General features: G+C 42.9%; 3 protein-coding genes and 1 pseudogene across 6 annotated transcripts; 3 read left to right on the plus strand and 1 right to left on the minus strand.

The window, feature by feature from the left end:
- The first annotated feature begins 2,462 nt into the window (after positions 1-2,462).
- Positions 2,463-39,808, plus strand: YWHAQ (tyrosine 3-monooxygenase/tryptophan 5-monooxygenase activation protein theta). Of its 3 annotated transcripts, none has more exons than XM_079721316.1 (7): positions 2,463-2,504; positions 2,928-3,285; positions 28,376-28,499; positions 30,780-30,943; positions 31,589-31,684; positions 33,702-33,789; positions 39,483-39,808. In XM_079721316.1, exons 2-6 carry the CDS (start codon positions 2,992-2,994, stop codon positions 33,759-33,761), a joined length of 738 nt encoding a protein of 245 aa, XP_079577442.1. In that variant the 5' UTR covers positions 2,463-2,504; positions 2,928-2,991; the 3' UTR covers positions 33,762-33,789; positions 39,483-39,808. The 3 variants fall into 3 exon arrangements, with proteins under 3 accessions (XP_079577442.1, XP_079577440.1, XP_079577441.1); XM_079721314.1 differs by lacking the exon at positions 39,483-39,808 and adding an exon at positions 33,139-33,255 and having other exon boundaries at positions 33,702-33,741; XM_079721315.1 differs by lacking the exon at positions 39,483-39,808 and having other exon boundaries at positions 33,702-34,783.
- A 13,650-nt stretch (positions 39,809-53,458) lies between these two features.
- On the plus strand, positions 53,459-106,623 carry ADAM17 (ADAM metallopeptidase domain 17; the record flags this gene model as incomplete). Its single annotated transcript, XM_079720453.1, has 19 exons — positions 53,459-53,675; positions 64,977-65,109; positions 72,988-73,118; positions 73,890-73,978; positions 75,965-76,133; positions 77,178-77,311; positions 79,315-79,404; positions 81,324-81,437; positions 84,634-84,778; positions 84,957-85,045; positions 87,307-87,459; positions 91,987-92,186; positions 93,191-93,294; positions 97,766-97,900; positions 99,266-99,396; positions 100,156-100,234; positions 100,982-101,070; positions 102,783-102,833; positions 106,246-106,623. Exons 1-19 carry the CDS (start codon positions 53,579-53,581, stop codon positions 106,621-106,623), a joined length of 2,511 nt encoding a protein of 836 aa, XP_079576579.1. The 5' UTR covers positions 53,459-53,578.
- On the plus strand, positions 67,892-69,476 carry LOC307064774 (ubiquitin-conjugating enzyme E2 Q1-like; annotated as a pseudogene). The gene is made up of 3 exons: positions 67,892-68,002; positions 68,094-68,894; positions 68,960-69,476. The product of its transcript is annotated as a ubiquitin-conjugating enzyme E2 Q1-like (transcript).
- A 606-nt stretch (positions 106,624-107,229) lies between the features above and the next one.
- IAH1 (isoamyl acetate hydrolyzing esterase 1 (putative)) lies at positions 107,230-120,649 on the minus strand (the record flags this gene model as incomplete). The annotated part of the gene is made up of 6 exons (XM_079720808.1): positions 107,230-108,534; positions 109,952-110,073; positions 111,989-112,150; positions 114,217-114,365; positions 118,550-118,602; positions 120,569-120,649. 6 exons carry the CDS (start codon positions 120,647-120,649, stop codon positions 108,352-108,354), a joined length of 750 nt encoding a protein of 249 aa, XP_079576934.1. The 3' UTR covers positions 107,230-108,351.
- Positions 120,650-121,982: the final 1,333 nt, after the last annotated feature.

Here is a 121,982-nt window from a genome sequence, read left to right on the forward strand (position 1 = left end):
GGTCCCTCATAAAATATAATTTCATAGTGTGCCATCGCTTCCGAGAAGTTTTTACCCATGATTCCAGATGTAACTATATGAGTTGGTGCTCCATAAATATCTGATGATTGGATGAAAGCAGAAGTTATAGAGACTGAGTTACAGGCAGCAGCAAAAACTTGCCCAAGGTCACCTGGGGAGATGGCAGTACAGCCCAGACTTTCTGACAAAGAATTAGTGTTCTTGCCCCTACCCTCCCTCCCTACCACAAAGGTTCTGTCCCCTGACCGTTCTGCTCAGGGGTCTCCATCCCCCACCCACCTGCACTGGTTTCTCCTCTTGCCTGAGCTGTCTCTAATTTCAGTAAGCTTGAAATTCACTGGTCATACAGAAAGCATTTTATCTGTCCTTGCACATGCAAATTCTTTCCATTGGGATTTCTTAGTGTCCAGCTCCACCCCAGCCCACACGGCCATAAACACTCATGTGTCTACAGCCTGGCCCCAGGGATTCCAGAAATAACAGCAGGCCCCTCCATTAGAACACTGGAACATAGTAAGGCATTTCTGCATTAAGACACAAGCCCTTTCCAGCCCAGGCCTCTCCTGTCCATCAAAGCACAAAGCAACCTTTACAAGTCAGGACAGGGAGGGGCAGCTGGGAGGGAGTGTAGATTTCTGGAAGGTCCGCACCTTCTCCTGCCGTCTCTCTGCTCTCAGATCTTCCATTCTAGAGAGTCTCCAGATCTGCTCCAGGCTCCACTTAGAATCTGAAATTCTTTCTTGGCTGTGTCATTCTTTGCCTTCAATGATCTATTCTCCCTTGGACATGCTGGAACTGGAATCATGGCAGTGTGAGCCCATATGGCACAAAGGCCACTTTCCAGACACCCAAGACAGCCACCTGATTTGGAGTCAGGCACTGGGGAAGTGCCAGGAAAGAAGGGAGTGGCTGGAGGGGAGTGCCCAGTTTAAGGAGAAAGGAAAAGGCTAGCAATGACCCTCAATAAAAGGCATGTAGGGCGATCATTCCCATTTCAGAAGGATGTTCACGAGTAGAAAGTCAGAAGTCAACATCTAGGGAGAGAAGTTTAGCTTTTCAAGTGTCCTCTCAAAAATAATACCAGAAGGGACTTACCTGGTGGCGCAATGGTTAAGAATCCGCCTGTCAATGCAGGGGACACAGGTTGGAGCCCTGGTCTGGGAAGATCCCACATGCCACGAGGCAACTATGCCCGTGCACCACAATTACTGAGCCTGCGCTCTAAAGTCTGTGAGCCACAACTACTGAGTCCGTGTGCCACAACTACTGAAGCCCACGAGCCTAGAGCCCGTGCTCTGCCACAAGAGAAGCCACCGCAATGAGAAGCCCGCACACCGCAATGAAGAATAGCCCCTGCTCTCTGCAACTAGAGAAAGCCCGCGCACAGCAACGAAGACCCAACGCAGCCAAAAATAAATAAATAAATTTATTTAAAAAATATATATACCAGAAGATAAAAAAAGCGTGTACGCATAAGACGACAATGATGTAAAAAATACGTATTTAGATGCATGACCTAGAAAGGCTGGAAAGAAATATAAAAACAGTTGCTTTTTCGGGGGTCGGGGGGAGGATTAAATGGGTGTTTTTCTCCAAATTATCCTTAAGGTCATTTCCCATTTTAAAGAAAATCATAATATCTGGCATTGCCAGAGACACCTGCCTGGACTTTTTTGGGTATTTTCCAAGGGAATTTCAGGTTTTAGGTGCCCGTCCGAAACCGAATTTATCTTGTAAAACGCATGCTTATGCCACTCTCCAGGAACTAATTCCTCTTTACTGGGGATGGGATTATTTCTAATTCGCGGTCCCCATCGCAACGTCATTAAAGGCTGAGTTCAGTGTATTGAGCTCCAAACCTTTGTCACGAATAGGAAGGTGGAGGAAAGGCAGGCGCTTGTGCAACAAAACAGCCGATGGTGTCACCCTCCCAGGCCAGACCTCACCAGGGCCGACGAGAGACGCAGCTGCATTAGCCCACAGGATGCAATGCACCATCAGCAACGCTGCTGCAGCAGGAGACCCGGCCACCGCAGGGGAGGTCATGCGAGCCTCCTGCGCCCGTGCCGCGCCCACGAGCGCCGGGGGTGGCGGGGAGGTTGAGGGGAGTTGGTAACAGCATCGCCATGGCAACAGTGACGTCCTTGTACCCTGGATCTAATTGGAGGAAACCCCGTGGCCGAAGCCGCAGCCTGCCGGCCAACCGAACTTGCCCAAGCCGACCCACCCTCCTAGCCTCCGCTTCCTCTCCTGCCCCGCCCCCTTCGCCCCCTTCCGCGCGCTCAGTCCTCATTGGCCAGAGGCGGGGAGGAAGGCGGGACTCTCGGGGACAGCTCAGCGCGCCATTGGGCGGGGGGAGCGAGGGCCGCCGCGCTGCGGCCCGCCTCCCGGCTCGGAGGTAGGCTGAGACGGGAGGGTCCTCGGCTAAAGCCAAAGGCGGATCAAAGTGGTGGGACTCGCGCCGCGGCCGCGGAGACGTGAAGGTGAGCGCTAGGGTCGCCCCCGGCCCTGCTCGGGTCGGGTCGGGCCCGAGAGTCCGGCGGGAGGCCAGCCCCGGGGAGCGGCTGGCCTCGACGCCGCTCTCCTCAGGGACGGCTCCGGCGGGAAGGAAGGTGCGGGCCAACGGCCGCTTCCATCTTGGGCCGGGCGGGCGCGGGAGCGGCCCTTCCTCCTCCTCTCCTTCCTCCTCCTCCTCCTCCCCCCGCCGCGGGCCGCTTCGGCTGGCGCCCCCGGGCCTCCCGGGAACCCCGCGGGGAGGATGGGCGGGGGAGGGAAATTCAACGGGGCCGCGCGTGCGGACACAGACAAAGGGGGCGGCGGGCGGGCGGGCGGGCTGCCGGGGCGGCGGGCGCATTGTCTGACGGCGCCGCCCCCGCCTTCTGCCCGCGACCCCGCCCCGCCCGCAGGCCCTCCGCACTCCTCCTCGGCATCCGGGTCGGTGCTCGCCCTCGTTGTCCTGTCCCCGGCCCCATGGAGAAGACGGAGCTGATCCAGAAGGCCAAGCTGGCCGAGCAGGCCGAGCGCTACGACGACATGGCCACCTGCATGAAGGCCGTGACGGAGCAGGGCGCCGAGCTGTCCAACGAGGAGCGCAACCTGCTCTCGGTGGCCTACAAGAACGTGGTCGGGGGCCGCAGGTCCGCCTGGAGGGTCATCTCGAGCATCGAGCAGAAGACCGACACCTCCGACAAGAAGCTGCAGCTGATTAAGGACTATCGGGAGAAAGTGGAGTCCGAACTGCGGTCCATCTGCACCACGGTCCTGGTGAGTCCGCGACCGTCCGGGCGGCGGGCGCCGAGGCGCCTTTGTGTGAGGCTCTCCGTGGGGAGTTCCCCGGGAACGGGAACGAAGTGGGGGCCGGGGCCTGCCTGACGCCCTGCCGACGCGTAGAAGGGCTTGAGGAGGTCAGCCTTGGCTTCCTTAACGCGTTATTTCAGTTCTTGAGATGAAGAAGCTGCTTTTTCTTTTTTTTTTTTCTTTCCGGTGGTAAGTATGTCTTTCCTAGGTGCTGCGTTGCTCCTCCACCAGATACGTTTAAACATGAGAGTAGTTTTGTAGAAGGCTGACAGTCGTTTTGCAGCGTCCTGAGGCGATCTGGGAACCCTTTAAACGTATTGAATCAGTTCGTAGGCTTCAGGCTTCCGTTGAAAGAAGGGGCGGGCGCCTTTTCCCTAAAGATCACGTATGTAAGTCGGTTTTCCTCCCACATCCAGCAACGGAAATGTACTTCGAAAATCTGAATAGGTACCTCGTTTTTCAAGTAAGAGTATCCGTTGAGTTTTTCCTTGTTAAAAGCGGGGAAGGGGGAGAGTTTGGTACATGTGAATAAGGCACAGCTACATCAAAGGAATAAAATGTCCTGGGACATTTCGGTGCTTGATACCATTTCTTCGCTGTTACATAGCTACACGTGAACCCCGAGGTGTTGAAATGAATTCAGATCTGGTGTGGAGTAAGCGAGGAAAGCTCTCCAGGTTTTGAGCTGCCGGTCTTAGCTAGGGTGGCTTTGGGTGGAGTGGGGTGACCGCTGTAGTCACGCTTATTGGTGAGAGAGAGCATTTTTAGCTTCGTCATTGTATGGATCTTTTGATCAGTAAGATAAGTTTTTAAAACGTCAATACCAGCATTATATCCTGAGGTATTTTAAAGTGTTTTAATACTGCAAAGAGTCATTTCTACTAATAAAATATGAAAGAGCCGCTGCGGTTGCCTCTTTTAAGTGCCACTTTTCCAAGGGGCCTACTGATTTTTGATGTGTTTGTTCCATGTCGTGTTTTAGGTGGGCTTTGAAAGACAAACATGCCAGATTGGTGATTTTTCAAGAGGGAATAGAGGGGGAAATGCCTCTTGCTCTCCCAGCCTTCGCTTCCTTGCCCTTGAGATTCGTGGGGCAGGAAAGCTTTTTTCTTCCACCTATTTTTCCAGTAAAATAACAAGTGATCTGAACGAAATCATGGCTGATGGAGATACCTGGTCAACGGGCGAAGGAAGCAGTGCAGAGCGTGTTTCAGAGGTGGAGAAAACTTTGAGATTATTTGCTTTATGTAGGCGAGATGTTATGTTCATCCATGTCTTAGGTTCCACTCCCTGCCTAGCATAGAGGAGACACTTAGGCTTTTGGAACTGAACTGCTTGTATTCAAAAAATTTGCCAGCTTGAAAGTGATGGTAGACTTCAGTGGCATATGGTAATGGTTATTGACAACATCCACTCTGTCATCGAGGAAGACTGTAAGAACTCCATATGTTAACGAGAAGCTTTTTTTTCTATGCATGTTTTACTTTGGGACACTCTCACAGCATATTTCAATCTCTTTGTTCTGTTATTGTTTTGCAGTTTGTTACTTACCCTGCAGCAATTCAGAATTACCACAGAATTTTTCCTGTTCTCTAGCAAGTTAGCTGGGAATATTTGTTTTATTTTGTGGCTCCTATAAATTTTAGCTTCTCTAATGGCATAAGTAGAGGAGACTTTGCTTAGTTGATAAGTGACTTGAAATAGAGACCAAATAGATCATTTCAGTACGAGAGAACCCCTGAAATTAGGACAGGTTTTGTTTGTTTGTTTGTTCTGTTTTCTTCACATATACTAAGTGAAATAGAAGAGTTGATTCATCGGACACCAAGGAATAAATAAAATATTTTTATTAGTGAAATGGCTTAAAAGACTAATTGTGACTTAACGGCCAACCTCCGAAAAAAGTCCTGAGGAAAGCCCATTGTCAAGTTGGCCGCTGTATTTGAGAGCTTAGCATGTGCAAGGCACTGTGCTAAAGCAGCATGGGGAAGAGCAATGCTGAAAACGGTAGATTTTGTCCTCCAGTAATTTATAATAAGGAGTGCATATGAGAAATCCCCAAATGTAAATAATATATAATTCCCGTAAGATGGTTATGAATAAAATGCTATGTAGTTTAAAGGAAACAGAAACCTCAGGAAAAGCTTTACAAGGAGGGGCTTTTGGAATGAGCGTTGAGGGAGGGGGATCGCGGTGGGGGGAGTGTCAATATTCCAAGCAGAAGAAGTATACAGGATGGGCCTTATTCATGGAAGAAGGTTTCTGTATGAGGATCAGAATATGTGCAGAGCTGGTGCAGGAGAAAAGCCTGTGAAAGAAGATAGGAACTATATAAGAGAATGTCAGAGGGACTTTTTCTCATTTGATTGACAGTGGGAAGACTCTGAAGATTTTCGAATGAGATGCAGGTGGCAGTATCTAGAATTCATGGTTTGGGTGCTAATTTCCGGTTTGTAATCTGAACTGATAGATAAGGAAGTGATAGACAAGTGAACAAGAATTTGAGAATTGGTAAATTAGTGATTTAATCAGGAGTCTATCAAATAATGGGGGAAGAAGAATGAAATCTAAAGTTGCTGAACATGAGCCAAAATTAGGTTTTCTCGCTTTTTTCCCCCCTTTGGTAAGCAAGAAGGAGAATTTAGTGTGGAGGAAGTGGATGACACTGACTTGTTATAGAAGGCTAATAAAAGAGTAACGTGGAGGGCTAGGCAGAATTTTGGTTTTAAATAGCAGAGATTCTCAGCTTCATCTTTCTATTTCATAGAGTAGGTTCAGGGTGGAATTATTTGGACTGTTTACTCAAAATGAACATGGCAGACAACTCTCAACCCTGTTGATAATCATTGCGGAGGCAGTAAAAAATGTTGAAATCCAAATATGTAATCTAAAGAGCAAAAGGAATTAACAAGACCCAAACAGCCAAGACCAGACTCTTCGTAGAATCTAAGAGAAGTTAAAGAGGAAGATATTACCAAGTTATCTCTGTCTCTCAGTGTCATTTGTGAAACCAGAGGTTGGGCTAAAATTTCTAAGTCTGTTCCAATTCTGATACTTGGGGACTATAGAGTTATATGGTCCCAGTCATTCCACCTGTGCTCTGACTTCCAACTCTAAAATGACTAGTTTTTATAGTCCAGGTTGAAGAAGAACATGTCCTTAATCATTTAAGAAATGTTGAAAAACTAACGACTTCAGTGAAATGTCTTTAGGAAGAGGGGATGCAGAAGTCATTGGTGATCCTAGTAAGCAGTGTTGGAAATAGCAAAGTTTAAGTGAAAAAGGTTAATACTGTAAGTTGTATGACAACCGGGCAGTGGTTAAAAACTTGAACAAGGTGTTTAAGAGTCATTAAGAACTGGGGTGTGAGGTAAGGGTAATTGAAGAAATCAGAGGGGTCCACAAAGCCCTTCTGGGACCTGAGAACAAATATCATGTACAAAGTTCATGACCTTGGAGTAAGAACAGGACACTTAGGGAATGTAGTTACAAGATAACCTCTGTCTCAGGCAACCCCATGTTATCCTTCTGTGTTAATGGTCTTTTTATTAGACTATTTTCAATAGGTTGCTTTAGTATAATGTATAAACGGTTTCGGGAGTTAAGGTCTATGTTGTGATTTTTTTTTTAAAGTAAGAATCATTTAAAATATATAGAAACTGAAATTTGTCTCTGGTGTGTAAAAGCCCTGTAATCTTAATTCCATAATGTGCTTGAATTTAGTTGTGTTCTGAATTAATCTCTTAATGAAAATGTTTAGTGCTAGTTGTTTGAAGTAAGACCAATATGTTGTTCTTGATAGTTAATGAGTCTTAATGTACTCTTTTTGACGTGATGGAAAAAGTATGGGCTCTGGAATCAAGACTGACTGTTTTTGGGTCATTGCTCCATAACCTTATAATTTTGTGACTGCAGGCAAGTTTCTCTCAGCCCCTGTTTCTTTATCTATAAACTGGTGATGATGGTTCTTGCCTTTGTAGGCTTGTAGTTAAAATAATAGGTAATAACGGACATTTAATGGGCATTTACTATTATATACTAAGTACTGTTTTAAGCACTTGATATACTCACTGTGTTCCCATTAGTTAGGTTGATAGTATTATTTGTGTTTTAAAGTTGAGAAAACGGGGGCATAAGGAAGTTAAGTAACCTGGTCAGTATCACAGAACTAGTGAGTGGTAGAGCAAGGATTGGAACCCAGGTGGTGTGACTCCAGATGAAAGTGTATGAAACACATTTGGCCCTAAACAACATAGTAGCTGACTAAAGATCACAGTGTTTGGGGGAATTTGTACAGTTTAATAAATGTTTGTAAGTTCGGAGGGAGGGAGGCTAGATCTGCGGTGGACAAAACTCACTTAGTCTATAATTTTGAAGCCCTCCTTTTATGCAGGATATTGCAGTAAAATTTTTAAACTTGACTTTTGGATTTTTTGCATTTAGAGTGTAAGCTCCTTGAAGCTAAGAGTTGTTTCTGAAGAGTGAAATGGAATGGAATATTGTACATACAGGCATAGAAGCATAAGGTTTGATCAGTGGTTCTCAGCCAGGGTGAATTTACCCGCCAGGGGACATTTGGCAAGTTCTGGAGATAGTTTTTGCTTGTCAAGGCTGGGGTGGGAGTGGGGAGGTGCTACTGATACACTGTGAGTAGAAACCTAAATGCTGCTAAGCATCACATAACGCATAGGAAAATCCCCCACCACAAAGAATTACCCAGCCCAAATGTCAGTAATGACTGAGGTTGAGAAACTCTGGGTTAGGTTATAAATAAAACAAGCAGTATTAAGTTGTATTGAATTGTATCACACCTGTCCTTTAGATTCTTATTAATATATTGGCATCTTGTCAGAACCCTTTGTCTAGACTTCAGCTATTTTTTTTTCTTTGACACTCTTGTGCGTATGCTATTTAACTCTGCAGTTCACCTGTCTGGCACTTACTCACTTACTCAGTGGGTTCTGCATTTTCAAAGTTCCACCTCAGGGTTTACCTCCAAGGCCTTAGCTTTTTTCTTTTAAAAAAAACTTGGGGGGCTTCCCTGGTGGCGCAGTGGTTGGGAGTCCGCCTGCCGATGCAGGGGACACGGGTTCGTGCCCCGGTCCGGGAGGATCCCGCATGCCATGGAGCGGCTGGGCCCGTGAGCCATGGCCGCTGAGCCTGCGCGTCCGGAGCCTGTGCTCCGCAACGGGAGAGGCCACACAGTGAGAGGCCCGTGTACCGCAAAAAAAAAAAAAAAAAAAAAAAAATTGGCACAGAGAAAAACGATCCAACTGAAATTATAGTGAAATCTATTTAGAAGAGGCAGTTAAAACTGATGAACAGCAAATATTCCCCTCTCCTTCATAACTGCCATTAATAGTTTGGCATATGTGGTTCCAGACTTTCGAGCCTGTACTGTGTGTTTATTTGGATGTTGCATAATTATACTAATGCCCCACTGAACATTTAGGTTGTAAACAAATTTTTCTCTTTTATAAACAACACTGGGAAGGACATCCTTGTTGCGTGCTTTATGCTAGGATTTACTTAGGTTAAGTTTTGGGAAATGAAATTTCCAATCAGAAGATAACGCATTTTTTTTTTCCCCAGATAGCCCTCTGAAAAGATTTTATGTGTTTATACTGTCATCAGCTGTTGTTGAGAAACCCCATTTCCCCTTACCCTCTCCAGCACAGACAGTTGTTTGAGGTTAACAAAAATCTAGTGGCTGGAAGGGTTGAAATTTTACCTCCTTGTTCAGTTTTGGGTGTAATGAGGACTACCTTTGTTCTCATAAAGGGCCGGTTACCAGACTTTTTTTTTTTTTTTTTTTTTGAGTCTCATATACAGTTTCACTTATAAAATGATGCCATAGCATGGGATTAGTTAATTCAGGGTGCTTGACAGTTGGGAAATCTGCTTGATCATATTGATGTTTATTTATTCCTTTTTGATATTTATCAATACCAATTTTTGTATTTAGCACTAGTTCTTTCAGAGTAACGACGGAAAATATCTTTGTACCATTGACTTTCTGGGTATCGAGGGATGGTAGAGAGGCATCATTTGAAAAGATGAGAAAAGAATAAAAACTATAGTTCATCCATTTCTACTTAAATTAAACTCTTAATCCATGGGTAAATCAACAATGAAGTTTCCTGAAATATTTCATGATAAATAATTCGACCAGATTCGAAAACATTGTTTGCATATTGAAGTGTTTAAAGACAAAATGATGCTGATACCTAGAACTTCAAAATAATGGGTGAGGGTTATAGATGAAAGAAGTGTGTCTGTGAATTAATATAGTTGCAACTGGCTTTAATGGGAATTCATTATACTACTCTCTCTTCTCTTGTATATGTTTGCAGTTTTCCATAATTAAAGGGTTTTCACCCCTAGAAATTTTCCACCCTTACGTACTTACACAAGAGGAAAGACCTGTACAAGAATGACCATAGCAGCTTTGTTCTAAGAGCAGAAAACTGAAAACAATTCATTAGTAGGAAAAAGGGTAAACTGAGGTATATTCATACAGTGGGATACTATTCAGCCGTAAAAAGGAATGGACTACTGACGCATACTATAATGTAGATGAATTTCAAATACACACTAAGTGTAAGAAGCTTTGCACAAAATAGTACATAATGTCATTCTATTTATATGAAATTCTAGAACAAGCAGAAGTAGTCTGTGGGTGAAAAATCAGAAGAGTGGTGACCTCTGGGGATGGAGGCAGGGACTGACTGAAAGGGGCAGGAGAGAACTTTCTGTGGTGATTGTAATGTTCTTTGTGTTGATATGGATTTGTGTTACACATGTATATGCATTTGTGGAAACTCAGGAAATATGCGCTTAACATTTGTTCATTTCGTTGTATGTAAATTTTTGCTTCAAAAGAAAATAAACTCTAGTTAGTGATATTCGTGTACTGATGTCTCAGTTTACACTAAAACTAGTAGAAATGGATGGTTATTTGATAAAGCAGTTTGGTAAAAGGTTAATGGTAGTATCTGGGTGGTGGGTATATGGGTGCTCACTGTAATTGTTGGTTGCTGTATATTAGGGGTATAATATTCTACACGCTATGGTTGAATGCCTTTTTTTTTTTTTTTCTTTTTTTTTTTGCGGTACGCGGGCCTCTCACCGCTGTGGCCTCTCCCGCTGCGGAGCACAGGCTCCGGACGCGCAGGCTCAGTAGCCATGGCTCACGGGCCCAGCCGCTCCGCGGCATGTGGGATCCTCCCGGACCGGGGCACGAACCCGCGTCCCCTGCATCGGCAGGCGGACCCTCAACCACTGCGCCACCAGGGAAGCCCTAACATTTTTTTTAATAAAAAAATTGTATGAGAAAAATGGCATTGCTTTATAATCTGTTACAGTATCACGTCTCTTTTAGCTCTTGGAAAACTCCACTCATGAGAGAATGGCAGTGAAAAAGCAAATAGTACCTTAATACGTATTATGAAAATGGTTTTAGTTTGTGCCCTTCCCCATCCAGAAAGTTGGGGGGAGGGGTAGAAGTTCTGTGAACACATTTCGAAAATTGCTGCTCTGGGGGCATTCTGTGTGATTGAGCAGTTTCTGAGTAGTGGTCATCATGTGGTGATGATTAAATTTGTAAAACCTTCCCCTCCCTTCCCATTGCCCAGTCCCTTTACCCCCCAAATTATTCTAGGTGTATAGTTTTGGAGACCAGAAAAATCACAGACTTGATAATAAAGAAAAGTTTATTTTAGATATTGGGTAAGAAAGAGTCTCTGTTCATTCCTGAAAAACTAACTTGAGAACTAGTATGTTGGAATGGCTTCTGCTTCCTTATGTTGAGAATGGTAAAGTAAGGTTAATATGACGTCTCACTCCCCAGTGCCCAACCCAAAGGCAGAGGTGGCATGAATGAAATATGTAGATAATGGGCTTTTGGATCTGGTTGCATTTAGGTTTGAAAGTTAGCTCTTGAAGATAGGAAGTCAGGTTAGTTGTTAGCCAGCATTGGTTGAAGCATTTCAGTGAAACTCGTCTTTCACGAAGATCTTGACTATCCATTTACATTTTTTCTATCTAGCTGAACAGTATTCCATGATTTCTTTGTCAGCTGGACCTTTTGCTCTGGATGGATTTGGCGTGGGGTGGTGCTGAATACATGTTGTAAAATATTCTCAGTTTACTGACTGCCTTTGACCATTCTCCTGTATGTTTGCTGCAGGCTTTACTTAGAGAAATGGAGAAACAGTGGTGCAGGTGGTGAGACCATGACTATAAGGACTTCTGTAAATTTAATCTAAATGCTTATTCTTTTTTAAAAAATTTATTTTATTATTATTATTTTTTTTAAATTTATTTTTGGCTGCGCTGTGTCTTTGTTGCTGCGCGCGGGCTTTGTCTAGTTGTGGTGAGCGGGGGCTACTCTTTGTTGCGGTGTGCGGGCTTCTCATTGCGGTGGCTTCTCTTGTTGCGGAGCACGGGCTCCAGAGCGCAGGCTCAGTAGTTGTGGCGCAAGGGCTTAGCTGCTGCGCAGCATGTGGGATCTTCCAGACCAGGGCTCGAACCCGTGTCCCCTGCATTGGCAGGCGGACTCTCAACCACTGCGCCACCAGGGAAGCCCTAAATGCTTTATTCTTAAAGGACAGCCTTAGATTGCTCTTTGTAAGTGCCAGGGTGACTGTGGGAGATAAGTGGGAAAGTCCGTGAAACTGCTTTAAAACCATAATGATACTAAATCAGACTTTCTGCTGTTACTCATCTAGAGTATTTAGTACTCCCAGTTTCCTTCTTACTTTGCTCATTCCGCCAGACATGACTTGAACACAGCTCAGAAAGGTTTTGCTCTTTTAAAACTATAGTATTAGATAACTGTAACTAAACATGTATCAATACATATTAGGTGTTCTAATCTTTCAGCCTGGTACTATTTCCAAGTATTTGGCAGTATACTTCTAGCCCTTCAGTGATTGTGTTGCTCTCTCAGGATTCTGCTGGACTAGTAAAGAGGTTAGAAAGATTATAGTAAGGGTTTACGCATCCTTTAATCAGAGAATACTCTAGATTATTTGGGGACTGATTGCAGAGACCAGGTATTTGATTCTTAAGGATGTCAGAAACTTAAAAAAGAGTTTGGAAGGATTGACTATCCCGTTAATATAGTTGTGCTATATGTAAGTTAATTTTTATGTAATTTAGCTTTTAATATATTTGAAAAAAATTATGCAGTATTTAAACATCGAGGGACTGACATTTGAAATGGGGAATGGTATATATTGAGGTGACTTTATGTTCCTGAACAAATTGAGATGGGAGTCTTTATCAAACTACCAATGGTCCCCTGGAAATTTTTATTTCCTCCTGACCTTTCCCACATCTACCAAGATACTTGGAGAAGAAAAAAACCTGAGAACCATATAATTAGAGAAAGGCTCAAGAGAGTAGCAACTTCAAAAGATTAGGGGGCTTCCCTGGTGGCGCAGTGGTTGAGAGTCAGCCTGCCGATGCAGGGGACACGGGTTCGTGCCCCGGTCCGGGAGGATCCCACATGCCACGGAGCGGCTGGGCCCGTGAGCCATGGCCGCTGAGCCTGCGCGTCCGGAGCCTGTGCTCCGCAATGGGAGAGGCTACAACAGTGAGAGGCCCGCGTACCGCAAAACAACAACAACAACAAAAAAGATTAGGGAAGGAGGTAGGGGAGAGTGCATTGGCCAGGCTCAATGACAAAATTTGTTAATTTTGATGAAATATGACTTATTTTTTTTTCTTAGGCTGCTTGTGCTTTTGTTGTAATATTTAGGAAACCATTACCTAATCCAAGGTTGTAAAGATTTATACCTGTGGTCTTATCTAAGACTTCTACCATTTTAGGTCTTACATTCAGACTTTCGGTCCATTTGGAGTTAATTTTTGCATGTGGTGTGAAGTGGGGCCCAACCGTCATTCTTTTCATGTGGCTGCTCAAGTTGTCCCAGCACCATTTGTTGAAATATTCATGTATGCTTGATCTGAAATTCTCAACTTATGGGGAAAATAACAAGTGGCTTGGCATAAAAGCTCACTTAAGGAAAACTTGTGATTGCTCCATTCTTCATGCTCTAGCCAAATTGTTCACTCAAAGCCCTGCATATTTTGTTTCTGTCCCTCTACTCACTGCTTTTCTTGGTTGGAAGCCCTTCCTTCTCCCATTTCTATATGTTGAAATCACACCTATCCTACCAGATATAATTTAGGTGCCACTACACTTGTTATTATAGTCAGTTACAAATTACAGCCTATTAATACTTTCAGACCTGTTTCCTTCTACCCTCTTATGTGCAATTATGGGTGGATGAGACATGTGTTTACCTGCAAGGAAACTGAGCCATATTGATTTACTTAGTTACATAGCCAGTTAGCTGTGACCTCAAATTCAACTCTTCTAGAATAGTGTTCTTTCTGTTCCCTCTGCCTTTCATAGTAAAGCCTTCCTTTATAGACCCTATTCTTCTGAGATCATCTCATCTTTCTCTGGGTTCTCTCTTGTGTGGAAGTCGGGGAGAGTCAAGGCTTTATAAGTCTATGCTCTTCAACTAGAGCAGCTTCCTTTTATCTCTTTTACTGTTTACTGGTATTGCTTAAAAAGACTTAGGGCAGCAGGGAGAGAAAATAAACACTTCAAAAAAATTTGAAACCATTACCCTGTTAGATGGAGTCCAAGTTCCTTAACAGGACTTAGGAGACCTTCAAGCCTTTCCCTTTAGCTTCCTTTCTCACTACTCACTCCTTCCCTCTGTGTTCCAGCCACATGGAATTCTATGGTTCTCTCCTATATTCTGTACTTTCTTAGCTCTGCTCTTATTCTTTCCCCTATGTAAGCATGGGTTGTTGTATTAATATAGTGTTTTGTTTTCCACCGTCTAGTAATGAGACCCAATTCTGTATTGTCTGGAGTTTACAAGTGTCCTGAGTTCCTCTTGCGGCTGCATCTAAGTCAGATCAATATTGGTAAGCTGTAAGGGTATGTAAGAATAAGGACTTCGTCTGTATTTTTTCTTCTGTATGCTATTAAGCACTGCTTTATTTTTCAAGGTTATTTTTTGTGCTGTACCCAGTAGTTCAGTTGAATATAATCAGTAACCCATGTAAGTTTAGGTGCAAATGCAGATAAATTTTTTTTTCTTTCTTTTTAAATTTTCTTCTCTTTATGCTCTGTAATAGATCTGGTAGACGAAAGGCTCAACTACAGGGTTGTATATAATTCAGCTGCAGAGGTAAATGTATGTGGCATGGGTTAGCCACAGATGGAAAAATTAGTCTGCAAATAATTGTGTAATTTCTATAATGTAGAAATGGCTTAATTCAATTTGTCATAGACTTACAAAAGACAAAGCTCATCTGAAAGTACACTGGTATCTTTGCTATTATCTATTTTTGGTAGTTTTCCTAGGATATAGCAAAACTTGACCCATATACTAAGCTAGCAAGGCAATTTTGACCTATTTTTAATTACTTGAACATATTTTCTTTTAGGTATCAGGATGTCTGTCCAGTTGGATTACTTATGACCAAACTAAGATTTGACTTCCTGTTCTGTTTGTTTTGTTTTCTTTTCCTTTTAGGGAACACTGTTGTTTTCTCACTATCATTTGTCATGTTTTACTTTGCAAATTGCAGTGGCTAACATAGTTTCTGGATACTAGTAAATTGCAAGTTCTCCAAGGGGAAGGAAGTATGGACATTGATGCTTGCCTTGGTTCTTCTGGTAGCACTGATCTGTAAGTGTTGGTAAATTGTGGTTGTTCATGTGTAATTGGTTTTAATGCAGATTTGACAGGTTTGGAAATCGGTATTAGTGTTGCCAGTGTGTGTATTAAACTGTCCTTCCAAACTTTTATATCCTGGCCAGAGGGTTGGGAACTTTGAACAGAAGGGATAACATTCGTATCTTGCTGTTGTGGCCACTCAGTATCTAGCTGCTAAAATGTGGAGATACAGCAGGTCAGACAAAGGCCTGGACATTACATTTGTCTCTAAGAATATCTGGACTTGGCTCGACTGCCTTGGGTGAAGTAAGGGGACAAAGACCGTGATTCTCTTTAATACTGACACATTGCAATTTGCACAAACCGTATTATTTGTCAGAGGCTAAACTCTTTCTGTTATGTGTCTTCACCACTGCAGTCATAACAGCTCTGTAGCTGCGTTGGAAGATGGGACGAGCATTCTTATACAAGAGAGCATTTTTATTGTTTTTAAGTGCTAATTGTTTAGGAGAGGAGAGAGGGGTGTACTGTGCTCACCAAAGGGCCCCTAAAAGGCACCACCGTGCCACAGTAGATGTTGATAGCAATAGTACTGTCATTGGTGATCAGTTTGCCTGGGTCATGGGTGGTGGTGGCTAGACATCTTCTAGACCAGGAGAAAGAGTTTGGAAATAATTGGGGACAGGGACATAGATCAGAGCTTTTTCTCTTTTTGTTGAGAACTTTGAATTCTTTTTATCTGTTTCCTCCCCTTCCCCTTTGCCTGTTTATCTTCTGGGTTTTAGCTCCTTATTTCTTTTTGCCCACAGAAGTAATTAACCACTTGATTGCATGGACTACTCTGGCTTATTTTACTTTCACTGAAACTACAGTAGCACATATATCCCCTTGGATCTGAGGAATCCATATTAATTTCTCTGACCACGGTAGCAGTTCATCGTGTCACATTAGTTCCTATTAATTTTCTTTTATTAATCTGACATGTGTTTCAGGCAATGTTGGGTTTTAGGTCTTTTGTTACTTTTAGAATCATATCTCACAAGTTTTACCACTTTTTGTACGAGGTGGTCTTTAGTCTACACCCGTTCTCCCAGGAAGGCATGTTCACAGTCATGAATGCTCCAGAGCTGTTTAAAGTTTAGTAAATAGAAATTGGAGATGTGAAGAACTTGGTAACACTTTTTCACAGATTTCTGTCCCTCAGATCACGGTAAGGCAGAATTGTCTGTCTGTCTGTCAGGGTGCCAGATGAGTAACACAGTAGTGTACACTTCTGGTCTAGGGTTTGTCTCCTTGGATTTAGGGCCTCCAAATCCACTTCGCTGGCACACTGAGGGGGGACTACAAGAGTTACAAGTCAGGCAGTCGTTGTCTAGCCCTGTTTATTGCTTGAAGGCAGATTTACTGGAGGAACCAAATTAGCATTAGAAGGTTGTTTGGTGAGCATAGAAACCAGCAAGAAGAGGCAGTAGTTGGATGATCTTAATGACTAGTTACTATCAGCACTGCTGCATCCAGCCTCGCTATTGGAAGACTGTTCACAGACCCAAGTACCATCTTCTCTGAATAGTGCTGTAGATACTAGCAGTGTTTGCTTTTTCATTAACCACCCCTCCCATACCTGCTGTATTCCCATCACCTAGCAATGAGTGTTTTGCTTCTTGGCGCGCCACTTTAAGTATTGATATTCGGGAGGCACACCGTTGTTACTCCATGCTCTTCCTGCCGGTGCAGGAGTGGTAACAGTAGAAACAAGTGTGGATGTCAGTCGGTTGAGACAGTGCTTCCCAGCTCCTTTTGTCTTGTGGCACACACAGAATAACCTTTTTTATTTTATTTTACTTTTTTTGTGGTACGCGGGCCTCTCACTGCTGTGGCCTCTCCGTTGCGGAGCACAGGCTCCAGACGCCTAGGCTCAGCGGCCATGGCTCACGGGCCCAGCCACTCCGCGGCATGTGGGATCTTCCCGGACCGGGTCACGAACCCATGTCCCCTGCATCGGCAGGCGGACTCTCAACCACTGCGCCACCAGGGAAGCCCCAGAATAACCATATTTGTGTAACACACTGGGGCAAATGGATTTCTTCTCCAGCTTCATGCTGCTGGATGGCTGAGGGGATCAGTACCTCTTTATCACTTACATTAGCTGAAAGCTCTAGGTTTAGGGTCTAATCCTGAAGGACCATGAGTGCTAGGCTTTACATTTATTCTTTAACAGCCGTGGGGAGTTTTTGAGCGGGGGATTAACGTGTCCAGAATTTATGGTTAATCTTGTAGTAGGATATAAAGTGGATTAGAGAAAGAAGAAAGCCTAAAACCTGGTAGATCAGTTAGGTTATTGGATTAGTTGAAGTGAAATGATATGGTTAATTCTGGGTAATAGAAATAGAAATGAGACTGAAAGGATAGATCAGAATACTAGTACAGAGGTACAATCAGTAGGGCTTAACAACTGGTGGTAGGATGGGAAATGGGGAGCGAAAAGTCAAAGGTGGTGATGAGGCTGGGTGGCTAGGAGGTAGGAGGATGGTGGGATAATTAGTAGAAATAAGCAATATAAATATAGAAACAGGTTTGGAAATAAATTTGTTCCTGTTTAAGGCATATTGAGGTCTAGTGGCTATTCATATTTCAAAATGTATACGAATACTTAGCCGTGTCACACCATGGAGAAGTTGGGATTGTGAATGGGGTAGTGGCAGGGGTTGCATTACCTCCGTGAGTTTGTTGCAATTTATAGTATGACCTTTAGCCTTTTTGACTCAAACACACCAGAATTGAGCTATTTTTCGGGGATAGATCCACAATAATCAAGCTCGTGTGACTGATACATAAAACCAAGAATATTAGTTTCTTCATTTACAGTGAGGAATAACTAGCACAGAGATTGAAGTACTTGTGTTGGCGTCACCAGTAAGGTCTCACTCAGGAGGCAGGTGGACTCACATAGGAATCAAGTCATAATGCGGGAGTTGCTTAGTCAGTGTGGCATTATGACAAGAGAAGTGGATGGCTTTTCAGATGTTCAATGGCCATCATCTCCAGGGTAGGGCATGGATGGATCAGTGGTTGTTAGACTGTGATTCACACTCCCCTAGACTATGCAGTTATCCCTTAGTATCCAAGGGGGAGTGATTCCCGAAGCCCCCAAGGATACCAAAATCTGCAAATGCTCAAGTCCCTTCCATAAAATGATGTAGTACAATGAATAGGGTTGGCCCTCCATATAAGCAACTTCCTGATTATGACTGTATATTGGATCCTTTTCCTTCAGTGTCTGTAACCCTTTTCTGTTTCCATGCCTCTGAGCACTGTTCTTTCTGATTGACTCATCCTTATTTGTAAAGTAGATTTACTTTACGTACTGTAGGATTAGAGTCAAGTCTTGCATTCCTATTAATTTGCTATACAAATATGTATATATATATGTATTATAGACAAAGTCTTTTCCTTCAGTGGTTTATAGTTAAGAGCAGGGAGATGTGTGTTCCCAAAGTATACTCTGTTTCTTCGAGAAGGTCTCCAAAGCCTTGACTTGGAAAAAATTACATCCACAGGCTTGGGTGACTATAAATATGGGGGACCAGGGGAGTGAGGCCAAAGAAGCATTAGGATAACACCCAGGTTTCTAACTAGGGCAACTGAGGGCTTTTCTTTCCCAAGACAGAAAATTGTGTAGGGGAGGAGAATCAACAGCAGATTGTATTAGGAAGGCAAATTTAATATGTTTTAGATGAGTAAAGTTTAAAGAGCCAGTGGCCCATCCAGCTGTCAATAAATATAAATAGGAGCACCTTGCCTGGTGCTTAAGAGAAAGACTTGTGTTGTGGTGCATGGTGATGGAGGTTTGTGTACCAGGCAGTGTTCTGAGTAATTTGTATTGAGTCATTCAGTCTTCACATCAGGCTGCTGAGAAGTAGAGATTGTCATTGACTCTTTTTAATAGTAAACTGAGGTATGAGCTGCAAAAGTAAATTGCCCAGCCAGGTAAAGGGCAGATTTGTGAGTAATCAGCATGTAGATAATTGGCTGAAGTCCTGCCAATAAATACCTAAAATGAACCCACGTCTTGTCAGTTACCTTAAAAATGGATAGTGAGCTGTAGAGGTAGTTGAGATCCATGATTATTCTAATGAAACATTTCCTCCTAGTAGCAGATTGTATTTTCATAGTTAATTGTCAGATTTTTAGAAAGTATAGTCTCAAAAGCAGACACTTGTTGGATTAAAGAAGGGAGGAAAGGAGCACATTAACTATCCTTAAAAATTTAGTTAATCCTCTAAAAGAGGGTAGGAAAACACGTGTCCTTTACTAGCCAACTCAATCCTTTGCACATACTTAATATGAAAGAACTTTTGTCCTTTTAAATAATCTGAAATACTATGCTCTGCAAACATGAAGTATCACACATGTATTGTTATTCAGCATCTTGTAATACTTCTGTGTTGTTACAGTTTCGGAAGAGTTGTTTTCATAGATTATGACCAGAAATTTTCCAGTTACTCAGTATTATTGTAGTTGCTGTAAGTATTCTACTTGGTGACTTCTCTTTTATTCCATTACTTCTTCCTTTGCAACTCTAAAAAGGCTCTTCCAGTAAAGGTCTGAGTGGGAACTTCTGTCTTTGTCTGGAAATGTCTTTGTTTTGCGCCTGCTTTTATGTGGTACTTTAATTGGTTTTGGAATTTTAGCTGACAGTTGTTTTTCTCCTCACTTTGAAGATACTTGATTGATTTCTGTTGAAAAATCAACTGTCAGTCATACTGTTGTTTCTTCCTTTATAGGTAACGTGTCATTTCTCTGGTTGCTTTTAAGAATTTTCTTGTCTTTGACATTCTGCAATTTTGCCATGATGGTCTAGGTATGAATTTATTTTTATTTTATTTTGCTTGGGATTTAGTGTGCTTTTCCACTTTGAAGGTTATTTATATTCGTAACTGGGAGACTCTCAGCCATTCTCTCTACATAACATCTCTTCCTCATTCTTTCTTTTCTCCTGGAATTCCTGTTGCATATTACCTTAGACATCATATCTTAGACATCTCTTTCTATTTGCATCTTTTGACTGATCCACACTTGTTTCATCGTGTTAGTTCTGTGTTCTGTGGCGTTTCCTCAAATATGCCTTCTGTTTTACTTTATTTTTTTTTCTTTTAATTCTAAAAGCTCTCTCCCCCACTTCCAAGCTACTTTTTCTTAATTCATTGTATCCTGTTCTTTATCTGGACTTCTGTTTTGGGTTGTTTTAATCAAGAAAATTTTCAAACTTAACAAAAATAAAGAGAATGCTATAATAACCCCCCATGTACCGATTACCCTGCTCTAGCAATTGTGAATTTTGTTTTGTTTATATCCCCAACACACACACACCCATTATTTTGAAGCCAGTCCTGGGCATCATCCATTTAATCCATAAATATTAAAATATATATCTTTAAAGGATTCTTTAAAAGAGTCTTCAGACATTTTTAATATACTTGTGTTTTATTACACGGTGTTTCATTTTTTAAGCTCTTGGGTACTAACCATCTGTTTGTCTGCTGATCCCTCATTATGGTGGATCTGTCCTTTGATTAGTTTTGTTATTTTTAAAAATTCAGGTGTAGTTTTTCCTGTGGAACTTGTGTGTGTGTGCCTTGGATTATGGAAGTGGTTTTGATGATTTGTTTCTGCTGGGCACACTAAGCCTCGCCCCACTTTTACACAGATTTTCAGCTCGTGGACTCACACATCATGTATGAAATAAAAATTGGAAGAGCACCTGCACAGAACATGCGTTTGGGTTTCAGTGTTTCATGGGAGATGACACCCACATCCACCCACACCCCCAAAAGCCCAGGAAATAGTTTTCTTGCTACTTCTCAGCAGTGATAGACACAGTTTTTCTAGGATCCTTTCCCCTTACACGTCATTGTGTTGTAAATTTTTACTTTTTTGCTCTAACTTCATTTCCTCTTCCTATCTAGCACTTGAATATCTCCCTTCCTTCCTTTGGGGCTTTGCTGTAATTTTTTCTTCTATTCTGTTTAGCATTTTGATTATTTTTAGAAGGGAAAGTCTGCTTGGTCTTACTGTATTGCCACAACCAGAAATCATGTTTCAACCCATCTATTTTAAGGTGAAGAGTCATAAATTTCTTAAATACTCCATACAAGAGTGAGTTAGAGGGGTGTGTGTGTGTGAGTGTGTGTGTGTGTTTTAATCTGATACACTGCTATTCAGGTAACATTTAATATGTGTTATGTTTCATCTGGTGAGGTAGACAATACCTAAAAACACATTCAGACTTGTATTTCAATTAAAAGTCTTCTGTTCGTGTGTTTGTGCTAAGATCGAAGAGTTACATTAACTTGTGCTTCTCACATTTGTCAGAAATCCTGGTAATATTAGATCTGATTTAATGTAACAGAAAAATATTAATAAATGCAGTTTTACTGCCAGAGTCTTTATTGTTTAATATTTATTTATTTAATTTACTTATTTACTTGGCTGCGCCGGGTCTTAGTTGCAGCACGCGGGATCTTTAGTTGTGGCATGCACATGGGATCTATTTCCCTGACCAGTGATCGAACCTGGGCCCCCCGCATTGGGAGCTCGGAGTCTTAACCACTGTGCCACCAGGGAAGTCCCAGACAGAATCTTTAAGTACATGAAGTTATATGAGATACATCTGGAAAATGGACTAATATCATTAACATATATCCCTACATATCAGTAAGGGAAAAAACTCAGTGGGAAAATGGCAAAGGATATAAACATACTGTTTAAAGAAAACTGCAAATAAAACCATAGTAAGATGTTTTTCCTTATTAAATTAGAAAAGATAAAAAATGATAATACCTTGGGTTCAGAAGGATGTTGAGAAATAGGAACACTTACACATTGCTAATGGGGATGTAAATTGAAATTGCCCCGAGGAAGGACAGTTAAACATCTGTATTCCAAGGATCAAATGTACATTTGGCACATTGTTGGAAATATCAACAGATTTGAAGCAACTTAAATGTTCACCAGAGGAAACTAAACAGTTATGGTATGCCCATACAGTGGACATGCATAATACTGTTCAGTGTTCTGTAGCATGAGGCAGTTATAAACATATGAATATGGAATGATCTCAGAGGGATTATTACATGGAAAAGGCAAGGTGTAGAACAATGAATGTAGTACGCTAACACGAGGGAGGGGGAACGTACGTGGATTTTAAATGTTTAAAATATCTGGAAGAACATACAAGAAACTGGTGATGATGGTTACCTTGGGAGGGGAAGAACTGGCTGGCTCAGGATCCAAGGAACGGAGAGAAACTTTATTTTTTCACTTTTGAGTTTTAGGTGATAGACAGTATTACATATTATTTTAATGGAAACCAGAGTCTTATTGTGTGTGAAAAGAAGATACAAGTAAGGGAAGAAGAATCCTGTGAGGTTGAATTTGAATTCTGGATATATCAGTATGAGATCATGATTTTTCAAAAAAAAAAAAATTTGCTGAAGGAGCGAAACAGTGAGAACAATGGGGGAGATCTCTTTTTTCCTTTTTTAGAAATTTTAGAGTGGTAGTTAATTATTGTACATTATTACTTTGATAAAAATAAAGAATTACAAAAACAATTCAAGAAAAGCCCTGTGCCATCTTAAACCCTATAATACATGTGAAATTCTCTTGCTGTTGCATCCATTTCAGCATGTTGCCATGTCATGGTTAATGTTCATTTGACAAATAACGAATCTTACTCTGTGGTAGGCACTGTGCTAAATACTTAACATACGATATACAGAGTTTTGTGAATGAAAAATATTAAGGAAACATTTTCATCTAGAAGTTGCTCTGCTTAACAGGTTGTTCTTTTGATTTAATACCTTAGAATTAGCATAGCTTATTAAAACTAGAAAAAGCATAGATTATTAAAACTAGAAAATATTTTGATTATTTTATAGAAGAAATTAAACTAAGGAACTTGCTCTAGATGGAGACTCTAGAACCAGATGTTTGGTCCAGCATTCATTCCACTGAGGTTCAATTGTGAAATTTGGTTCCTTTTTCTTTCTTTCTTTTTTTTTTTTTTTGCGGTACGCGGGCCTCCCTCTGTTGTGGCCTCTCCCGTTGCGGGGCACAGGCTCCAGACACACAGGCTCAGCGGCCATGGCTCACGGACCCAGCCGCTCCGCAACATGTGGGATCTTCCCGGACCGGGGCACGAACCCGTGTCCTCTGCATCGGCAGGCGGACACTCAACCACTGCGCCATCAGGGAAGCCCATGGTTCCTTTTTAAAATGTACTTTTGCTAGTTTGGAAAGTTTTTTTTCTACTTATTTCTTTTTGTTTTAAAAAGATTTTACTGTCTTCAGTGACTTTCTACCTGTTTGTGCAATTGTGCCTTTTCCTATGCCATGGGCTCTGTGCCTTGGAATGTTTTTTTTCCTCCATGCTTTCTGCCTGTTTGTAAAATGCAATAAAATTTTCTGGATGAAATATGACTTCCTTCTTGAGTATTGAATTTTTCTTTGATTTTGGTCTCTTGGAGTTAAAACCTAATTAAGAGTTAGTTATTGTCTAGAGACTTTATTCTTCCTACATGTCAGTGGTTCTTTGTACTATATATAATACTTGAAGTTGGATGTTAGAAAAATTTAGCTCTTACCATTAGATAAATGTTCCATTTGTTGAATAGTTTATGTTACCCTATATACTATATTAATTCTTTTTTTCAATATAAATTTATGTATGTATGTATGTATGTCTGCGTTGGGTCCTCGTTGCTGCGCGCAGGCTTTCTCTAGTTGTCGTGAGCGGGGGCTGTTCTTTGTTGAGGTGCGCAGGCTTCTCAGTGTGGTGGCTTCTCTTGTTGCGGAGCATGGGCTCTAGGCGCCTGGGCTTCAGTAGTTGTGGCACACGGGCTCAGTAGTTGTGGCTCACGGGCTCTAGAGCACAGGCTCAATAGTTGTGGCGCACAGGCTTAGTTGCTCCGCAGCATGTGGGATCTTCTGGGACCAGGGCTTGAATCCGTGTCCCCTGCATTGGCAGGCAGATTGTCAACCACTGCGCCACCAGGGAGGTCCCTATATTAATTCTTTTGTTTGCTTTACTAATTAAATAACTTAAGGCCAAAGCCTTATCTCTCATAGATATGCTCCATTATTTTATAGGGTAATGCTAAGAATACTAGCTTTATTTTCAGATTCTAGCCCCATTTAATTAATAATATGACTTTGTGTAAGTTTCTTGACGCCTAAGTGATTTTATTCACTTGTAAAATTATCATAATGGTTCTTATATGTAAATAATACATGCAAGAGCGGTTAGAATAGGGCGTGGCACATATTGAACACTTAAGTATTTGTTGAATGAATAATCTTTTATGGTAACGTGTGCTGATTAAACAGATAAAAATATACAGATAGTGACTAGTATATGTGCCATAAAGTTAGAGATTGAACATGTTAATAGTTTTATTTAATGAATTTCAATAAGCTGATAGAGAGGAAATTGAAAACCCTTAGAATATTTTTTGTTTCCTGTTGATTATTTTGTTTGTATTTCAAGGCTCTTCATCAGTTACCTGCTCTCTTAAAAAGATCAGTTTGGAAAAAAAAATCAGTTTGGTATACAAAGAATAAGCTATATAATGAGGAAGAAGAGCAGCTTATTTTGTCTATAAAACAAATCACTTATAAATGAATTTAAGATAAAAGTATTAGTTTGTTGAATACAACACACGGACTATTACCACTGAAGGTAAATTAATTGTTTTGGAAAAGCTATGGAAGTGATGGTAGGATTATTGTATGTAAACATAATTCACTCCTAGAGATAGAGTTAGTACTGGAGTTGTGTTATTCTTCCTAACCTTTTCTCTAAGGTTTGGGGTTGAAGAGGAATAATTACTATACTAAATTTACATCACTGTTATTTCTCACAGTTTCATTTCTTGCATAGATCTTTACTGCTTTTATGATGTAATCCTTTTCATTGTTATTCCCATCCTATTTTTCTGAGATTAAGCTTATTCTCAGGTCCTTTAGCATCTCCTAAAACGACCTGTATAATAATAACTTGTATTTTTTCCTCTGACTTTGCTTGTATTTCAGTTTCTTTCATCTAGAATGTTTTGTTACTAGTGCATCTTGTAATTTTGGGTAGTAAGTGCACTGACTTCTTCACAGATCTCTCAGATTCTCAAAAAGGAATGTACTTCTTGCATTCTGCTTCTCAATCGGGTAACACTGAACACTGAAGGGAGCCCCAATCTTAGTTCTCCAAGCCTCCCAGGATCATAAAATTTGCTGGTTGAAGCGTTACAAAGGGGATCTCCTGCTTAATTGACAAGAATAATGTAAAGGGGGAATTAGTGGAGGAACTTATAACTACATTAATGTTAAAAATTGATTCCCTTCCTCTCTCCTGACTTCTTATCAATGACCTTATCTGGGAAGATTTTCTTATTCCAGGGAGCCACTTGGCATTTTGGTTTTTACTCTCTGACCTGTATTGAGTCTTTTTTTTTTTTTTTTTTTTTTTTTTTTTGCGGTTCGTGGGCCTCTCACTGCTGTGGCCTCTCCCGTTGCGGAGCACAGGCTCCGGACGCGCAGGCTCAGCGGCCATGGCTCACGGGCCCAGCCGCCCTGCGGCATGTGGGATCTTCCCGGACCGGGGCACGAACCCGTGTCCCCTGCATCGGCAGGCGGGCTTTCAAACACTGCGCCACCAGGGAAGCCCAGAGTCTTTTTCATAATTTAATTTTTTTAACAAAAAATTGTGCACCTAGGCTCTGTATACCTTAAGTATTTATAGCCTTTATTCTATGTGGTATTAATAATTAATAACTGGTATTGATATAATACCTGATACAGCCGTAAGTCGTTTTGGTAAGACATGAAGCAGAATCCATTGTCTTTTAATTGGGCTAAAATCTACATCGCTACTACTGATAGCACATGGAAAGACAGAATTATTCTGTACCTGTTGTTTCCTTCACAGAGAGCTAGTGGCATCTGACAAAGAACCATGATACCTGGCTGAAACTCCAGGATGGAAGTAATGCACAAGTCACTTTATAAAAACCAACACTGTAAATCGTACGTAATGGCTATATGCAAACTAGTGATCAAAGTTAATAATTTTAGAAGGGAAAAGTTTACAGTTAGCTTATACGTGGCTGTGTAAACTGATGCAATAGCTGTTTAGCAGCTTTCCAAATCCTTGGAAGACCAGTGTGCCAATAAGAGAGTCCTCATGAGCATTCCCACATCTGGCTCAAGTGACTAAGGGGGGATGAGAGCTAGAATCATGTTCCTCTCCTCTCCCCAAGTCCTCGTTCTAGTCAGTCAGACTTTCCTCAGCCCCTGCTACCACATTTCTGCCACATTTTAATCATAAAGTACTAGGTCTTAAATGTTCCAAGTAGCTTTTTTTTTTTAAATTGTAAATACTGTCTTTACCAGAGCTGGCGCTGGCACTGTTTTGGAGATCCTCTGTGGGATCTCATCTTAACTGCCTGACTTACTTGCGAGAAAAAGAAAAGTGAGGGGCTCTTCATTTTACATTGTAGTTCGTTAGTTTGGATATAAGCCAGGGGTGTTGGTTCCCACAGTATAAATACTGTGTTTGCATTATTTGATACTGCTTCTCAGAATCTACTCTTGTTTAAATTTTTTTTTTTAAGATAGAGATGACTGAGTCAGTTTGACGTTTAGAAGCTTAGTGAACATTTTTGTGGCTGTCTCACCATTGCCCCCCACTTCCTCCCCAAAAACCCCCTAAATTCAGGTGTTCCATAGAAATAGTTTTAAAATTGGAAGTCATCCATGATATGCAAAAATGGTATTAGAGGAAAAATTTAAAGTAGTATGATTTTGTAAGATTCTGGGAAAGAGTTTTTCTCAAGTTTATTTTAATAAATAACCATTAAAATTGTATTGGTGATGTTGAGCAGGAGAAATTCTTACAAATGATCCTTCAGTTCTTTTCCCACTTAAGAGTATGATGGTGCAGAAGCAGCATTTATTTTCATTTGACTTCAGTGTTTGGGTGTAGCCCAACTATTTCTTCCCTTCTTAGCCCAGCAGCTTTGCAGATGTAAGCCACACTTTTGATACTTGCCGCTTTTATAACGTATAAATTTCTGGGGCTTCATTAGGTAATTTTAGTGTAATACTAAGTTTAACTTCCCCTGAGCTTCAGACCCTTTTAAAATATATTTTTTTAACCTAAACATATTTTTCATTAAATTTAAGGATTTAAAATGTTTCTGTTTATTTTCTTTAAAATAATATGCATATAATCATTGCATTTTGTTTAAGTTCTTTTTATTCAGATAAACAGCAAGAAAGCTCTTGAGTTAAAACTACATTTTCCAAACCATATTTTACTTCTTTAGCATCTATTTGTTGATTTTGCTCCCCCCAAATTTTATTCACCATATTTCTTATTACAAAAAGATTTTTAAATTACTTAGCATCAAGTAAAATTGATAATCCATGAAGGTGTCTATCATACTCATTTTTTTGTGACTTTTTAATACTCCTGGGCACACCTTGTACAAATACCTCAGTTTGAGAGGCACTAGCTCATTGGATCAAGTGGACATTTCTTGGTATGAAATGAGGGATAAAAGACATACTTAAATACTAACCCAATTTTTAAAAATAGTTGTCTTTGATAGACATGACTGTCACATTGCTAGGTAAGTTTTTAGACCACTTGCTCTCAACCCCTAGACTCACCCTTTTTTTGGATGAGCGCTGGTCGGCAGAGGACACTGAGTAGCCCTACCCTGGGACATAATGACTTACTTATTCTGTGATTATACTCTTCTTCATATTTGATGTCTTGAACATTTTATTTCCCCTCCCTAAAATGATTGCACATCCTCGCATTCCTTCTGTTACTTCTTGACAAGGCAAATATCCCTTCCCCAGGGAAGCCTGTCTTTACAGTGATCATCACCAACAAAGCTAGACATTCCCTCTCTGTGCTTCCATAGCCCCTTATTCACATATCTGTACTGTTAATGGTATACTTACCTCTTATTAGACTGTGAACTCTTTGAGGGCAAGGACCTTATTTCCCCTCTGGTCAGATACAGTGCCTAGCACCTAGCAGGTATCAGGAAATGCTTGCTTCATTGAGTGGATGAGTGGACAGACAGGCTCTTTCTAATTAGTGTTTGATGTAATATAGCTCTACCATTAGAAATTATGACTTGCTATGACCCCAGAACATTCAGCTAATGGCAACCACCTGACCCCTGCTCTCTAGCCATGCTTCCAGTCCAGGGTGGTATGGTGTGGAGTTACTATGGCAGTTATTTTTGCTAGTACCTAATGTTTTAACTTATTTCTTTCAGGAATTGTTGGATAAGTATTTAATAGCCAATGCAACTAATCCAGAGAGTAAGGTCTTCTATCTGAAGATGAAGGGAGATTACTTCCGGTACCTTGCTGAAGTTGCTTGTGGTGATGATCGGAAACGTAAGTGTATTTGGTTTATGGGTAAAGCTAAAGTATAAAAGAGAGGGAGGATAAATTTATAATGTTACCGTACGTTCTCAAAAATGAAAACATAGTTATGACTTTACATTATGTGCTCTTTATAAAAAATTAAACTCATAAACTCTCTGATTATAACCTGATAAGATATTATTAAAAACAGGCTTAATCTTTTAGGCTTTAGAATTTGGTTCACCATATTTTCAGCCCCAGAGTTCTTTGCATATGCTTTGGGTGATTCTGTTGTGTCACATGGTCTTCAGCATCTTGTATCTTGAAACTTAAGATAACTGGAAATTACATATAGACTAGAAACAGGACATTGTACTTTTTCTACTTGTCGTATTAATTTATTAATTACTACCTATTTTGAGGGATCATAACACTGACGACTAATTACACAGAACCACATTTCTGAGGAGGAGAGGTGAGATGAGAGTGTTATTGCTGGTATATAATTTATCACAGAAAACACAGCTATGGGGAAAAGAGTAACCTGATTTCCCAACTTGATTGTAAAACAGTCAAAGTAAATTTATTAGCAGTGAACTCGGTCTCCTGGAGTATTGGTAGCTGAGTGTACAGTAGTATATTGTGCATGTGCCTGCTAGTCTGGGTAGAAGTATCACTTAAGGTCCATATTTTTTTTCCAGTAAGTTTATTTTGTTCGTCATTTTACCCTATCCAAAAAGGGCATGCCCCACAAACGGTTATTACGGCCTCCTCTTCCTCTCTCTCAGAGAGTTACTAAAAGTGAGACAGTTTTAGCATCCCCAAAATTAGTGTAATTGAAGATAAAAAGAGAAAACTTTCATACCTTGCTGTAATAGAATCTGTATACTGGATTGTTGTGTTATCAATGTATAATTTCTGTTGCCATAATGATAAGCAAAATTGAATGTGACAGATATTTGCACAGAACTGAACATGTAAACGTCAACTAGTCAAAGGGATATCTTTGGGAGATTGGGCCATAGCCCCAGCATTAATCTGATCTGACCCTTTCTGGCTCATTGGGATTTTCTCGTACTATATCGTAGAACACTCCAGTAGTCTGGGATTTGTAAATAGTCTGTATTTACAAAGTCTAGATGCTGAGACGCTTTAGAACTCTCATTGGAATGCCTCCTTATGTGCAGGACACCAAGAGCTCCTTAGTTAAATGTGAGGGCCATACTAGCTATGTTTAGATCAGTGAATGTGCCACTGGAGAAGAAGAAGGAAAGGCACGTATTCGGGCTTTAAAGGGATAACTTGATTTCTGTTAGGTCAGTCCTTCGAGAGCTGTAATGGGCCCAATGGCCTCATTCAGAAAACCTAACCTCTTCAAAACATGATATAATCAGATTAGTGTTGGTAGTTCTTCCTGAACATTTTGTTCAGGAAGGTGACATTTTTATTAAGCCAGTAATCAAACTCTGGTCAGAGCAGATTTTGATCTATATACTAGGGCTTTTATATTGCCTTTCACATAATACATCTTGATACCGAGGGTCAGTGTTATTTCTACAGATAAGTCACAAAAATAGAGATTTTGGTGGTGGTGATCTTTGTGAAATGTTTCCACTATTGTGGGAAGGGATATTGCAGCTGATTTTTTTCAAGTTTTATTGAGATATTATTGACATATATCAAATTGTTTTTTTTAATTGCTGCATTTTCAGGTAATAAAATTAAAAGACATGAAAGAAGAAAAGTGTTTTAGCCCCAGAGGTGGAAAAAGCTGATATATTGTCTCATGGTTTTTTTATTAAGCTGATTATAAACAAGCAACATTATAAACTAGTTTTTTAATAGCCCAGTACAGGATAATGGTTTTGGTTTGCTACTGTGGTTTTATCTTTATTTTATTTATTTCTTTTTTTTTTTGGCTGCGTTGGGTCTTTGTTGCTGCATGTGGGCTTTCTCTGGTGGCAGCAAAGGGGGGCTACTCTTCATTGCTGTGTGCAGCACAGTGGCTTCTCGTTGCGGAGATAGGGCACTAGGCACCCGGACCTCAGTAGCTGTGGCTTGCAGGCTTAGTTGGTCCCCGGCATGTGGGATCTTCCCTAACCAGGGCTCGAACCTGTGTCCCCTGCATTGGCAGGCGGATTCTTAACTACTGCGCCACCAGGGAAGTCCCCTGCTACTGTGGTTTTAAACGAAGGCTACAGAGAGAAGTCTGGCTCTACTGAGTTAGTAGCATATGTTAAAGGTATTACTGTATACTGTATGGATATTTTCAGTATCGTGCTTTTTTATTTCATTTTTTCCCCTTCACAGAAACGATAGATAATTCCCAAGGAGCTTACCAAGAGGCTTTTGATATAAGCAAGAAGGAGATGCAACCCACACACCCAATCCGCCTGGGGCTGGCTCTTAACTTTTCTGTATTTTACTATGAGATCCTTAATAACCCAGAACTTGCCTGCACACTGGCTAAAACGGTAAGATGTGTGTCCCGAAATACCCTCTTTAGGTTATTTGAGATAGCAAGCATGTTAATTTCTAGGTATTTTACTTGGATATCCAGGGATGATTTTTACATTTATTTGGATATCTCCTTTTTCTTACCATCATGACCACCTACCACTGTCCTTCTCAAGATCTTACTCTCCCAGCTATGGTTGTAAGCAGTAAGATCTGTCTAAAGAGCATATTGGTCAGAGTAATCAAAAAAGTATGAAAGAAATGTAAAGGATTGGAAAGTAATGCCTGCCAGGTCTGATCAGTAGAATCTCTGCATTCCTCAAAGTGTTTCAAAATGGAAGTGTTCCAAGGGGTTTTTGCAAATAAATACTAGTTCTTATTTGTAAAAAAATATATTGGGCATAGCTACTGTGCTGTCTGTCCTGTGAAAGAACTAAGAAATGCTTGTTTACTGATTAAGTACGTATAACTTTATAAGTTTTAGTCATCCTCAAAAATTCTTAAGCTGAGAATCCGAGGAAGTGATTTCATTGAGTTTTGTTTTAAGTGATAATAGAACATAAAGTGGATGTTCATCTATTTTATAAAAATGGTTTGTGACTATAGAGTATCAGTTTGTGTCGATGTAAATATTATTTACTATGGATATTAATATTTGTCAGGCTTTTGATGAGGCCATTGCAGAACTTGATACACTGAATGAAGACTCATACAAAGACAGCACCCTCATCATGCAGTTGCTTAGAGACAACCTAACAGTGAGTTTTTCATTCTTTTAATTTTATTTCCTTTTCAGGAACAAAAGTATTAATATTTTATTCAGGCTCCCTGTGTTTTGGGGCAGCTATATTAGAGCTACACTTGCTCTTAGAACATGATTATATAAAAATTACATAAAAATATTAAATATGTATTAGTATTTTGTATAGGACAACTGTTCTTCGTAGGCATATTTTCAATTTGAACAGGCATTTTATCAGACCTTCCTGAGAAAGTACTAAGATTTTAGGAACCCATAATATTAACATTATTGACTCTATATTTGACTGGTATGAAGATGTTGATAAATTATGTTAATATAGAGAGTTTGTCTTTTTTAATTTGTTTTTTCTTTTGTTTTTCTCCCTACCTCTTGTATAGACAGGGGATGGAGGAAAAAGTAATGGTGAAAAAAATACAGGTTGAGCTTTACTTAGCTTCTTTTGTAGGTTCAAGTAAATTGGATATGTCAAAATCTTAGACAAAATGTGGAAGAAATATACCTTTTAATATAAATGTAGTTCTCCCCCCCACCCCAGTTTTGATGCTTTATCTTCTGCTAGATTAAAAAAAAATTTTTTTATTTTTTATTTTTTTGTGGTATGCGGGCCTCTCACTGCTGTGGCCTCTCCCGTTGCGGAGCACAGGCTCCGGCTGCGCAGGCTCAGCGGCCATGGCTCATGGGCCCAGCCGCTCCGTGGCACCTGGGATCCTCCCAGACCGGGGCACGAACCCGTGTCCCCTGCATCGGCAGGCAGACTCTCAACCACTGTGCCACCAGGGAAGCCCTAGATAAAAGAATTTTTAACATTAGCACCCTATCTGTTCAACTTTGCTGAAGAGAGAAATTATGAAGACAGTTCATTCCCAGCCATTAGAAATCCCTCTGGTTGTGAGGTGACAATAGAAAAATGAACAGTATAAATAGCTTCTATAGAAGAAAAACAAACTGAGCAATTAACCTCTTTCCAGATACACCATGGAGCTATCTTTTTTTTTTTTTTTTTTTTTTTTTTTTTTGCGGTACGCGGGCCTCTCACTGTTGTGGCCTCTCCCGTTGCGGAGCACAAGCTCTGGCCACGCAGGCTCAGCGGCCATGGCTCACGGGCCTAGCCGCTCCGCAGCATGTGGGATCTTCCTGGACCGGGGGATGAACCCGCGTCCCCTGCATCGGCAGGCAGACTCTCAACCACTGCGCCACCAGGGAAGCCCACGTGGAGCTATCTTTTAACTAGTTCTGTTTTCTCTCTCCCAGAGACAGTTCTTTGGGGATATTTGTTTGTTTGTTTTTCTTTTAGTAATGACTTAAAGGTTAAGACTTCAGCTTTGCTAAAATTGCCACTAGTGTCTTGGTGCTGGTCTAATAGAAATCCATTTTGTGAACTATTATTATGCATAGTCGACAAGTACTGACTATTCCCTTTTTCACTTCATTGTTCCATCCTAAAATTAGAGAGACTATAACATCCTACCTAATTCAAGAACCGTATCTACATATCTTCATGCACACATGCTGCTTCCCTGTAACTTAACATCGTTCACTCCTGTTTAACTCTTTGCAGCATACAAAGTAAGCCTGCTTCTTTTTCTATATGATAGCCCTTCAGGTACTTGGCAATGGGGACTTTGACCATGGTCCCTGCCCACCCCCCCAAAAAATTGTTTTGGCCTTATTAATCTCATAAATTAATATTTTAGTAGTGCTTTTAAAAAGAGCATTGGGCTGCCAGAAATTGAGAGAGCATTAAATTTTAAGGATGTTAGTTACCTTGTTCTTATCTGAGATTATAGTAAGCTTTGAAAACGTACTCAAAATAGCGTATATGTGTTTGTCATTTTGTAAATGCACAGTGAAAGGAATACAGGGGTACACTTTGGGAGGAGTTGATGAAATATAACTTCCAGTCTTAGTCATAATCTCTATTGTTTACTGCTCTAAGAATTACATTTTGATACAATAATAAGACTTGAAATAATTGATGTAGAACTAGTAACTTAATATGATTTTTTTTCTAGTTATGGACCTCAGACAGTGCGGGAGAAGAATGTGATGCGGCAGAAGGGGCAGAGAACTAAGTGCACACAGGTGTCCTCCTCCTTCCCCGTGAGAAACCTTGTTACTCATCTCCATTCCTTACTCCATTTGGATTTCCTATAGCAAAGAAACCCATTCATGTGTATGGAATCAACTGTTTATAGTCTTTTCACACCGCAGCTTTGGGAAAACTCCATTCCTTGATTTGTGTTTGTCTTGGCCTTTCTGGTGTGCAGTTACTGCTGTAGAAAAGTATTAATAGCTTCATTTCATATAAACATAAGTCACTTCCAAACACTTATGTAGAGGACTAAAAATGTATCTGGTATTTAAGTAATCTGAACCAGTTCTGCAAGTGACTGTGTTTTGTATTACTGTGAAGATCTGAAAATGTAGTTAATTACAATTTAAAGAGTGTTCTACATAACTTCTTAATTTCTACATTCCCTCCCTTACTCTTCTTTGGGGATTTTCTTTCAGTAAGCAACTTTTCCATCCTCTTCATATATTCCTTTTTGGTAGGAATCCAGAAGTATTAGATTGAATGGAAAAGCAGTTGACATTTTGAGGCTGGAGGTCACAAATTAAAATGCCTCCTGTATCATATATGATGGAGGTCTTGTGTATCTGTGACAACGGGGGGTTTCCTCATTCATTCTTCATTTGCTGCTGTTTAAGTTGACAACTTCCCTTCCCAATAAAAATTCACTTACACCTCCTGCCTTTGTAGTTCTGGTATTCACTTTACTATGTAATAGAAGTAGCATGTTGCTGCCAGAATACGAGCATTGCTTTTGGCAAATGAAAGTGCATGTCATTTCTTAATACACTAGAAAGGGGAAATAAAGTACACAAGTCCAAGTCTAAAACTTTAGTACTTTTCCATGCAGATTTGTGCACATGTGAGAGGGTGTCCAGTTTGTCTAGTGATTGTTAGAGAGTTGGACCACTATTGTATGTTGCTAATAATCATCGACTGTAGTCCCAAAAAGGCCTTGTGAAAATGTTATGCCCTATGTAACAGCAGAGTAACATAAAATAAAATTACATTTTATAAACCATTTACTATGGCTTTGTAACAATTACATGCTCATATTTTAAGGGACAGGTGAATTTACTACTTTCTGAAGTTTATTGATACTTCCCTTTTATCTCATGTAAAATGGAGTAGTGGTACCCATTTTTCTGCATTGTGATACACTTGTCTAGGGATGCCTGGACCTGTATAAAATTGGACTACATTTCTTAAGAGTTAGTGTTTTACCTTAGATCAGTTTTGTGGACCCTCTCTTCCTTAGATGTAAATGATATTAGTTAACTGTTAAATGAAATAAAGTGGACATTTTAAAACTAGAAAAGTTAAAATTATGTGATTGTGAGTGCTTTGGCTGGTGTTAGAATTACGTTTCACTGGATATTCAAACAATGTCAGAGTTTAAGAGTACCTTGTTTTGTTTTCAGATAATTCTCTTTGTAAACACTCAGTTGTACCATTGGTGAGTTCAGAATAATTTGGGTTTTATAATATTGCCATGGCTGTTATACTAGCCTGTCTTAGTATTGGCCTGAGAATTTATTTTAAAGTCAGAAAATTATCTGAAAAATTAAGCTGTGTAGGATTATCCTTTTTCTCCTAAAAGTGTAACTATGAAACAGGGTTTTGTTTGCACTTGATTTGTTTTCTGAGGGGAAATGAAAAGACAGAATTGAATGGGACTTGCAGAAATTATCCATTTAAATAAGATTAATAGAACTCTGGTCCGCCAAAATCTAAATCAGTAAGACAGTGCTTTTTATTTTTTATTTTTTATTTTTTTGCGGTACTCGGGCCTCTCACTGTTGTGGCCTCTCCCGTTGTGGAGCACAAGCTCCAGACGTGCAGGCTCAGTAGCCAGGGCTCACGGGCCTAGTCGCTCTGTAGCATGTGGGATCTTCCCGGACCGGGACATGAACCCGTGTCCCCTGCGTCGGCAGGCGGACTCTCAACCACTGCGCCACCAGGGAAGCCCAAGACAGTGCTTTTTAAATAAAAATTTCAATAAACATTGAAAGAACATTGTGAATTAGGAGAAAAAATTACCAGTCCTAACAAAGTTGTAAGTACTGAGTAAAGTAATGACTACACTACTTTGGTGAGTTATGAAAGTAGCCTTCTTTCTTAAAGAGCAGATTAGTCCCAGGTTATCTCCTTGCTTTAGGAGAGGTGAGCATCTTTAAAAGCGGGCCCAGCCTGTGGTATTATCTCTTTTTGACTCTCATTTTGGGGCCTCCTTGTACTAGATGTAGAGGATATTTACAGAATACTGCTAAGAACTCAGTCGGGGTAGAGGGAGGGTTTAAACCCAGGTTTGAGCTTTCTAACTTTTGTAATTACTTTCTGAGATAGTTTAGAAATTTTAAATGTTACACCTATTTTGTAGTTAGAACTTTTTAATTGGCAGTTTTCCCTTTAAAATGTCATTTAGGTTTTAATAACTGAAAATAACAGGAGGGTGGATTGCATCCTAACACTGATTATCCAAAGTAGAAACATTAGGGATTTCTCTTCCAACATACAGTACATTCAGCCATGATTATTTGATCCGAGATTGGGAAAGAACAGTACCTTTTTTTGGACAGGATTGGTAGACTACAGTCATGTGTATAACTTTAAATATTTATCAGTAGAGACTGTGAGTTTTTTAAAAATCATGAAAAACACTAGGAAGCCCATTTAAAGTGTGTAAAAATTCTAATAGAGTAAAATATTTTGAGATCAGAATTCTAGTCACTTATATTTAAGTGGACTGATTTTTTTGTTTTGTTTTTGTGGAGTTGAGCCAAACATTCAAAAATATTTGAGGGCCTATTTTAAGCACAAACGTGACAATTTTTGTTAAATTATGAGCCTGAGTTTATTTGGACTGGTTATAGATAGGTGTCACCTGATATGTTTAGGAAGACTAACTTTAAACTGATTAAGACAGTTATGTTGTATGTTTTATTCTGCCGTATATCATCTTCCCTTGTATAATTTGTATTTCATCAGCTTTGCAAGAGGAGAGTTATCATTGTATATCATCTATATTACCATTGAATTTTGAGGCCATCACAATTAAGTACCAGTATAAACCACCTGCCACAATAACGTTTTTTTTTTAAACAGAAACCACTAATTTTTAAAAATTAATTAATTTATTTTTTGGCTGTGTTGGATCTTTGTTGCTGTGCGTGGGCTTTCTCTAGTTGCAGCGAGCAGGGGCTACTCTTTGTTGCGGTGTGCGGTGCTTCTCTTGTGGAGCATGGGCTCTAGGTGCGTGGGCTTCAGTAGTTGTGGCTCGCGGGCTCTAGAGCGCAGGCTCAGTAGTTGCAGTGCACGGGCTTAGTTGCTCCACGGCATGTGGGATCTTCCCGGACCAGGGATCGAACCCATGACCCCTGCATTGGCAGGCGGATTCTTAACCACTGCGCCACCAGGGAAGTCCCCCACAATAACGTTTTTGATGCATTCAGCAGGTGCTTAAGAAACCTGTGGTATGAATACCGGAAGATGAGTCCCAGACCATCACGAAATTCAGTTCACAGCAGACTTGCCATTTACTGGTTAGCCACAATTCACTTACAAAAGCCTTTAGACTTGATGCTTTAAAGGGAGTAATAATAAATAGTAAGTAATAATAAATACCCAGGGGGAGAAGCTGGAGACTGAACCATCTTCAGTTTAAAATTAGAACACCTTGAGCATGTCCATAAATGGTCTGGCCCTTCTGTTTTAGTTACAGGGAACCAGCATTGATTGAATTCATTTTGGTGCCTGGTCATGTATTAGGCACACACATTCATATTTAGTCATATTTAATCCTCTCAACTGCTCTGCCAAATTAATTTCCCCTTGACTGATAGGACATCTGATCAGAAAAAAAATGAAGTTATTTGTCCAAAATGAATGTGTATTAAGCGGCAGACCTATAGTTTGAAATCAGATGCCAAAACCAAATTCATTTCTGTCACTGTTGCCAGCTGTGGGTGCTTCAGCTTGTTTACTATGGCTAGTAAATAGAATTATTTATCTTTTATTTTCTGTCATATTTGGAGGGTTTGTTTGTTTTTTTAACTCTTCCTCTACTTACCCTTAATCTGTCATTTTTGCCCTTGAGGAAAACCTTAAAAGCAGCTCAAGGTATATTAGGACATGCTGGACCTAACCCATGGTTACGGAGGCAAGTCCAAAAAAAATCAACTGAATTTCCCAAGGTCCCAGCTAATGTTTGACCTGAAGCTAGACAAAATTAGACCAAAAAAAAAACAACAGATGAAAATAGCTCCAGATTCTCAGTAATTCTCTGCTGCCTAAGTTGAAAAGAATTTTCAATGAAAATTATGTGTTCTTGCCACTCAGACATAGAAAATGAAGGCTTTAATTTACATTTCTCTAGGAGGGTTTTTTAAAAGGTGTTAGTCCTCTAATGATTTTCAGAAAGTAAGGAAATAATGTTCATTACCAAGCATTTGTCAAATTTATGGTTCAGATACGTTCTTCATTTTGTATGTTTCACACTGAAGGCCCTTGTATTGTCAGTGCTCAATTGCATACCCAATACTTCAGTGTAGTGATAAGGCCATCGGCCAGGGTTCTAGCCCAAGCGCCCCACTGATAGCTGCATGTGATCTTGGGTCACCATATCGGGGGCCTGACTTACCCATCTTCACAGGTTCTCTTTTTAAGCATCTTCACAAATAAAACTCAGTGTCATAAAATTTTTGAGGTAGATTATTTTCCTGATTTATGAATGAGAAAACTGAGGCACAGATGCTAATGATGTGTCCTAGGACTTGGGTCCTCATAGCTAAGTGAGTGGCGGTATCAGGATTCAAACCTGGGTAATCTACTTGAAAGTTGGTACTCTTGCTGCTGTGCTATGTTGCCTTTTTTTGGAGATTAAAGCAGTGACAGATCAGTGCTTTTTAAAAATTTCATTATGACCCATTAGTGGATAGTGGAAACCTAATGGGTCACAGCCAGCTCTTTTATAATAGAAGTATATGGCATGGGAATTCCCTGGCGGTCCAGTGGTTAGGACTTGGTGCTTTCACTGCTGGGGCCCAGGTTCAGTCCCTGGTCGGGGAACTAAGATCCCACAAGCCGCACGGCATGGCCAAAAAAAAAAATATGGCATGTTAATAGGGATAATAGTTTGTGAAATCATTTTCACTTTATGTGAACAGTGGGTTGTGATGTAAAATTGATTTCAAATGAGTTTAAGAGCCATTTGTTCTAGATGGTCTTAGAGGTTTCTTTGCAGTTCATGTCCTAGGACTTAAGTTTCTAATTTCACTGTTGTGAATAGTATCAGAGTTGTGTTTTGTTTTGTTTTGCGTTACGCGGGCGTCTCACTGTTGTGGCCTCTCCCGTTGTGGAGCACAGGCTCTGGACGCGCAGGCTCAGCGGCCATGGCTCACGGGCCCAGCCGCTCCGCGGAATGTGGGATCTTCCCAGACTGGGGCACGAACCCGTGTCCCCTGCATCGACAGGCGGACTCTCAACCACTGTGCCACCAGGGAAGCCCAGTATCAGAGTTTTTAATGGTGACATCGTTGGGTCCCTTCCACTTACAGCATTGTGTTAATGGCAACACTTTCTACTTTAGAATGTGCTGAGCAGTGAGTCCCTTAATGCCCTTTAGAAAAAAAGGAGACTCCCTCTTTTGAGGGCAATACTTTTATTCCACATTGCTTGAAGGATTATGTGAAGATTAATTCTTGTATCTTTTCTTTGTCCTCAGACACTGTTTTCTGCAGCATATCACAGCCTTGGCCTAAGACCATCAAGGAAGTACTTAAACCCTAGAAGTATGGCAGAGTTAGGATTTACTCGGCTAGCAAAGAGGATTATTAAGGGCTTTCATGGGATATGAATTACTCAGTGGGTTTGAAACTGGGTTGAGTCCCAAGTAAAAATCAGTACAATACTACTCTAGGCTCCTAAATTCTTTTATTTGAGCTGGAATACAGCTCTTTGAGGAGTATCTAAGGTTCTTACCCAAATGCCTATCAAAAGAGTTGTATTACTGTAATTTGAACTAAAGATTTAGGAATTTCGTTGCTAATTTAGACAAATGAAATTATATACTGTAGACTTATTTGTTTGAGATGAGATTTATTTGCCTATATACAAAAATCACCATTTTTCTTTCTGTGACAGCAGTTGACATTGTTGAAAACTAGAAAAGGTCTGCTTAAAAGTCAATTAAAACGTAACTTAGAGTGCAGCCTGGTTTTCTTTCCGCTACGGAAATGTAGGGGAACTAAACCCACTTAATGAGGCTCAGGTTAACGTCATTTCTGAGGACGTGTGTATGTGTGTACTAGAAGCTGGCATTTATTGAAAAAAATTCCTGCCCCTCACTCATCTCATGAGCGCCACTCCACAGCATCTGACTTGAATAACTCTGGACCCTGGAGGAGACCAGACTACTTGTTTTTAATCTTCTGCTGGCGTCACTCTGTTTTTTGCCCATTTGGAATTAGTGCTGAGCACTGTCTCCATCCTAGAGCCGTGGGTCTTCAGACACGGCCCTGCATTTCAGCCATTCTCCTTAACAGGTGGTGTTCTTTCAGCTGTTCTGGAACTTAGAACCTTGGAGCATTCAGTGGAAAGATTTCAGAAGACTCTTGTGTCCTGAGACTGGGGCAACACCACTCCTTTGGAGCTAGGAACGTAAATGGGACAAGATTACTTGTCTGTTCCTACAGCTGCGTGATGTGAGAGACATGTGACCTAGCAGAGAAAGATCTAGCTTAACATGATCATTCATTGATTCACTTACTCACTTGTTAAATATATTGAGTACCTGTTATGAGCCAAGGACTCTACTGGGTACTAGTACTTGCAGCTTTGCCACTTTTTTAGTTGTAGGCCTAATCTCTCTCAGCTTCAGTTTTCTTACCTATGAAAGAGACACCTGCCCGGCCTGTGAGCCAATATGTGAAAGTATTTCCAAGTGTAAATGGGTTGTGAGATATACACATGTGGAATACTCAGTGAGTAGCAGGACAGCCTAATTTCAGAATTGGAAAGTTCTAATAAAGTGAAACTAGTCTTGTGGAAGAGAAAACCGTGTGACCACACTTGGAGCAGACCTATTGCCCTAGATTTTCAAGGGCATAGTAGACACAAAAAGAAAATGACCGGAAAAAAATTAGTGTAACTTGGTTGGGAATGCAAAGTTAAAAGAAAAAGAAAACTTAAGCAGTGGTTTTGCTTCTAATTAGCATTCGCTGATGGAGCAGATGGGGAAAGGTCGTTCTGTTGACATAAGAAAAAAATCAAGACCCAGGAACAAGTACCAAGAGGAAATGCCTTTGTTTCTCAAGAGGTAACTAAAGTAAGTGATTGATCGTGCCACAAGGCCATAATTGTCAAACTTTAACATGCATCGTGATCACCTGGAGAGTTTGCTAAAACAGATTTTGATTCAGCAGGCTTGAAGTAGGGCCCATAGATAATGTGCATTTCTAACAACTTCCCAGGCGATGCTGATGCTAATAATCAGGACTTGGTAGGTACTTAGGAAACCACTGTTTTAAGGAAGCATGAACAATTAAGGCCAAAGTAAAGATCAGGTGATTTTCACAGCAGGGGAGTAAAAAGTGAGTTAAATGATTCTGAATCTAGCAGCACACTGTTGAGATTTGTGCCCACCTGAGGCTAATGAATGAGAGGGCCTTCCTGTCGGCAACTGAAGTTGATTGGGTTGATTATGCAGACGAGCACAGGAGGCTCTGGTTCACTCTGCCTCGACTTTCAGTCCTGCCCATGTTAATGGTTTTGTATTGAAAGTAAAAATAGGAGATTCCCTGGTGGTCCAGTGGTTAGGACTCTGTGCTCTCAGTGGCAAGGGCCCAGGTTTGATCCCTGTTCAGGGAATTTAAATCCCACAAGCCGTGCAGTGTGGCCAAAAAAATTTTTTAAAGTAAAAATAAAATACAGTTATACTCTAATACTGAACAAGCAGATTTCGTGATTTGACAAGATGCCGTGGAGGTGAGTTAGAACTGATCCTTAAGGTCTTAGGTAAGGAGGATCCATCTGGCTGGTGGATGTGAGGTTAGAGGTCTGCATTCAGTATTAATGGGAGATCAGTGTTGGGAGATTGGCCTAAAGCTTGAGGCAGGAAGCCAGGGATGTATCTCAACAGTGGGCGGGAGGCGCAGAAACTTGGTAGGCCACCATGTGAGCTGACTAATGGCTCTGTGGGTCACCAGGGTCAAACTAGAGGCCCACTATTCCTGTTACAAGGTGGAGCACTTGAGTTCCTTCTGTTATTCGTCTATCCTGGATTGTTGGTTCAGGGCAAAATAAAATGCAAATGAGCTTTCTCTCTTAAAGATAAGCTAGAGGGGCTTCCCTGGTGGCGCAGTGGTGAAGAATCCACCTGCCAATGCAGGGGACATGGGTTCGAGCCCTGGTCCGGGAAGATCCCACATGCCGCGGAGCAACTAAGCCCGTGCGCCACAACGACTGAGCCTGTGTGCCCTACAGCCGGTGCTCCGCAAGAAGAGAAGCCACCGCAGTGAGAAGCCCACACACCACAACAAAGAGCGGGCCCCACTCGCAGCAACTAGAGAAAGCCCGTGCTCAGCAACAAAGACCCAACACAGCCAAAAAAATAAGTAAGTGATGAAAACTCCTGATGGCTCTGGGGAGATAGTACTTCTTAGATAGAAATGAGTATACTAGTCTCTTTCTCCTTAGTTCTTTACAGGCTAAACTATTGGGTTGGCCAAACAGTTCATTCGAGTTTTTCTGTATGTTGTTACAGAAAAACCCAGATAAATTTTTGGCCAACCCAATAGAATAAGAGGTTGCAAACCCAAATTAGGCTGCCCTCCCTGTCTTTCTCTTCTTAAGAAGACTCTCAAGGGCAAATATCCCTGTACCTCTCCAGGAGCTAAGAGCTCTTAACTGTAAAAAGAGCACTGTACCCTCTCATTCTCTCACAATAGATGTCTCTTGAATTTTGCATTCTGTGCTCAACTTGAGTACCCTGTTGTGGAGGCATTGGAGGTGACAACTGGTGAACGACGGGCCTTCCAGCTGTTCTCTTTGTGTATATTCTGCTGGGTGGATGGTCCTGTTGCTACCAACTGTTGGATTGCACACTCCTCTGTCAGATGACAGAAACTAGCCGGTCTCAGCCAGGGCCCATTTTCAGGAGTTGTCTAAAGAGTTACCGCCGTTTAGGCAGCAAAGCCATGGACTGGAGATCTGAGTCCTGGCCTATCATTCCTGCTATTAACTTGCTGTGGGACTTTGGGAAAATCAATGAACTTCTTTCTGTAAACTTCAGGAAGGCCTAGGGATTCTATGAAGATGGTTCAGGAGTACTTCACACCCAGTGCTCTCCTTTGATCTATTTTATACATTAAGTTTCTGCAAAAGATTTCTTTTGGAGCTAGAGTGCTACAGCTAAAAACAATAACAACCAAAAAAAGACTTGAAAACATCACCAAACTGGATGAAACACACATTCCCTTGTTTATTTAAAATTCACATCTTTGACACTAACTGGAGTTTTTAATGGATGTCTACTTCGAAATTATTTCCAGAACAAGGCAGAATGTCAATAAATCTACAGTGCTCACTTCAGCCGCACATAGACTAAAATTGGAACGATACAGAGAAGATTAGCATGGCCCCTGTGCAAGGATGACATGCAAATTCATGAAACATTCCATATTTTTGAGAGGGGGAAGGGTAAGCTGGGACGAAGTGGGAGAGTGGCGTGGACATATATACACTACCAAACGTAAAATAGATAGCTAGTGGGAAGCAGCCGCATAGCACAGGGAGATCAGCTTGGTGCTTTGTGGCCACCTAGAGGGGCGGGATAGGGAGGGTGGGAGGGAGGGAGACACAAGAGGGAAGAGAGCTGGGGATGTATGTGTATGTATAGCTGATTCGCTTTGTTGTACAGCAGAAACTAACACACCATTGTAAAGCAATTATACTCCAATAAAGATGTTAAAAAAAATCATTACATAACCAGATAGTTGTAGTGATGAAATATCGAGGGCTGTACACGATACTAAAAATAAGCCAGCGTTGTAATTCTGCATCGACTTGTTTGTCTGATCTGTACTGCTTCAGAGTAAGCCAGTAAATAAATGGTAATGTCCCCCCAGGCAACTCTGTTACGTTCAGGCTCTTCAATGTGACTGGTCCCTCAGAAGCAGAGCACAGGACTGCACAGTGGCCACGCGGATCAGAATTAGGGAACCTCTGCTCTGGAGAGAGGCACCGCTGCATGGGGAGTTCTCCCTGATTTTCATGCATAACCTGAACAGCGTGGAAGCAAGAGTGCTTCTTTCTGTTGTCTAGATTCTAAGATGTTTTTATACGTAGATCTCATTGATTGGGATCCTAGACCCTGACCTCTTAGCTCCCTGCAGGGATGTCATGGTCAGCTTGGAGACCACCCACTGCCCAACTCTGAGGACACCATTCGCATCAACTACAATGTAAGTGAGTGCTGTTCCCTTAAGGAGTCTGCAGACACCCCACACCTGATTGTACCTCCTTTTCCTAAGCCACAATGTGGGTAAACTGCGCTTTTATAGAAGAAGGGCAAGCTCATTCCTAATCAGCTAGGACTCTCTAAGCCTAAGTTTGCTTATTTGTGTAATAAATTTTTATTGAGCACCAACCCCCTCTGGCCCCAAGCCAACATCCCTCTGGAAAATTAACTGGTTATTTCAAAGGCATAAAAAGCACTCCACTAAGATCCTAACACTTTTCTTTCAGGGCCTGTCTACCCATGGCTTTGCTTCCTCTCTCTTTCAATCTCCTGCTGTCTGATCTCTTGATCATCTTAAAATTCACAAGAGGCTCTCTGCCAGTGGGCAGGATAGGGGGAGAGGAGAGAGGGAAAGGAAGCCAGGCACACAGCTACTTGATAGTAGCTTTGGCAAGTAAACAAGGAGGTTAAATTGCTGGGTTAGGTCAAAAATGTGGGAGTTAACTTGTGGATTTTATTGTTCACCCTCAAGCAAGAATAAACTAGAATTTGCCAAAAAGCGAAGAGTGAATCATTCAAGACTGTTAACCAGTTATTTTATTTTCTGGGGACAGATTCATGAAATAAGATTCCTTGAATGGAGTCAGTCCCCATGCGGTATAGCAAGTTTTCTCCAAACAGTGCATCAGCCCAGGATGAGAAGATCTTTCCCCCAACTAAGAACAGAAACAAAGAGCTTGGGGAGGGAGGAGCTGGAGTCCATACCTACCATGACCTGGCCTCAAGAATTCTTGGAGAAAATGGGAACAGCTGAAGAATAATGATTAAATCATGAGAGCTTTAATATTAAAAATTAGAATTAGGCAGGGAGAAGTAAACTGTAAATTTATTCTCTTCCCTGCTGGCGACCCTCTGGCACACTGGCTTTGAAAGACCAAATGTATGCATAATGTATAGATTTTCTGTTTTTTTCTTTCATCATTCAGTTGCCCCAACAAATTGCTTTAAAATGCTACAGTTATTTCCCTACGTCTCTACCAGATAAAGACCAGCCTCTCTCATTTAACCCTATGAGGTAGGTACTTTACATTTCCTATTTTAAACGTAAGGCTAGGAGAGTTTCAGTGATGTGTCAAACAGATGGTAGATTGTTCACATCCAGGCTGTTTTGGCTCCAAAGCCCATGCCCTTATGCATCTAAGCCATAATGAGATCCTCGAAGAACAAAGCAGGATTGAGTGGTGAAAGTATAGATTATGGAATAACAAAAGATGAGACCTGGGTCCTGAACTAGATAACATTAGTCCTGTCCCCTCTCTGAGGAGGGCTGTCACGGCTGGAGATGACACAGTGCTTGGCAGAACCTGGGGTAATATTGACTATGATGTTGAAACTTATCAAATCTACATGGAAGCTTCTCTGAGTTGGGCTTGCGTTAGGGGGTTGCCTGATTCTCAGGGCTTAGGACATGCTTTGTGTCCAATAAAAAAAAAAAGTCTCCTAAAAGTCTATTGGTTAACAGGTCTCTGCCTACTCTTTATCAGTTACCATGGGATCTTCAAAAGGCAACAACTACAAAAAAACTGTGAAGGAGACCTGGAACCCACAAAGTCTCTTAAGATGGCCACTGAAGGATAGGTAGGTTTTTTTTTTTTTTTTTTTTTTTTTTTGTGGTACGCGGGCCTTTCACTGTTGTGGCCTCTCCCGCTGCGGAGCACAGGCTCCGGACGCGCAGGCTCAGCAGCCATGGCTCACGGGCCCAGCTGCTCCACGGCATGCGGGATCCTCCCGGACCGGGGCATGAACCTGCGTCCCCTGCATCGGCAGGCAGACTCTCAACCACTGCGCCACCAGGGAAGCTCCGCTAGGTAGGTTTTTGATAGCTAGTAATATGTTCTGGGCAAGAGGAATTTCAGAAGAAAAGGTAGAAGGGGAGGAGATCTCGGGGTGTGTTCCGTGAGCATGTATTAGTTTCTTAGGGCTGCTATAACAAATGAGCACAGACTAGGTGGCTTAAAACAAGAGAACTTTAATATATTTATTTATTTATTTTTGCTGTACCATGGGGCTTTTGAGGTTAGTTCCCCAACCAGGGAATCAAACCCTGGCCCCCTGCAGTGGAAGTGTGAGTCCTAACCACTGGACCACCAGGGAATTCCCCAAACAAGAGACATTTATTCTCTCACAGATCTGTAGGCTGGAAATCCCAAATCAAGGTGTCCGCAGAGCCGTTCTCCCTCTGAAGGCTCTCGGGAATAATCCTCCTTTGCGTCTTCTTGGCTTCTGGTGGTCGTGAGCAACCTTTGGCTTTTCCTCGGCTTGTGGCTGCATCACTCCAACTTCTGCCCGTGTCATCACATGGTGTCTCCCTATGTGTGTATCTGTGTCACTTCTCCTCATAAGGACACTCACTGGTCATTGGGTTTAGGGCCCACCCTAATCCAGTAGGACCTCACCTTAGCTTGATTATATCTACAGAGACACTATTTCCTAATAATGATCACATTCATAAATACACGGGGTTAGGACTTGAACATATCTTTTTTATGGGACACAATTCCACCCATTACAAGCTTTAAATTGTCTAATTTGTTTGGTTAATGAGAACAGCCTTCTGCACAGGACTGTGTTACTTGCTGTGGAAGGTAGCATAGTCCTTGCCTCAGGAACTTATGCTCCTGTGGAGAAAAACAAGATAGCATCAGTAGACAACAATGCGGGACAAACAGAGGATAGACTATAAAAGAAGCAAGAAACATGCCATGAGGAAGAGACATTTAGGCAGTGTTATCCAAGACAAGAAGAGATGTTGGTGGAAAGAAAACCAGAAGCAAGAAAGTCACTTCAGGGGCTGTTAGACTAGTACAGAGGAGAGATGAGTGAGGGACTGAGCTGGATAGTTTCCTTCAACGCCAGTTAGGCATATTAACTGGTACTTCTCTACAGAGTAAAATATTTAGGAATAGTTTTATATGTCCTAAAGCGTAATCAACGTGACTAAATGCAATATGGTATCCTGGGTTGACTCCTGGAACAGAAACTGTGCAGTCCTGTTAGTGGTTATCAAGGGCCAGGAAAAGGGTAATGGAGAATGACTGCTTAATGTGTATGGGGTTTCCTTTTGGGGTGATTAAAACCTCCTGGAACTAGATAGTGGTGATGATTATACAACACTGTGAATGTACTGAATGTCACTAATGATAAATTTTATGTGTATTTTGTCACAATTTTTTAAAGACTACAAAAAGGCACATACTTTAAATTGTGAAATCTGATGTTATTTTTTTAGTTTTGACAAACATACCTTGATTATGTAAGATATTAACATTAGGGGAAGCTGGGAGTATTTGGGAACTCTGTACTATCTTGCAACTTTCCTGTACATCTAAAATTATTCCAAAATGAAAATTTTATTTTAAAAAATTAATAGGAAAAAATGCATGACACCAGCTTTTTTTAGACCAATACACATTGTATGTGTTTTTGTGTTTCTATGTACCTTTCATCTTTTAGGATATAAGTCCTTTGAGATCAAAGCTATGATGTGGGTCTCTTTGGTATTACTTTATTTCCAGCCTTATTGAGGTATAATTGACAAAAAATGTGTGTATATATATATTTTTTTAATTGTGTATATTTAAGGTATACAATTTGTTGATGTTATATACCTATTCACTGTGAGATGATTATCACAATCAAGCTAGTTAACACATCCATAGTTACCATTTTTGTGTGTGTGGTGAGAACACTTAAGAAATACTGTCTGGGACTTCCCTGGTGGCACAGTGGTTAGGAATCCGCCTACCAGTGCAGGGGACATGGGTTCGAGCCCTAGTCTGGGAAGATCCCACATGCCACGGAGCAGCTAAGCCCATGCGCCACAACTACTGAGCCTGCGCTCTAGAGCCCACGAGCCACAACTAATGAAGCCCGCATGCCTAGAGCCCGTGCTCCACAACAAGAGGAGCCAGCGCAATGAGAAGCCCACACACAGCAGTGAAGACCCAACGCAACCAAAAATAAATAAATAAATAAATAAATTTAAGAGAAAACGAATACTGTCTGAGCAAAGTTCAAGTATACAAAACAGTGTTCTTAACTATAGTCACCATAGTGTACATTAGATCTGCACATTTTGTAACTGAAAGTTTGTACTTTTGACCGATGTCTCCCCATTCCCACCCCTCCCACCCCCAGATTCTGTCAACCACTGTTCTACTCTCTGCTTCTTTGAGTTTAACCTTTGTAAGACTCTACATGTAAGTGAGATCATACTGTATTTACCTTTTTGTGTCTGACTTATTTAGCATAATGTCCTTCAGTTTCATCCATGTAGTTGCAAATGGCAAGATGTCCTTCCTTTTTACGGCTGAGTAATCTCCCATTGTATGTACACACCACATCTTCTCTATCCATTTATCTGCCAGTGGACACTTCAGTTGTTTCCACGTCTTGGCTATTGTGAATAACACTGCAGTGAACATGGGAGTGCAGTTATCTCTTTGAGATTCTGATTTCATTCACTTTGGAGGTATTAATCTTAAAATGCTAGTGAGTTACCAGATTTTAAACATTCAACAACTGAGTTCTGTTTTTCTAAATAGGACGAAATGGAACAGGTTTTCAATTAAGGCCTCTGGCCACTGCAGAACTGGAGAGTAATTGGCTATTGCTTCCTCTCTGGGGCCTGTCAACCCAAGAGTAATGACTTTTGGCCATTTCAGACCTGAGGTAATTTCAAACCGGCACAAGTTTCCATTTTTTTCTCTTGATCCAGTCTCTTCTCTGGGTTCAGTTATTCCTGTGGTTCAATTACTCTTGAGATCTCTAGGGAGAGAGAAAGGGATTTAAGAAGGAAAAGAACACAGCTCCATGTTTTGTATGGCATACAATATATAGGAGGTATGCTACCTCTGCTCACAACAGACAGATTAGCCGCTGCAAATATTGATAATTCTGTGATAAAGACAAAGATGCCTGATAAGAAAGAGACATAAAAAAGTGTGTGTGTATGTGAGAGAGAGAAAGAAACTGTTACTAAAATTTTAGAAATGAACCTTCTTGATATAACATTTTGAATGAAATGGCTGGTTTCCTTCTCTTTTTGAACTTGAGGGGAAATACTATTCCAGTTTCAAGAGGGCTGGTTATTTTTTTGCCTATTAAAAAATTCCCAAAGAATCATCTGTTTACCAGTGAGGATCCTCAAATATTCTGCTTTGCTCTGTGCGTGATGTATTTTTCATTTTTCTTTCTAAAAGGATCTGAAATACATTAAAATTTCTGAACTAAAATCCTGGAAACTATAGTTCTTGGTACATGACTTTGTATATAGTCATATTCCAGTAAGAGCAGTCTATCGTCTAATGGAGATTTGTGGATTGACTCATACTTTTTAAGTTTTTTATTGAATTTGTTACAATATTGCTTCTTCTGTTTTATGTTTTGGTTTTTTGGCCGCAAGGCACGTGGGATCTTAGCTTCCGAACCAGAGATCGAACCCGCACCCCCTGCATTGGAAATCTTAACCACTGGACCACCAGGGAAGTTTCGACTCATACTTTTTGAAGTGCTAACTTCACATAGATTTGTTTACTGGCAAAAAAGGATACAGATGTAGGAATAATTAGCACTTTAGAAATAGAGTGATGAAGAATCTGTACATCTATAAGGACTGGTGGGATTGGTATAGGACAAATAGTGGCTAATAAGAGAAACAGAGCTGGGATGACAGAAGAAAAAGCCCCCAAGCTCAGCCAGAACTAGACAGCCATGTCTCTGATCATTTAGATGAAAGGTCTTACCAATGCGTGTGTGGATCTGGTAGTTAACTCCAGAACCATAGGTGGCAACAGGTGTTTAATGATTGTAAATATTTTACTTTTTTTTTTTTTTTTTTGGTGGTATGTGGGCCTCTCACTGCTGTGGCCTCTCCCATTGCGGAGCACAGGCTCCGGACGCGCCGGCTCAGCGGCCATGGCTCACGGGCCCAGCCGCTCCGCGGCATGTGGGATCCTCCCGGACCGGGGCACGAACCCGTGTCCCCTGCATCGGCAGGCGGACTCTCAACCACTGCGCCACCAGGGAAGCCTATAAATATTTTACTCTTACATTCACTTGCAGTAAGTAAACTGTAAGTAATTCATTCTATAGCCTGGGATCAGCAAATCTCAAGTAATCTTTTACTTATCTTTATTAAATCCTAAATTAAAAGAACCACTTCTGTTGTTAAGGAGAGGAACCCAGGATCCAGTTAACTTGTTCATGTGTTTTTCAAACAGACGATAGTGGCTGTATAACAAACTACCCTTAATTTCGGAGCTTGAAATAACCAGTATTTATTATCTCCCAGTTTCTGATGGTCAAAAATCAGGGAATGGCTTGGGTGGGCAGTTCTGGCTCAGGGTCTCTCCTGAGGCTGAAGTCAAGCTGTTGGGTTGGGGGACTGCATTTGTCTTAAAGGTTGCCTGGGGCTGGAGGATTCACTTCCAAGCTCAGGCATAGAGTCTTTGGCGGGTCTCAGTTACTTGCTGGCTGTGGGCTGGTGACCTCTCTTCCTATGAAGCACTCCATAGTCTTCCTGAATGTTCTCATGACACAGAAGCTGGCTTTGCCTAGTGAGTGATCCAAGAGAGAGCAAGCAAGTAAGAGAACACCCGAGATGGAAGACACAGTCTCTTACAACCTAACCTTGGAAGTGAAATACCATCGCTTCCTCTTTGCGCTATTGGCCACAGAGACCAACCTTGGACCAGTGTGGAAGGGGACGGACTCTACTAGGGAGTGAATATCAGGAAGCAGGGATCATTGGGGGGCCATCGGGGAGGCTGGCTACCACAGTGGCTATCAAATCTGTCAGGTATTTATATTCCATTGGGTAAATTTAAACCTAAGAGTTTTAATTTTGAATGTCAGTGTTGGGACTTCTCTGGTGGTGCAGTGGTTAAGAATCCCCCTGCCAACGTGGGTACACGGGTTCGAGCCCTGGTCCGGGAAGATCCCACATGCCACAGAGCAACTAAGCCCGTGCGCCACAACTACTGAGCCTGCGCTCTGGAGCCCGCGAGCCACAACTACTGAGCCTGCGTGCCACAACTACTGAAGCCCGCACGCCTAGAGCCTGTGCTCCACAACAAGAGAAGCCACCGCAGTGAGAAGCCCGCACACCGCAATTAAGAGTAGCCCTCGCTTGCCACAACTAGAGACAGTCCGCGCGCAGCAATGAAGACCCAACGCAGCCAAAAATAAATAAGTAAAATCAAAAATAAATAAATGTCAGTGTTTACATTATGCTGGAAATTTCATCCTTTGCAACTTACATTTATGATGAAAAATGTTAAATGTATACAGGGAGTACATATTTTTTAAAAATTCTTTTGGGGATTAGAGTATAAAAGTTTGAAGACAGCTGGCTCAGACTACTAGTTCTATCCAATGTGTCCCTCTTATTATGTTCCTCTGGCTCTATATCTCCCCCACGTGGTGCTCTTATATCTTAAAGGCATGGACAATTTATAAATGAAAGATAAACCTCAAACTGGAAATCATCATTTGGGTCCTGATTTGTGAATGGGAAAAATTACTTGAAACCTTGACTGTCTCTGAAAATCTAGGACTTCTGGATATGAATAAGCAAATGAATCAGGAACTTTACTTTTTTAAAATGGCATTTATTAAACAGATAGTGAAGGGCCGTCTACGAGCAAGGTACTGTAGAAGAGCTGTGGGTGGAACACAGAAAGAGTATAATCTAGGATCTACTAAAGGTAGAAGCTGGAGAGCATGGTGTCTGGGTGCTCAGAAAGTAAGATGATATTCTCACTATACAAAAAAAAATTGTCCACAACTGTCACGTTTTATGGGATACATCTTTTAAAAATTATGTACAATTTGCAGAGGTGAACCTCTGCTTACTTTTTGATTAGGAATGCCATCAATGTATATGTTTAATGAGGCATTCTATACCTCAGATGAACACAACAGGTTCAGTTAAGCCCAGAATGCACAAAACCAGTTAACTCTGGATAATAACTGTTGGGAAAAGATGCTGAGATTTTACTGAGGCATGCCACAGTGAACCTAAATTCAAACCATAGTTTGAGTATTTTATTAGGAGTAGCCGTAAAACTTGACCAGACAGGACTAATATTCTATCCCTAAGAGTTTTCGATTTCATAATGGAGACAAGGCTGTCCCGCTCACTCACGCTTAAGTGGAAAATGTGTTCTGTCGTACTTGCATAAACCTTAGTTGAACCAAAATAGCAATTCACGTCCAACGTTATTAGAATGTTTTATTCAGTACCATAAACACTCACTGGAGCTAAAATTATGCAAAGGATTGCAAAACAAAACACAAAGTGTCTTGGTAAATTTCCAGTCTAAGCTAAAGTGACCAAGCACAGAGTTGAGTTTCAAGAAGTTGGCTGGACCTCTCTAGGACCTGTACGGGCAGACGAGGAGGTAGGTTTAGGATTTAGTTTCTGGAAATGCTTGCAGACCCTCTACATACAGCGGGGCCAACAAGAAAATGGGCATCAAGGAAGCGCCTATTTATTTCCCTCCACAAAGCCTCTTCCGTTACAACGGACGGAGGCCTGAGACGCCCGGGTGGTACGACGCTGGGCCCCGAAAGCCAAGCTGCACCCCATTTGCGACTAGGAGGTTGGTCTCGCAGAAGCTGGCGCACGGACACGGGGCCTCTGCTCCCGGGAGCCCGTCCTTCGTCCCAGGCACTCCGCTGCTGGGTCAGCACCCCGAGCCCACCGGCCCGGCGCTCCTCCTCGCCCACTCTGGACCCCACGGTGGTTTCCACAGCTAGGTAGTAAAAAGGGTAACAGGGATCCTGTCCAGACGTGGGTCGGACCGAGGCGAGGGAGGTGGCCGGGCGCGCGTTTGAGGGCCTCCTCGCGAGCTCCCGCTTCCCTCGCGGCGGTCACCCAGGGACAGAGGCGTAGCCCGAGGGGGTCGAGTCAGGACGTCGCGGGGCGCGTTAGAGGCGGCGCCGGCCGAGCCCCCGTGGGACGCAAGGGGGCGGGCGGAGGGGCGGCAAAATGGCGGCGCGCCGGCGCGGGCCGGCGGAGGCGAGGGACTCCCGGCATGCCGCGCGGCGCCCGGCTGTGGGCGGTGCGGGGGCTGGCGGCGGCCGGAAGCAGGCTGAGCCAGCCTCTCCGAGCGCTGCCTGCGCTTCCGGGAACCTGGAGCCCGGCTCTATAGAGTTTCTCGGTAGGCGGCGCGGTAAGAGTAAGAGGCTGCAGGCGCCGGGCCGGGCGGATCCCGTCCTCTCCCAATGTGAGCAGCGTCCTGAGCTCCCGTCAGGCGAAGGCTGCCCAGAGAGGTGGAGCCGCTGGCCGGGCCGGGAACATGAGGCAGTGTGTCCTCTTCCTGAGCAGCTTGGTTCCTTTCGTGCTGGCGCCGCGACCGCCGGACGAGCCGGGCTTCGGCTCCCCGCAGCGACTCGGTAAAGACCCTGCAGATCTGGCTTCGGCCGGCACCGGGTGCCTGGAGCGCGCAGCTTTCGGGGAAGAGCAGGGGAGCAGGATCTATCAGGTGTTTGGGGGCGGGGTATTGGACGACGGTGGCGCGTCCCTTAGTTTGCAGCGTAGCAAGGGGGTGTGGCTCTAAGAGTTCAGGAAAGAATGGAGATGGGCTTGTCTCGGGATGGGCAGGGATCCTGGAGGGGGCCTCCGGGAGTGACTGAGGGCCTGGGAGGGGTCTGCCCGCTGAGTTCGCGTTTGGGCGTGTGTTCCGGACAGAGGTGAGGCGGGGTGGTGGTGGCTCGTGTTCGGAGAGGGAGATGTGGTCCAGGTCCCTGCCCTTCTCGGGAGCAAATTTGTATTGTGTCCTTACCAAAGGCAGGGTTCTGGAGGAGGATAGGAAGGCCCCAGGCTGCACGGCTCTTCCTGGCTCTCCAAGGAAGCGAACTAGGTTTTCTTCTGTAGGAGGTACTTAGGCGGTAATCTGGTTGGAAGGCGGTGCCTGGGGAACTCGTCTTGGAGTTGCTTTTTGCGAACATCTTAAGCGTGTTATTTAAATTGTAGCTTATGAGGGTACTTAAACTTGCCGGGTCAGCTCGTAATGCTGCTACTGTGAATGCCTTCCTTGCCATTTGAAACAAAAATTATCAGGGACGACCAATTTGGTCAGTTTTGAAGCCAGAAAGTAGAGGGTCATGTGGATTTTCTAAAGAGCTTGGATTTGAAGGATGGACTAACATTGAGAGATGTGAAATTTGGTGGGAGTTAGTTTGTGTAAACGTATAGTGACCCCTGTTAGGGTCCTTTATCTGTTAAAAGTTAGCATGTAAGAGAGCTTGATTAATTAGTAACAAAGTATGAAACAGTATATTTTCCCAGTGTGAGAAGTTGTAGCCTCATTTTTCATGGTTGTTTTGGCCCCCAAATTTCACCATGAATCCATATAGTATAGTATCGTGCAGATTGAGACACTGTGTAGATTTTCTTTACGGCCAGTAAAAATTTTGCATTAGTTTACCTGGCCATTCTTTTTCCTTATTTAATGGACAAAAATTGTAATTGGCGGAGGGTATTAAAGGTGTTGTGTTCTCACCTGAACAACTGCTTTGTGGTTATCTCAAATTGCAATGGATTGCAGGTGATTAGTTTAAAGAAAGGCCAAGGAGAACCTGGTAGGAAGTGCTGAGATGTGATAAGTTAATACAAATTGAAGGAAAATGGTGAGTCAGGGGTGGTGAGGATGGAGGCATAGGGTAAGGATCACTTCGTAAGGATAAACGTTAATGAAAAGAATAAACATGTATTTTGAAATATTAAAGTTATATTTTTACCACTCTAGCACAACTGTTTCACTTTTGTTATTCTCTTGTTCACAAGTGGAAAAATAAGTAGAACGAATCCTAGGAATGCACATAGTTTAGAAGAAAACCTTACTTTCTAGGTCAATTCTCAGCAGCATTCGCAAATCGTAAGGGTTTTTTTTTTTTTCTTTGACCGTGTGTTTTCATTTGCAAAGTGCAGACCACTGGTGCCAGAAAAATGCATAGACTTACCATTTATTCACTGCATGTTTGAAGAACACATACTGTATGCAAGTTTTATGTGTGGCATTGGAAATATAAAGATCAGACTATATTCATCTTCAAAAAGCTTTTGGTGTAGTAGAATAGAGACATCTAAACAGATAATTCTAGAACAATAGGAAGGAGAGTGAGAGAAGACATTATGGTGGGTATTATTTTCGTCAGGGGTCACTGAACCTCTCCAGGGAAGGTTAGTGAAGGCTCCCTGAAGGAGGTGATGATATTGAGCCCAGGCTGTAAGGTTAAGTAGTTGAAGAGAGAAAATAAGGACAGTCCTGATGGAGGCACTTAGAGATTGTTAGAATTGAAATGAACCTTGGAGATCGTGTCTAGGTTTTTAAATAAAGCGGCAGGTGAGATGAGTCTCTGAAAGGTGTAGTGACTTGTCAGGTTCATTCAGTTAGTGATAAATATATGGCTTGAGGGTATTTTTTCTTTTGAGGAATGACTTTTTTGTGTGTTTGTTTGATAGCTTTGGATGTAGCTTGTTGCTTAACTCTACCCTACCATTTAGATTGAATTGGTCGAGGCCAATGAATAATTTCATAGTTAAAGAGCATGGTTTATTGTTTAATAGCCTTCTTATCCTATAAATGTTACCATAACCCCATAACTGCAGTTCTAAATATTGATTAGGGATTTGACAACATTTTCTGAAGAATAAAAATGTATAATAGAATCTGGCTTTTGGAGTACTCCACAGGTCACCCAAAATGATTTCAGTTGAACTGTCGTGAATTGCATCATTTAGGAAATTTACAAGTCATTTGAGCTTAGTCATAGTGATATCTTGTTGCAGTTACAGCTGGGGCATATAAGTGTCACTGTGATTTCAAAAGAGTTTTCTCTGTGTTACTTTTAATAAAAGAATATAGTGGGTGGAAGGGAAAAAAATGTAGGTCACAGATGAGGGATGAAAATTTGTATCTGAAACATATTTGAAATGTACCTTTAGGTAATTGGCATGGGATTCTCCACATTGCCCTGCTCATTTCTCATTATTGAGGGCATCATTTTGCTCAGTATTTTGACATCTGAGTTCGTCTTTTGATGTTAATTTTGCTTACAGGCTGGGTTCTTTTGAAACTAAAACATTTACCCACCCCACCTGCTTCAAGAGAAATTTAATGCAGCTCTCCTTTGTACTAGTCAGAGAGAGAAACTGTATTTCCAGAGTAGAACAAAGAGAAGAGTTAAGCAGAAAGCCATGGTGGGGAAACTGGAGAATTCCATTTGGCCTTCATGGGTTTTCTAGAACATTAAGTGTAGGTGTCCTTTAAGGCCAAGTGTGGTTGAATTTTAGATCCTTCACCATTTTGTATTTGTGAGAGATGGTGAGTGTTTTCAGTTGGAAGTATACTTTGAGGAAAGTCAGAAAAAGATGGGTAGGGAGGGAGGGACAGGAAGAGGCTTCACAGAGGTTGGGAGGTGAAATGAGGTGCTTTTTCACTTTCATATCCCTTAACTTAGTCCTAAAATGAACCAAAGATATGGGTATCTCCCTCCGCACATACCTCTTTTTCTTTTTTTCTCTCTTTTAATAAGAGTTGTAGGCTTTGACAAGTCTCACCTGTTGCCCTGGTTTCACTTAACATTTGACTGTTTGGATAACTACCAAATATGTGTCTCTGACCTAGACTTGTTCTGTGAAGCTCCACTCTCATGTATCCACCTCAGTGTTCACAGGTACCTCAAACATATGTCCAAAATTACTTACCTCTTTGTTTGATTAGAAGAATGTGTATAGGAGACAAGGTTTAATCTAGGAAAAGGCAGCAGCGCTGGAAATTGTGGAAGTAATCTCATTGCTTTTGAGACCCGAATTTGCATCCATTTCAGCTACAGAGCCTTATGGATCAATCCAGGGTTCTTTGGAGGTTCCCTTGGGCTGTGCTCACTTTCATTTTTGGCTCAGAGTTTCCATGTGACTGGTCTTGCTGGAGAGTCTTGGCCCAGGTTTAGTCCCAGCCCAGGTGAAGGGCTCTTGATGAGGAATTATTTGAGGCAGCTCACCCTCCAGCTTCCCTAACTGGTATAAACCCATAAAATTAGGTTTTTAGTTCCCAGGTTCTGGGGTCCACTGCCTAGCAAACAGCACTGTTCTTTTCTTATCCCTTAATCCCAAGGAGGGATTCACCCATACTTAGGGCTTGTTGCAGAGTGACCCGACCAGGCCTCCCCCTTGTCCTGCGTATTTTGGGGAGTATTGAAGAGCAGTCAAGTCTCATGTGTCTTCTGCACAAGCAGAATAAACACTTGACAGCAGCCCTGGCTTTATCTTTTCCACTTCTGACACCAGAAATGGGCGCATGACACTGTCATTTTGGGGGAACTCTTCATACTCTGTGCAGCAGAGCCGTGGAGAGTGAGCAGAGTGCTACAGGGATTCTGCATGACAATTGCAAGTTGAATTCCAGAAAGATGCAATTTATTGCAAAAAGAAAAGAGAAATTAAGTAAAAAGTTCACAGGTGTTCCCAGACTCTTCTAACACCTCATTATTTAAAAATCAGTTTTATCTTAAAAACTTGCCTTGGCTTGATGAATGAAGTAAAGGTATATTTTGTGTCGTTGTACCAAAAGTCAGTGGCCATACAAGCATATCCTGGAGACAGAACAGTTCAGGTATGAGAGAAGTGTAGAGTAAGAAGGTTTATCAGATCTGTAGGCCACTCCATATCTGTATCCAGAAAGCCGGTTTGTTGCAGGCCTGAAGGTCCAGCTTCCTCTTTATTCTGTTTTTTTTAAAAGGGAACTTTATTTTCTTTCTTTCTTTCTTTTTGGCTGCGTTGGGTCTTCGTTGCCGCACAGGCTTTCTCTCGCTGCGGCAAGCGGGGGCTACTCTTCGTTGTGGTGTGCGGGCTTCTCATTGTGGTGGCTTCTCGTTGTGGAGCACGGGCTCTAGGCGTGCGGGTTTCAGTAGTTGTGGCTCGCAGGCTCAGTAGTTGTGGCGCACGGGCTTAGTTTCTCTGTGGCATGTGGGATCTTCCCGGACCAGGGCGCGAACCTGTGTCCCCTGCATTGGCAGGCGGACTCTTAACCACTGCACCACCAGGGAAGCCCTCTGTTTATTCTTTGAGAACATAAAAAAAGGAACAAAGTATCAGCAGCTTTTTAACCACTAATCTTGATTTTGAAAATCATAGAATAACAGATCTACTCTTTCCCTGCTTAAAATTATTATGTGATTTATCAGTGACATAACTGCAAACATATGATGACTAAATGCAGAAAAGTTGTATGTAAAAGAATAATTGCAAACTGTATATAAAAGAACAAGATACAGTGTAGAACTTCAGAATCTTTCAGCATCCACTTGTCCCCTTATATCAACCTGCTGAAAAACCAAAATTCAACCGAGTAAATCTAAAGATCTAATTGGCTTTATTAGGCGATTTATGAATTGGGCAGCATCCCTTCTAGCAACTAGAAGGGCCCTCTGAGGGTGTGTACCAAATGGAAGGTTTTTATAGGAATAAGAGTGGGGCAAGGGATCTGTTAGCGAAAGAAAAGAAAAGGATTGTTTTTAGGCCAGGACATCATCTTTTTTGGGGGAAGGGAACTGGCAGGGATTTTATCATATGGATAACCTCTTCTTCCTCTGGGGGATGGAGGGGGCCCCTACGACAGATTACCTCAGTAGTAGACAATTCCAAACTTGTTGGTTAAGATTACTTTTCTGGTGAAGGTCGAAACTACAGTTAGGTATTAAACCTAGGTTTGGTATCGTGGGCTTTAGCAAAAGTGGGCTCATGGTTTTTCTCTTCAACACATCCCTCCCCCAGACCTCCTCTTAGTTGTGTATTTTTTTAAATCTCAGTGAATGTGGTGCCACTGCCTACCCAGGTATCCAAGCCAGAAACCTGGGGTCTTCTAGGGATCTCCACCTGGATTGCTCAGCAGCTGACTAGCTGGTTTCCCAGACTCCAGTTTTATCCTCCTCCAGCCCGTTCTGCACACTGCAGTTGTTGTTGAACCCAAGCTCATGTGCCTGACGCACAGTGAGGCCCAACAGATGGAAGTGTGCGAGTTTGGAGCAGAAGGCTTATTGATTGGGAGGGCGCCGGTGGAGAAGATGGGAGATGTAGGCTTGTCTCAGATCCATCTTCCTGGCTGGCCATGGTTTTTAAAGGCAACGTTTGGGGTGAGGGTTGCAGGAGCATAGCTTTCTTCTGATTGGTTGGTGGTGAAGTAACAGGGTGGTTTTTCATGAGTCTTAATCATCAACTTTCTGGTTCCAACCGGTCTGGGTTCTGTGTGCCTGTGGTCAGCTTGTAGTCACTATTCTCCAGTTGGGAGGAGGGGGCTGTCTTAGTTCCTGCAGAACAACTCAAAGGTTTGTGTCAGATTGTTCTGTATATCCCTGGAGGAGGAGGAATTAGGACTCTCTGTTGTTTCTTGACCGTTTTCCCTTTGTTTCAGCCTTCCATCTCTTCTCTAATGAGTAATTGCTTGAAGCTGCTCTTTGGTACTCAGGGAAGGTCTAAGAGACTAAAGCCTTTTCTACAAACCAGAAACGGGGGACAGAAGGGCTTTTGTAGGGACTTCCCTCGTGGACCAGTGGTTAAGAATCCGCCTTCCAATGCCGGGGACACGGGTTCGAGCCCTGGTCCGGGAAGATCCCACATGCTGCAGAGCAGCTAAGCCCGTGCGCCACAACTACTCAGCCTGTGCTCTAGAGCCCGCGAGCCACAACTACTGAAGCCCACGCGCCTAGAGCCCGTGCTCCGCAACAAGAGAAGCCACCGCAATGAGAAGCCCGCGCACCGCAACGAAGAGTAGCCCCCGCTCGCCGCAACTAGAGAAAGCCCGCGCGCAGCAACGAAGACCCAACGCAGCCTAAATAAATAAATAATAATAATTTTTTTTTAATGAAAGGTTTTTTTTTTATCTGGGAGGGCCCTGAAGGGTCCTGCTTGGTTTCAGTCCCGCCTTTTCTTTGATACTCTTCAATCCTGAGGGCAACAGAGGCACGTCAAGAAAGAGAATAAAGTTTCAGATAGAGAGGCTAATCATAAACTTGGCAGGGGAACTTGGTTTTAGGGGCATTTGGTTTCACAGTCACGATGAAATTTCTAATTTATAGCTCTTGCCCTTATCCAAAGTCAAAAATCCTTAATTTAGTTCCACGACCCTCCATGACCAGACCTCCGCCTGCCCCTGCAGCCTCACAACCTCTTCATGTCCGCGGTGCCGTTCTGCACTCCAGCCTCACTGACTTGCTTTCAATTCTTTGAGTGTATTGTGTTCTGGATTTCTTGTGGACCTCAGCATGGGTATGCCCTCTGCTTAGAACCCTGTCCTTTCTTTTCGTTCTCTGGGCTGCTTCCTCATCCTTTCGGTCGTAACTTCAGTGCTGTTTCCCTGGGAAAGCATCCTTGGCTTGCCAGGCAGGGGTCATGCTCCTGCTGTGTCCTGTAAATTCTTTCCACTTGCTCTCCCTTGGCTTGTGACACACTTTATAATGACTTTTTGTGTGATGCTCTTTCCCCCAAAGTCGCAATAGTGGAAATGTATCTCTCCTTCTCTCCATTAATATCCCTAGTGCTTGGAAGGTAGGAGGTTTTCAATAACTTTTTGTTGAATAAGTGAATCGGTGGGGTCTGGTGGAAAGGGGAAAAGTATGTGCAGAATGTGTTTGCAAGAGAGGAGGGATGGGAGTGGGGGTAGAAGAGATTAAAAGAGCAGTGAGGAAGGGTAGGGTCCCTAAGGAGGGCCAGACAGAGGAGGCCAAGTGAGGGAAACCAACACGTGGCAGAGAAGAGCCGAGAGCTTTGGGGAGGGGATCGTAACTAATACAGTACTCCAGTCTGACCTTGTGAATAGCGTCTGTTTTCTAATATGTGTTTGTAGCAGCCGAAATGAGAAAAGCTCAGTTGTTTAGGGTGATCGCTGGAGCAACTTGTAGGAAGCAAGGAAAGTGTCCTCATTGTAGAGCATGCTGGGCAGCCACTGTGGCGTTTCTAAACTGGAGAATGTGACCATACACTGAGCTGCTAAGGAAGGTAGTTTTTGTAGCATTGTCTAGTATCAACTGTCATAAACTCTACTGTAAGAAGTTAAGTGGTTTATACTTAAGATTTTTGGATATGGATGGGGGAAATATAAATCCTGTTGAAAAAGCTATAGAAAATTGGATTACCGATGGTTGGAATTTTGGAAGTAAAGTGCAGTGAAATACCGAGCACCTGAGAGGTTACCTGCAAGAGCAGGAGCTCAGGGTGCTGGACAAAGAGCGTGTTTCCCGTGCTGTTTGTAATGGCTCCCGGACGTCCAGTCTGAGACCTCTCGTTATTAACAGGGGTAAATTACCATTGAAACATATTAAGTATTTTAAAGTGCTTTAGCAAGCTGCATTTAAAAAGTGCTTATTAAAGAAAAATACCTAAAGATAACCAATGATGTTACTATCTTGCTCTTATTTTTTTTTCTAGCCCTATTTGTATACATAGTTAAGGTCATGCAGTATGAACAGTTTTTAAAATCTACCTTTGTTTATTTAATATTATAAGTGCTTCCTCATGTTCTTAAAACCTGTTGTTAACAGCATTTTAAATGATTGCAGGTTTTTTTTGGTCATTTGGGAATGCTATAACTTCTCTATCTGCCAGGTATTAATTTACTTCGTTTCCAGTTTTCTTAAAACTAATACAAGGCTGAACAGTGAACATCTTTGTGCTTAAAGGTTTTTTTCTTCACTTTATTTCCTTAGTTTAGCCTAGTTCAGTGGTTCTCAAACTGGAGTAGTGTGCATCAGCCTCACCTGGAAGGCATGTTAAGCACAGACGGCGGGGCCCTGCCCCTGGCATTTCCCACCGAGGAGCACTGGGGTGGGAAACAAGTTCCAGGCGGTGATGGTTGTAGCGAGCGCTCTTCGAGAACAGCTGGCCTCCGTTGTTGGCGGTGAAACTGTAGAATTGAGGTTAAGTTTCTCAGTCCGTGGGAGTGATTACGATCTTGAATGAAACTGAGTCTGTGCACCAGCCTGTATCAGGGAAGTCCAAGAGCTAAAGGGTTGTATCAGCACTGAGAATTCGAGCAAACGAGTGCTGTTCTGTGCAAGGTTCTGTGCCAGGCGTTGTGAGGTAAGAATACCGTGATTTTAAAACAGAGCTCATTTTTGGCCATTTTACAGTCTATTTGTGAGATAAGACAAATACAACTAAAAAATGCCAGAAGAAAGGTGTAAACAGAAAGCTTCAGAATTCAGAGGGAGGCATGGTCATGTTTGATTGACATGTCAAAATGTTAGGAGGCCAGGAAGTGGAAGGTCCAGGAAGAGGTAGGCTATTTTTAAGCTGTTTCAAAAGTTGAAATCAATAAAGCTTGGGGTTTTCAGCCAGACAGGCCCCAGTTCAAATCCTAGTACTGTGCTTCGTTAGCTTTGTGATATTATTCTCTCCGAGTCTGTTTCTTCATTTGTAAAATGGGGAAAATACCCCAAGATGTTTGTGTGGATAACATAGAACACCTAGTATGGTGTCTTATGGGAAACAAAACAGTCAAAAATTGTTGAATAAATGATAAGCTTCTTGAAGGTTTTTCATTGGTGCCTCGAAGCATTGTAATTAGCAAGGCCAAATCACCAATAAACGTCCATTGGCATAAAAGAGATTGATGCCTTCTGAAACAGCTTTCCTCTGGATTAAAATTAAAAGGAAATTTTTGTTAACAGAAAATGGGTGGTACCCAGCAAGTGTGAAATTTGCTACCACTTTAATCTTATCTTGAGTTAGAGCCTTGAATGGACTTTGATTAAATTGCTTTAACCATATAGTAGTGTGCCTCTTCACATTTGCTTGAGTATTACGTGACAGTGGGGCATCTTTCCTTCTTTGACCACTCTGTATAAATTGGCCCTTCCCACTGCCTCTCTGCTGTCCTGTTTTCATACCATGGCACTGACGTGGATTTTCTTGTGCATTGTCCGTCTCTCCCACTAAAATGAGTGCTGCTTTAGGCAAGGACTTGACTGTGTTGAGTGCTGTATCTCAGTACTTAGACCAGGGCCTGGCACACAGCAGTGGATGAACGGATGAAAGAGCCAATTGAGGATATTCAGGGGAAGAGGACGGAGAAGAGTATTGGGTGGATTCTTTCTTTTTTTTTTTTTTTTTTTTTTTTTATAAATTTATTTTATTTATTTATTTATTAATGGCTGTGTTGGTTCTTCTTTTCTGTGCGAGGGCTTTTCTCTAGTTGCGGCCAGCGGGGGCCACTCTTCATCGCGGTGCGCGGGCCCCTCACTGTCGCGGCCTCTCCTGTTGCGGAGCACAGGCTCCAGACGCGCAGGCTCAGTAGTTGTGGCTCACGGGCCCAGTTGCTCCGCGGCACGTGGGATCCTCCCAAACCAGGGCTCGAACCCGTGTCCCCTGCATTGGCAGGCAGACTCTCAACCACTGCGCCACCAGGGAAGCCCGGATTCTTTCTTTTAAAAATGGTTTTGTGAGCATATTTAACTGCAGTAGCAACACACTTGTATTTTAAGCTCCTGCTGCTATATTTTGAGGACATTCTAAGTCCAGTGGAATGATTTTGAATACCATTGCTTCTCCAGTGATATTTGTTGAGAGAAAAGGAAAGCATCAGCTCAAATATTTTTAGACAGTTTTTACAGAGACTTAAGTCAACAAAATTGTCTTCCAAAAATCCTCCTGATTGTGGGAGAGACAGCTGAGTTGCTGTTGATAAAAAGTGACTTATGGGGGAAGCATATACTCTATAGTGTTTACTCTTGCTCTATACCAAATAGAAACTGATTTGTGCTTGTTCTATCTTTGGGGCAGTCCATCTTTGCTTTTCCTGGGTTCCAAGTCAGCCTGGTAAAATAATTAATGTTTTTCTTTTCCTAGGGATTGGTTTGGTCTTACCACTTACACTTCCTGCTGTCTGGTGGATTGATATTCTGCTGTGTCTGTTGAGGGCAACAATGATAGGGATATTACCACTGCTTTGCTCTCTAATTTGGAATATGTGGTTTTTCTATAAAAGATTTTCTGCAAAAGATTTACTTTCCCAGTTTGGTTTCCTCAGGCCATTAATACATTTGTTGTTCTTTGTTACTGTACATTAACTGATAAGGAATTGATGTAGCCCAAGTGGGCAGTGGGCAGGTCAAGTTGGCAGACTTGATCTTAAAAATTCTAAACATACAAGCCAGAAATGCCTTGAATTTAGAAGTAAGTTCACTGCATACTGTGATACTCTCTGAGATATCAAAATTATTAGTATCTAATATGAACATGGACTCATGTTCACATTCCCCTGATTGTCACAGATATCTTTCCACAACTGATTTGCTTGACCTAGGATCCAAAATGGCTCACACACTGGCTTGCTTGCTGTATTCTTAAGTCCCTTCTGTCTCCACCCCTCCCTTCTTTCTCATGCCATTTGTTTCCTGGAGAAATTGGGTCATTTGTTTTGCAGGAATGGAACATTTTGGGTGTGGCTGATTACTTCCTAAAGTTGTTATTTAATTTGGCAACCTCTAATCCCTTTTTGTCTTAAAAACTGGTGTGTGTGTGTGTGTGTGTGTGTGTGTATGTGTGTGTGTGTTTATGTGTATGTGTGTTTGGTAAGAGTATTTCGTAGGTCGTGCTGGGGCATTACATCAGGAAGAGTTTGTTGTCTGACTCATTTTAATGATATTACAATTGATTAGTAGGTTTAGGTGTTAATAACCTTCTTACCTTTATTTCAGAAAAGCTGGATTCTTTGCTCTCAGACTACGATATCCTCTCTTTATCCAATATCCAACAGCACTCTGTAAGAAAAAGAGATCTACAGGCTTCAACACACTTAGAAACACTACTAACTTTTTCAGCCTTGAAAAGGTAATTTGAATTATTCATAAAATAATGTTGGAGCAATGAGGGACTTGGTTTGGTAAAAGCAGAAAAGTTGGAGTGTCTAATTAAATCTTAGAAAGTTACATTTTAAAGATTTGTAATACAATTATAGTCTGTCATGATTCTTATAATAGTGTATTGCTTATTCTAAAATTCATATAATGACTATTTTTTAAAAAGTAAATGTGTATTCCAAAGGAATTAATGATGGTATATTTATTTATTTTTTGGAATTCTAACAAAGAATTTTAATTAATTGAATGATTATCATACTTTTGTGCTACTTTAGAATTGTCCACCTTATACTAAGTACTGTCTTAATTTTATATATGAAGACACTGAGGTTTAGAGATAAAGGATTTGTTTAGGACTCCACAACCTAGTGGTGAGCTGGATCTCTTTCCACATTGAATTGCTCTTATGTCATAGCACAAACTGATAGATGTGGTCTATTTGGGCATTAATTTTAATATCTCATGTTTTGCAGATGTAAATGTGTTAGATAATAACAGGCCTCTTCCTAAAGTCTTTTTAGGGAGCTTTACTAATATCAAATAACAAACACTGGGAGCATATAAATGGGCTGACTTTTTCTTTATACATAGGGTAGACCTTCTCCAACACATATATAAAAGTAATACATGCACCTGATTTAAAAAACAAACCACAGAGGGACTTCCCTTGTGGTCCAGTGGTTAAGACTCCACGCTTCCACTGCAGGAGGCACAGGTTTGATCCCTGGTCAGGGAACTAAGATCCCGCATGCTGTGCGGCGTGGCAAAAAAAACCCCCAAAAAACGCTAGAGGGTATGAGAAGTTTTTACTTCCCAGACCCAGCAAGTTTCCTGTATAAACTTCCAAAAGATTTTAATGCATATTTTTTGCATATAGATCTATATATATGTAGGTGATATAGATAACATAGATTTACCTCATTTTTAACAGCTGCATAAATATTCCTGTTGCGTAAAATTATGACAGTTTGTTGACTAGTACCGTACAGATGGATACTGTTTAATCAAAGTGATTTTTTTTCCTGTAACAAACAGTGCTCCAGTGAATATCTTTATAAATATACCCTATCCAGGTATTTTTATAGGATACATTCCTAAAAGGTGAATTACTGTACTGGATCAAGTGTATACATATTATAAATGTTTATTGATGTTGACATGTTTCCTCCTAAAGACATTAGACCAATTTCTTCTTCTGGCAACAGTGTGTGAGTTTACCTCTTTCTTGTTATCTGTGCCAATACTAGGTTTTATCCACTTTTGACTTTTCTTGCTCTGAAAGGGGATGGTACCTCACAAATGTTTTGATTTTAATTTTGTGTAAAATTGATCATCTTTTCATGTGTTTATAAGGTATTTTTCTGTCTGCCTTTTCGTATCCATTTACCATTTTTCTGTTGGGTTTATCCTTTGAGTTACTGAATTGTAGTCGTGCTTGGTATTAAGGAAATGGCTCCATCATCACACGTGTTACTGATATTTTATGCAAATATTTTTACTGTATCTTTATTTTTCCTAGTTATTGCCATCATCCTTAGATGATTTTTGAATGATTTCTTTTTGTTGGATTTTATGCCAGAATATTGCAGTATAGGTTATCTAGCTTCACCTATAGCAAATTTGAGCAGAGTGGTGATATTAATAATAGCTATAGTTTATCAGGTATTTACTTCAGTAGGCACTTTACATATATTATCTCTAATTCTCACCATACTTTGCATAGAAGTCTTTGTTACTCCCTTTTTGAAGGCAAAGAAAAACTGAGGCTCAGAGAGGTTAGGTAAGTTGCCCAAAGTCACTCAGCTAGAAGAAGGTGGAAGATAAAGGATTTGAACACAAGTCTGACTTCCAGACTTACTGTGTTATTTCTGCTATGCTGGTGAAGAGTTTGACGAAGGAGTGGAGACGTAGCAGCGAGAAACGAGTAGGAGCAAAGGAGGACTGGAGAAGGCTTTAAAACGACAAGAACTCAAAGTTCAGTTTTCTGGGTTTCTTTTGAAGTTAGACTTGAGGTAGCCTGTAGGATCCTTACTCTAGGGTCAGACACTGCCATAGCCCAACATACTTCTCTTTCGTGTTTCATAGATGCCATTGATTCGTTAAGGAAATGTTAAACAACATCTCCTTATCTTCCCTCTGTGTAAGGAAGCAGAGAAATTTATAATTTAAATTTTCATCTTAAATGTTTAACAGGAAATGTGTCTAACAATATATGAGAACTTTGTCCCGGGTACTTTAAAGTCGTTTATTTCACTTAACCCTCAAAACCATTCAGTTAGTAGTTGGTATTACTTCCACTTATAGATGAAGATAAATTAGGTTCAGAAGTTAAGGCCGAGATCAAACAGCCAGTCGGTGGTGGAGGCGGGATTTGAGTCAGGTGTGTCAGAATCCAAAGCCTATACACTTTCTTTTCTGTTATACTGTGTTATTGAAGCTTAAAAGAAAAAAAAAAAAAGGGATACTTGAAATGATCGAATTGTAGAGGGCTGAACTGCCTATATGAAGCCACTCATTATTGGATGGTGATGGTAAATGAGATGTTCTGTTTTTAGATGGTGGAGGAAAGCAGAATAATTTAAGATAACATTAAATTTTGATGTGATTATTAGTGGTTGAAAAAGCATGGAAACACTGAGAGATTGTATGATGAGTTAAAGACTAGTCTTATGGGAAAAAAAAAGTTTGAAATTTACCCAGAAGTTACATTCCCTCTTTTTTATAAATCAAGAAATAGTATTACTATTAAAGTAATGAGGGCGGTGGCGGCGGAGGCTGGAGGCTCCCGGCTCGCCGACCCCAGAGCGGAGCGGAGGATGCAGCAACCGCAGCCGCAGGGGCAGCAGCCGGGGGGCCAGGGAGTGGCACCGGGGGTGGCCCGTGGGGGTGGGTCCGGGGCGGGGGCCCTGCCGAGTCCACCTTTCACCGCCGCCACGAGCGCTTCCGTCTTGCCAGCGCCTGCCTGGACGAGCTGAGCTGCGAGTTCCTGCTGGCTGGGGCCGTGCCTGCACCGCATCTCCCCCCACGGGGCTCGGTGCCTGGGGATCCCGTCTGCAGCCACTGCAACATCCCGGAGTTATACCCTGCTGTGCCCCCGTCTGGTCAGTGGAGTCCGATGACCCTAACTTGGCTGCTGATTACTATGAAATGGAAGAAAAAGAGCCAGCTGAGGGCAAGAAATCTGAAGATGACGGCATCGGAAAAGAAAACTTGGCTATACTAGAGAAAATTAAAAAGAACCTGAGGCAAGATTACTTAAATGGCTCGGTGCAGGCTACCGACCGGCTGACGAAGGAGCTCAGGGATATATACCCATCACAGAGTTTCAGAGGTGGAAACTATGCAGTCGAACTCGTGAATGACAGTCTGGATGATTGGAATGTCAGACTCCTCAAAGTTGACCAGTACAGCGCTTTGCACAGCGATCTCCAGATCTTCAAGAGAAGAAAGGAGCTGACTTCTTTCTACTTAACGTTTCTTTTAAAGATAACTTTCCCTTTGACGCACCGTTTGTCAGGGTTGTGTCTCCAGTCCTCTCCTGGGGGTATGTTCTGGGCGGAGGTGCCATCTGCATGGAACTTCTCACCAAGCAGGGCTGGAGCAGTGCCTACTCAGTAGAGTCAGTGATCATGCAGATCAGTGCCACACTGGTGAAGGGAAAAGCACGAGTGCAGTTTGGAGCCAGCAAATCTCAATACAGCCTGACAAGAGTACAGGAGTCCTACAAGTCCTTGGTGCAGATCCACGAAGAAGACGGCTAGTACACACCCCCGAAGGAAGATGGCTAACCCGGGAGTGCCATCCCCTTCCTCCTTCCCTAGGCACCACTGGACCAATTACCTTTGAATGCTGTATTTGGATCTCACACTGCCTCTGTGGTTCCCTCCCTCATTTTTCCTGGACGTGATAGCTCTGCCTATTGCAGGACAATGATGACTATTCTAAATGCTAAGAAAAAAAAAAAAAAAAACAACTGTTTCAAGTACTCAAGACTGACTTACAGACCAACCAGCCACCTGGCTGGAGCCCTTGCTAGCAGGCATTCTTAAAAGAAACTTTTGAGCCTCATTATATTGCTGGAAACTCAGCTGTGCTCCAGCCTAGGGCCTCCTTACCTATGCTATGGTAAGGATTTTTAATTTATTTTCTCTTATTTCATGTACACTGCTTTTTTTGGTTACCGTGTGTGATGGGTGTGTATGAAAAAAAAATGTATCTTTGGGAAAACAATTACAGTTAATTTGAAAAAAAATAATACAAATATTGTTTTAATACTTTTTTGATAATGTTATAATTTTTTTGGAAAAAGTTATACATATTATATATCACTTATATGTGGAATCTAAAAATTAATACAAACGAACTCACTTGCAAAACAGAAACAGACTCACAGACGTAGAAAACAAACCTATGGTTACCAAAGGGGAAGGGGGTGGATAAATTGGGATTATGGGATTTACAGAGTGCACACTAGTGTATATAAAATAAAAGATTTATGTGTATCACAGGGAACTATATTCAATATCTTATAATAAACTATAATGGAAAAGAATCGGGGAAAAAATATAGATGTATACATATATATATAGATATATAACTGAATCACTTTGCTGTGTACCTGAAACTAACACAATATTGTAAATAAACTATACTTCAATAAAAAAAGAAAAGAAATATACACAGGAACCTAGGAAGAGATGAATTCCCAGGCCTCAGGAGAAACAGAAACTGGAGGGTGTTTATGCCCCTTTGACCTGGTGGTCCACTGTGAAAATGACTGCTGTAGACTGTGTGTGTCCCCACAAATGCATCTGTTGAAATCTTAACCCCCAATGCAATGGTGTTAGGAGGTGGGGCCTCTGGGAGGTGATTAGGTCATGAGGGTGGAACCCTCATGAATGAGATTAGTGCCTTTTTAAAAGAGCCCACAGGGACTCTCCTGGTGGTCCAGTGATTAAGATTCCACACTTCTACTGCAAGGGGCGTGGGTTCGATCCCCAGTCAGGGAGCTAAAATCCCATATGCCATGTGGCCAAAAAATAAAATAAAACATGAAATAAAAGAGGCCCCAGAGAACTCCTTCATCCCTTCTGCCATGTGAGGACACAGTGAGAAGGTAGCTGTCTCTGAACAAGGAAGTGGGTTCTCACCAGACACTGAATCTGCCAGCACCCTGATCCTGGCCTTCCCAGCCTCCAGAACCACGTGAAATGAAATTCTGTTGTTAAAAAACAAACAAGCAAACAAAAAGTGAAATATCTCAAAATATTTGAAGAGGGCTAGAACTGATAAAGAAATGAAAGCGGGGACTTCCCTGGTGGCACAGTGGTTAAGAATCCGTCTGCCAGTGTAGGGGTCATGGGTTCAAGCCCTGGTCTGGGAAGATCCCACATGCCGCAGAGCAATTAAGCCCGAGCACCACAACTACTGAGCCTGCGCTCTAGAGCCCATGATCCACAACTATTGAAGCCCGCGCGTGCCCAGAGCCAATGCTCTGCAACAAGAGAAGCCACTGCAATGAGAAGCCTGTGCCCTGCAACGAAGAGTAGCCCCAGCTCGCCACAACTAGAGAAAGCCTACGTGTAGCCATGAAGACCCAATGTAGCCACAAAGAAAGAAGGAGGAAGGAAGGAGAGAGATATATACCCAGCTAAATGGACCATTAAAAATAGATATGATGGGGACTTCCCTGGTGGTCCAGTGGTTCAGAATCCGCCTTCCAATTCAGGGGACACAGGTTTGATCCCTGGTCGGGGAACTAAGATCCCACATGCTGCAGGGCACCTGAGCCTGCGCACCACAACTGCTGAGCCTGCATGCTGCAACTAAGACCCAACGCAGCCAAAAATAAATAAATAAAACACTATAAAAAAAATAGATACGAGGTACAGACTTCCAGTTATAAAATACATGTTATGAGGATGTAATGATGTAAAGCATGGTGACTATAGTTAATAATACTGTACTACGTATTTGAAAGTTAGACCTTAAAAGAGTAGATCTTAAAAGTTCTCATTACAAGAAAAAAACCTGTAACTATGTGAGGTGATGGATGTTAACTAGACTTATTGTGGTGATCATTTTGCAGTATATACCCCCAAAAAAAGATATGAAAATAATGTTAATTCAGACTGATTAACACCAGTTTGTAGTCACTGTAAATCCTTAAAACTCAGAAAGATAAATTGCTAAAGGAAGTCTGTAAGTACATGATTTCACATAATTTGGGAAGGATAAAGTAAAATATAAGTTCTGACTGACATATCCTATTGGAGGTTTTATAGCTCAAAGGTGAAGATTGGAAACTCAAAAAACAGGAATTTTACCAACACTTGGTCCTTTTCCTTACGACACAGAAGATTAATGTAGAAAATGAAGAGTGCAATTCTAGTGATTTTCCTGGAAAGAACATTAAGTAAAAATAGTATTGAGACTCCTAGAGAGTCCAAAACTAACTAATAAGGCATTTATAAGAGGGATGCTCTTTTTGGTTGTTGTTGTTGTTCTGTTTCTTTGCTTTTTTGTGTTTGTTTTTGGCCGTGCCACCCGGTTCGCAGGATCTTGGTTCCCCAACCAGGGATCGAAACCGCGCCCTCGGCAGTGAAAGCACAGAGTCCTAACCACTGGACCGCCGGGGAATTCCCAGGAGGGATGCTTTTCTTTTCAAAGTCCTCAGCGTAACTGACAGGGGAAAAAAATCATAACTGTGTTTGGGAAGGTGCGTTTTAAGGTAGCAGGAGAAAATGTTCCAAGGTTTTCTGAGATTATGTTCTATTGTGTTTCCTTCCCAATGACCATTAAAAAAAAACCACAAACAAACTGAAGTTACCTTGTTATGCTCAACAAGTTAAAAAAAAAAAAAAGTGTTGCCATGGAGATAGTCCCACTCTGGATTCTTCCTGGCAATTTCGATTCACCAAACCTGTAACATTTTATATTTTCAACACCATAGCTGACAAAATTAGTTCCTGTGGCTGAGATAAAAACCATACCTGTATCTTTGGTGTTCTTGGGTACATTGAAAGAATTTTGTAAATGATCATTGAAAATTCTTGCTCACCATGTCCAGTTTTTATGTCAGGGATGAAACTTGTACAAGAGAGTATTAAGCCAACTAAAGAACTGGAGTGTGTATTTTGATATCTTTGTTGGATACCTGATACTTATTTTCCTCATGGTAATTGTGGATTACTTTTTTCAGGGTAAGTTCTCTTTAGAAGGAGAAAAGAAGCGTGCTGCTTTTAAACATGGAAAGTAGCCTATTTATTAATTTTGTTCAGCAGTAAGAGCAGCTGATTGCTGGAGGCAGCGGAATGCAGGCGTTTGAAGTAAAAGCCAGGTTCAGTGTTCGGTTCCTCTGTTTACCAGCTGTGGAACCTTGAGCATGTTGATTAATCTCCAAGTCTCAGTTTTTACTGTGTGAGGTGGAGACAGCGTACAGAGCAGCTAGCACTGAGTAGGTGTTCAATGAAAGGTATCCAGTAATATCAGTCTTCCCTAAATTTTTAAGATAAGCAGAACTCCAGCTTAAACTATCCAGTTGTGTTTCTTTATTTTTCCGAGTCTCCAGAAAAGATGAATATATGAGCTCTTTGAATCTTTTCTCCCCCCACTTTTAGTTTCTTTTGGTCTGCCAAGTTCTTACAACTAAAGAAACTAGTCTGTTTTGTCTTTACTGGAGATAACAACACTCTAAGTACCTTATAACTAAGTAAAACAGTAGTTATAACTTGCATAGTACTTTGTTAATGTAAACTCACGTGTCAACTTTTTTCTGAAGTAAGTTTAATTAAATGAAAATTAGGCCTCTGTTTTATGTGCTTAAAGTTCAGATACATTCTTTCTTTAGGCATTTTAAATTATACCTGACATCAAGTACTGAACGCTTTTCCCAAAATTTCAAAGTCGTGGTGGTAGATGGGAAAGATGAAAGCGAGTACCCCGTCAAATGGCAGGACTTCTTCAGTGGACATGTGGTTGGTTAGTAGGTGCTCATTTGTTTCCTTTGTGCTTGGGGGGTTAGGTGTCCACATTGAACTAGATTGTGTATTCTTTTTTGAGGGGAGGAAAAAGGGGTGTCAAAGAAGTGCTAAATCTGGAAGCAGAAACATTAAAACAGGAGGAAATGGGTATTATCCAGCATGTCATACTAACTGGCTGTTTTCATGATTACAACAGATTTCCTCTTAAGTCATACAAATTTAACCTCCTTTTGTCTTCAGGGAGGGATTGTCGACTTCCCTTATGAGATTGTAAACAGGGAAGATAGGAGATAAAATAATTGACTCTGTGATCCTATCATGTATTTATTTAAGAAAATATATTCAACAAGCAATTGCAGTTTACTTCTGGAAAATTTTCTGCAATATCAAAAAAATGGCACTAAAATACCCAAGTAGTACAGTTCAAGACCTGTATATTCTGAATCATGCTTTCTGCCTCCTCTTTCTTACCCCAAAGTAGGTAAAGTTATACCAGAAGAAAATCTACACTTTGTTTGTTTTGTTCTATAACACACTAGATAATTCTCATAAGAGGCTTCAGGGAAAGAGGCCGATTTCAAATGACTAGAGTTGTGGCTCCTCCTTAAGTGAGAAAACCCAGCTGCTATCTGGGCCTGTGTTTTTTACATCTCCACAGTGCCTGGGCACATTCCACTCTGTAGAAGGGCTTGCTTGATTTTTATTGATAGTGCATAGTTTATTTTTTGATTTAAATATTTTTTAATAATGACTTTTTTTTTCTCTTAAGGTGAGCCTGACTCTAGGGTTCTAGCCCACATAGGAGATGATGATATTACAATAAGAATCAACACAGATGGGGCGGAATATAATATAGAGGTAAGTCTACATGTGCATTTTTTTAATCAGGAGCATATATCTCTGATGTTTAGAAAGCCATTATGCAGTTGTTTTAAGAAGAAAAGGGTCTTTATACTGAACTTCTCCTTGTATTTAAATTTTTTTTAAACCAGAAAAATAGATGAGTAAAAAAAAAAATATATATATATATTTTATATATCTAAGATGCTGTCATAGGATGCACTCTGTATTTTTAAGTACAATAATTGAAAGTCACATGTGAGATGGATAATGGGAAGAGGAAACTCACTCATTTTTTCTTTATTCTTTCTCTAATAATCCTTCTCAAAGATGAAGGTGAAATCTTCTTTCCTAGATGCCCTGGAAATGCAAGATCTATAAAAGGTGATAGTTCATAGTCTTGAGAAGTTAAAAGAGGAAACTGTAGGAAACTCAGGCTCTGGCCATTCTTCCATTGAAATCCTAGCAGTAGAAACCAAGAGCAAACTGGCCACATTTGTGCGAGACACATGGCTGTATGTCAGATACTAGTCCAGAAAACAAAACGTTTCCTACAGATCTGTGGGTTGAAGTGTTTCTGCGTCTCTAGGAAAATGAGAATACTCTGGAACATGGACACATATTCTCTGAGGTTGCCACAGAAGGGAAACAGCTGGAGGATCCCACAGGGGATTTTTATGGCCAGGCTTGGAAGTGGCCTACATCACTTCCACCCACGTTCCAGAAACTCTTGTCTCTGACCTGCCTACAAAGGAGGCTGGGAAAGATAATCTGTTGTGCTCAGAAAGATAAAACTGTGTGGGGAATGCACAGTGTTGTTTCTGCCACAGTGCACAGGATTGCTTATTTCCTTAGGATCATCTATTAATTCTTAATCCAAAACGGGTGCATTTAGGATCCAAGTTAATTTTGCTCAGATGCCTCACTTTTCCCAATATTTCCCTTTGGGACAGTTAGGAATTCTGTTTCCATCTGTATCTCTTGGTTTCACTAAGTACAAAAATGACCATAATTAACATTTCCCTGTGAGATGTTCACTTAAAAGTAAACTCATCAGGTTTATTGAAGTACTTTTGCATGAGATTAATAATTTTTAAATTGAAAAAGTGGTTTATTACTTAGAAGCCCACTTCCCCGCCCCAACCCTCCCAGCTCTAGGAAACCACTAATCTACTCTCTGTCTCTTTAGATTTGTCTTTTGTGTTTCTTTAGATTTGCTTGGTCATTTCCATAAAAATGCAGTCACACAACATGTGGTCTTTTGTGTCTGGCTCCTTTCATTTCGAATGTTTTCAGTGTTCATTCATGTTATAGCACGTGTCCAGTACACCATTTCTTTTTATTGCCAAATACTATTCCATTGTTTGGATATACCACATTTTGCTTATTCATTCATCAGTTGGACATTAGTGTTATTTCTACTTATGTTATGAATAATGCTGCTATGAACATTTTTGAAGAGGTTTTTATGTGAGCATATATTTTCATTGACTTGGGTGTATAATATACTAGGAATGGAATTGTTGGGTCCTGTGGTAGCTCTGTTTTTAACCTTTTGAGGAGCTGCCAGACTGTTTTCCATAGTGGCTGCTCTTTACATTCTCACCATGTTACATTGACTGCATTTTATATTCCGTATTCCATTCTCACCAGCAGTAGATGAGGGTTTCTCCACATCCTTGCCAATACTTGTTGTTATATGTCTTTTTGATTACAGCCATCCTAGTGGGTGTGAAGTGGTCTCCTTGAGATTTTGATGTTAATTTCTGTGACGGATATGGAGATACATACACACACACATATACATACACAGAATCTTTTCTGTATGAGCTCTCTGGTTCTGATGAGACCATTGTCCTTACAGAGAAGATCTTTGTTTTGACTAGTCAGTTTACTTAACCTGGAAATGAATGTTATCTAAAAATAGGGAAAGGATGTCGTAAGACTTGAATATTTAGGAATTTTTATATTTTCCATCTCAGTTATATTTGTTTTCTGTTTTAGCCACTTTGGAGACTAATTAATGATACTAAAGACAAAAGAGTGTTAGTTTATAAATCTGAAGATATCAAGAATGTTTCACGTTTGCAGTCTCCAAAAGTGTGTGGTTATATAAAGGCGGATGATGAAGAGTTGCTTCCAAAGGGGCTGGTAGGCAGAGAGCCACCTGATGGTAAGACTAAAAAAAATATATTTCAAATAAGAAGCAAGCATAACAGTTGTCTTCAGTAGGGGTGGTTGTTAATTGATAAAAAAAGAACATGATTATCAAGTAACTATAGTATTTGGCTTGAAAATAGTTTTGTTCAGAAATTTCTTGATTTTTTTGTCTGTAAGAATTGAAAACACTAGAAAATAATGATGGCAATAAAGATTGGACTTTAAAAAAGATCAGGGAAAGGGGAAATTGAATAATCTGAGGGAGAATATTCTCATTTGTAGGTATTTAGAAATGACAGAATAGTACTGTGAAAAAACAATCTTCAGATAAGTTTATAAGAAATTAGTTGGTAGCAAGAGAGGTCTGTCCTGTTTAGAAAGAAGCAAGTTATCAGTCTTGGGACAGATGAATTTAGAGTCATTTAAAGACCATCTACCCATCTCGGAGAAATACTCTGTCCTCATTTTTGAAAACTTTAGAAAAATATGACTAGCATTTTAGTATATAACTCAATTCTTAAACAGTGTGATTATTTGATAAGAAAAAATGACCTGTTGACACAAAATAATTTTTCAAAAAAAAATTTTTTTTTTTTTGGTTGCCCTGCATGGCTTGTGGGATCTCAGTTCCCCGACCAGGGATTGAACCTGCACCCTCAGCAGTGAAAGTGCAGAGTCCTAACCACTGGACCGCCAGGGAATCCCCACTAATTTTTTAATGTTTGATTATCTGGTTATTTTTACCGTTATTTGTGTTAATTTGTAGACTTCTTCTAGAAGAAAATGACACCTCATAGCCCAGCAATAGATAGGTGATTGTTTTATTCTGTTAAGTACTTTTGCACTTTTCCTTGGTTTTGAATTCTACAATTTGAAAACCTAATATTACTTTTCACTTTTTGTCTTTCTCCAAATTGTTTTCCTGTTCAACATACCATTAAGGATACTGAGCTCAAATAATATTTGTTTCAAAAATACGGTAGATTTAAAATGTTACTATAAAAAACTCCTTGTTTTGATGAATTTTGATTTAATAGTGCATCCAAATTCATATTAGAGCTTGTTCATCGGGTGAAGAGAAGAGCTGACCCTAATCCCCTGAAGAACACGTGTAAATTATTGGTGGTAGCAGATCATCGCTTTTACAGATACATGGGCAGAGGGGAAGAGAGTACAACTACAAACTACTTGGTAAGTGTTTGATACTGGATGAGGTAGTGGACAAAAAAGCTCACGTAGGTAGGCAAATTCCATTTAAGAGAAGACTGCTATAATTTGAACGTAGTGAAATGAGATCTGTTTGAGATGCTCTGTGATTTCCTAGAATATTTGAGGGCTGTCACCTGAGGTTCTCACATTATTGTACAAAGATTCTAGTTTCAAATTTTTGAAACCCCATTTTGCCTTTCAACTAAGATTTTCTGCACATCAGAATTTTTATGCATATTATGTTTAGGGAAAGTTCATAACGTAGGCCTTCCTTCTTTATAGAAGTGAACTCTGTGAAAACATCTCTGCTATAATGGCAGTGATCGTGTTGGTGACACGTATGGATGGGGGAAGAAAGTATTGATATTTGTATGAACTTGTGTGTATTATTTTTGCTTTTATGTATATATCAGAGGAGTTGGTCAATTTGGTTTATGTTGTACTGGTATAAAATAGCTAATTGTTGGACTGTAACTGGATGAACTAGATGGGACTTTTGTGGTCATAACTAACTACAGGGCGAAGATTTGAAGGCAGGATTACAGAAGTGTTGATGCTGGATTTTTAAGCATTTACTATTGTAATTTTAAAAGTCAAGGGAATCATATTTCATTGACATTTTTTTTGTCAGTATGACCTCATTCCTCGTGATAACTTGGCACTGACAGAAATGATGTTGAGGGAATAGAAGAGAATGCAGCTATTCATTCGTAGTGCAGAGCCCGGTGCAGCAAAGACGTCTTTCTCCTTGCCTTTCCCTTCCCTTCCCTTCCCTGTCAAGTGAATTTATTACTAGGGTAGTGGGAGTCGTGTGTGAAGTCACTATAGTTCTGGTTCCTAAGTAAAAGAGTCCTTCTTGAAAAGCTTCTTTCTTAGTGTGGGTTTTGTATTAGGGGCTCTTAGTTTGCTTCTTTGTTCATTACACCAAGAATATGAATATAATGAGAGGTCTGGTGTTAAAAATTGCATTTCTTGGGCTTCCCTGGTGGTGCAGTGGTTGGGAGTCCGCCTGCCGGTGCAGGGGACACGGGTTCGTGCCCCAGTCCGGGAAGATCCCACAGGCCGTGGAGCGACTGGGCCTGTGAGCCATGGCCGCTGAGCCTGTGCGTACAGAGCCTGTGCTCCGCAACGGGAGAGGCCACAACAGTGAGAGGCCCGTGTACCGCAAAAAAAAAAAAAAAAAATTGCATTTCTTGGTTTACAGTTAGTATAAGCAAAGAACAATTTCTTAGATGTATAATGTGCTTCACAGCTGCCAGAACAAACCTCATTTACCCAGTTTTTGAACAATAAAATCTTCTCTTTGAGGAGCAGATTGGTAATGAGTATTCTGTTCCTATATATTCAGTAGTTTGAATTGTCCTTGGCTATTGTACTGTGGCTCCTCCCTCAGTAATCTCTACCTACCTTCCCAAATCAGAGGACAGGAGAAAGGAGGTGTGGTGAGACCTCATTCCTCTCTCTGTTTCTACCTGGTCCTTGGTGCTGAACTTTGCCCAGGGAGTGTCTGGTGTAGGGTTAGCAGTATCTGTCACTGTTCCTTACCTCTTTCTGAAGAAGATGTTGTTCTGAGGTACGTGGCAAGAGATAGAATGAACAGAGTACTTATTTTTTGGAATATTTTAGGTAAATTGATTGACTTTTAACTTTCATTTCCGTAGTTGACTGGAATGGCAGTTTTTAAAAAACTTGTTACTTGATATTTTGGTTCCCTGTGCAGTTGATTACCTGAAATTTGGGATGAACTGTACCACTGCTCTATTCTGGTAGCAACATTTTAAGTTTGAGGCTAGGAATAATTTCTTTATTAGCGCTGTCACCGTAAAGCATTAACATCTTAATGCTAGTTTTTGTGATTGGTGCAACTTTTACAATGGTATTTTATCTGAACTGATTTTTTTTTTACCCCTGCAGAACTTATATTACATTGCAAAGAGTGGTAAAGATATACATAATGTCTTTCTCTCGCTTTTTTATACACACAGATAGAGCTAATTGACAGAGTTGATGACATCTATCGGAACACTTCATGGGACAATGCAGGTTTTAAAGGTTATGGAATACAGATAGAGCAGGTATTTATCAATGGATGTGGGTTATAATACTCAGCTAAGTTATGTGTTGTAAATATTTGTCACTTGTTTTCACAACCCAGAAACTTATCTTCTACTTTACTGGTAATTAAATATTCTGAAATGCCAGTGATTTTTATCTGATAAACTTAACAGTGTTTTGATATTATTTATAGATTATGAAATATTCTTTTCTTAGGCTTATTTTAGGCAGAAAGCCGCCGTATGCTGCTATGATCTCTCTTTTTTCTGAATTCATGGCCTTTTTATCCCCTGCCTTGCTTTAGTTTTCTATGATTATGCTTAATGTCTTTAGTTAGAATTCTAGCACGTATTGTTGAATGCTTAGAACATTTACTTAAAAATACTGTGTACATTTGCAAGGCATTTATACATACAGAACCATTAGATCTCTTTTCCCAAATATCTCCTGAGTTCTTATCTGTCAATAGAGTATGTCCAGCAATGATGTATTAATGTCATCCTAATTATATCACATAGTAAAAATTGTTCCAAATTGATAAGACTGATGAACAAGACTTCTGAAATCGGGTGTTGCTTCGGACAGACATTTTGACATGTAAATTAAGGAAATTATTTTCTCTATTTTTTCCAGGCTCTTTGTACTAGACATATTCTTATAGGTTCTGTAGTTTAGAATTTAGAGAATAAAAAGAAAAAAGCTTTTGAAATCATACTTATAAATGCTAAACTTTTATAGTACTTGTAGAAAGCTAAGAGAATTATTTTCCCCTTTTCCATTCTTTTACTGTTTTGCATTTTCTTTTTTAAGTTATTATTTGAATAGGTAATATATACACGGTACAAAAGCCAGTGAAAAGTAAGTCTCCTCAACCTCTACCCATTGTCAAACCAGTTCCTTTCCCCAGAGACATCCGTGTCACTAGTTTCATCCATATCTTTCCAGAGATATCTTATGCATGTATAGCATGTGTTTGTATATGTGTGTATTTGACATATTCGTGGTATGTTGTACTCTTTTGCACCTTGCTTTTTCATTTCATGAATATGTTGGTGATTATTCCATTATGGTACAATAAAGGTGTCTCAGTTGTCATCATGTTTGAGTTTTAGGAGACCAATAAATAAAGCTCCTTTTTGCTTTAAAATTTGGAAACAATTGAAAAAATTAGGTGTGATAGGAGATTAAAAAACCCGTTTCTTTGAAGATGATAGGTGGTCTGGAGGCTGCGGTTTAGATATGCTGTCACAGTGGGCCCTCACCTAGTTCATCGTAGAATTGATCTTGATCACCCACCGCCAAAGCTGCAGAGCCGCCCCAGTGAGCTTACCACATGGTGGCAGAGCAGACCCCAGTATCCCCTCTGTAGGCAGGCAGATCTGCAAGAGATACCGGAAGCAGTGAGCTGAGCATGGCTCTGTTCCTTTGCCACATTTTCCAACCTATATGTTTCATCTCCTTTGGAGAGAAACCTTTTGTTCCTTTTTTAAAAAATTAGGATTAATATGGATTTGTACTGTGCGTGTAAGGAAAAGCCCTTATTTTCTGTGCTCTTACTCCTGTGGTGTGCGGTACTGTACATCTTACTGTTCCGTATCTCTGAATCAGTGACTATAGTTGGAATAAATTATTTTAGGCTCATGGAACCTAGGTTTTCATTTTTTCCAACTAAATATAGAGGAAATAAACTTTCAGGAGTACATTTATAAATGTATGTCATTCTTTGACATATGTGTTTTCCATACCATTTGCTTCTCAGTTTGTTTTTAAATTAAACAGATACTAGAGCTGAAGAATTTGATGGAATTTTGACTCTAAAACTTTTTTTTTTAAAGAATGGTAGATGGTCTTTTTTTGAATAGCTGAAACAATGCAGTATTATTTCAGTCTTGTGACTTTCTTCTGAAGTGTTCTAAGTATTTTATCTCTTTAAGTATAGATTCGCATTCTCAAGTCTCCACAAGAGGTAAGACCTGGTGAAAGGCACTTCAATATGGCAAAAAATTACCCAAGTGAAGAAAAGGATGCTTGGGACGTGAAGATGCTGCTAGAGGTAGGTCGTGGAAACCTGAAAGTGATACTATTTAACACCATTTTCTGATTCCTAAAAACGTGGGTCATGTCTGTATTAATGAAGGGGCATCTTAGGAAAGGTGACTGAAAACCAGGGGCAGCCCACCCCAGCTGATCCAACAGTGACCTTATCCCCTGCAGCAGGGCAGACAGCAAGGTGGGCAGAACTGAAAGCGAAAAATGCTACAAAGCAATGCTTCTTAACCGTAATGTCTCTGCGAATCTAGTGAAGTAATAGGCCTGTAGAAAATAGAGGGATACCCAACTTACAGATTTTTTACACACCATTTTGTTAGTTCAGGTCTCTTTGAAGCTTATCAGTAGATCTTTTAGGTCAGTAATTACCAAATGGTATGAAAATGTATTAGATGGTAGAAGTATAACTCGGAGATCTGAAAGTTCTCTATGGAAATTTAAAATTTTTGAGTTTTTATTCTGGTAACAAATTTAAAGATAACATAAACATTCTGTGTCATATGGATTCTTGCCTTGACAAGATATGATTTATCCTTTTTGTCACATGATCTCAGTTTCTGTCTGTGTGTCCTATTGCTTTGTTGTAAGATGACCGCCTGTGAAGTGATAGTGTTTATCTTTTACTGTGTTATTAATGTGTTAGTTTCCTGTGGCTGCTGTAACAAATCACTGCAAATTTGGCAGCTTAAAACAACATCTTTATTTATCTGATAGTTTCTAGGGTTGGACCAGGCACAGTGTGGCTTATCTGGGTTCTCTGGTTAGAGTCTCAACAAGGCCAAAGCGAAATCAAGCTTTCAAAGCTTGAATGGAATTAAAGGATATTATTAGGTTGAGATCCATAGAGTGCTGTATCTGTATAATACTCTGACATACCTTATCTAACGTAGGCCACTAGCCACTGGAGAGGTTGTTTGAGATAGCACCATTACTCTTCTAAAGAGACTCAGCCAAGTGTATTAGTTTATTAGGGCTGCCAATAACAAAGCACCACAGAGTGGGCAGCTTAAACAATAGAATTTATCTTCTCACAGTTCTGGAGGCTGAAAGTCTGAGATCAAGGTGTTGGCAAGGTTAGCTTCTTCTGAGTTCTGTCTCCTTGGCTTGTAGGTGGCCGTCTTCTCTCTGTGTCCTCACATGGTCTTCCCTTTGTGTGTGTAAGGGCACCAGACATTTTGGATTCGGCCTATCTGCATGACCTCATTTTACCTCCATCACCTCTTTAAAGGAAGGCTCTGTCTCCAGATACAGTCACATTGTGAGCTGCTAGGACTTAGGACTTCGACCTATGAATTTTGGAGGCAGACACAATTCAGCCCATTAACAGCAAGGTTAAATGACTTGTCTACGTTTAGTTACACAACTAGTGATGACAAAGCCAAAAGCAGGTGGCCAGATCTCCAGACACCTAGGACAGCTGAACGATCCCACCTCTGCTTTTCTGTGGGCCTCCAGACAACTCACACCAGGGGAGGAACAAAAGGGGATGACTTGCCTCTGCAGATGCTCCTCTCCAGTTCTCTTCCCTAAGGCTCCTAGGAGTGTCCCAGAGCCTAAGCCTATTATCATGGAACTTATCAAAATCCCTATGCGGCTAGGGAGACAGCTCCCGGGAACACCTCATTCCTTATACGGGGCTTTCCGACCACTCATTTTAAGCATTAAAAAACTTAGTCTTTTTAAGTTGGAGTCTCTGACTGTTATGGTAGAGGTTTTAAAAGTAACATGTGGACCCGTTCTGGGGAATTCCCTGGCGGTCCCGTGGTTCAGACTTGGCGCTTTCACTGCTGGGACCCGCGTTGAGTCCCTGGTCTGGAACTGGCATCCTGCAGGCCGTGTGGTGTGGCCAAAAAATTAAAAAATGAAAAAAATAAAGTAATATGTGGACCCCTTTTAAGAAAAAAAAAAAACCCCAAAGCACCAGTGCTGACTTGAATGAATATTTATCTTAATTTTAGTAACATAAAACTAGGTATGTATGTTTTCCTATAAGTTTATAACTCCTATACATTGTAAAACCAAAGCAAACTTTAAAACCCCTACAAAACCAATAGAATCCTTGAAGTCCTTTAGAGGGATTTGTTTTGGTATGAGGTGCTGAGATCCCCTGGAAGAAGCATCAAAGCCCTGCGCCTTGCAGACTCAGAGCGTTCCTGGTGCTGAACTGCACACGTTCACATCAACCCTCCTAGTTCCGGAACGCTATAAACAGCTCCAGGCTCTTTCCGTTTTGCACCCTCCCCATTGACAGTGTGCTTCTCATCTGTGTAGGTGAGTGAGAACCATAGGTAAGGAGCACTGTACCGCACGGTTCTGTGATTGCTGGTGAAAAACTGCAAGTGATCAAAGAAACAAATACTAATTTGAAAAGATACAGGCGTCTCAATGTTCATAGCATTGTTTACAGTTACCAAGATATGGAAGCAGCCTGAGTGTCCATCAGTAGATGAATGGATAAAGAAGATGTGGCGTATATATATAGACACACACACACACACACACACACACACACACACGCACACACACAATGGAATACTACTCAGCCATAAAAAAGAATGAAACTTTGCCATCTGCAACAACATGGATGGACTTGGAGGGTGTTATGCTAAGTGAAATAGTCAGAGGAAGACAAATACTATATGATATCACTTATATATTGAATCTAAAAAGTACAACAAGGGACTTCCCTGGCGATCCAGTGGTTAGGACTTGGCGCTCCCACTGCAGGGGTCACGGGTTCCATCCCTGATCGGGGAACTAACATCCCACATGCCGCCCAGTGCGGCCAAAAAACAAACAAACAAATAAATAAACAATGCAACAAACTAGTGAATGTGGCAGAAAAGAAACAGACTCACAGAACAGATTAGTGGTTGCCAGTTGGGGGGGTGGGAGGGGCAAATAGGGGTAGGGGATAAGAGGTGCAAACTGTGACGTGTAAGATAAGCTACAAGGATATATTGTACAACATGGTGAGTATAGTCTAGTTTATAGTAACTATAAATGGAGTATAACCTTTAAAAATTGTGAATGACTATATCTGTAACTTATATAATATTGTCTGTCAACTACACTTCAATTAAAAAAATGTAAAAAAAATTGCAATCATAAAGTATGGTAGTATTCTGGAATATTAAGTTGACATATCTTTTAGTCTGATGTAACTTAATCTAATTAAGAGTACTTTGTTTTTTTAAAAGCAATTTAGCTTTGATATAGCTGAAGAAGCATCTAAAGTCTGCCTAGCACATCTTTTCACCTACCAAGATTTTGATATGGGAACTCTTGGATTAGCTTATGTTGGTTCTCCCAGAGCAAACAGTCATGGAGGTGTTTGCCCAAAGGGTAAGTTTTCCATTTGTTGTATGAATATGTGGGGATAGCAAGGTGATTGGAGTATGTTATAATTCTGTATTGAACAAGCAGTTTGTTTCTGTTTCCTTTTTCCTGTAGCAAGGTGATTGGATTATGTTATAATTCTGTATTGAACAAGCAGTTTGTTTCTGTTTCCTTTTTCCTGTAGCTTATTATAGTCCAACTGGAAAGAAATATATCTATTTGAATAGTGGTTTGACCAGCACAAAAAATTATGGTAAAACCATCCTTACAAAGGTATGTTCTTTAATTTTTAAAAGTGTAGATTTTGACTTTATTGTAGTAGGACCTGAGCTATTACATATTTATTTAGGTATCTTTTTTAAAAGCTATACATACTATTTTTGTTTCTGCCTAAAAAGATGTATGCTTTTAGTGGGAAATATGAAAATAAAAAGTATAAAGAAGAAAATAATTGTTAGCTGTCAAATTTCTTTTGAGACAAGTCGGGATTATTGTTTTCCCTAAAGACATCCCTTCTGGAGCCCTTCATCTACAGCTCCTGTTAAAGGACTGCTATCCAAAATATATAAGGAATATACTAAAAACTCAGCAATAAAGAACTGAACAGCCCAACTTAAAAATTGGCCAGAGATCTTAATATACACCTCACCTCATCAAAGAAGATATACAGATGGCAAATAACCATATGAAAAGATGCTCAACATTATATGCTGTTAGGGAATTGCAAATCAAAACAACAAGCAGATACCATTACACAACTATTAGAATGGCTAAAATCCAAGATACTGGTAGCACCAAATGCTAGCGAGGATGTGGAGCAACATGAATTCTCAAACGTTGCTGGTGGGAATGCAGAATGGTGCAGCCACTTAGGAAGATGGTTTGGCAGTTTCTCATAAAACTGAACTTACTCTGGTGTTACCATGGGATCCAGCAACCATATTCCTTAGCGTTTACTCAAAGGAGCCCTCACAAACACCTGCACACGGATGTTTATAACAGCTTTATTAGTAATTGCCAAGAATTGGAAGCAGCCAAGATGCCTTTCAGTAGGTGAATGGATAAACAAACTTATATCCGGACAATGCAATACTATTCAGCACTTAAAAAAAAAACAAAGAAAAAGAGCTATCAAGCCATAAAAAGACATGGAGGAACTGTAAATGTATATTACTAAGTAAAAGAAACCAATCTGTTTGATTCCATCTATATGATATTCTGCAAAAGGCAAAACCACGGAGGCAGGAAAGGGATGAGTGGTTGCCAGTGGTTGCTTCCCCAGGTGGGGAGGGATGAATAGGTGGAGCACAGAGGAATTTTTCAGGTGTTGAAACTATTCTGTATACTTTAATGATGGAAATAAGACACCTGTTTGTCAAAACCCATAGAAAGTGCAACACAAAGAGTGAACCCTAATATAAATTATGGACTTTGGTTGATTTAAAAAAAGTGAAATGGGATGAGAGAAGAAAAATATACTAAGCAGTTTTTGGAAACTTTTTAATTTCCAAAATTGTTTCTTATGGTACTCCTTTACCTTTTTGGTATCACAGCATCATCAGTGGTTTGATTTCATGACATGTTTTCCTTGGTCTTCCAGAATTTTTCTATTATAAGACACACAGAACAAAAAATAAATTGCTTCGATGTTTTTAAAGTGTCAGTCTGTTAGAGAATCCACTAATGAATTTTTCCAAAGCACAGTTTGGAATCACTTCTCCATATTGCACCTTTGGGACTTGAGTACTTTTTTGCTAAAAATGCAAAGTTTTCTTTACTACCATTTTAATATAAACACTTGGTAATCTTCAACACACCGGTTTCAGAATTGGAACTCTGTCTTAAAAAAAATTCCCATGTCTTGCAAAATACATACAAATTTTTTCAGATTCTATGGAGTGGTTTTTTCCCCCCTCTTAGGAAAAAAATCAGTAAATAAATTTGTTATTTTTTGCAGTTAAATATGGGAACATTTTTAGCTTTACTGGCCAAATTCATTGTTACATTCAGGTAGAAGTCCTCTGGTGATCTCATCAGTTCAGTGCAGCCCTTTAATTGGATTCTGAGAAATAAAATCCTCTAGGTCATTAAGATTGTCATTGGACATGAATTCAGTCACTGGAATAAGGAACATTCTTTTGTTGTTCTTCAGTTGTCTTATTTTCATCCACCACCCCCGCCCCGCAATAGTTAGATCTTAACAGGAGTGTGATTGGGGTGAGGCGCAGGAGGCTTGGATGATTGACTGTTAGCGATTTGGTTTACTGGTGCCAGGCAGTTTTTGGAATGGCCAATGTTTGGTGCCTCAGTAAGAGTGTTCCAGTATATCTTTTAAGTTATATTTTCTTACATTGATTTAAATTCATCCTTATACTACTACTTACAGTATTAAATAAAATCCCATGAATTCTGTTTAATTTCTATAATTGATAGAAGAAGTCATAGTCCAACATCTAAGACAGCAGGGCCCAACTGGCCAAAGCACTTGATGGTTAGGTATTAGGAAATAATGTTTTCTCTGCATGATCCTTCAGGAAGCTGACCTCGTTACAACTCATGAACTGGGGCACAATTTTGGAGCAGAACACGATCCAGATGGTCTAGCAGAATGTGCCCCAAATGAGGACCACGGAGGAAAGTATGTTATGTATCCCATAGCTGTGAGTGGCGACCATGAGAACAATAAGGTGTGTATCTTTTGGAGCTTTTTTTATGTGGTTGGGAAAGAAAGAGGCTATGTTTAATTATAATGAGAGCTCAGAAGAGCTTTCCATTCTAGGGATGGAACTGCAGATTACAGAGTACCTTGAAACTTGGTTGTGTGTGTTAAGAGTGAAACATGGTCCATCTAAATCTGCTCGTCTGGACTGCTTGTTGTCAAAGATGATCATGTGTTGGTTTGGGCTGTGTGGAAAATTAATTACTTAATATAATGGCTTGCACTGGAGTCCTAGTTTGCAGGATCTGGTGGGCTCAGGCTTTCTATTAAAAATTTCCTTTCATTTCATTTACAGGTTTGTCATTCATATTAACCCTACACTGCTTCACAATTTGCACGTTTTAATAAACCTTTGCAAAAAAAATATGTAATTTGCCAGATGTCAGCGTCCTGTGGGTAGGGCCCTTCCTTGCCTCTCTGGTTACCGGCTCTGTCTCCAGTGCCTATTCAGGGTAGCTGGTACATAATAAATACTTGTCAGGTAAACAGAGGAACGATTTTTGAGGGTGTCTGGTGGGGTACACAGTACTCATTGACTTGGGACATGGTAAACAGCTTCAGAGACTCTCCTAAGAGTGGCTGTGACTAACTCGTAGAGCCTGAACTGCAGGTGTTCATAGATGTCTGTCTGGTCCTTCTTCCTTATACTTGAAGTTGAGCAGCATGAGGCATCAAATACTGTGGTTTTGTGCTGACTTTAAGTGGGCTGGGGGCTGGGCTAACCATCTGCATCTCATCAGGAAGGAAGGTCAAGTTCTTTGTCCTGACTCCCCTTTTAAATAAAGCCTGACTAGGAGCTAGAGGGAAGGATTACTTTTGTGTTTCCCTGGCCCTGACCCTGCCTTTTAAAATTCTGGTCTCATGTTTTTTTGGTCATGTTTTTTGTTTGTTGCATCTTGTTTTCTTTGGCTGTTAGGTGTAAAGTCCATTCCTCTCTTTCTTTGCTTGTTATGCTTTATTTGTCCTTCACTGGACAACCTGTGCCTGAGGGACTACCTGTTTTGCCTGTTCTTCCATTGTATCACACACCCTATTGAATTTTTCTCCTTTTTTCAGAGGTTGTCTCTCTCTTTCTAGTGATGTACATTATAGTTCAGCCCTGTTCACTGGAAGGTTCTGTGATGGGGGAAACACTATCTGCTGTACCCAATATAGTAGTCACTAGCGCCATGTGGCCAGTAAGCACTTGAAATGTGGCTGGAGAGACCAAGGAACTGAATTTTAAATTCTGTTTTGTTTAAATTCAGTAGTGGTTGCCTGGGGCTGGAGGTGGGAATGGGCATTACCTGTAAAAGGATCTGAGGGACCTTACTGAGGTGATGAAATGTTCTAAAACTGATTTATGGTGATGGTTTCATCGCTTGGTAAAATTACTAGAAATCACTGAATTGTACAATTGAAACCGGTAAATTTTGTGATATGTAAAATATGCCTTAATAAAGCTGCAAAAAACCCAAACAACAACAACAAAAAACAGTGTGGGAACAGAGGGAAAGTGGTGAGGGTATAGGTGAGTCATGAAGCCATGAGTTGATAATTGCTGAAGCTGGTGAGGGGCCATGTGAGCATTAATGAATCCGTTCTGTCCACTTTATAGATGCTTGAACGTTTCTGTAATAAAAAGTGTGAAATATGTGGTAAGGAAAAAGCAATTTAAATAATCACGTATGGCTAGTGGCTGCCGTATTAGACAGTGCAGGTCTAGCTGTTAGTCACTGCTTCTTGGTCATGAGGATGGCGTCAGTACTTTGGGGTAAAATGTTTTACTTTGCAGACTGTTCAAGTGAGCGTGCATGGTGCTAACTCATCCTGTTACAAGTCCTTTCTAAGTGAGACTTCTCCCATGGGCTCTTGGAACAGCCCTGTAAGAACTCGCTAATGAGAATGGTGGCTGGACAGAGCCATTTATTTCTGGAGCTGCTAGTCTATCAGCGAAGAACACTTTATCCATTTATTTATTTTGTCCCAAGTGTATTTTCTTTAATAGTTTGGTTTACCCAAGTAGCAATCTCCTTGTAAAAAGATACTGAGCATCCTCTAGTCCACATTTTAATTCCTTAATTAAAATTAATGCCTTAAAATGTTTTTAATTAGGTAAAAAAGGCTCCAGGACAAAAATAAGGTGGTTCCTCGACCTAGAAAGACAGGACCTGGCACCTTACACCAGACAAGCCACTGAGAAGTATCAAGTCACGGGCTCTGCTGTGAGCAGACGGCATTAGGGATTGTAACCTTTTAGAGTTTATTGGTGGGAAGAGAAGGGGGTGTGGTAAGGATACAGAGAGAGGGCTCAGAGGTCTTCGGGGAGTGTGGAGGCAGCCAAAGCGAGAGTGAAGTGGTCACTTTTCCCTCAGCTCTGTCCGGGGGTCCAGCTGCTTGGGGGTGTGACTCTGATAAATTAGCAAAGAGATCTTCTTATTGGTTCAGTGTGAATTTGAATTCATAAGGACCTGGCCTCCCATAATGAACTGGTAGAATTGAGCTCATGAGTCCGCAGTGCTGTTGAATAAACGCAGCAAAATACTAACTGCCTGAGGTTTAGACTGAAATAACCAGGCCCCTTAAAAATGTCTTTACTATAAAAATACATTGGAAGGGCCTTTAAAAAATATCCAGTTAGTGTTTCTGTTTAGGGAGATGGGGTCTTCAGTGTCTTTCGGAGAGTAATCCTTTTGTACCTGCTTCAGTGGTCACAGTCACCTTTGGAGGGTTAAAAAGGAACATCAATTCAGTTTTTTCTTCCCGTGTAGGGAAAACCCAGTTCTTCCCTTTTGTGTGTTTCTTCCTGTGTGTCTATTTTACTATTCATAGAACCCACTTCACTTCTGACCCTTCTGGTCACCAAACGTGGAGGTTTTTCTTTACACCAAGCTGTTTCCTGCAACGCCAGCTGGGTTTAACTCAGTTCTGACCCTCTCTTCCTGGAGATAGCATCAGATCCCAAAGGTTAAGGGCTCAGTCCCATAAGAGTGCCCTGATGCTGCGTGCTCCCCCCACATCCCCAGATGCCACTCACAAGCCCAGGTCATCGCCTGTGCTTCTAAGCAACTGGCTATAGATTGGGGGTTCCAATGACCCCCTCCTTGGGTTCAGTTAATTTCCTAGAGCGGCTCATAGAACTCAGGGAAACATGTTTGCCGGTTTATGATAAAAGGCTATGATCAAGGATACAGATGAGCATCCAGATGGAAGAGATGCACAGGGCGAGGTGTGTGGGAAGGGGCGTGGAGCTTCCCTGCCTCTGAGTGCACCCCTCTCCCAGCACCCCCATGTGTCCACCAACCCCTAAGCTCTCTGAACCCTGTACTTTTGGGATTTTATGGAGGCTTCATCACATAGGCACGATCGGCCATTAGCTCCGTTTTAAGCGCTTGTCCCTTCGAGAGAGAATGGAAGGCGGGGCTGAAAATTCCAAGCTTCTCATGGTGGCTTGGTCATTTTGGTGACCAGGCCCCATCCAGGAGCCACCAAGGAGCCCACTCCAAGTCGGCTCATTACAACAAAAGACACTCCCATTTTGACCCAGGAAATTACAGGGGCTTCAGGAGCTCTGTGCCAGGAACTGGGGCCAGAGACCAGTGTATATTTTATACTATTTCATAAGCGTCCTGTGCTCTCTGCTCCTCAGGGGTCTCATGGCCCTTGTCTGGGTTGAAAGTGAAGCCATTTTAGCCATTTGCAAACTGTGGCGGCCCTACCTCTAGAAGTACCCACGCTGAGTTTTACCCGAGTCTTGTTCCGCTTTTCTTGATAATTTCAGATGGTTTGGGAAATGGACTCCGTTTTAGAGCTCCAGGTAAAAATGTCCAGATTTAGAAGGTCATTTTCATGTTTCTGTACACCAGGTGGGCAAGCTAGGGTTCAGGCTTCCTTTGAGATGCTGGTCAACTGGAGAAACTCAAAGAAACCTAAGATCTTGGGGACTCATGACAACGTTTAGGTAATAAATTGGAATTTAATTTTTAAATAGACTATATGTAATAACATGCCTCTTACTAAGCTCAACTATTTAAGCACTTTAAACATGGATCATTGATGTAAATATTCAGGGAAAGATGAAGAGGTAAACCAGAGCAGACCCTGTTTTGCAGGCCTGGATCGTTACATCTAGGAAGACGGCTGCCTGTGCCCCGTTCTCAGTGTCCCTGCAGCGGGGCCTGTGCCTGAGCCTGGGGTGGCTTAGAGTCTGGTGACTCTCTGCTCGTGCTGGACTGGCTGGGGTGTTTGGTCTCAGCATTCGTGTAGCTTACTTTCCTGTGAAGAATTTTATAGGCTCTTAACCACGTTCACATCACCTTTTTAGCATCTTGCAGAGGGCCATGACTCAATTCCATACAAATGACATTTAGAGGTGACAGGGAACCTGACATACCTTCAAGGTGGTTCTGATTGTGGCTTTTGTGTTGAAGTTTGTCCCTGGAAAAGAAGCACAAACACCACCTGGGAATGAATTTTTATGTTATTTTGGGTCCTATGTGGCCTCTTTTCTCTTAAGATGTTTTCAAACTGCAGTAAACAGTCCATCTATAAGACCATTGAAAGTAAGGCCCAGGAGTGTTTTCAAGAACGCAGCAACAAAGTGTGCGGGAACTCCAGGGTGGACGAGGGGGAGGAGTGTGACCCCGGCATCATGTACCTGAACAACGACACCTGCTGCAACAGTGACTGCACGCTGAGGCCGGGCGTCCAGTGCAGGTGAGGAGCGTGGCGTGGGGTGGAGCTGGGCACCTGACAAGGGTCCTCACAACAGTGGGCTGAAAGCGCGGGGCTCTAGACTCATCAGAGGGCCTGGCAAGTGTGTGTTTACCCCTTCTGCACGTTACAGCGAGAAAAATGTTTTCTGGAAAGCAGTGTGACATTGTATCACAAATCCTCCATCTCGCATCCTCTCTGCTGTAGTGATGCCATAGTACAAAGAATCTTTTCTAAGGAAACAGAGATGTACAAAGATGATCTGGCAGGGATGTTCATGGCTACATTCTTTTATAATAACAAAATATGGGAAACAATCAAAATGACAATCCTGGGACATTAATTAATTATTGTGTATCTATACTGTAAATAGTGTTGAAGAATACTGTTTAATCCCAGAAACTGTGGAGGAAGCAGGTTACAAGTTAGAAGGTACTTATATTTCCATTTTTAACATCCAGTGCCTGGCTTAGAAGTAGGGGGGAAAACTTTAATTTATGGTAACAGATTTAACGGTATACAGTGCATATTAACATTGTAAATACTGATAGGGCTGACTAGTTTCTTGGCCACTGTTGCCTTGTGGGCTTCTTGTTTTGTTTTGTTTTTTGTTTTTTTAATTTTTTGGCTGTGCCACGTGGCATGTAGGATCTTAGTTCCCTGACCAGGGATCGAACCCATGTCCCCCTGTGTTGGGAGTGTGGAGTCTTAACCACTGGACCACCAGGGAAGTCCTTTTTTTTTTTTTAATTACTGTATTAAGTTAATGAAAACCAAGGACACCAAGATGTTTTAAAGATAGGTCACCTTGGACCACTGTGCTGCATGAGTCTGCATCAGGAAGGGTAGATGGACCATGTGCAGGTGGTGCTAGTGCTAACCTGGGAGTCTGTGCAGGAGTGGGTGACCCAGCCAGGAGCCCCTGCGCTGCCACTTCAGGGCCCTGTGGCGTGACCGTAGTCTGTGCTGTTGACCTTTGACCTGGACTGTCTGCTCTTCCTCTGTAGTGATAGGAACAGTCCTTGCTGTAAAAACTGTCAGTTCGAGACGGCCCAGAAGAAGTGCCAAGAGGCTATTAATGCTACTTGCAAAGGCGTGTCTTACTGCACAGGTATGTCCTCCCGTTGGTTCTCTTGGAATAATTTGCTCAAACGGGTATGTGTGTGTTGGAAAGCAAGATTGTGTTTCATTCAGATGAATATAGCCCCCCCGCTTTTTTGTAACCTCATGTGCAGAGTTGAGTTGATCTCAGCACACTTGTCATTGGTCTGTGCAAGGCCCGTGATTATTTCTCTTCATTGTTTATTCCCTTTTATTCACTTCCATTCTCCTTCCCCTCATAGGCATCTGCTTTAACATGTCTAATATTTGCCTAGATAGGTGTATATCCTTGAAAGATAGTGTGTTTATTTTCTGTATATGTGTGTTTTTAATGTGCCAAAATGATACTCTACCTTAGATCATTTTTTTAAAAACTCAATACCATGTTTTTACAACTCTGTTTTCTATTGCCCTGTATTTCTGTCTGTGTATCTGTATCTTTGTATCTAGTTCATTGTTTGGGGCACTTGCTGAGTGTTTAACTATATTTTACTTATCTGTTCGCCAAGCAGTAGCTGCTTGGATTGCCTTTATCTCCTAATGCTGCAGATAGGACTACACCGAACACCCTTACACCTCTACTTTGGGAGCTCTGAGAGCTTGCTGAGTGCATATGGAGGAGTGGAATTGCTTAGTCGTGGAGGGAGGCACTCCAGCGTTCTCTAGAGCAGCAGTAACGGGTTTTGTCAGTGCCCCCGTCAGTGGTCCAGGTTCCTGTATTCTGATGTCCTTGCTGACACGCTGTATTATCTGGCTGTCTTACAGTTTTTGCTGGTCTGATGAGTATGAAGTGATTTCTTCTTATTTACATTTTTCTTGAACATCTCTTTACATTTGTTAGCTATTTAGACTTCTCCTTTTGTGAATAACTAGTTCATTTATTTGGTCCATTTTTAAAAATTGCATTTCATTTTTGCTATTATTGATTTGGAGGAGTTCTTTTATGATAATCCATTTGGTTTAAACATTGCATATGCCTTCCTCCTATCTGTTGTCCTTTTTGGAACTGAAATCTTTCACTTGAGTCAAATCTGTCATTTTGTTTGTGTTTATTTTTTTGAGTTGTGGATAGTTATAAAGATATTTTCCACAGCTGCTTCTGTAGCTTCATAATTTTACCTTTTACATTTAGGACTTTATCTGGAGCTAATTTTGAGATTGTATTGATTATCAATATTACCTGTAGTTCTGTTAGTTGTTCCTTTAAAAACTCTCCAAGCTATATTATTAGGTACATGATTGGACATATTCTCTACATCTTCTTGATCTGCTTTTCCTTCATCAGTATGTAATGCTCCTTTTTGACCCCTGTGATTTCTTTTAACTTTTTTAAAATTTTTATTGGAGTATAGTTGATTTACAATGTTGTGTTAGTTACAGATGTACAGCAAAGTGAATCCGTTACACATATACTGTTTTAAATTGTTTAATATTCAGTCTGCTACCTGTTTGTTGTTGTTCTTGTTCCTGTTTGTCTGGTGTATCTATCCCATCTTGTATTTTTCTAATTTCTGTACCCTTTGGTTGCTTGGTTTGATTTTTGTAGCAGCTTCATTGAGATACAATTAACATATAATACCACCTGCCCATTTAAAGTGTAAGTTCAGTGGTTTCTAGTATACTCACATTTGTGCATCCACCTACCAGTCAGTTTTCATCACCTCAAAAAGAAATCCGCACCCTTTAGCCACCATTTCGAGACCCCTCATCATCCCAGCTCCAGACAGCCACTAATCTACTTTCTGTCTTCATGGATTTGCCTAATCTGGATGTTTCATATAAATGGAATCATACAGTATGTGGGCTTCTTTCCCTCAGAATAATGTTTTCAAGGTTTATCCATGTTGTAGCATGAATCAGTCCTTCATTTATTTTAATTGCTGAATAATATTCCATTGTATGGATATATCACATTTTTTTATTCATTCATCAATTGATGAATTTTGGATTGTTGCTGCTTTTTGGCTGCTGGGAATAACGATACTATGCAGATTTGTGTGCAAGTTTTTTTTTTTACCCACCCAATTTTTAATTAATTAATTAATTAATTAAATTTTTGACTGCATTGGGTCTTTGTTGCTGTGCGCGGGCTTTCTCTAGTTGTGGTGAGCGGGGGCTACTCTTCATTGTGGTGTGCGGGCTTCTCATTGTGGTGGCTTCTCTTGTTGCAGAGCACAGGCTCTAGGTGCACAGGCTTCAGTAGTTGTGGCACGTGGGCTCAGTAGTTGTGGCTCACGGGCTCTGGAGCACAGGCTCAGTAGTTGTGACGCACGGACTTAGTTGCTCCGCGGCATGTGGGATCCTTCCGGACCAGGGCTCGAACCCGCGTCCCCTGCACTGGCAGGCAGATACTTGACCACTGTGCCACCAGGGAAGTCTCCGTGTGCAAGTTTTTGTGTGGACTTATGTTTTTATTTCTCCTATATATATATCCTTTTGTTGAATTGCTGGGTCATTCGGTAACTCTGTTTAATCCTTTGAAGAACCGCCAGGCTGTTTTCCAAGTGGCTGTACCGTTTTACGTTCCCACCACCATGTGTGAAGGTTCCAGTTTCTCCACATCCTCACCAACACTTGTTATTGTCTGTCTTTTTTTTTTTTTGGCCGCACCACACGGCATGTGGGATCTCAGTTCCCCAACCAGGGATCGAACCCGTGCCCTCTGCAGTGGAAGTGTGGAGTCCTAACCACTGGACCGTCAGGGAATTCCCCTGTCTTTTTGATTGTAGCCATCCTAGTGGATGCAAAGTTTTATCTCATTTTGATTTTTCCTTCGGCTTTTACACGTGCATTTCATAAGATGTTACTCATGATTCTTACATTCTGAGATCTGTCAGCATCACATTAGTTTGGCAAAGGTCAAGAGCCTGAATATCTCAATCAGTCTTTAAAAAACACTTTCTAGCTGTGCTCAGTGTTTGTCTTTATTGTAATAATAGAAAGATGTTTTCTTTAAATAAGTGTAAGAAGAACAATTTGAAAAAAAGATATTCCTTTTCAAACAGCCTTTTTTGTTCCCTTGGTATTTTATACAAAGTAGCAGCAGCATCACCTGGGCTCTTGTTAGAAATGGAAATGCTTGGTCTGCTCCTGGGCCTCCTGCAACTGGCAGCTCTGGGGGCGGGGCCCAGCACGCTGCTGCAGCATCCACTGGCGGATCTTGACGCGTGCTCCACTTTGAGTACTGTGTTAAATAGGTGAGGCTGTGTTGTTAATTATTTTCCCGTGCGTTTTATACTCTGATTTTAATCTTTTAAGAACAGATATTCTGAAGCATTTTTTATGTCTCTGCTGAGGGCAGTGTAACATACTAAAAATACGGTGACAATACAGAATATAAACCTTCACTGAACTTGCTGTACTTTTTCCAGAGCTTGCTTTCAGTGGCAGTGAGTTTGCTCTAAGACAGTCTTGTTGGCACTCTGAATGCCCAGCACCCGTAACGGGTTTTATAAAACCAGAGGCAGAGGTAGCAGCCTAAGCAAGTGTCTCATATGTGTTAGGTAGTTAATGAAAGGCTGCTTTTGTAGGAAACAGGGCAGATTCCTTTAAGTTCACAGACCTTTGAGTCCGAATCTTTGGATTGGTTCCATTCCTCAGTTGGCAGGCCAGGCCCTTGGTGTTTCCATGCAGTAGTTTTTTGCTTCCCTTTTAGTGACTTTCAACTGCTTGTGCTTCTCATTTTCCAGAGTGAGTCATTCGTTCCACCCTTTCTCTCGAACTTAACATCCTTGGTTGGCTTTTCTTTGTCCTTAAGAATCATTGACTCATTTAAGAAGTATTTGTGGCTTACCTACAGTGTGACAGGGATTGGACGTCACTGATTCATTAATAGTTTTGGTCCCTGCTCTTCTGGAGCTTACCAGTCTGGTGGTAAGAAACAGAAAATAACCACAGGTAATCGAATAGGTGTAAATTGTACACCTCGTGCTGTGCAGGGGGGACCCCGTGTGGTGATAGAGCACGGCGGGTCCTCGGGGGTGGCTGAGAACGGCTGAGGGAGGAGGTCGAGGAGAGGAAGCCTGAGGGGTGAGGAGGAACCAGCCAGTCCTCCTGAAAGGGTGGAGACAAGAACATTGTGGGCACTGAGCGGCGTACAGTCAGGTTCTGAGGTGAGAGAGAAATGGAGTACATGGGAGGGAGGCCGTTGGAGCGGGCGTGTGGCTTGGGGGTTGTCGTGTGCCTTCCTAGGGAGTTTGCGTCTTAGTCAAGACACAGGTGTCTTTTATTGGTGATAGTAGTAGAGATCTCTTTCGTTTGTATGTTATGTTTCACAATATAAAGGTAAAAGCAGAATGCTTGGCACGTGTAAGTAGTGACGGAGGCGAGGCCGCAGGGGCCGAGTGGACACTGGGCGGAGCGGGGGGCTCGGTGCTCGGCGTGGCCAGGCCTCGGTGCTCCCCGGCTGCCGGGACACGGGCCGCCCTGTGGAACTGGGCCACGTGACTCAGGGCGGCCCGCGTGCCCTTTGCGTGCTGCAGGTAACAGCAGTGAGTGCCCCCCTCCTGGCGATGCTGCCGACGACACGGTGTGCTTGGATCTCGGCAAGTGTAAAGATGGCAAGTGCGTGCCCTTCTGCGAGCGGGAGCAGAGGCTGGAGTCCTGCGCGTGTAACGGTGAGCACGTGGCCCTGCCCATCCTTGCCGCGGGGCGAGGGCGGGAGCAGCGGGTGGTGTGCGCAGACGGACCGCTGCCTCCGGGTCCCGCTCCTTCCACGGTCGTCTCCGGGAGCCGTCCTGTCCGTCTGCCTCGTGGCTGCGTTTTCAGACCGTGAGGCCACTCGGCGGCGAGGCCAGAGGGGACTGCGGGAGGGCGGGCGGCTGGAGGTCCGTCCTCACTCCTGCTCCCGCTGGCCTCGAGCTCTGGTGCCGCTCAGGACCCACCCGGCGCGGCCCAGGCCCGGGTCCCCCCTCTGTCGGGACGTCTGCTGGGCCAGCCGCCGCCGCCCCCTGCCAGACGCCTGGGGCAGGGGCCTCTCGGCCACGGCCTCTGGGACCCTTGTCCTCAGATTTCCACACTGTTTTTGGAACCCTTGGGTCTGAGGAAGGGCCTGAGGGACTGGCTGGGCTCTGAGCTCCCCGCCCTCCCTCAGAGAGTTCTGCTGCTTTCACAGCAAAAATCCCGGAAGTCAGAACCCCTGGGATGGGCACTTACCATCCACACAGTGGAGCAAGCGGCTCTTCCAGGTGGAATGACGTGTAAATAAAGGTAACACACAGTAAACGCCAGGTGATTTATTCAGTGAGCGGCAAGAGGCTTGGGGTGCCCTGGAAGCGCACATAGTAAATGCCCAGGAAATGCTTGATATATGAATGAATGAGGAAAAGGTTTTTGTTTTCCCTTTAAAGTGGTTTTGCTTGTTTTTGTGTTCTGGTTGATTTCAATTTTTCCTAAGAGGTCAAGTAAAGGTTGTCCCGAGTTAGACGGCCCGTTGACCTTTTGGACATTCCTACACGTTTGTACGTGTGCCAAATACCCCCTGTGCTGTCGGAGGTTGGTGTCCACGGAGGGGAGAGGTCGTGCTTAGGCTGCGGTGCCCCTGTCGCTGGTGGGTCACTCAGATCTGCACCCGAGGCCGGCAGTTCTGTCACAGTGGCTTGGCTCTCGCTGGAGCCTTGGCTTTCCAGAGTGTGCTGGAAACAGAAGCCAAGGATTGAAACCCGCAGTGTAATAACGTTGGGACGAAGGGAATCATTTAGCATTATGAAGGGTTTGAAGTAGAGAGAATAATCTGCCTTTTAATCTCTCAAAGGAAACTTTTCCTTGTAAATCGCTTTTACCTTGCTTTACCTCTCTGAGGGCTGAGGAGCCTGAACTCAGGAGTTACTCTCTGGCGGGGGAGGGGAGGGGAGGGGTGTGAAACCTGGATCATATTCGCTGTTGGAATAAACAATGAGTGCGATTCCTTCCCTGCGGGAGCGGGGTCGGAGGGGGACAGGCAGGAGGAGAGCGCGTGTCTAAGAGGCTCTGTTCTGTTTCAGAAACCGACAACTCGTGCAAGGTGTGCTGCAGGGACCCCTCGGGCCGCTGCCTGCCCTATGTCGACGCCGAACAGAAGAACTTATTTTTGAGGAAGGGGAAGCCCTGTACAGTAGGATTTTGTGACATGAATGTGAGTATTTATTTATCTACAGCTTTTTCTCTAACAGCCAGATGTGGAGTTTTTATTTTGTAAATGCTGGGTTTTGCAAATGGAAGGGGATCAGAGCACAGATGCTGGCATGTCTATCCGTTGTCCTTGTGTGAGTCTAGTTCCGTACTGTGCGTGTGACCTTGGAGGAGAGGACCAGGGGCTCTCAGGAGACTGGGCAGGACCTGGGGGACTTTGTGGTAAAGTTGAGTTGGAGGCAGGGAGTCCTACTTACTTGGTTTTCTGGGCTAATTATAAAAGTCACTAATTCTGCAGGATTGCAAGCTCTGATTTTGAAATGGGTGCCGAGTGGGCAGGAAAGACCTATGGGCAGCTTGACTCGCCTAAGTCAGACCCTTCTGCTGTCCACAGAAACACGATTTTATTCCTGCACTGTCACGGAAGAGGGCTTAAGGGGCTCGAGAGGCTTCTCTGGCAGTGTGTGTGTGAGATCAGTGCAGTCCTTACTGGAATTGGCCCATCTTTAACAAACTGGTTTTCTTGAGTTTTGTCTTCTGGTAACTCTAAATTCACTTATAAAAATGGACTGACTGTGGAGTGTCAGTGACAGAGAATGCTGCCTTCTTAGGTACCCATTCCAGTGTGTCAGAGATGGCTCTCCTGGACGTTTGGTTTCAGTGGAGCCCTTTTCGTGTTAATTATGTGTTTTGACTTGAAGGAAGCCATGTTCCTTCTAAATGCATGGCCGCTGGGGTAATGCCGGGTGCTTTCTGTTCACAGGGCAAATGTGAGAAGCGAGTGCAGGATGTCATTGAGCGGTTCTGGGAGTTCATTGACAAGCTGAGCATCAATACTTTCGGTACGTGGTTTCCCCAGGTGGGTGGTTGCTTGGAACTGAGCTGATTTCACTGGTGATGTTAGAAAAGTGTGGTTTCAGACTGACAGGCCCTAATCGTGCAATAGAAGATGGAAATAGTTACTGCTTTTGTTCTGAAACGACTTTGTTGGCTAAAAAAAAAGTGGACACATTATAGGTCTGCCCCTGTGTAGCGTGGATGCACAAATTTTCAGACAAGGGAAGTAAAAATACTGGCTTCTTTACTAAAAAATGAACATGTGACAGCATAAGTGTCCTTCAGTCCTATAGATTGTAAAGCTGAATTCTGCTTGATATGAGTCATTTATTTAAAAGTGGGCCTCAGACTTTGCAGAAGCAAGGATGCACTGTGTCTCATAATTTCGGGTTTAGTCACAAAAACAATAGTACCCAGACAGCATCAGCGTTGTCTTCGCAAGCATCGTTCCTAGTAGGAGCCTCCTCCAGGATGAGTCCCCTGCACTGTCCCTCCGGGGACTGTGTGGGCCCTCCTGTGATGTGATCTGTTCTCCACAAGCACATGGGGCCATTCTGGGGAGAGCTCCCGTGTGTGGGGGGACGGCTGGGTGTAGAGCAGGTGGCACAGAAACGCTTCTCGGTACCAGCCCAGTTGTTATATCCCGCCAGCAGTCTGTGCCGTTTGACACGTGATAATACTCTAAGAATGTTGCATTTTCAATTTCTAAAGTACTTGGTCAAGACAAATTCACTGTTTGGAATTGTTCACAGGGAAGTTTTTAGCAGACAACATCGTAGGTTCCGTCCTGGTTTTCTCCTTGATATTTTGGATTCCTTTCAGCATTCTGGTCCATTGTGTGGTAAGTCACCAGTTTTTAAGTAATAACATTTTATTAAAATTTTGAGCAACTCGAACCATGTTAGCTTTGGAAAAGATAAAAATTTGTTCTTAGAAAAATCTGACCTGCTGTTTCCATTGACATTTTTGGTGCTATCCCTGGGAAAGCATTTTTTGTAAAATTAACTAATGGTCTCTTAAAAAATTACACTTTTTGTGCACGGATGTTTTGATCTCATGTATAATTTCTGAGGAGTTTTATACTTCTAAGCACAGGAGACTGGTTAACTGGGCTTGTCCAGGACCTCTGACGAGTGAAGCTTCTAAACGAGCGCATCCAGGCTGACTTTGCTGTGGCAGAGCAGGTGCCAAACAGCAGCATTCCAGACATGCTGCCCCATCTGGTCTGCAGTCTTGGCATCGTCGTCTGGGGTGCTCCCTCAGATGCTTCCACGTGAGGAGAGGGAGCCGTCTTCTTATTGTTCAAAATGAGTAACAGTTAACAGTTGAATAGGGCTTTGAGAAACTCCAGGCACTTTATAAAGTTTGATTTTGAAACGGGTGCCGAGTGGGCAGGAAAGACCTACGGGCCGCTTGACTCGCCTAAGGCAGGCCCTCCTGCTGTCCACAGAAACACGATTTTACTCCTGCACTGTCACGGGGTGGGGCTTAAGGGGCTCGAGAGGCTTCTCTGGGCGGCCTGGTCCTGTGCTTCCCGAAAGTTTCCTTCTCCAGAAAATTTCTCAGAGATCCGTTCTCCTTGCTTCTGTGGGAAAAGGAGGATTTGTCTGCTGTGTAGAGACGAGGACGTGAGAGCCAGGCTTCCAGGCCTGTGCCCTGAAAGCCCTGCGCGGGGCCCTCCCGCGGGCACGTGGGATGCTCCGGCAGGGGGAGCTCTCGGGTCTCCACGCCCCGTGCCTTCCCTCGGCTGCGCGCTTTCCCTGAACGGCCCTTCTCTCGGCTCTCCTCTCGGGCGGCTTCTCTCAGGCGGCGAGGCTGCCGGACACGAGGAAAAGCCCTGCGAAAGCGAGGCGGTGTTAAAGGGGACGCGGTGGTGGCTTTGACAGATGGGCGACGGTGCCGTCCGTTAAGGTGGCTTTTACCCGAGAGTCAGACCTGCGTGGTTTACGGCGAGAGTTAACGACTGTGGACCGAGAGGCCTGATGCTCGATTTCTGCGCAGGGAGGCGGGCAGGGGCTTGTCTCTGACCTCGGCGGCCGTTCAGGGCGGCCGGGCTGGAAGCCAGGCCCCGGGCAGGGACCGAGGGCGGAGGGCGGACCGCGTGTCCAGCCTTGTGCAGGGTGTGCTGTCGGGACTCGAGGCCTGGTGCCGCCAAGAGCTTGGGCCACAGCGACCCTGGACACGGCCGGGAGGAGTGGCGAGGCTCCGGCGGGCTGGGGCGCGGCCTCCGGGAGCGGCCCTCACGGCTAGCGCACCGCACGGAGCCGCCCTCCTTGTTCCTGCCCGGGGCGGGGCCTCAGACACCAGTGCTTAGACTTCGCCTGTTTCCTTACTTAACGCCAAAAAACACATTTCCTAGATGTGCAGAGCAAACACTTGGGCAGAACCCTTAAAGCTTGGCTGCGCAGTTCCTCCTCCTCTGCGCAACCTGCTCCCACTCTGTACACCTGCAGCTCTGAGTTCTTTCTTCCCCGGACAGTAGGAGGGGCTCACGAGGAGGGGGCGCTGACCGCACTGTTCGCAGGAGTGACGCCGCTCTGCTCTTCCTTCCAGGATAAGAAACTGGACAAGCAGTTTGAATCGCTGTCTCTGTTCCACCCCAGTGTAAGTATCTCTCACGAGTCGTTCTCAGTTGTGTTTTCTTTTTTTAAGTTTCTGCTTTATAACAAAGTGAATCAGTTATACATACACGTCTGTTCCCACATCCCTTCCCTATTGCGTCTCCCTCCCTCCCACCCTCCCCATCCCACCCCTCCAGGCGGTCACAAAGCACCGAGCTGATCTCCCTGTGCTCTGCGGCTGCTTCCCACTATCTATCTACCTTACGTTTGGTAGTGTATATATGTCCATGCCTCTCTTTCCCTTTGTCACAGCTTACCCTTCCCCCTCCCCATATCCTCAAGTCCGTTCTCAAGTAGGTCTGTGTCTTTATTCCCGTTTTACCCCTAGGTTCTTCATGACATTTTTTTTTTTTAGATTCCATATATATGTGTTAGCATACGGTATTTGTCTTTCTCTTTCTGACTTACTTCACTCTGTAGGACAGACTCTAGGTCTATCCACCTCATTACAAATAGCTCAGTTTCGTTTCTTTTTATGGCTGAGTAATATTCCATTGTATATATGTGCCACAGCTTCTTTATCCATTCATCCGATGATGGACACTTAGGTTGTTTCCAGCTCTGGGCTATTGTGAATAGAGCTGCAATGAACATTTTGGTACATGTCTCTTTTTGAATTATGGTTTTCTCAGGGTATATGCCCAGTAGTGGGATTGCTGGGTCATACGGTACTTCTATTTGTAGTTTTTTAAGGAACCTCCATACTGTTCTCCATAGTGGCTGTACCAATTCACATTCCCCCCAGCAGTGCAAGAGTGTTCCCTTTTCTCCACACCCTCTCCAGCATTTATTGTTTTTAGATTTTTTGATAATGGCCATTCTGACTGGTGTGAGATGATATCTCATTGTAGTTTTGATTTGCATTTCTCTAATGATTAGTGATGTTGAGCATCCTTTCATGTGTTTGTTGGTCATCTGTATATCTTCTTTGGAGAAATGTCTATTTAGGTCTTCTGCCCATTTTTGGATTGGGTTGTTTGTTTTTTTGCTATTGAGCTGCATGAGCTGCTTATAAATTTTGGAGATTAATCCTTTGTCAGTTGCTTCATTTGCAAATATTTTCTCCCATTCTGAGGGTTGTCTTTTGGTCTTATTTATGGTTTCCTTTGCTGTGCAAAAGCTTTGAAGTTTCATTAGGTCCCATTTGTTTATTTTTGTTTTTATTTCCATTTCTCTAGGAGGTGGGTCCAAAAGGATCTTGCTGTGATTTATGTCATAGAGTGTTCTGCCTATGTTTTCCTCTAAGAGTTTGATAGTTTCTGGCCTTACATTTAGGTCTTTAATCCATCTTGAGCTTATTTTTGTGTATGGTGTTAGGGAGTGATCTAATCTCATACTTTTACATGTCCCTGTCCAGTTTTCCCAGCACCACTTATTGAAGAGGCTGTCCTTTCTCCACTGTACATTCCTGCCTCCTTTATCAAAGATAAGGTGACCATATGTGCGTGGGTTTATCTCTGGGCTTTCTATCCTGTTCCATTGATCTCTCTCTCTGTTTTTGTGCCAGTACCACACTGTCTTGATTACTGTAGCTTTGTAGTATAGTCTGAAGTCAGGGAGCCTGATTCCTCCAGCTCCGTTTTTCGTTCTCAAGATTGCTTTGGCTATTCGGGGTCTTTTGTTTTTCCAAACAAATTTTGAAATTTTTTGTTCTAGTTCTGTGAAAAATGCCAGTGGTAGTTTGATAGGGATTGCATTGAATCTGTAGATTGCTTTGGGTAGTAGAGTCATTTTCACAATATTGATTCTTCCAATCCAGCAACATGGTGTATCTCTCCATCTATTTGTATCATCTTTAATTTCTTTCATCAGTGTCTTATAATTTTCTGCATACAGATCTTTTGTCTCCTTAGGTAGGTTTAGTCCTAGATACTTTATTATTTTTGTTGCAGTGGTAAATGGGAGTGTTTTCTTGATTTCACTTTCAGATTTTTCATCATTAGTGTACAGGAATGCCAGAGATTTCTGTGCATTAATTTTGTATCCTGCTACTTTACCAAATTCATTGATTAGCTCTAGTAGTTTTCTGGTAGCATCTTTAGGATTCTCTATGTATAGTATCATGTCATCTGCAAACAGTGACAGCTTTACTTCTTCTTTTCCAATTTGGATTCCTTTTATTTCCTTTTCTTCTCTGATTGCTGTGGCTAAAACTTCCAAAACTATGTTGAATAAGAGTGGTGAGGGCTTCCCTGGTGGCGCAGTGGTTGAGAGTCCGCCTGCCGATGCAGGGGACACGGGTTCATGCCCCGGTCCGGGAAGATCCCACATGCCGCGGAGCAGCTGGGCCCGTGAGCCATGGCCGCTGAGCCTGCGTGTCCGGAGCCTGTGCTCCGCAACGGGAGAGGCCACAACAGTGAGAGGCCCGCGTACCGCAAAAAAAAAAAAAAAAAAAAGAGTGGTGAGAGTGGGCAACCTTGTCTTGCTCCTGATCTTAGTGGAAATGGTTTCAGTTTTTCACCATTGAGGACGATGTTGGCTGTGGGTTTGTCATATATGGCCTTTATTATGTTGAGGAAAGTTCCCTCTATGCCTACTTTCTGCAGGGTTTTTATCGTAAATGGGTGTTGAATTTTGTCGAAAGCTTTCTCTGCATCTATTGAGATGATCATATGGTTTTTCCCCTTCAATTTGTTAATATGGTGTATCACATTGATTGATTCGCATATATTGAAGAATCCTTGCATTCCTGGAATAAACCCCAGTTGATCATGGTGTATGATCCTTTTAATGTGCTGTTGGATTCTGTTTGCTAGTATTTTGTTGAAGATTTTTGCATCTATGTTCATCGGTGATATTGGCCTGTAGTTTTCTTTCTTTGTGACATCCTTGTCTGGTTTTGGTATCAAGGTGATGGTGACCTCGTAGAATGAGTTTGGGAGTGTTCCTCCCTCTGCTATATTTTGCAAGAGTGTGATCGGTTGTGTTTTGAGGCCTGCTGAGGAGAGACCTGCACTGGCCTCCCCAGCAAGAGCCACCAGCCTTTCCAGTGGCGCCTTCTCTGGCTGGAAGGCCCTGTTGTAGCAGGAGGGATCTAGGTTGGATGCTAAGGTCACTTCTCATGACAGTGACAGTGAACGTTTGCTTGTCACTTGGATGGAGACCGAAAGCAGCACCGGTGCCCTCCCCGCAGCCCTGAGTGGTCAGCTGTTCAGCACGGGCTTAATTAACACTGAGAGAGCTTTTCCTGTCTTGGGATCCTGACAGCGTTGTTTCTCATGAGTCTCCTTTGGGTCTTCAAATGGTGGCGTGTCAGGACTTGAATGCCAACAGCTCGACTCGCTTCTCGGGGTGCCTTCCCCAGCATGGGGATCAGGGCGTCAACAGGCGCAGCCGTCTGTTGGGTGAGGCTGGGACTGTGGGACCTGGGGTGCACCTACTCTGTGTCTTTTCAGAACGTTGAGATGCTGAGCAGCATGGATTCCGCGTCAGTTCGCGTCATCAAGCCCTTTCCTGCACCCCTGACCCCGGGCCGCCTACAGCCCCTGCAGCCCGCCCCTGCGGTGCCCCCCGCCCCTGCGGTGCCCCCCGCGCCTTCGGTGCCCGTGGCCCCAAAGCTAGACCACCAGCGGATGGACACCATCCAGGAGGACCCCAGCACGGACTCGCACGCCGAGGAGGACGGCTTCGAGAAGGACCCCTTCCCAAATAGCAGTGCGGCCGCCAAATCGTTCGAGGATCTCACAGACCATCCGGTCACTAGAAGCGAAAAGGCCTCGTCCTTTAAGCTGCAGCGTCAGAACCGCATTGACAGCAAGGAAACTGAGTGCTAGTTCAGGACCGCATCCCGAGCTCTCTGACTTCCGTGTGCAGAATATTTTTATAGATTTGACCTCAAATCACTGCATAGTTTTTGTGAAGATTTGGGAGAAAAAAGGAAGTGACTTCACAGCAGATGCCGGTCATGTGTTTGGACTTCCTTCGCATACGTAATACTTGTGTGGTCAGGCCCTGTTCCTTCTGAAGAGGTAAGGTGAATCTAGCTTATTTTGAGGCTTTCAGGTTTTAGTTTTTTTGATCTTTTAGATATCCTTCAACCTCTGACGCAAAAGCAGAAACTACAGCTGGATTAGGTTATGAATATTTACATTTTTGTAAATTAACTTTTTATATTGAGAACGGCACTGATTAGGGAGATGATCAGTTTTTTTTTTAAACACTGTAATGATCCAGTGAACATAACGAGGCATTCAGCCGTTTCTTGTGAGGATAACTGGAACACAGGACGGATTGATTTATTCTTTTGCCTTCAAGACAAAGGGAGATAAAACCAGTGTATACACTGTCTCCAAAATGTGGGTTCTGTTTCTAGGTATTACCTAGAACTTGTAGCAGAAGAAGGGAATTACACTGCTAAATTTAGGGATAAGTTGGGTTAATGTTTCTTAATTCTAAGTTAAGAATTTCTAAATGTCTAGAATTAAAACAATCTAGCTTATAGTGAGGGTTACAAATTGTAGCCCAATGAATCTACAGAATTCTGCCATTTTAGGACCCTAGATAGCAGGCAGGCAGTTTTTGTGTGTTTCTGAAGTATCTTCATGTATCAATACTGTCACCATCCTCTTAAAACATTCACCATTCAGAAAGCCTGAACTACTTCAGAATAAGAGAGTTATGGTCGCCTCTTCTCAAACACTCGTGGCCAGGAGCGCACAGGAGATGGTTTCTGCCAAAAGAACCGGGTGTGATGTGCTGGCCTGGGGCTTTCTCCCCACACAGCTGATTGCTAGAAACCCTTGGTATTGACCCACGTTACTTCTTGATCTAGTGCTTCAGTATGGTCTGCATCTACTGTGTGAAGGATAGAAACCATCAGGTTGAATTCTGATTTCCTTTTAAAAGCTTCTTTCCCCTGCTAAGTACTGAAATGTGCTCACCAGTGAACACATTTTAACTGAGATAACTTGTAAGCTTTGAGAGCAATCAACCAAACCTGTGACAAATCGTATCTTTTTTTCTAAGGATGTTCGTTATGCAGATACCTGTTACACTAATACTTGAACTTGTACCTTGTGGTATTTGCTGTCTTTTAACTAGTCATAATATTCTTATATCGTAGATAACACTCTTGCAATCTGATATAAGGTGAGTGGGGTGTGTGGGTGTATGTTATGAGAGTGAAATGGTTCCCAGCTGAATGTAAGAAACCATTTTTTATAAAATAGTGACTTTTTAAAAAACCAACACTGTCTTTACCTTTTTTCCATTTATAAAATTAACAAGCTGCTCAGGGTATATTTTGTAGCTGTGGCACTGATGACACCTGCATCAATCAATAAATATTTATTATCAAACCACGATGTACCTAGGTACAAAGCTGTCCTGAAAAATGCCAATGCTTTTATTAATCTTGGTGGCGGATGTTTGTGATTTTTATTGAAGGGTCATGAGCAAAGTTTTAAACTTGAGAAAAGAATCTCTGACCACTTATCTTGGGGTCTTTGTGCACTGGCGACTTCCTGTTCTGTAGATGAACAGCTGGACTTGGGTGTCTGTGACTAGCCATCCCCATCTCCCAGAAGACTCAGTTCCGGTTTTGCTTCTGCTATGTCTCGCCAGTAGGGAAGAAGCAAAGGCAGGGAAGAGACTTTCTTCTCTATCAAAGGCCAAAGATGGGAGAACAAAAACTCATTTCCTTTTGGTGATAAATGTAGTCCGTCTGACAAATAGGAAGAAAAGTCCTGTAAGGGGAAGAGAACGCAGTTAAAGGGGTGGCTGGTCTCCCAGCTGTGGCCCCAGGCAGCGAGTCCCCAGCCTGAACAGCAGCCTCTGGTGCTGCGTTAGCTCATCAAATGCTCCCACGCCCTTTGTGGAGGGACAGTGCCTGCTAATGACACACGGAGCGTCACAGAACCTCACACCATTAATGAGCGCCTGAGCCGAAGTGTCCTTCCAGGTCAGCAGACGGAAGAAGATCAATGAGTGGGTATAGCACATTGATGTAGCCAACAAAGTGAAAAATCTGTTACAAGGGCTCAGCGCCCAGTGTGTCAAATTGTTTGACTCTTCTCAGTCTAGGAATTAAATTGACAGGCACAGTATTAGATGAAAAGACTGTGTACCGTCCAGAGTCCAGACGCCCCACCCCTGGAGCCCCTTCTCCTCTGGGAAAGAATCCTTTCCTTACGCGGGAGCTCCGCCCATCCCCCATCCCCGTTAGAACCTGGAGCTGGTTCATGACTTGCAGACAAGGGATTCGGATTAGCAGCACTCCTCTCGGGCCTCAGTTTTCTCATCTCTGCTGTGTTTCTGAGGTCAGATGATCGCTGAGGAAGACCTTCCCAGCTCTGGACTCCTAATACGCTAAGTCAGTCTAAAAGGACTTTCAAAGAGCCACTAGCCCAGCAGTCTGCAGTTTCCTTTTCTCTAGCAGCATTACTTTTCCAAACCATCTCAGGTGGAAGCGTAATGCAGACAAAAACACAGCTCTTGGTGCTGTCTCAGTGGTCAAGTGGCCAAGCCTGCTCCCCACCTGGGAACGCACAAGGTGGGTCAAGTCCAGTCAGGGTGGAGAGGAACACAGACACGGCCTTCTCGTCTGCGGTGGGATTGCTGGGTCCCACATAAGCGCACGTTTACTTAACTGTACAGGAGGCTGTCATGCTGTTTTCTGGGGTGGCTGTGTCGTTCTGCACGGGAACTGGCTTTTTACCTTTTATATTTGTAAGTGGGCTTTCTGGCTTTAAACCAATTAGAACTCCGTACCTCAAAGTATGAATTTTAGTTAATACCATATTCTACTTAAAGCCATTGTTTTGCCTCTTTTAACTTTCCCCCTCTCCATATTACAAAACTTGGCCTGGATGTTCTTAAATATGAACCATTTATTGCTCATTCATTCCACTACATGCCAACTCCTATTAAAGGGGTTCCCAGAGCACGGTGCCAACTGCTGGGTGCCGGTACAGAACCCGGCCAAGCAAGGTGCTGGGTCTGCAGGCGGTCCTGGAGCCCCTCCACTCCAGCCAACGTTTTCATTCCATTTGGTGACAAGGACAACTGTCTGACCCACTCGGAGCTGCTCCAGGCAGACGGTGCACAGCGCGGTCACTTCTGTGGGATCCTACTCACCCGACAGGACCGAGCATGCCACTCTACCTGACTGTCCTTCTGCATCAGGGTCCACAGGTCAAGTGCATCAATCCCACAGTCTTGGGCTACTTGTAAACACGCCCTGGCATATTCACCAACGACCGAGTTGAGGCGATTTAACTTGCACCCTATTGAGAAGAGAAAATCCACTGTGCAACTGATAAACCCAAGTGCTGGTCTTTGTGCAAGTTCTACTACCTGGAGGGTTTCTCAGTTCAAGTGAACGGGCGTGTGCTTACAGACCCGAAGTGGGCCAGCCATAGGGCTTGGGGGACACAAGGACGGGCCTCACGGGTCACTAGTGTGCTGCTCTCCCCAGCACAGGACCAAGGACGACGGGGATGAGGGGCCACAGAGGGCATTTAGAGGACACCGAATAGACACAGAGGCAGAAAAGGCGGGGGGAGCTGAGCGGCTTGGCTAGAGGGCAGGCCAGAGGCGAATGGAGTTGGGCAGGTGACTGCTATGGGGTACGGTGGGGAGGACCGCTGGGCTCAGGCCCCTGAGTTATGTGTAATGAGAAGCCACAGCCATGTAGTGGAAAAGTTCACTTGTAGACTTTGGACCAGAGAAGGCGAGAGCTGGAAGGGAGCACAGAGGTCACTCAGGCCAGCCTGGGGGTCAGCAACCTTTCTCTGCCACGGGCTGGACAGGAGACACGCTTTACAGGCAACTATTCAGCCCTGCCGTCACAGCTCCAAAGTAGCCACAGACAACATGTAAACCATGGGCCTGGCTGTCATCCAGTGAAACTGTATTTGTGGTAGGCGACGGGGCCACCACAGTGCGGGGATTCTCACACTCAGTTACAACAGGATCACCGGGAGGGTGCACTGGGCTGCTCCCCTAGACTTCTGCTTCCACAGGCCTGGGATGAGTCCAAGAATCTGCACTTCTACCAAGTTCCCAGATGACGCTGATCTGCTAACCTGGGACCACGGGAGAACCATGGGTGGTCCAAAGTCATGAACCTGGCTAAAACTAGAGTGATACAGCAGGACTCATTACACGCACGTCTACAAGAGTGCAACAGTCTCATGAGACGTGCCCGCCGCATTCTAGATACAGATTTTTCTATTCTATTATAGTCCATTAAAAAAATGTCACAACTCACTTGGTTTCACGATCCACGCATGGGCTGTGACCTGCCACGTGAGCAGCACTGAGCTCCGGCTGCGCTCCTCTGCCCGTCCAGGCTCAGCGTGAATGTTTCCTGGAGCGACTTTCTACCTCACAAGCGATCATTATGACCTAAAATCGCCCTTGATGATGCCCACGGGGGTCCTCCCTTTGCTCTCTGGAGCTGACAGCACGGCGTTCCGTCCTCTTTACGTGACGGCGCCCTGCGAACATGTGATGACAGCTGGCCTAGCTTCCTTGCTAGCCCAACAGCAGGAACGGGGTTCTAGTCATCTCTGTATCCTGCACACCTAGCCAGGTCCTGGTATAGCACATAAAGGTGCCAAGATGCATAGCTGGTGGGGACAGGACGGGAGCCAGAACCCTGGCGCGGGCGAGCCCTGGAGCAGCCTCCCGTCACTCAACCACCAGTGACGCTGGCAGCACCCCTGCGCTTGAGCGCGCGTGCCGGTGAGCCTGCAGAGGAGCCCTGGATCTGGGTGAAAGGTCCCACTGCCGAAGGCAGGCTCCCAGGTGAGGCGAGGCAGCGGAGAAAGGGCCACGTGCAGGCGGAGATGGGCAAAGCGACCTCCCCCTGCCGTTCAGAAGTCAGGAAAACACCCCGACTGTGGATGGCAGCGTCAAAGTGCAGCCAGCCCGAGCCTCAGCGCCACGCGGGAGCTGCAGCCCCTGGCTGCTCAGCACGCTCCCTGGTGGCCTCCTGTGCACCCCGGAGTCGGGCAAATACCAGGCCCGGGGCCTGACTCACGCACGGCCAGAATCCTTTTCTGTGTCACGCTACGACATGCCGGGAGCTCTGCTCTAACTTCTGTGACTAAAGCAGACAGACGGGAACCCACAGGCCCCCAAGGAGCCGAGGCCCCAGGCTGGAGACCAGGTCCCACCTGCTGCGCCCGCGCTCACCTTGCCCGAGGCACTCCTGTCCCCACGCGGCCTCACAGAGCGGCGGCGGCGTGATGAAGATGAGCCTGCTCTCGGGCACGTCCACAGACTGCAGGTAGCGCACCATGGCCGTCAGGTTCGCCGCGTACTCCTCCAGGGGGACGTGCTGCTTGGGGTTCTCACCTGTTCGGGAGGAACGCGGACACTTGAGCCCAAATGCAGATGTGCTGTAAGTGATGGCAGTTAAGGTTAACGCACATTCACAAGTGGGCCTAACTCGTGACGTCGCTGGGGAACCGTTTAGCGCCAAGTGCAGAAAGGGAAGAGGGAAGAGTTCAAGTACAGAGTCCTACATAAAACAGACTCCGAAGGCTCCGGCTCGGGGCCTTGTAAGCACTCTTGTCTTTCCTCCGTTACTGGGCATGTGGTTCTTAGTCAATTAGGCTGAATTTGTTAAGAAGTAAGACCGCTGAGCAGTGAGCCTGCCCAGGTTCTGGCCCGGCTTTGTCACTGGCCAGCCACGTGCCCTCGGACAAACGATCAGCCTTTCTGTACCTCCGTTTCCTTGTTGGTAAAACGAGGATGACAATAGGGTCCACCTCACAGGGTGGCTGTGAAAATTACATCAGCGGAGTGTGAAAGGCACTTAGAGCAAGGTGCCTGCCGGGAAGGAAGCCCTCAATAAATAAGCAACAGCTAACGTCACTGCAAAGGATTCCTTCTAGACAGGCTCACACACGGCTCCCTGCAGGCCATGTGCAAACCACACGTAAGTATAATCTAGGAGGAAAGTAACAGCACTCATGATGCTGCCACCCAGAAGACCCCTGCTGGCACTTGGTCATATACTTCTTTCCAGTCTTTTCCATGCAGATATGGAGACTTAAAAAAAAAAAAAAAAAAGGAGGGATCACACTGAAGATAAACGACCATACTGTGCTTTTTTCACATAACATTATGAGCATTTCTGTACCTACAAACAGTCCTCAAAAACATGGTGTTTAGTTGTCGGGTGACCACAACAGATGCTTCTGTTACCTTATTGTGCAGCATTCTAATTTTTTGCTATTATAAATAACAGTGCATAGAAATCTTTACACATATACCCGGCTGCATTACATACTAGGTGTTTCCTTAGGCTGGGTTTCTAGATGAGGGAAGTCTCTAGGGAAGCTTTCCAGAAAGGTTTCAAGTTTTCCCACCAGTACCGTAAGAGTGCCTGTTTTCCACACTTGTCAGCTGTAAGTATTACTGCTTGAAACCATGGATTTGAGAGTCAAAAAACCAAAACTCCTTGTTTTTTTCATTTTGTGGATAACAGACGTTTTTACACATTTTCAAACGTGTACTGGCTACTAAGTTTCTCCTGTTGCGATTACCTCTTCCTGCCTTTGCCTATTTTTTAAACTGGAGTTAATACTTTTCTTAATTGATTTCTACATTAAAGACATTAACCTTTTGTCTCATGCTTTTGCAAACATTTTCCTTCATGTGTCATTTTCTTTTTTTAATAGTGTTTCTGACATAGCTAATTTATTTCACAAATCTATTTTTTCCTTTGCAGTTTCCTCCACTGCAAGTTCCTCTAAGTTTTTATACTTAGAAAGTATTTCTCCTTGTCCTAAACTGGATAGAAATTCACCTGTTTGGAAACTTCTGGGTTTTTTTGGAGAGCTTGGTCTCCACCGACACCTGTGGTCTCTGATCTCACAGGCGCCAGACTTGCTTGCATCACAGTCGGCAGCTGTCGCTTCCTTCCCTCCTCTCCAGCCTCACCTGAGAGGCCCGGCCGTGTGCCTGTTAATAGCAGACGTCACGTGCCGGGGGTGGGGCACGGGAGAAGCCTCTGGAAGCTGACTACTCTTCTCCTGTACGCCGAGCAGAAGGCTCTCCTTTCACGAGTAGGAAAGGAAGAGAGGCCGGTGCCTCTAGTCACAGCAGCAGTTCTTCCAAAAATACGGAGACACGTCTCCTGTTCAGACCTGCTTCCCACCGCCCAGGAGTCAAGCCTGTGCTGGGTCAGGGCTGCTGCTGCCCTGAGCTGCCCTTTCTCCATCAGTGTGAGTCACACGGCAAGGTGTCCAGTTTGACCTCTGCTGCCAACTACATCAACTACAGAGAAAGAAACATTAGAAATTGAGCACAGCACTACTGGACTCTAAAAACAGATGAAAAAAGTATATAAATTTAAGTTTGCTGTAACGAAAAAAACAATTAAAACTGAACTAGGAAAACAAGAATGCCTTTACCTTTTAGCGCACTGTCATTGGCACCAAAGAAAATTGTAACTGCTACTGGGCTGTCCAAACTGTTCCCCTTCCGGATTAGCCTCGGGAGGATAATTTTCGCCCATCTGGTATTGTAACCTGAAAATCCACGATTCAGAACATCGCATTTTCTGAAATGAAAAATTTTTAAAGATGAATTGTAGGGACTTCCCTGGTGGCGCAGTGGTTAAGAATCCGCCTGCCAATGCAGGAGACACGAGTTCAAGCCCTGGCCCGGGAAGATCCCACATATCGCGGAGCAACTAAGCCCGTGCGCCGCAACTACTAAGCCTGTGCCCTAGGGCCCGAGGGCCACAACTACTGAGCCCACACGCCACAACTACTGAAGCCCACGCGCCTAGAGCCCGTGCTCCGCAACAAGAGAAGCCACCACAATGAGAAGCCCGCGCACCACGACGAAGAGCAGCCCCTGCTCGCCACAACTAGAGAGAGCCAGCGCGCAATGAAGACCCAATGCAGCCAAAAAAATAAATTAATTAAAAAATAAAATTAAAAAAAAAGATGAATTGTGAGCAAAGAACTATTTCTGGTCGCCTGTAGACAACCTTCCGTGTGGGAGGGTATGCTTGGGCTCACAGTGCCCACTCTGTGCCACGGCCCTGCCGCTGCCCAGGTGTCACTTTGGTAAGATCAGAGCAGCAGCAGAGTTGAGGCATGTTCGTTCCCTTCGTGGTTCCAAGATGTAGCAAGTCCATCCCATTCCTCGACGAGAGAGGTTACGAATAATAATGAACAGAGGGGCTATGCAGACTAGCTGATTTCATGCATGGTCGGGGTACTTTTGAAATGGAAGCAGGCAGGTATTAAAGGTAGAAAGGCACTAATAAGCTGGAACTCTAATGGGATAAGCGTACATGGAATTCCTGAGACTTATTTTACAGACCGTTTTTTAAGGGGAGGTTTAGGTTTACGGAAAGACTGAGCAGAGGTACAGACTTCCCCTAACCCCCAGCCCCCCTCCCCGACGACCTATACCACCCACCAGTGGGTGCATTTGTTACAGGTGACAAACTGCACTGACACACGGTTCTCATTATTACCCGGTGGTTTTGATTCAGTAGTTTTAGTAAATATGTATTAGTTGTGTTTCAGTTTAAACCAGTTTAATGGGCATTTTATTCCTTCTTAAAAATATATGATTTGATTCACAGTACTGTATCGTATACTGAAAAAAACAAACTATGGAAATTGAGCTGGCTGCCTGCGTTAGAATCCCAGCTCCAACACTGAGTAGCTGTGATTTCGGGCAGGTTTGTAGATGTTTCAAGTTGTCCACTAAAAACAATTTTTTTCCCAATGAATCTCCGAGTTCAATTGATGGTTAGCAAACTGATGTGGTTAATTTTGGTGTACGGTTCAAATTCCTACATATAAGCAACTAAGCAGAGAAGCTAGGGCACCAAGAAATAACTGCAGGCCAAAGGCCAAGCACCGGAGGCCAAAGAACAGCAGGAGGCTCTCAGCATTTATAAGCCTTGGGGGCAACAAAATTTCAGCCACATTTATTTCTAAGTGTGGTTCTCGTGTTTTTACTGTGTAACGATTACAAAATGCTGACTAGCCATTTTAAAGCCTCTACCCAGAATACTTTAAAATGGAACACTCTAGAATTTTGACAAGTCTGTCTTATATCCATCTAGTGGTTCAGTCACATACGGCAGCACTTTAAAAAGCAAGAGGCAGGTGGAGTGGCTGGGCCCGTGAGCCGTGGCTGCTGAGCCTGCGCGTCCGGAGCCTGTGCTCCGCAACGGGAGAGGCCACGGCAGTGAGGGGACCGCGTACCGCAAAAAAAAAAAAAAAAAGCAAGAGGCAGAACAGCTCCCTCCCTGAGGCCTGTGCGCTGTGGCAGTGACCAGTGACGCAGAGCAGCCAGTGCCTGGATCTCGCTGCCCTCGACTGGCAAGGAGGCCTTGACAACTTACTTAGTTTCTCCGTGCCTCAGTCTTCCCAGCTGTAAGAGGTGAACACTAATACCCAATCTGCTAGGATACGTGAAAATTAAAAGTAATGTAGTGGCCAGATACGTACAAGGAGCTCAATAAATGCCAGCCATTATAGATTAAAATATATATATATATATATATCATTATTATAAGGCTGTGAACCAAAAAAACTGCTAGTGAGGCCCATGGTTGAAAGTGTTAAAGTTCCCTTCTGAAAGGGGAAGAATATCTGAATTTCTCTGGATTGAATAACATAATAATAGTGCCCAAGTTATTCAAAAGGCTGGAAGAAACTGGAGAATTAAGAAAGGTTTTTCATGAATTCTTGGCTAATAAGAGGTATTTAAGTCCAGATGAAGTTGGGAAAAAGATAGAAATTAACTAAAAGATTCCTTCCAGAACATCCAGGCTCTGTAAGATTGATTGCCTTCCAGAAAAAAAGTAAATTAGGTTTTTATAAACAGGCAAGAGCATATCTTTAAAAGCAAACAGAAGCATTTAAAAACTGAAAAAGGTGAGTTTTTTCTAACCTTTCAAATAAGGATTTCTGGTTAAAGAAATACTTGGATAAGGCTAAAAAAAGACTGATGAAAATATATCAGTAAATTAAAAGCATTTAAGTGGATTTAAGAATGGTTAAAATGCTGTTTGTACTGAGTATACAAAGATCTTATTTAAAGCTAAAACTTAAGGACGTCACTATGGGACACAATTGCATATTTTAAATTTATTGCTCTCCACGGAGGCAGTAAAGGGCAGTCACAGTAAGGTGACTCTTAATAACCCTCAAACTTGGAAGTTAGGTGAAATTAAAACACTGAATCAAGTCAGTTCTGGGCCTTGCACGTGGCTGAAGCAGACAGTCGGGGCCTGGGTCTGCAGAAGATTCACCCCAGCGTCAACGTGGCTGAAGACCACGTTCCTCCGAGGGGCAGCCTTCGGTGTGGGACAAAGGGCGGCGCTGCCGGCACAGAAAGCGGGGGGCTGGGCTGGAGCTGCGGCCCCTCTGCCGCGCGCCCCTCCCGACACGGCCTCCTGCTTTCTCCCGTGGGCCTGCCTGGTGGAAGGTGGGCGCGCCCGCCCGCCCACGGGAGGCGCCGCGGTGCCACTCTGGTTCACAACGGGCTCTCGCGGGCTTGGCCGCGGGCAGTGAGCCCAGGAGGGGGGAGGCGGGACTCACCCAGCTGAGGCCTCCCGGCGGCCGCTGGGTTTCGTGCCTGCTGTCACAAGATGCTTTTAAGAGTGACACAGATAAAGCCTAACAGACCACACAGTCTACAGCTTCATCTTTTCCTATAATGACTCTCAATTCTGAAAAATAACTACTTGCTAATTAAATGGTCTTCTAGCAATCACACCTGTAATCAATTCTGACAAGATTTTAGTACGAACATCATTATGTACTGCAGAAACATTTGCGATGCCTGCAGTTTTTCAGGCCATTTGAATAATTATTTGGCTTTTCCATATCTTCTATTTGATCAGAAAAGGTTAATGGACTAATTAAACAGGTACTGAATTATTAAAAAAAAAAAAAGAGCCAGCACTTATGGAGCACTTCTCACGGGCCAGGCGCTGGACTAAGCAGCGCACAGCAGCCGACTCACCCTCCGACAGGAGAGCCGGGCCCTTGTCATCCCAGAGCCGGAGGATCCTGGGCTCTGGGGCCCGGCCACCTGACACTTCTGAGCTGTGTGACTCTGTTATCTACCTCTCTCCACCTTATTTTTCTCAGCTGTAAGATGGATAGGAGGATGATAAATCACTGTATTACTGGGCAGTTGTAGAGATTAAATGAGACTATAAACATGAAGTATTTTAAAGTCACTGGCACCTGAACTGGAACACTGTTTCCCTTTTAATGATTTCCATTTGGCAAATGGAATACCAAAATCATCACTATTTTTTTATTAATCTGATATATTTTAAAATATTTTTTATATAGCTGATATCTTTTATAAAGAGAATCTGGGGGGGAAAATCTCTATCCAAAAATGAATCCAACTTTGGTTTTAGAATATACTTTGTATTCTTTCAACTGAACTCCCTGCTAATTATTTAAATCGTACCCACCATAACTGAAAAAGAACTTGTCTTGTTTAGAGAGTGAACAGCTGTATTTTTGGATCCAAGCCCCTAATACATTTTACAACCTTTAGGGTTTGGTTTCATGAGGCGGCAAAGTTTTAACTGAACCTCAGTGCTGCGCTTCTCTCCCCCAACCCCTTATATACACTAACTAGGAAAGGCCTGCAAAGACAAAAACGGAGGAACTTACTGTTTCAAACTGCATCATTCACTCTCTTCTCCATCAATAAACACTCAAGTAGGAATCTAGAAACTATTCTCACCTGACCAGCTTGTCAGCCAGTGATGCTCCCCAGCCACCCTGCTGGAAAGAAAACTGAAGAAAGAAAAGCCCATTACTCTTTATCAATGTAATTAGGACACATCGCTCAGCAACGCCCCTCTTGTTTTCTCTCTGTACTCCCTGACTTCTCGGCCTTCACCATTTGCTTTGCTCCGAGGTCGTTTTAGGGATTACTACAGCTACACCTCAGCAGCACGCTGGAAGCAAGAGGTAGTTTTCTTCCCTGTCAATTGGATTTGAGCCAATCACCTGCATTTTATTGAGACCTATATTAGACTCACTATCACCTGCATTTTATTGAGACCTATATTAGACTCACTGTTATCTAGAAAAGCTACTTAAATCTAGGTACAAGAGATGAAATCAACTGTATGTTCAGTTAGGAAGTGAAATCCACACTACACTACCTCTTCGTAGTTGAAAGACTTAATAAAGAATTTAATTACAGAACTCAGGGAGACTATTTTTTGATATACATTCCCATGGAACTTGGAGAGTCCTACTGCCCTAGATGCCTAAAAATAATGCTACCAATTGTTGGCATACACACAGAAAACTGGTTTAGGAAGTCATGTCTGAATGTGAGAAGAATAAAACAAAACAAAATTAAAAACACCATGGGAAGGTAATTTTTAAAATGTACTCCCCCTCCCTGAAGTAAGAACACCTATTTCTCCTTGAATGAGAGTTAAAATAATCTTGGCTGAAAAGGTGATCTGGGACCTGGGGCCCTCGGCTGCAGAGCCTTTGCCCCGGACCTACGTCTCCTCCTTCAGCAACAGAATACAAAGAAACGCCAAGGGACTAAACATAACTGCGTCCCTGCGCAGCTGGGGCAAATTATGGACAAGACACAAAAAAGGCCAAAAACCCAACTGCCACTTCTGAAGAGCAGAGAGTCAAAGCAGGGTCCTGCGCGCGCCCCCTGTGCTCAACACCGCCCGGGGGTGGGCGAAACACCTCAGCCGCCCCGCCGCCCGACCCCTGGACACACCCCAACCCTCACCCCATGTAAGGGACGAGCTCGCCCCCCACCGCTCGGGCCCCTTTTGGCGGGGGCGGGGGGGCGGGGAGCGAGCAAGGGAACCTGTTACTTGTTTTCGCTCCCCTCCTGCAGCTGCAGGAGCCCCAGTCAAGCCCCGCCTGAATTTCTGGACTGGCCTCTTCGCCATTTCTACTGATTGGGGAGGCCAAGAACCCTGGTCGGTATCACTTGGCCGCATCTCATTCAGGAGAGCGGCGAGATGTTCCATCAGAGGAAGCACGGGGGGTGAGTGTTTTCCGCATGGAATGGGAGGTACGAAACTGCGGGAAGTGCTTCAGGCGCCGCCGGGATCTGTGCAAGGTGACGCCCTAGGAAGCTCCGCGTGGCACACAAAGCACTGTTCCCGCTGTGAGCAAATTCAAAGTACCTTTCAGGGAAAAGGACAACAGCCACTGACCGGGAAGACACTACGATGAAAACAACGTGCCAGGTCTTCCCAAAATCCCTATGAAAAATGGCACAGAAAGGAAAGAGCGGCCAGCCCAGGCCCTGTCACTCGCAGCGCGTGGCGTGGACAAGTCCCTGAACTTCCCTACACTTCGTGTCATCCGTCAAACAGGCCCCCTAAGACTAAACGGAACGTGTGTCCAGTACTGCGAAGCCGCGCTGCCCTCCTGAAGATGTCACCCTCCCTGAAGCTACCAACACGGAGAAATGAACCACTGCCAGGGTGTCACGAAGGGGCCCTGGAGGCGGCGGGGACACGACGCTCTGTGAGCGTCCAGGCCTTGGGGAAGCGGGGTGCAGGGAGGCGGCCCCGACAACCTCGTAACAGTCGGGAGGAATGGGCCCCTCCCGCGCGGAGAGGAGAGCCAGGAATCACCGAAGAAGCCTGGCCCGCGGCTCTCGGCCAGGGTGCCGCCCCCCCGAGGGCGCGGCGAGGACGCCCAAGAGACCGGGCCACATGGGGGCCGAGCCGGGTTCCGCGGAATGGACGGCGCCGAGCGGCGGTACCTGGGTGATGGAGTCGCCGAAGAGCAACACCCGAGGCCAGAGCAAAGAGGTCCCGCACACCGCCGCCTCGCACAGCGCCATTGTCCCAGTAGCCGGGAGGCGGGGCCACGCCGGATATCCGGGCGAGGCGAATAGCGGGGGGCGGGGCAAGGCCGGATATCCGGGCGGGGCGAGCGGCCCGGAGGAGGGGCTTCCCGGGGGCGGGGAGGCGGAGGCGCCTGCGGAGTGCGACGCCTTCGCTCGTAGGCTGTCTTCGCCCGCTAGTTCTCTTTGCCGGGTCGCCCCGTAAGGGCTCCACTAGCAGGGCTCCTTCGGCGACCAACCGGTCACTTTTAAGACGTGCGATAGCTGTTGCTTCTTGGAAAGCTCATTTTTGTCCTTTACAAAAGCTTGGCCTCCTATGCATTCGGTTTTTGTTCACTTACCCGAGTCGTTAGATGCGGGGCGCGCGTGGCTACCCTGCCCTCGGGGAGCCCACCCGCCCTCTGGCCATTGTCGCCTGTCAGTTCCCCAGGTGGAAACCAACCCCGAAAGGAGAGCGATTTGGCGCTGCCACCAGATCCAGCATCACCCACCCCGCGAAGGTGGGTTCAGTTGTTTGAGCGAGTCGCAGGCACTTCCAAGGGGCTCGTTCATCACGCAGCCCTCTCTTGTTAAGTAAAATTAGGCCAAAGCATTTGTGCAGCGTTTTGACCTCAGTTAAAGAGAAGCTGACGACATTTGCTAAAGACAGTAAGGCCGACTATCCAGGAAGGACAGCGATGGTGGGCTTTCGCAGTAGGGGAGATTAAGGCTAAACCCTAAATACAAGAAAGAAAAGGGATTTATAGCCAAGGAGCAGGGTGAGGGGCCAGGGGAATGTAAAAGTACTAAGAGGCAGGGGAAATCTTTGCTAAACTGCCCTGACAGGGTTCTTGCTGACGGCAGGGCAGGGTGACATCAGGATGAGGAATTTGAGCCTCGACCCAAGGGGATCAGACCAAGAGGGAGGGAGTTTTGCTAAACCGCCTCAGCGGGATTCTTGCTACAGCTGGGCTGAAGGGGCCAAGGACAGGACCCAAGGTGGGGGGGCTTAGAGAGAAGACAGAAGAGCCTGGCTCAGGTTTGCTCAAGCACGCAATGAAGTGTGACAGCTGTGATAAAATCGAGCCAGAAGGAACAACTGAGCTTAAGGTGAAAACCAGAAGGGGAGCAGTGTGTGTTAGAACAGCTGCCGTTTCCGTGGCTTGGACGTAGGGTGTTGGGGGGAGAATGGCTGGAGCTGGAGAGGCAGGTAGGGTGATACAGAGCGGGACCCCGTCTTCAGGCTTCAACGATACTCAACTGGGAGCTTTAAGAATGTGCTGATAAAGGACCACCACTCTAGACCAACGAACAACACTTCTGATGGTAGGTCGTGGGCATCAGTACATTG

Source organism: Hyperoodon ampullatus, assembly GCF_949752795.1.
Source record: "Hyperoodon ampullatus genome assembly, chromosome: 15".
Classification (NCBI taxonomy): Eukaryota; Metazoa; Chordata; class Mammalia; order Artiodactyla; family Ziphiidae; genus Hyperoodon; species Hyperoodon ampullatus.

What these genes read in the sequence shown, in the direction of transcription:
- YWHAQ (XM_079721314.1), top strand. Translation starts at nt 2,992, where the DNA reads ATGGAGAAGACGGAGCTGATCCAGAAGGCCAAGCTGGCCGAGCAGGCC. An exon ending in TTGTGGTGATGATCGGAAAC is followed by an intron (nt 28,500 to 30,779) that starts GTAAGTGTATTT and finishes TCCCCTTCACAG; the next exon opens with AAACGATAGATAATTCCCAA. An exon ending in TGCTTAGAGACAACCTAACA is followed by an intron (nt 31,685 to 33,138) that starts GTGAGTTTTTCA and finishes TCCTAAAATTAG; the next exon opens with AGAGACTATAACATCCTACC.